We start from the raw sequence: 144,179 nt of genomic DNA on the forward strand, positions 1-144,179 counted from the left end.
GCCATTTCCCCCCAATTTCAAACATCCAGACTTTCAGAAATTTAATGGGAACGGATCACTAGAAGAACATATGATGCATTTCATAACAAAGATGAGAAATTTCTCTACAATTCCTCAATATTGTCTGCGATTATTCGGATCTTCTCTGACAGGAAGAGCTTTCAGATGGTATTCAAGTTTAATCCCAGAATCCATTTATACTTGGGAACAGATGCAGGATGTTTTTATATCAAACTTTTTCTCTTCTTACCGAGAAGTTAGTTTGACCGAATTGGCCTCTATTTGCCAAGAAGAAAATGAATCTATCGAAGAATTCATCAGTCGATAGAAGAACTTGGGGGCATCATGTCGACATCCTCTGCAGGAATCAGAACAAGTAAAACTATGTTTAGAAGGCATGAGACCAGACTGGCATGTAACCTGATTAGTAAAGATTGAAAAACCTTTCGTGATCTTACTACGAAGGCCTATGCTCTTGAAAAGATAATTGGAAGAATGTCTGCTTTTCAGTCATCATCAGCCAATATCATTCGGAAAAAAAGAAAATAAACAAGATTATCAGGATGTTGAAAGAGACAGTGATGAAGATGATAGAAATGGTCATGTGGTTATAATGACATATAAAAGGTCCATGCGAAATAAAGACCATATGAAGTATTTGTTTTCAAGAAAAGACATACTTCCTATGTTGAAACAATTGTTGGCTATGAAAAGTATTGAATTACCTCGGCTAAGACACCTCGAAGAAATTAAAAATATAAGAGGAATGAATTATTGTCTTATCACCGTACATTTGGACATCATACAGAAAATTGTAATGCCCTCAGGAAAAAGTTACAAAAGATGATTGATAGAGGAGAAATTGTGATGGAAGAATATGACAACAAAGCAAAGGTGAAGGGGTTGATTGCGTAGGTCAGCATAAACGCCCCTCGCAATTGTGCCCACCTGCATAGAAAATGATTGATAATGGCAAAATTTTCATAAGGAAAGCATAAAATATAAAAGAAGAAATGAGGGTACACACGCCTGATTAGTTCAAGACTGGGGGCAATACTAATCTTGGATGATCGGTATGAGGTAACGTGGCATCAACATACTTGTTAAAGATCGCAACATCGTGGTTTTGATTACGAAAATTACCAGAGCAATGCTTCCTAATCAAAAGGGGGCATGACAAATAGAAGAATGAAAATGCTGCAAAAGACAAAGTCATGTACTCCTCTTCATGTGAATGAATAGAAGGCGTAAGTTTTCAAGAAAAACTTCTCAAACGTATTAAGCGTTGAGAGGACCGCTGTCAAGCATTGATGATTACCTCTGATATCAATGATTGTCGTCGAACGCCGATAACTTTTGTCGAGTATCACTACGACGTTGATGATTATCGTCAAATTCGCCAAGCGTTGATGATTATCGCCAAAATTAGCAACTATCGCGGTCATCATCAATTGCTTATACAAACTTATTTTATCGAAATTGCTATCATCGTCAAGCTGATACACTATTTTAAATACGATATGAATGTTCTCAGAACATTATTAGCAGCGGCAAAATATCAATTATTGATTCACCATTTTTGACAGTGGAATAAAGCTATATGGCCAATCACATATAAAGTTGACGACAACGATGGTAGCTTATCATTTAAGGCAGCCTAACCAAGCCTTATGCGACCAACTATGCATAAGACCTATCATCATCGTTTATATATGACAGCAGCGAACGCTGAGCAGGTCTACATACAAAGCTTCAATGACTTAAAGAGCCCGAAATTGGCGATAAACTATAATTGCTCTTTGAGCCCAGCCCAAAATCGGCAATAAACTATGATTGCTCTTTGAGCCCAGCTCGAAATCGACAGTAAACTATAATTGCTCTTTGAGCCCAAATCTAGTCTAGTCAAGTTAGGATAAGTTCAGTTTTGTCCAGTTAAAGTATGGTCAATCAAAAGTACATTAGCTCCACTGCTCAAAAATCATAAACTGTGTGTAGTATCAAAATGCTGCAGATACATATTTCACTTTAGATATGCTCAAATATGCAATTGCCTGATGAAAATTTTAAATATTGAGTAAACAACATGCAAAAATGCGTTTATCTTGAATCAAGTTCAAATTACAGCAACAACAAATGCCTTCAAAATATTGACAATTATTTACTCAAAAGTTCAAATCTTCAAGATCAATTAATATATTGACAAGAGCTGTGATGACTTTTTGTCTCTTGCCTTCTTGATGATAGAGAAATATTATCGCACAAGTTGCTCAAAGGCAACAGAGAAATGTCAGGCCCGTATCCTAGACCGTACCATTCCTTAGGCTTCCGCGGTCCTCCCGGTCGAATTTCGGTGACCCGCGATCTGTAATCGGTATTTGCGCACGATCTTGAGTTGCATCCCGTTGATCTGAATTGGATCGACCCAAGAGTTGTACTAGTGCGACCGCGTCGTCGTCGCGGTTCCGACTCCGCGTCTCTCACGCCGAGGCGATACTTAAGTCAGGAGATGTGGGCTCGCGTTCAGTTCAAGGAAAAAGCCGCGCGTTGCGAATTCTGAGAGAATCTCTACCACATGTCCCATCAATCACATCTCATGTCAAGTACACATCACCCCATCCCCAAGTACAACCACCCCTCCCCCAAAGTCAACTCTTTCTTACAACCAAGTACACCCATCCATCACTCACCATCCCTCTCTCCCATCACTTCTTTCTCTCTCATTCTCTAAGCAAGAAACCGTCAATGGCTTCCATGGGAGAGAAGCTTCCACTCCCTACCACTCAATCCAACCCTTCAAAGCGAATCTCAACCGTTAAAATCCACCCCTTGGAGCTCTAGATTGCATCGGTGGAAGGAGGAGTCCGAGAAGATTAAAGGTGAGTGATTTTATGATTTGAGGGCCCACACATGGTGGGACCCATCTTGATGTATGCATTGTATGGAGGGGCCCATAGTGGCGGGGTCCCTTCGCTATTCCGTTCTCTCTCATTCTCTCTCTCTCTCTCTTGATGTGTGGCCCACCTTGATGGACCCCACCACGAAGTATGTATTTTATATCCATGCCTACCATCCGTGGGGCCCACTTTATTGATGTCCAGAAGGTGGCTGGACGGTCCAGCGCTGTTGGCACCGTCCAGCAGCCTAGACGAGAAAGGAAAACACAATTAGCAGCTTGATCCAGAGCTTTGTGGGCCACCCACATATGATGCATGTGTTTTATCTAAACCATCCATCCATTGCTAGACGGTGGGACCCAGCTACACATGTGGGGTCTCCACTGTCCAGCTATGGCATGTGGACACATACCTTGATGTATGAATTACAATCCACACCGTCCAAAGATAGGACGGTGGGTCCCCCTGCTGTTTGACACCAGTAGCTATGAGCTGCCATGATGTATGTGTTTTATACACACCACCTACACGTGTGGGGCCCACAGGGATGTATGTATTTTATACCTACAGTGGAAGTGGACCACACTGTGATGTATGTTTTGTATTCTAGGCCGTCCGTGCTTGGATGGTTCTGTGGGACCCCACCATGTTTTATGCATTTTATCCACACCGACAATGTATAGATGGTGCTAATTTACCTGGACAATGTTTGGACAGTGCTGATCATCATTAGGGTGCCATGTGCCCCATAGAATGATGTGTACAATAATACACATGTTGCACCTGCAACTATTGAAATGATTTTAGATGTAACCAAGCTCTCATCTATGAGGCCCACTTTGTTGTATTGTGACCCATTTGTCAGGCCCACTTTGATGTATTTTGTGGCCCATTCGAGAGGCCCACCTTCATATACTTGTGGCCCATCAATGAGGCCCACCTTGATATATTTATAGCCCATCTATGAGGCCCATTAGTGCAGCCCATTGATGCGGCCTACTTGTTGTATATGAGGCCTATTGGTGTGGCTCAATGATGCGACCCACCGTGATGTGTATGTTATCAAGGTCGTTCTTTGGCTGGACCGCTGGTAGGCACCTGTGATGAGTAGGCCCACTTGTTGCATGTGCGAGGCCACATGTGATGTATATTTGAGGCCCACCTATTGGCTAATTGAGGCCCACTTGTTGAATTTTAAGGCCCACCTGTTGGCTAATTAAGGCCCACCTGTTGGATATTTGAGGCCCACCTGTTGGATATTTGAAGCCCACCTGTTATGTATTTACGACCCATATGTCGTGGCCCATTGTGATGTATTTGTGGCCTATGGAGCAAGGCCCATTGTGATGTATATTAGGCCCATGTGAGAGGCCCATTGTGATGTAGCTCTTGAGTGAGGCCCAGGTGTTATATATATTAGGCTCTTGTGTGAGACCATGGGTTCATTATATGTTAGGCTCTATGTGAGTCATTCCTTGGGGGTAATGTTGGTTAAATGTCCACATTGTCAAGGTCGATTGTCGATGCCGGTTATTGATACCAATTATGAGTATGTGATAGCATGGCATCATGATATATGATCATACGCATCATTTGCATTTTTGTTATGAGATATGATTGACCATTGCATATGTCATAGTATCGGTGGTTTATGGGACTTCCTGATAGGCAGAGTTATCCCACATGAGCACACGGTATGCGCAGGAATTATGCAGATTGGACTGCATGACTCATACATCTTGCATTGTGTGATGATGATTACTGTACGCCCTTGCGACATCAAGGCCGTAGCCTCCATAGGTATATCGTGGATGACCAGATGGGACACCGAAAATATGTTATTATCGTCGGGCTGCCATAGATGGCACTGAGTGAAAATCTCTAAACCCTCTTGGTACCAGAGGACGCCCCAATGTCGAGACCAAATGGATATACATGAGCTCTTAAGTGCCGAATACCAGGAGGTTACGTCTCCCACTATGTCGTGGTCGGTTGGGAGGGGGTGTGGCCTTACCCGCCCGAGGGAGTAAGCATAACTAGGCTGAGTTTGACCGGCTCGAGGAATGAGTCCGCTATCGACGAGCCGGGTAGGTATTGGCAGACTACTGGCCAGGCGGATAGTGAGGTCTCTTCCACTTACCTAGTTGTGCGCTTGATGGAGCGGTAGGTGGCGTTGAGTATACTAGACCCCAGTGATGATCCCAAAGAGGAACCGTACTGATATATGGAGTTATTGAGCATGAGTTGCATACTTATTCATTCATTCACTATCCACTCGGGCTGGTGGTGCGCAACTATTTATTACGTGTACCTTCGCAATGGCCAGGATTTCAGTTGGGGCGCGCGACTAACCTAAGATCAGGAGTCTACTACATTGAGTCTGACTATCCAAATTTAGGTATAGGACTGGTTTGGATAAAAGTCCCTTGTGATGGACCCCATAGTCTGCGATACTACGTACTATCATCCCGACTTCACTTCAGCTTGGTCATTTCATTCGTACCGCATAATTGCATTACTTCCGCGGCATTTAGCATTTTGGGTTGCCATGTTTCTGCATTTATATGGCCTAGATACGGTTGACGGTATTCGTGGACTCATCAGGATTTGCATATTGCATTGCATCATCGACATCTGATATTTGGCTTACTGTCTCCGCATTGCATAGCTGATCTACATTGCTTCATTAGTATATGATATTATTTTTATATTTTTGCATCGCATAGCCTGGATAAGGCTGATGGTATTTATGGGCCTATCAGTATATTTTCGCTTACTCTGATATCATATGATTCATGACATTGTCAGTATTTTCGCTTACTCTAATTACTTTGATATTGCTCACTTGACACTTACCTTGTGCACACACTTTCACCACTCTCTAAGCTTTTTATAAGCTTATACACGATAGATGCGTGCAGGTGGCATTAGGTTGCAGCAATACCGAGCATGGAGCGGGCAGCGGTCTCCTTGAGCTTTGATTTTGGCATATGTATTTCCCTTTCAGCAATGTATTCAAAAGTTTATATTAGTGGATATGTGATGATGATGTTGCCTTTGTGATTTGGGTATACTTGTGGTTATGCTTCTTATGAGACAAATGTACGTTGAAAAATCCTCCTTGTAGGATCTCAGTATCGGAACTTGGTGTATGGGCTCTGGGAGCCGAGAATGGGGTACTACGGAGGCTGTTGGCACCGAATTTGGCAATCGAAAATTTTGTGAGCCCAATTTTTAGGTTTGGGGCGTAACATAATAAACTAGCGAAGAATCATCATTCTCTCCCGGACAATTTAAAGATTTAGATATATTCTTTCGATTCGTTAAATGAGCAGTAAAGATTATCCATCCTTCAAGGGTATCAACAAGCTTCACTTCGGAAGTATTATCTTCTGAAAAAATATTTATGCGAAGTTGACTTGGAAAGGGGGCATGATCTATGTCTTCAAAGTAATCTATGCCTTGGTCTTTTAATAATCTTTTATGCGTGACGGGAGAATTCATATGCCGAGAATTATGAAGCAAGATCCAGCGTGAACATTCAAAAGTTGCTTTTATATTAAGGCCCAATTATATGATCCGATGCTGTAACTTCTTAAGACTCCGAGTACCAAATCTGATGGAGAGACAAAGAACAAACGGAATTATCATTAGTAACTTCTATGGCCTTCAGAAAGTTATTAAATAAAAATTGAAAAAAGTCTTATCTATTTTTCAGAATCAACGAAAATCCAAGGAAAAGTCTATGCCAAGGAGCACAAACTAGAAAAGCGCGGTTGGACCTTTGGAGCTAGAGATGACATCTCCAAAAGCGCGATATAATGAGCAAAGAATGCAATGCGAAGCACGATGACAAGCGCAAAGATGAAATGATTAAATTATTATCATATTGCGAATATCACAATCGGCCTAAAAAGAGAAGAAGCTTTCAATATATTTAAAAAATTATCAATATTTCATAAAGCTAAAATTGAAAATTTATAGTCTTGAGATACTAATTTTGATTAATTTGGCAGGAAAGACTATCATTCGAAAGCTTGGGTTATGCAGATCATGAATAAAGGAGACAATCGAAAAAGTTGTTGCAGTTGGAGCAGCATTAAAGAACAATTCCCTAGATACAGAGCTGAAGGAAAGAGTCGCCGGAGTTGATCAAAGAGACCGTTGCAATAACAACGGTGTTGAAAGATAGTTCTCTGGTCAAGTTACTCAAAGATGAAGTCGCCATAATTGTTACAGTGGCAAGTTTCGATGAAAAGAGAATTTTATCCTCTCTAGTGAAGCATCCGCTCGATGCTGCTGGCAGGGGGCATTCAAGTCTTCCGTTCGAGCGCAATCATTCAAATCTTCCGTTCGAGCGGGATCATTCAAGTCTTCCGTTTGAGCGCGATCATTCAAGTCTTCCGTTTGAACGCGAGTATTCCAGTCTTCCGATCGAACGCGATCATTCGATCTTCTGGTCAAGTATGATCATTTAATCTTCCATGCAAGCATGATCATCTAATCATCTTTCAGTTGCAGTTCATTCAGTTCTTCGGTCGGAGGAAGATCGATCCTCCATTTGATTTCAGGAATCAATCAAAGAAGGATCGAGGGGGCATCTGTTGAGGCATAAAAAAATATTCCATTGTATGTCCATTGCATTGGTCAGAGAATTCCATGGTGCAGATCCTTTCCAGGGTTGTATACTCCTTATTTTCGTAAAAAGCAGTGACTGGGGGTATTTTGGTAAAAATCAGTGATTGGGAGTATTTTCGGTAAAAATCAGTGAATGGGGGTATTTTGGTAAAAAGCAGTGACCGAGGGTATTTTAGTAAAAAGAAATGAGTGAGGGTATTTTAGTAAAAAGAAGTGAAGAGAGTATTTTGGTAAAAAAGGATGCATGAGTGTCATTTTAATGAAGAAGTGGTTGTACACTACTATTTAAGGAAAAATGGTTGAACACGAGGGTGGAAGTTACATGAAGAAAGAAGTGGTGATCACTATTATATAAGAGAGAGATGCCTATAAATGCCCCACCCCATGCCACATTTGAGGGGTTGTTGTTAGTGGTTGGAAGACAAGGAGGTTGTAGGAAAAGAAGGAAGGAAGATAAGAGACAAGAGAGATAGAAGGAGTTTGTGTGTAACCACGCAATGGAAGTTGTTTGCGTGCAACCGCACAATGAAGGTTGGAGAGAAACTCCTTTGCGCCACTCTCCATGGGAGTTTGTCCAAATGTAAAGCATTTGCGCCACTTCTTAAGGAGAGCCTTTGCACGTTCCACTTTGCAGAAAACCTTTGCGAGAGCCTACGCAACCATTTCTGCAAAGAAACCCTTTGCGCGAACCCGCGCAACCATTCCTGCAAAAGCCTCCATGCACCACCTCTTTCTCTCCTTGTCTTGAAGACGGGCTTTTGTTGTCTTAATGGATACTCCATGCGCCACCTCTTTCTCTCCTTGTCTTGAAGACAGGCTTTGGTTGTCTTAATGGATACTCCATGCGCCACATCTTTCTCTCCTTGTCTTAATGCGAGGCTTTGTTGTCCTGAAGCCTACCACATGCGCCACTCCTTGTGGGAACTTGTCCTAATGCCTGGTTCTTATCCTAAAGTAAACCTTGTGCACTCCACATTCCCTATCTAAACCTTGTGCACTCCACATTTCAAAGGTGTGCGGTTTGCGCTCCACATTTCAAGGGGTGTGCACTCCACATTTCAAGGTTGTGCGGTTTGTGCTCCACATTTTAAGGGTTGTGCGCTCCACATTTCAAGGGGAGTGCACAACCTTTCTGATGGAGTACCATGTGTTCACAAGTGTTTTCTCAAATGTGCACTCACACAACTCAGAATCAAGGGCTTTGAGTTCGCATAATCAAGCCCGCACAACCTATCCACCTTGGCGATGGACATCAAAAGCGTTGAAATACTGCTGAAATTACCATTAGACTGTCTTTTCTTTCATGAATTATGTTAATTCATTGTATTCTGTCTTTAGAATTAAGGGAAAGCGAGGATGTAAATGAACTCAGAATAAGATATCTTGTGATCATTGTTCTCTCATCGAATTATTTGTTTATCATCGAATAATTCCCCTAAATCAAACGCATTTATTTTTTTGTCGAAACAGTCCTATTTCTTTAGATTCCTCCATGAAATCCTATATGGTTAAGAGAGAATATCTCTCCACTATAGAAGTTTTGGGTGGCTCCTCTGGATCCATATGGACTAATATGGTTTTTCGTCCATCCTTGATGAAAATATATACATTATCTTACCTTTTATGAGTGGCGTCACGATCGGATAGCCAAGGTCGATCGAGTAGCATGTGACAGGCCTCCATATTAACTACATCACATATTACTTCGTCTTTATAATGTTTTTCAATTGAAAAGGATATAGTGCACTGTTCAGTTACCTTCATTTCGCTAACCTTCTTGATCCAATTGATAATATATGGGGAGGGATGACGCTCTGTCTTTAATTGTAACTTTTCCACCATGACCTTAGAGACGATGTTATCGTCACTCCCACTATTAATGATCACTTCATAAACTTTTTGATTCACGTACACCTAGATCGGAAGATGTTATGCCGTGTGGGTGTATTTTTTTCCTTGGTGCATACAATAGCTGCCTCACGACGAGCGACTCGTCGTAATCTTGTTGAACCCAACCTATCTCATCTTCCTCATCCTCTATGGTGTGCTCTTGTTCCTCAACATCTGGGTCTTCATCAGCATTTTCAGCACTACCGTCATTAATGGTGAGGTTCACCACTTGTCATTGGGGACAGGTATTTAATAGGTGACCCAGTTGGCCACAATGATAGCGATTGTTGGGTCTTGGTCGAGCAAAGGGGTTCGGGATCATGCTTAGACTAGCAGCAGTCGATACCCCCATTAGGGTCTACCTTGCCCACTTCCCTGATCTCGGTTCATGGGTGTAAGAGGTTGAGTGTGCACTCATACAGGCTCTTTCCCTCTGGGCTGTGGAGTTCCCTGTGACGGACATGCCGCAGCGACTTTGGTGGTAGGATAGGTCCGTGTGTTAGGGCGTTCAAGCTGTACTTCTGCTCGGGTAGCCAATTTGATTGCATCATTCATCGTCTATACGGCCTGTATCTGGACCCGATCTTGAATCGCCATATGCAATCCTTTGTTAAATCAGACTACTTGCTACGATTCAGTCTCGACCAAATCGTTATGCGCCGCCAAACGGTAGAAAACTTATGCATAATCTCTCACCTACCGACTACCCTGCCGACAATTTTGGTATTGTTGGAATAGTACCTGATCATAGTCGCTAGGGAGAAATCGTGCGTATAGTAGCTACTTCATCCGCTACCATGTGTGAATTGGTGTTTTTGTCTGTCTTGTCCGTGCGAGTTGTAATTGCTCCCACGAAGCCGAAGCTCCTCCCTTCAACTTGTAGGCCACAAGTTTGACATTCTTCATTTAAGGGATTTCCATATTGTCGAAGAATTGCTCAACTTCAGAATGCCAATCAAGAAAATCCTCAATGTGAAGTTGGCCATTGAAACCAGGGATTCGACCTTCATCCTGAACTCTCGATTTGACCGATCTACTCTATCACCTCCTTGTCTGGGATGTTGGAGGATCATGTTATCGACCTCCTCGTCATTGGATTCCCCTTCCTTAGGAATGGCCTGTTGATTTACTGCAGATATCATCCTGCGATCAGGCTGATCATGAGTTCCAACATATGCTGGTGGCGAATCGCCGCTAGGAACACGGAGCTGCCATAGGGCCTCCGTTATGCAATCCTTCATGCGATCGATGGAAGCCTGCAACCCTTGCACAACCTTCAAATTCTCTCGTTGTACCACTTCGAAAGCCGTCGTGATTAAAAGATGATTTCATAGAGCACTGTCCATGGGATTGTTGCTTGACCCGTCGTTAGAAGACATAGAAAAAGCCTCGCTCGTATACCCAATTGACGCAGGGAAGGATGTGTAGAGGTCGAGCACCGTCTTCTTATAGGATACTAATCCGAATCCATGGAGTTTCTCTGGACTCCTCATAGAGAATTCTCGAATCCACGAGAAAAGAAATAATAAAATAGAAGTAAATTCTAGAAAATTCGTAATTTGATTGATGATTGAAATAAATGAGTCTACGACCCTTTAAATAGGGATATTAAGCCATGGGAGAAGTTTCAGAATCAAACTACAACTACAACTCCTAGAATTCATGACTTACTATGTATAGATGGTCGTGATCTCTACCGGTGCGCATGGTTTTCAGCCAAAAATAGTAAGTGTCCTATTTGGTCGAATCATGACATTTCCCTAATTATTCTTAAGCACTTTTCATGTTGGATGCAACTCTTAAAACCCAACGGATGAAGAGTTATAACCAAACTAAAACTTACTATAACTAGTAAAAATGAAATTAAAACAGGAATTTGACCGTCGATTTGATGGTATTTCACAAATTTGGCATGCGCAACCAGGGGTTGGGTGGCTGCTCGTCCTACCCCAAAATCATATATGGTATGTCCAATAGTTCATTCCGGTTTGCGAGATATGTCTGTTTTAAGTGCGGTCTGGATCACTTCTGCCGTGTGGGCTTTTTCTGATCCATTTTGGCCATGAAACTGTGCGCGATCCGCTCTACATTAGATTCTCCTTGTAACAAACAATTGAGTTTGGGATCGCATCTTACGAAAGATAAATCTCTTTGGATCACCCTGATGTCATCGCAGTAGGGCATGATACAAGTAAGAATTGGATGGTGGGCCTCTTAGTCCACCGGATCGGCATGACTTGAGGATTTGTTTTTGACGGTCATGATGATATGTACTTACATCAGGGTGGACACTACAATCTGGCTTCCCGTCCAAGGTCAGTTTTTCCTTTCGACCACTGGTCGATGCTCGTGAGCTGATGAATGTGATCTACGTGCATGACGTACTGCCTTGAAGGAGTTGACTGGTTTGACTGGTCATGGTAGGCTGCATCTGATTGAAATTACTTCATTCATCCAAACACACGCATCAGCGATGGTGACGGTACGCTGCATTTTGTCGGTGAAATGTAGATGTGTACATAGTCGAACCAAGTCGAGCTCAGCCAGTGGCTGACCCAGTGACCGAACCAAGTTGAGCTGAACAGTCAGGCTTGAGGACTCCTCAAGCCAAGCCGAGTTCGAGCTTGTGCAACATTTTCTCAAACACATACATACATGGAGTGCACCTACAATTTCTTACAATATGCAAAACAGCAGCAGCAATTTATAGGTATTTTATCAAACACTCGATGGGTAGCATCAAAATTAAAATACAAAGGTAGTTTTATCATGTAAAGTTTTTTTTTTTTGGTAGTGATTTGTTTCGTATCTTACCTTCCTCACCACCAGCCGATCCTGCAGAGAATATATGCACCAGAAACAATACTTCGTTGAGTCATTTCATCAAACACTTAGTGAGCAACGTCAATATCAAAATAACCAAGTCACCAAACTGATTTGATCCGAGTTCAATTCAAGTTGAGGTTTGATCCGAGTCGATTTGAGCTCAGACAAGCACAAACTCAGCTAGAAATTTTTTCGAGCTCCAAAAATCAGCTCAACTTGGCTTGAACTCAGTTTTGAACTGAGTCAAAACGAGCTTTTACAAGTCGAGTCCAGCGAGTTAACCGAGCTAACTCGGTTTGTGTACAACTCTAGTGAAATGTAATTGGTAATCAATGCTCAATTGCAATGCACTACTGCAGTAAACATAGAAACGGTAATCATTGCTCAATTGCAATGTACTACTGTGGTAAACGTAAAAACAAACAGGTAAATGAAAACTTATGACTGATACATTATTATTATTATTTTTTTTTGTAATTTTTTAAATCCAAAATATACAAATATATGTATTTTAGCATTTCTTGGAATTTCATTGAGAAATTTCACTGTTTTCCCATGTTTTCTCAACGTTTCCCTGCATTTCCATTTAGAAGTGATCTCAATATAGTATTGGTATCCTCAGCCAGCAAAACTTGTAGCGTCATTGGGGTCCATATGAAGGTGGGTTCATTGTAAATTACGCTAAGCTTCAGTTTTTGTTTGAGACCCACGGTTAGTTAATCCAAACCATTAACCTTGATAGGCCTTGACTTGGATGGTGGACGGACGGCCTTAAAATTTGTCACAATATGGAAAATACGAGTCTTCCAATATCTGACTGCGGAATGTAATTAGTAAAGAAGTCATTTTATTATCCCACAAAAATATTCTTGCTTTAGCTTGAAATGAAAAAGAAAACTGTATTTCATGCAAAACAAATCTGAGACAAACACAAATTTTGTTTTTATTTCCATGCTATTTCATGAAAATGAAAATGTCCTTTTCAAATTTGTTGAGTTTCCGTCTTTTATTTTCACTGTGTTCCAAAACAGGCCCCAATTAACTGAGGGCCTGTTTAGGAGCTTAGACTTGGAATGCATTGAGGGCCCATTTGGGAGCCTGGATTTGGAATGCATTGTAATCCAAATCACGATTACATTGGAATCAAGGTGATTCTGTATCCTACCCGAATTTTCTATTTGGGAGCTTGTATTTGGAGGGCATTGGAAATCTTTGGTATATTCAAAGGACGTAGATTTGATTAACTAAATTAGTTTTTATATCCCAAATTAGTATACATACATGATATTTTATAAAATGATTGTAATAAGCCCATTAAAATATATATTTTAGCCAAAAAAGAGAATTTTGAGCCTTGGGTGGGCCACAAATGCAAGAATCACAAACATGTGACTCATCAATGTTTTTTAACCGTCCATTTATATATCTAATGTTTGGATGGTTCGGATCATTCTATTGATGTGATTTTAGTGTTGCAGACAATAATTAAATTGTTTTGGAGTATGATCAGCGTGCCATGCGTATAATTGATTAATAACCTAGAGACACCTTTGTTACATGTGTGACTTTTATATCCTTAAAAAGAATGCAAAATAGGCATTTCCTTTGGATTACACTAGAATCCCAGCAAAATGCTGTGATTTCAAAACACACTAAAAAGGTAAATTTGAAATGCCTCCGATTCCAAGACTCGTGAGTTGGCTTGCCAACTTGATCCACTCAACACAACTTGACAAAACTCGAACCAAGTTACTTGTGGACTAAATGGCATTTCACTAGAAAAATAATTTTAAAAAAGAAAAAAAAGAAGGGCGGAGAAGACGAGATTTGAATGCTGGACCTCATAACCCAGGTGTGTGTGTGTGTCATCACCACCTTGCCATGTGCCGTTTTGTTATAACTTCAAACCATTTTTTATTCTCAGACTATTCCAAGCATACGTTAATAATCTAGAAACTTCTTAATTTAACTATTAAAGCTCAAGTTGATTGGAGTCGAATCTTCTGGTCAGCCTAACCTGGGCCAAACATCAAGTCAAGAGTTTCTGGGTTTTGGAACTGTGATATTGGGCGCAGCTATCTCAGTACATTTAATTATAAAAGACCCCATTGAAGACGGGAGTGAGGTACAACAAGGTCATTTCCGTCCACCGCCCTTCTCACGGAGCCGTACGTGGACGTTACCGCTCATACAGCTCCCAGCCAGCAAGCAGTTAGCCTTCCTCTACAAAAAGGGGGGGGAAAATGGATTTAAATGACTATACAGGAAACAAAAGAATTACATATTGACACTAATTCTCAAACATGCCTTTATCTGACATTCTGGGAGATTCAGTTCCATTAACTAGAGGCTTGTTTGATGGATTATAATTACCTAGGATGCTATAATCAAAGTCATCATCATCATCGTCATCTTCTCTGTCTCTGTCACTTTCTTCATCCTCATTAGCTTCTTTCTTCATCCCTTTCGAACGGGTTTCTCTGCGCATGCGCTGCTTAATGGCCTCTTCGTAGGACATTTCGTACCAAACATTTCCCTTGCCAACAATGGATTTATTGTGAGCATCGGTCATTCTCTCCTGTTTGCTCTTCTCTGAGTTCTTGGGTTCACCCCAGTAGTCGTAACGGTACAAGGCACTGGTCGGGTCGTAGCGATCCTTACTGAAGAAACTGTCCTCAACATACCTTCCTGGCTCCTCCACAGGGAGACCAAGAGCTTGGCGGCTGCAAAGAAAGCATAGGTCAGCTTCACTGATTAAATATTATTGATATGAAACTTTTACTGGTTAATTGAGAAATCTAATTATTAGAGGGAATGAAGAAGTGCATTGTGATACACATTTCTTCATAAGACAGTTACAGAAAAATCTATGCAGCATGCCATTTCCAGTGAACCCAACTGGGAGCTAGTCCTGAAATACAAATTATTCTTCGTTGAATGTTTATCTCATTGTTTGATAACTTGGTGAGTCAACTAGGGACTCAGCTGAGTTGACTCTGATCAACCAAAAGCTTGGCTGATTCACATTATGGATCGTATACAAAACTCGACCAAACCAGAGGTCTGTGGTGCTATTGTTTCTTTCTATAAGGATTTACTCTCGAGTCCATAGGTGGTCAGACCTAGATTATAAAATCTGGAGTTTGTGTTGATGGCCAGAGATGAGGCTGCTTTCCTTAAAAGGGCAATTCGGAGGAGCAGGTTAAGATAGCTATTAAGGATCTTGGGTGGGATAAAGCTCCATGCCCTGATGGTCATCCTATAGCCTTCAAATTTTTGGGGACATGGTGAAGAAGGATCTGCTGGACTTTTATTAGTGAGTTTTATGAGATCGGCAAGTCATCTTTGGAATTGGATGCCACTTTTATTGCTCTCGTCTCTAGAAAGTAAGGTATAGATTGCATTAAAGACTTCCAGCCAATTTGCCTTATCACTGCCCCTTACAAGATCCTTGCAAAAATCTTAGCAACCACGTTCAGGACCATTTTGCGTATGTTGATTTCTAAACAGAAAAGTGCTTCCATGGAAGGGAGGCAAATTTTGGAAAGTTCTTTGACAGCCAATGCAACTATTGACTCTCGGCATAGGGAAGGAAAAAGTGGTGTGGTTTGCAAGTTAGACTTGAAGAAGGCTTATGATCACTTGTATTGGGCTTTTTTTGGATTATTTGTTGGGTAGAATGGGGTGTGGGCCTAAATGGAGAAGCTAAATTCAGGAATGAGTGGGTTTGGCCAAATTTTCAGTCTTAATCAATGGGTCTCCTCAAGTCAACTAGGGGACTAAGGCAAGGAGACCTGCTATCTCCATTCTTATTTGTTGATGTGGCTAAGGCTTTGAGTAGAATGTCACCAAAGGAGTTAGATCTGTTTTAGAATATTCTTTTTGTTTCTTTCCCAACATAAACCCCACAACATGCCACAAGGTACCATTCCCAAAAAATGCATCTTTGATAAAAAGAACCCCAGCAACTGATTAGCGTGAGGAAAGAGCAACTGAGGACCCAAGCAACACCAAATTGTAGGAAGACAAATCCCCCAGCCATATAACAGAGCAGAAACAAGTGATCCACACTTTTTCATTTTTTTTCTAGCACATGGCGCACATGTTAGGCAAAGGGAATCTTATGTTTTTCATATTGTCCAGCATGAGAATCTTATTTAGCTGTAGCAACCCATGCTAATACTTGCACTCTTGGCATGATAGGAGCAAGCCAAACTATGCCGGATTCTCTTCTAAACATTGATCTCATAGATGAGGCACCATTAGAAGACCTCTTCCAAATATTCTGGTCCCCTGCTACCAAATCAATAGTGACTTTAGACACCATACTCGTGACATTTTTGTAGAGGCTAAGTTCATTCTCCTAAAGATCTCTCCAGAGCCTGATATCCCACACTATGACTCGCTGTAGAATCCATAGCAGTTGCTGAAAATTTCCACTATTGATTTTTTTACTCCTAGAGCTATGACGGAATACAATAAAAAGCAGGTCAGGCAAACTTCTAAGTTTCAAAAATTCAAGCACTATTATCAAATTTGCAATGAACATCTAACAATTACAACAATATACTTTCACAGATGGCATAACAATGAGACGATTCTTTGGCTCCATGCATCCTATGATATAGAGATGGTTTAGCTTAATTGTAATGATCAGGGAACATGTATTGCCAATTGAAATTTGTGTTTGACTGCTTTTTACATTTACAAGAATAAGCAGATGGAAATCCAACTTATCAAAATGAATAATTACTAGTTGATGGAAACAAATAAAGACAGAACATACATGCCACTATTAGAATCGAAGCAGATAAATTCGATTATTAGACTTGAAAAAAAAAATGAAAAAACAAAAAACTAAGAACTAAGGATAAGAATACCAGCTAATATCTCTTATAAGTGCTTCTCTTTCCTCAAATGATCGGCGCCAATGAATTAGGTCATACTCATCCATCTCAATATTTCGTCTCAACTTCGTTACTTTATATTCTTCTCCTCTATCTTGTGCTTCTTTCTTTAGTTTGTTATTGAGCTGCATCAAAAGCAAACAGTGTTGAAATTTCATGAATCATGCCACATGATTTCATTAATAGTTGGTACATAAGCGGGTCTTTGGGTGTCTCTGCCATTTGAGATGGGTCAGATTTGCTCCACGCTCGTAAGTTACATCCAAATGGTACCTAAACCTTTATTAACCATAATTTGGAAAAGAACGCAGAATAATCATAACATGTGCTATATTAACAATCATTAATGAAAATACTTCTATAAGCAGTGTGAAGGATGAATACAGTGATAATTCAAGAATAGTTTAACCGTACATGGGTGTAGAGAAAGGAGTAATTATGCTTAAAAATTGACAAAAATTAGTGCGTATCCAGCACATTAGACAGTAGAAGCAGACTGACCTGTCGCTCAGCACGGGCAGCATCAATGTCAAGTTCCTTCACATTTGTTTTCTGCCATGAAAGTCTTCAGCAGTCAAAACCAGGATCCTTAAGGTCCATTCGCAAGCTGGTAAGGCCCAGTTTGGGCAATCCACCAAATATGGATAGTAGCAATCCACAAAATATGGATAGTAGCCTTTGTCACCGCTTAGAATGAGAATAGAATGATGAGAAGACGGTTACTGCATTCTTATTTCAGACTGCATTTTGCAAACAGAAGAGTTTCTTTCATCCTGCCATCTGCTTTTATTGGGATGCAGTCACGTCCGCAAAATGCGCATGGACTGGTGCCCTCGGTTCCCTTCCTCATTCTACACTATATTCAAGCAGGTGATACTTATATTATCTAAAGTTTTAAAAAATGGTACTCAATGTAAGGTTAACAAGAAAGGTGCTACTCACCAGTATTATCTTTGGGAGAAGAGTTTTCTTAAAATATGCTTTAGTATATTGCACGCTGTTTTCTTCATCAAAATCTGTGTCCTGAGCTGACTCTGTTTTCTTCTTGTCTTTATACTTATCAGGATTTGCCTCTTCATCATCCAAAATCATTTGCTCTGCGACATGCAGCTGCCATAACTGCATAGCAAGCAAACAATTGTCACATCAATAATCAGGCTCAACATAAAGTAGACTGCTGGTCCGGAAGGATGAACCTATTAGGCAACATGCACATGGTATAGCACCTAACAAAATGATAAAAAAAAAAAAAAGAGCAAAAGGCGGTCCTAGAACTTTTCAGTATCCGTTGTAACTAGAGTACAAATGCATAGGCAGGGGCTATTTCCAGCCCAGCCCGTGACTAGGCCCAGGCTAAGGCCAGCCCTCTAGCTAACCATATAGGCCAAGAAATGGCCGAGCGAACAGCCGAGTGCCCAACCAAACAGTTCTCAATAAGTCAACCCAGGCCAGACTGCTTTCTTGGGCCATTAAGCATATTCAAGCCGAAGCCTTGTTGAATTAGCAATTGGGCCTCAAAAACCTCATGTCTAGGCCCAGTTCATGGACCTCAAACTCTTCACCACAAATCCATCCCAACCCACTTCCAATCTTATTGTTGTCACAGAAAAACATTTGGACAGGAAAAGAAATAATATACTCATGGGTGAGTCTGGACTTGAAATACCTTATCAACATATGGATGATTAGACAACAAAGGCTGGTCTTCCACTTTATCTGCTGGTCTTTTTCTAGGAACAGGTGGTCTTCCAGAATCCCGCTGCAAAAAGAAGCATGCCACAATTAGAATTATAAAGCTAACAAAGCATATCACTGAAAGGAAACGCGCCAATAAAGGGATATACAAATTAAGGTTCATGTTAATTCAGGTACATAGTGAAATTCAACAGATCAATTAACCAGTTAGCGAACATGACCTGATAGTCTCTTCAACTGAACTGATTGTCTCTTCAACTCATTCTTTCAAATTAATGGGTTCGAACTTCAAAGGTACTTCTGAAAACAGTTTTAGTTTTGCAAGGAAAGATATTTGATATAATTTATTTATTTATTTTGAAAGGAAACTGAATTTTTATTAAAAGAAGCACCAAGATGGCACAAAAGCTAGAACTGAAACAAAAAGGAACAATTACACCCCTCGGGGGATTTTATACAAGAGACCCATTCAACAACAAAAGCCCCTAGCCTTGTTAAAGACCTCCATCGCTGACTTAGATTTGTTTTGGAAGCATCTCCTATTTCTTTCTCCCCAAATCACTTTCTTGCCAAGCCCCACTCTGTGCCAGATCATGAAGAGCTCTCCAATTGAACCTAGCAAAACCCATGCCATATCAAAAGGCCTGAAAAACCCGCACCACATCTTCCACACAACTGTGCAATGGATAAAAAGGTGGTCAATTGTCTTCACATCTGCCATGCATATATTCAGAAGAACCATTGCCCTCCATTAAAGATTATCAATGGTCAGCACTTTCTTCCTCGCGCTAGCCAAAACAATGGCCACAACTTTCGAGGGAGCCCCATAATGCCAAATATGCATAAGGAACACCCCCTGGTGATGAGCGAAGCACCACATAAAAAGATCAAACTGAAAAGTGGCCTGATTTGTCCTTTAACCGGACCATCCTGTCTTGATCTTCTCTCATCAGGAAGTAGTGTTGGAGACAATCCAACAACGCCACGAACTCCTCCACTTCCCCATCGGAAAAGTTCCTTTAGCATGAAGGGGGCCAAATAACAACATTGCCCCTAAACGAGAACCATTAGGCAACCAAAATGTTATCCTCTAGAGAGAGGCGAGCTAAATTTGAGAACATCTACCAAGGGGGGTTTACCCAACTGACACATCTTTTCAAAAGCAAATCCCCTCCCCATTACCAAGGGAGGACCTAACCCCCTCCTTAGACCTTGCCTTCAACATTGAGAACCCTTTCCAGATTCCTAACACCCGATAGAGAGACGAGTCTTTTGTCCACTAACCTCTTTACTTGACTACCGTACTTATCTGCAATGACCTCCCTCCACAAGGTTCCCTCTTCCAATCCTAATCTCCACAACCATTTTCCAGAAGAGCCTTGTTCACCTTATCCAGGTCCCTGATCCGAACCTCCCCTTCTTCGTAACGGTTGCACACTTCTTCCCAAGCCAGAATGTGGAACTTCTTCATATCTTCTAAACCTTACCGCAAGAAACTCAAACTTTCTACTTTAACTAGAACAGATTTTGGACAGCTAAAGAGAGACATGAAATACAATGGCATGTTCGATAATGCTGCCTTGATGAGAATAAGCTAACCACCAAAGGACAAGTACTGACTCTTCCATCTTGATAATTTCCTTTCGAACCACTCCACAACAACGTCCCACAAATGCTTTGCCGGTTTTCCAATGTAGAGTGGCAGCCCATAGTTAGTTGAAGGAAAAGTTCCCATACTACGACCAAAGATCCAGCCATCCGCTCTACATCTTCCATAGACATCCGCACACCCAGTATCTCACTCTTGGCAACGTTGACTTAGAGGCTCGAAACTGCTTCAGAATGTAGTATGATTGTGCTAAGCTTGTCCACCATGGTTGCGTCTACCTCACAAAACATAATTGTATCATCCACAAATTGAAGGTGGGAGGGTCTCATCATGTCAATCCTAAACCCGTGGATAAGGCATGCCTCTTGCTCTTTAGCCAACATTCTACCCAATGCTTCGACCACTAACACGAACAAATAGGAGGAGAGTGTATCGCCTACCTGAATACCTCTCGAGGGCTTGAAGAATCCCTTGGGGGACTTGTTGACCAACACCGAAAATCTAGCCGATTAGACACCCTCACCCAGCTCCTCCACTTACATTTGCACCCCAGCTGACCCAGCATATAGTCTAGGAATCTCCAGTTGACATGATCATAGGCTTTCTCTATATCCAGCTTACATACTATGCCATTCACACCTTCCCTGTAACAGGAATCTATGCATTCATGAGCGATGAGAGTACTATCTAATATTTGTCTATTGCAATAAATGCACCTTGAATTTTGGAGTTGGCATTGCCCAACACTGCATGGACTGATAGCCAACGTTCTTACAATGATCATATATGAACACCACCATGGACTGATAGCCAACGTTCTTACAATGATCATATGTGAACAATGCCATGGACTGATAGCCAACGTTCTTACAATGATCATATATGATCAAACACTAGTTTTGGTATAACCAACGTGGAAACCAACGGGAACTTCTCCACCTACCCTATCAAGACCAAAAACCTATCTAAATTGGACATCATTGCTTTATATTTTCCATTAGTCCATGTAAATTTACCATCCGCCATCTAAAGGTTGACCAACTCATGCAAGTACACCCACCCTAAAAAGTCCTTTATTCTGTGTGAAATTCTCTCACCACTGGATTTTTCATAAATTCCCCCAAATGCTCCACGACACTTCAAACCTCCAACGAACCATGTTGAGCTTTGCTTAGAAATGCCGTCTTTTTTGCTACTTTTGTACCATATATAGTTGTGAAACACCACAAGAATCTTGTCGCTCCACCCTTAAGGATTATCAAAACCAAGAAGGATCCCCTCCACCAGTCCTCCAAAGTCTAGACTGATGTGTCCCATGCCACCACAATCCCCTCAGCTGATCCCACAGCATTGATGGACACCCACTCCTTCAAGCTCACACCCTATGAAGAGTCCATTCCCCTATCTAGCTCGGAACTTAGTCTCTTGGAACAAAATGATCTTAGCCTTCCACCGTTGGCAAACATCCCCGATCTTCTCCCTTTTCAGTTGGCATCCCAACCCCCTTACATTCTAACATGATATCTTCATTTTGCAAATTGTTTGGTCCCTTCATGACCCTACTAACTAAACCCTCGCCCTCATAATTATTTCAGAAGCAAGGCCTGCCAATTCCTTATGACCTTTAGGGGATCTCTGGACTTTCCTTTGTAACAACGGAGGAGACTTCATACTACCATGATCCTTCACAAATTGGAAGAATGCGTAACACATGCCAATTTACCTACCAGATTCATTGCAACCCGCAGGCAGCACTTCCCTTTTGCCACCATCACTTGATCTGCTTCCTTTCCTCCAGCCACTATCTTATGTTCACTAGCTATGCTGAGACTCAGATCCAATTGTCCTCTTTCACCACAACTTGGAGTAGTGTTATTTCTAGCACCTCCCTCAAGATCTTTTCCCCATTCTGACCCCCTTTGAATGCCACCCCGACAAGCCCATTCCCTAATTCTAGCTCGCTAGCCTAAGGGATCGGTACCTGCACCTGCAACAACAAACCATTATCAGTTCCTTCACTCAATGAATGGATAATTGTGGCTTCCTCACTTCCTTGTTTGATGGCCATTTCCACCTTCAAAGACCATGACGAAACTCCCTCGATGGCGTGGGACAACCATGAATAAAGGCCCAGGTTGAGGTTAGAAAGCTGGAACACATCTCGAGCTTAAAAGGGGATATTCACACGTGATGGGACTTAAGTCCCATTCCTAACATGTCGCATTGGGTGGGGATGCACGTGCCAATGACAACACTTGCAAGAGATCTCCAACCTCCACATCACCTAGGATACAAGGGCCAACAAGTGGTGCTTCGACACCAATCAACTTGATGTTGTCTTCTATAGGACGCGTCTTCCGCAAACAGTGCCTCAACAACCAACCTAATGCCGAGTGAGGCACCTGGCATCCAGACCACCGAAGTTGTCCAAGCCTCCTCTCCAGACCTGACATCATCCCCAAACCTGTTAGTTTGCATGCTATGTCAAATGGAGCCCGTTCCTTACATTAATCAAGACCTATCCTCTATCACAGCTGCAAAGAGGTTAACATCTAGACTACATGTCTCCTGGCTAGAGGTGCCAATGTCGTTTACCCCTCCTCTTTCTACTCCTACTCCTTCCTACCAACTTCCCTTCTCCTTTTTCCTCCCCCCTACACCCTTAGCCACCACATCCTTACAAGAAACTCAGTTCCAACCACATACTCACCTTCTCCATCTATCTCCTTGATCTTCCTCTTAGCAATCCACTTCCTTTTAGCCTCTCTAATCTCCGCTCTCTTCGCAATGTACTTGTTAGCCATCTCTAGCTCCTACCTAGCCTGCCGAATAGACAACGTCTCTTAAAGCTTTTCTGATGCAGAGCAACCACCACCTTGGCAGCCTCCACCTTCTCAAGGCGCACTAAGGTGAAGCCGTGAACCTTCTCGGATCCTCTTTCCTGCTGAATCACCACCTCTCATATTGAACCCTCGTTCCCGAAATCCCTTTTGAAGTTAAGCTCCATCCACCCCTCCAGGAATTTTTCAACGAAGAGGGTTAAGAGCTAAAGAAAGGGCATGGGAGAAGCCTCACAGGCCTTTGCCCTCCACTTTAATCCATTCCCCAACATCACCTCCCTTTACTGCCCTGGCAGCCCTGCTACCTGAGGTCCCTCTCCCCCTCCTACTCTATACCCCTTCCTTGGCAACTTCTTCCTCAAGAGCTTCCCCTTCCCTTTCACCTTGTCGACATCTCCCCCATGATGGGAACATCATGCACACGCGCACGCACACCACCCCCCCTACACACGTACGTACGCAAAAGGAGGGCCCCACCATCGATCTGGCTCGATGACGACATCCAGGGAGGGCATCCTAGCTAGAAGATGAAGTTTTGGTTCAAAAGGGTGGGCTCGATAGTCAAGAAAAGCCCATCATGGGATCTTATGATCGTGGCCCACTCGTCGGATTGATTTCATATTTTAGGTTTTGCTTACTGTTATTATTTAAAACATCATGAACGCTTTAGATTTCTTTGTTTGGTTTTTATTTTAGTTTACTTCATCGCCAAGTAATAGGTTGCGCACATGGCCCAAGTTTAGGGGTATAGGGTTTTCCCTATAAATAGGCATCCCTTGTAGTTCTTTGGATTAATTGAAGCTTAATAAAAATTCTTGCTTTATTTTTCTACTCACTTAGTGAGTTGTGAAAGAATTCAAAAGTGGGTGCGAAGCCCTCCATTTTCGAAGGGCTAACTACGTGGTGTGTAGCCACATCTATCCTTATCCGTCCCTACCCTTTCCATCCATATATCTCATTTCTATCATCGTTATTACTTTGAATTTCTCAGCTTTTGCAGCTATTCATCCCCCTACAGCCAGTTTCCAGAATTTAGACCTGTAAGAGGGCTGAAACTTCGGTGGAGCACTACACCTCGATTATGTCGGATCGTCGTCAAACTTGAAGGGATTGGAGGTCTCCCCTGGCCGACCAAGGCTTAAGTGTCACTTTAGGGAGGCAGGCTTCCATCACACGTGCGGCCAGCCCACCCACGCATGTGCGTTAGCCTCGGGTCACCATCTGCATATAGGAGCTTTCACCGAGTTAGGTTTTCCTCTAGTTTTCCTCTTTTCATTCCTATTTCCTAAACCCTATCCTTAGTTTGCATTAGCCCTAATTTATTTGCCCCTTTTTTTTCACCCTAGGGTTCCTTGAATTGAGATTGGAGAATCCCTTGGATTAGGGATTGTTTGCTATGCATGTGTGGTTGATTTCTATTTCCCTTTGAGCATCATTTGGTTTATAATTTTTATTGGTCCAGTCCTAGCCTACGTAGGCCTGGAGCCGCATAGATTCCCCTTTACTTGAATGTTTGGACTTTTTATGTGAGATATGGAATTTGTGTAATTGTTTCTGAACTAAGGTGATTTTAAGCTTGAAATCTCACACATCATGTTTAATTTCATGTCCTGGATCAAATTTTGATGGGGACATCATGCGCACACGCGCACGCACACCACCCCCTACGCACGTACATATGCGGAAGGAGGGCCCCACCATCGATCTGGCTTGATGACGACGTCCAGGGAGGGCATCCTAGCTAGAAGATGAAGTTTTGAATCAAAAGGGTGAGCCTGATAGTTAAGAAAAGTCCATCATGGGATCTCATGATCATGGCCCACTCGTCGTATTGATTTCATATTTTAGGTGTTGCTTATTGTTATTATTTAAAACATCATGAATGCTTTAGATTTCTTTGTTTGGTTTTTATTTTAATTTACTTTATTGCCAAGTAATAGGTTGCGCATATGGCGCGAGTTTAGGGGTATAGGGTTTTTCCTATAAATAGGCACCCCTTGTAATTCTTTGGATTCATTGAAGCTTAATAAAAATTCCTGCTTTATTTTTCTGCTCCCTTAGTGAGTTGTGGAAGAATTCAAAAGTGGGTACGAAGCCCTCCCATTTCGAAGGGCTAACTACGTGGTGTGAAGTCACATCTATCCCCATCTGTCCCTACCCTCTCCCATCCATATATCTCATCTTCTATCATCATTATTGCTTTGAATTTCTCAGCTTTTACAGCTATTCATCCCCCTACAGTCAGTTTTCAGAATTTGGACCTGTAAGAGGGTTGAAACTTTGGTGGAGCACTACACTTCGACCTTATGTTGGATCGTCGTCAAACTTGAAGGGATTGGAGGTCTCCCCTGGCCGACCAAGGCTTAAGTGTCACTTTGAGGAGGCAGGCTTCCATCAAACGTGCGGCCAGCCCACCCGCGCATGTGCGTTAGCCTCGGGTCACCATCTGCATATAGGAGCTTTCACCGAGTTAGGTTTTCCTCTAGTTTTCCTCTTTTCATTCCTATTTCCTAAACTCTATCCTTAGTTTGCATTAGCCTTAATTTATTTGCCTCTTTTTTTTCACCCTAGGGTTCCTTGAATTGAGATTGGAGAATCCCTTAGATTAGGGACTGTTTGCTATGCATGTGTGGTTGATTTCTATTTCCCTTTGAGCATCATTTGGTTTATAATTTTTATTGGTCCAGTCCTAGCCTGCGTAGGCCTGGACCCGCATAGATTCCCCTTTACTTGAATGTTTGGACTTTTTATGTGGGATATGGAATTTGTGTAATTGTTTCTGAACTAAGGTGATTTTAAGCCTGAAATTTTGATGTCCTGCATCAAATTTTGATGGGGACATCATGCGCACACGCGCACGCACACCACCCCCCTACGCACATACATACGCAGGAGGGCCCCACCATCGATCTAGCTCGATGACGACGTTCAGGGAGGGCATCCTAGCTAGAAGATGAAGTTTTGGTTCAAAAGGGTGGGCCCGATAGTTAAGAAAAGTCCATCATGGGATCTCATGATCGTGGCCCACTCATCGAATTGATTTCATATTTTAGGTTTTGCTTATTGTTATTATTTAAAACATCATGAATGCTTTAGATTTCTTTGTTTGGTTTTTATTTTAGTTTACTTCATTACCAAGTAATAGGTTGCGCATATGGCGCGAGTTTAGGGGTATAGGGTTTTTCCTATAAATAGGCACCCCTTGTAGTTCTTTGGATTCATTGAAGCTTAATAAAAATTCCTGCTTTATTTTTCTGCTCCCTTAGTGAGCTGTGGAAGAATTCAAAAGTGGGTACGAACCCCTCCCATTTGGAAGGGCTAACTACGTGGTGTGAAGCCACATATATCTCCATCCGTCCTTACCCTCTCTCATCCATATATCTTATCTTCTATCATCGTTATTGCTTTGAATTTCTCAGCTTTTACAGCTATTCATCCCCCTACAGCCAGTTTCCAGAATCTGGACTTGTAAGAGGGCTGAAACTTCGGCGGAGCACTACGCCTCAACCTTATGTCGGATCGTAGTCAAACTTGGAGGGATTGGAGGTCTCCCCTGACCGACCAAGGCCTAGGTGTCACTTTGGGGAGGCAGGTTTCCATCACACGTGCGGCCAGCTCACCCGCGCACGTGCATCAGCCTCGGGTCACCATCTACATGCAGGAACTTTCTCCGGGTCAGGTTTTTTTCTAGTTTTCCCCTTTTCATTCCTATTTCATAAACCTTAGCCTTAGTTTGCATTAGCCATAATTTATTTGCCCTTTGTTTTTTTACCCTAGGGTTCCTTGAATTGAGATTGGAGAATCCCTTAGATTAGGGACTGTTTGCTATGCATGTGTGGTTGATTTCTATTTCCCTTTGAGCATCACTTGGTTTATAATTTTTATTGCTCCAGTCCTAGCCTGTGTAAGCCTGGACCCGCATAGATTCTCCTTTACTTGAATGTTTGGACTTTTTATGTGGGATATGGAATCTGTGTAATTGTTTCTGAACTAAGGTGATTTTAAGCCTAAAATCTCATACATCATGTTTAATTTCATGTCCCGCATCAAATTGGTATCATAGCAGGAGGTCTCGTGTTCGAGACTCCTCACTGGGGGTGATTAATGTAGGGGAATTTTCACACCGGGCTCGAGTGGGGTCGCTTGTGGGATGTAGGGGCACACTCGGGGTGGGTGCGGCCCACGGAGGTCTCATGGTCGAGACTCCTCACCGTGGGTGATTAATGCGCATTTCACACTAGGCTCGAGTGGGGTAGCCCGTGGGATGCAGGGACACACTCGGGGTGGGCGGCCTATGTGATTTGGGGCTCACGAAGGGGGTTCGACCGAGATCCTAACACATGAGATGTAGGGCCTAGGCTATGAGATAAAGGGATTAATTCTCCATACTTTAACAGTTCGAGCTTTTAGAGCAAGTGGTTAATTGTCCTGCATCACCCTGGCCCTAGATGCTTCTTCCTTTCTTATGCATACCCAAACCTCTCTTCCCTCAACTTCCCAACTTCGTCCTTTCACATCTCTACTTGGTGCAACTTAGTTATCAAGTCAATGAGATCTCAACCCAAATCGTAAAGAAATGGACGCAAGTACACCCATAAGAATATTTGAGTAGAGATGGAGAGAACTTCATTTATATCAAACTTCTTCTCTCACAATACTTGGGAAAAACTCACACTTAGAAAACATTGGAATGACACCTCTTAGTGTTTTAAATAGCCACGCTATGTAGCATGTAGCTTAGCCTAAATGCTATGTAGCTCATGAAAATAGATTAAGTTGCATGTAACATATGCTACACGCTACACACTACGTATCTCACATTACAAGTTACTTTTCACTACAACATTAAAATCAATTAATGTTTCCAATGATTTATACATTTTTCTATTTCAGTGAAAATTAGTTAATCTTTTCAATGCTTTTAGTAAAATAATATAAGAAACAATATTAAATCAGTTTCGTTGCTCTTTCTTCCCTTTCATATGAACTTGAGAAATGGATCTATACTCTCAACCTTCAAAATTGATTGAGAAACTCTAGCTTCGAGCAAACAATTGAACAAAAATGACATCACCGGCCATTTCTCGGCGCACGAATTTCTCGAGAGATTTTTAAAAATCTGGGTTTTCTTGGGATATGTGATGTAGGACGGCCTAATCTAACCTTAAATGAGCATAGTATTTGAAAGGGGCAGATTCATGCAATCTTTAAAAAACAAATAAAATACCAATCTGCCTTATACATCATAAACACAAGAAAGAAATAAGGTTAATATAGCATTGATTATGGCCATCCGTCACAAACATGAAGTATTGAATCTTAAAATCTGAATTTAATTGGATCCGGCGAAAGATAGAACTTTCATCTTGCAATAGGTCCATCTAATGATCCAAGTGGATTTTCTAATCCAAAAAAATAGGAATTTCCTGGATTGGGAAATTTGGAAAATTCAGAAAAAAAAAAATTGGTGGTTCTTCAAATTTAGATTTGGGTGATAGGTTTTATGTGGGAATGAAAATCTTTTGAGATCTAATGATTTAGATAAAAAGAAACAAGATCGGCTTCTAGATCTAAAGATTTTAAGAGAAAAAGAAGAGAATAGGGTTAAAGAAAAAGAGTACCTTAAGAAAAGAAAGAAGGAAAAGGAAGTAAAGGATGAGAAATCACTTCCGTAGGCCTCAAGCCCTCTTCCAATTATTGGAAGTCGAATACGAAATCGTCAGAAGCAAAAAGCTTTCTTTTTTTCTTTTATAAACATAACATAACATGCTTTAGACTAAGGGCAACCTTTATAAATTCGTAATTACATGAAATTACCAAAATACCCCTACTAAAAAAAAAGAAATTCGCATAAAATTGTGCGCAAACTATCTCGAAACTTAAATAAATTAAATGTTCATAACCTAAATTCAAATTTAAGATGCCCGATGGGCCCCAATGATAGTACCATGAAGGTGGCGTAATGAAGGTGGGCCGTGACAATCCAACAGCCCGATCACACCATCCTCGCGATCCAACGGTCCAAATGTCTCCTTTAAGCAACTTACACATGTTACGAACACATGTGCAAGGTCTTCAACCTCTAAAGACCCAACTCGTATCCGTCATCTAATCACATTGACACGGGTAATGCACGCCTCCTGCGTCGATATACTTTGAATGGCCTGATGTCCACATCAACTCCCCTCGGCTGAGAAGATCTCAACTTCGGCGAGATAAAACTATTGTGCCTTTCTAACAAATCTGGATCTAGTTGCTCCAACTCTGCTTTCGTTAACCATGTACAGTTTCGGATGATGGTCTGTTCTTCCACTTCACCAAGTACCTCTGAAATCCACCGTCTCAAGTGGAAACAATTTGCTCGTCCACAATTCCTTCAATTTCTTCTCTTTTCTCAGGTATAATCTCGGGGACTGGCAGGACTAAGTCCTAAGTTTTAATGTGTTCACCCACCAAACATCGTAGTAGATTTCTGAGACTTCGATTCACAACCTCAGTTTGGCCATCAGTTTGAGGATGGTAGGCAAACGAGAACTGGAGTCTCGTACCCATCATATGCCATAATGTCTTCCAAAAATAACTAGTAAACCGGACATCCCTGTCAGATACTATGGTCTTAGGCAAACCATGTAATTGAACCACCCCCTCAAAGAAAATCTTAGCTATGTTGGATGCATCTAAGGTTTTAGAACAAGGGAGAAAGTGGGCCATTTTTTAGAAACGGTCCATGACCACAAAAATGGAATCGTGCTTTTTAATTGTCTTGGGAAGTCCAAGCACGAAATCTATATTGATGTCTTGCCACGGTGCGTGTGGCACTGGCAATGGCGTGTACAATCCAGTATTCTGCTTCTTCTGTTTTGCCAGTTGACATGTTTGACATTGCCCTAAAATTTTGGCTACGTTGCGCTTGAGACTTGGGCAATAAAATCGATCCTCTACTAAGGCGATGGTCTTATCTTGACCAAAATGGCTAGCAATACCTCCAGCATGAAGCTCCCAAACAAGGAAATCCCGGAGGGAAGTGCGGGGAATACAAAGTTGGTCTCCTTTGAAAAGGAAATCATCTTTAAGCACGAACTCACCCGAACTATGCTGGGCACCTACGAGTGACACGTATGTTCCCCCAAAATCTGGACACATGAGATACTCGTCTTTCAATTGCTCAAACCCGACAACTTCTATACTCAAGGAGTTAAGCAATGTCACTCTACTACTAAGGGCATCGGCTAGTTTGTTCTCGATCCCGACTTTATGTTTTAGGACAAATGAATATTCCTAAAGAAACGCTGCCCACTTGGCATGCCTTGGGTTAAGCTTCTTTTGGGAATTCAAATAACTCAAAGCCTCGTGATCAGAAAACAAGACAAATTCTTGCGGTAGAAGATAATGACGCCAATGACGTAGCGATTGCACTACCACATAAAATTCTTTGTCATAGGTGAAAAAGTTTTTTTTGTTTTGCCTCATTCAGTTTCTCACTGAAATAGGCAACTGGATGACCCTCTTGGCTTAGTACTCCTATACCTATGCCTGAAGCATCATACGCTACTTTAAAGACTTTAGAAAAATATAGAAGACGCATGACGAGAGCCTCTATCATCTTACCAGTAATATCTTTGAATGCCTTAGCTGTGGCCTTGGACCATATGAACTCTCCCTTTTTAATGCAATCAGTAATGGGAGCTATAATAGTGCTAAACCCTCGAATGAACCAACAATAAAATGTGGCTAAGCCATGAAAGCTTCTCAGTTCATGTATCTTCCGCGGTTCAGGCCAGTCAACTATGGGCTTGACTTTTTCTGGATCTGCTCGCATCCCTACAGACGACACTATGAACCCTAAGAAGACAACCCTATCAGACAGGAACGAACATTTCTAAAGGTTCGCACATAACCTCTCCGCCCTCAAGACACTACAGACCTGCCTCAAGTGGTCGAGATACAGCTCTTTAGTGGTACTATATATGAGTATGTCATCAAAATAAACAACTAAGAACTTCCTCATAAAGGGTCTCAAAACTTGGGTCATCACACGCATAAAAATACAAGGAGGATTAGTCAAGCCAAAGGGCATGACCAACCACTTGTATAACCCATCCTTCGTCTTGAAGGCTGTCTTCTACTCATCTCCTGGGTGTATGCGTATCTGGTGATACCCGCTCTTGAGGTCTATCTTCAAAAAAATGGTGGATCTAGCCATCATGTCTAACATATCATCAAGCTTCGGTATCGGAAACCGATACTTGATCGTGATCTTATTAATGACCCTACTATCCACAAACATCCACCACGTACTATCTTTCGTAGGCGTTAATAGCACCAGTACAGCACACAGACTCATGCTCTCGTGGATGAAACCCTTTCGCATGAGCTCACCGCCTATGAAATGCTGCATACTCTACAGGGTTCATCCTGTAATGAGGAAGGTTCGGTAAAGAAGACCCTGGGACGAAATAAATGGCATGCTGGATGTCTCGCATAGGTGGAAGCTCACCTGGTAAATCCTCCGGGAATACATCACGGTACTCCTCAAGAACAGAAGTCACCTCAGGGGGTAACTCTACATGAACCTCGGGGGCATAACTTCCCTAGCCATTAGGGCGTACACCGTCAAATCATCTTCTGTCTCTTTCTCAAATTCTTTTGCATTTATGATATGTAGAGACTTTGGAATAGATTTCCTCACATCCTTCCTTGACTCACTCATTTTCACATCCCTAGCTTTGTCTGTGTGGCTCTTGGGTGGCAACGGATTAATCTAGATTTTCTTGCCCTCATACGTGAATGAACACACGTTCGAGCGACCAAAAATTGTGACATCTCTATTGTATAATCATGGCCTCCCTAGAATGATGTGACCTACATTCATAGGTAAAACATCACACCACAACATGTCTTTATATTTGGATGATGACTAAACACTGCTGGGACACAGGCATAGAAGACGTGTCAACCCAAGAAACCTTATAGGATTGAGGGTGAGGGATGGGCTTCAAACCCAACAAGTGACTGTGCTAGCTGAGACCACGTTGGTGCAACTACTACTATCCACGATGACTTTGCAATTTTTGTCACCGCTCTTGATAAATGTGTAGAAAATTGTGCTTCTGCGCCAATCATCACTCTCTTTGGCCTGCGCTAAAGCACATCTAACTACAGCTAGTGGTGCAGTCTCTGGTTCTTCTTCTTCATAATCACTAGCACCTATTTCTGGGTGATATTCCTCAACTTCATAATCACCCATGTCATCCGCATTTTCATTTGACTCGTCTATGACTAAGGCTTTCCCGCAAGTCTTTGCCGTGCACTAGTATGCGAAATGACCTGTACCTCCACACTCATAACATCTCAAGTGACTACCACTGCCAGGATTGGCACTAAGGACACCTTTGCCCTTATCATCCTTAGGCTTAGTCAGTGCACTAGCTTGCGCCCTAGGCTGACTTCCAATGTTAGGTTTGGTTTCTTGAAAATCAGATCTAACAGTAGAGTCTCGGGACTCAAAGCGCCTCGTGACAGGAGACTTTAGGTAAAGCTCTAACTCCTATACAACTTGGTAAGCCTGATCCAAGTCACCCACTGCATGGGTCATAAGCTCACGCTGCAGATCCATGCGAAGACCCACCTTGAAACGCGCCAACGTCACTAAGGGATCCTCCTGAATATCACACCGCATCATATGCTCCTCAAATTTTGCGATGTAATCTGCGACCGACATAGATCCTTGGCGTAATGCTTGCCATTGATCTAGGAGCTTTTGACGGTAAGAGAAAGGAAGATATTTTTCCTTTAATAACTCCATCTCTACCTAATGCGCAACTGGGACACTTCCTGATCTCTCGATCCTACGCTCCGTATTTGTCCAAAATAATTTAGCTTGACCCACAAGTTTCATCTTTGTAAACCGCACTTGTCGGTTCTCAGACATTTCATACCATTCGAAATAATGGTCCATGTCCGCTAACCAATCAAGGAATGCTTTTGGGTCAAGACGCCCATCAAAACTACGAGCATCTACTTTAACACTCTTTAAGACCCTCTCATCGGCATCATAACGGTCTTGATACTCGACAGCGGGCTGTGGATATTGCGCTCTTCCACATCCTACCCCTCGACCACCTGCTCCACAACCTCTACCACGATTTCCTACCCGTTCCTCAACTACTCCCCCCTACGCGAGACTGTTCATCCCCTCCAATGTCGGAGATTTCTCTTAGGGATGCTTCTATCTGATCCATACGGGTATTCATGTTCCTAGATTGCGCCTCAATGGTAGCCAAACGTTGGTTGATTGTATTCATCATCTCAGTCAACTGTTCCATATTGAAAATCGGGTGCAGACCAAATCCTCTACCAGTCCGAGTGGGCATACACAATAAGATTCAACTTAGGTTTCCTAAAACACGACTCTAAGGGCCTGTTTGATTTTTTGGCTCAACTGTAATTCGTTATATGGGTAATAATTATTTACCTAGGTAATTACCACATCTTTTCCAATGCAGATGTGACAACTTACTTTTTAACACTTATATCGAGAAACTTACAAAATCAATGTGGGGACCACCATGATGTATGTGACATATCCACACCACTCATTTGTTATGCCAGCTGAATTTAGGGCATGAGCAAAAAAATGGGACAGATCTAAAGCTCAAGCGGACCACACCAGATGAAACAGTGGGAATCGAACGTCTACCGTTAAAAAATTCTTGGGGCCTTAAAAGTTTTGGATCAAGCTGATATTTGTGTTTTCCACTTATCCATATTTGTGTGACCCTATGAGCGGGTTAGATGATGAAAAAACCTCAATGTGGGCCCAGTGAAGGAAATAACTTTCAACGGTAGACGAATTAACACCATTGTTTCCTTTCGTGTGGGCCATTTAAGTGTTGGATTTGCCTCATTTTTCTGCTCATGCCCCGAAATGTTCTAATAAAATAGATGAACGGTGTGGATATATCATATACATTATGGTGGGGTCCATGGATTTAAGTCAACACTTTTGTATCAATTTTCGAGGTGAAATTACTCTCGACTTTTGAAAAAGTAATAATATCTTATTTACCAGGATTTACATGTATCATGGAAAATCAAACAGGCCCTAAGAGATTGTTTTGACACAAGACTATGGACACTAACGATCCTAACTTTTAGAATGATGCAAATGTGGAAAAATTCATATCTAAATTTTTTTAATTTTTTAATTTTTGCAAATCTAAAAATTTCAGATCTAGACTCTATATGCGATGCATGAAACACCCTAGAAATAAAATAAAATAAAAATCTAGACTCTTTATAACTCGATCTAAGACGACCCAATGCAAGAATCTAAGATTTGATACCAAAAATTGATATAGGACGACATAATCCAACCTTAAATGAGCATGGTATTTTAAAGGGGCAGATTCATGCAATCTTAAAAAAACAAATAAAATATCAGCCTGCCTTATACATCATAAACACAAGAAAGAAATAAGGTTAATATATCATTGATTATGGCCATCCATCACAAACACAGAGTATTGAATCTTAAAATCTGAATTTAGTTGGATCCGGCGAAAGATAGAACTTTCGTCTTGCGATAGGTCCGTCTAACGATTCAAGTGGATTTTCTAATCCAGAAAAATATAAATTTCCTAGATTGGGAAATCTAGAAAATTCAGAAAAGAATTGGTGGCTCTTCAAATTTAAATTTGGGTAATGGGTTTTATGTGGGGATGAAAATCTTTTGAGATCAAATGATTTAGATAAAAAGAAACAAGATCGGTTTCTAGATCTAAAAATTTTAGGAGAAAATGAAGAGAATAGGGTGAAAGAAAAAGAGTACCTTGAGAAAAGAAAGAAGGAGAAGGAAGTAGAGGATGAGAAATCACTTCCCTGGGCCTCACGCCCTCTTCCAATCATTGGAAGTAGAAGACGAAATCGTCAGAAGCAAAAAGCTTTCTTTTTTCTTTCATAAACATAACATAACATAAAATAACATGCTTTCGGCTTAGGGCAACCTTTATAAATTCGTAATTACATAAAATTACCAAAATACCCCTACTAAAAAAAAGTTTTTAAAAAAAGAAATTCGCACAAAAATTGTGCGGTCTCAAAACTTAAATAAACCAAATGTTCATAAACTAAATTCAAATTTAAGATGTCCGATGGGCCCCGATGATAGCGCTGTGAAGGTGGGTCATAACGATCCAACGGTCCGATCACACCATCCTCGCGATCCAACGGTCCAAATGTCTCCTTTAAGCAACTTACACATGTCACGAACACATGTGTAAGGTCTTCAACCTTTACAAACACGACTCGTATCCGTCATCTAACCACATTGACATACGTAACGCACGCCTCCTGCGTTGATATACTTTGAATGGCCTGATGTCCGCATCAATATGTTTGGGAAAGGCAACCAGGAAATAAATAAATACATAAATATATGTATGTGCGTGTATATATATAGGAAAATAAATACATAAATATATGTATGTGTGTGTATAGGAAAAGGTGATATAGAATTAAAAACGACTCTCAAATTATGAGGAAAAGAAGCTTTGTAAACAATGTAACAATATCACAAAATTTACAATTCCCATAGTAATTAAATATACCATGATGTTTTAATGATATCTTGTTACAGAAAGCCATGAGAATATCATAATATTTCAATAGATAACTCCTCTTTTTTTTTTTAATGATGACAGGGTGTCCTCGTCCCTTTTGAAGGCGAGACCATTCCCTACGGATGCGCACAATCGCTTGCAAATCATGTGCATCGGGTAAAGCATGGTGAGGGGAATCAAAACCGTGTCTGTGGGGAGCAAACCCATGACGCTAGCCATTCGCCCGAACCCTGAGCGGAAACAGATCACTGACATTTGTCATTATGTATGCAACAACGTAAGGCCACATGCAAAATTCAAATCCAACATCCTAGAAAAGGACTGGGAGATGTACAAATCTAAAGATGAAATGTATATTCATGCAATACCCAGTACCCTTTATTGATTATATATATAATTCATAAATTGGTATTGCATTCTGAAACTAACCAGGGGCTTAAACGCTAACAAGATGAGAATCAAGAAGAAGAAAATGCAAAATTGACTTTTTCTTTTTAACTAAAAGAACAACCTACCCATAGTTCCTCAGGGTTAGTGTCTTCTTCACGATGAAATATCGGTGGAAAGTCAAACCTGTTGAAGCTGCATGTGTAGTAGCAAATGCAGAAAATCAAGAGGTGAAAGAAAGTAATGATAATTTGAAACATTTCGACTTGTCTACTGAGTATTGAAGAAATGAAAAGAAGCCATTATGTTTATTAGGCATAGAACGTAGTCATAGACGGATATCTGACAAAATACTAGGGAGGACACAGAGCACATACATAAGGTGATCTATATTAGGACTGACAAAACGCATTTCAATGGGGAAGCGAAAGCGGTATGGGTCTCGCTTTGCCTGCAAAATAGCAGAAAATAATTGAAACCATGTTCATATCGAATAATACATAGTAAATATTTGATAAATTCAAAGGGGCCTCTACAGACACCAGGTGTTGTATAACAATTGAGAACCTAAATGCAGTAAAGATTGTTAATCTAAGAACATTAAATAGAACTATAGAAGCCAGCAATAAAGAATGTTTCCTCGTTCACCAAGAAAAAATAAAATGTGACAGCTTATCAGTCTTTAGTAGCATGGCAGCATTTAAGTACCTTAACCTACAATTCGAGCACAGTTCTATCCACTATATTATATTCCTTGCATGAGTTGAACCTGTATCTTACCATCTCATTATTGGTTACACTGTACAGAAGTTTTGTACTGCTTAGGGTTGTTCTCCATCTACTAAAGAACATAGAGGAGCACACGAAAGAATTTTATCATTGGGATTATTTTCCCAGTCACGTCACCAAGGGATTCACCAAAATTTTGGTAAGTTAATTGCAAAGTTGGTAATTTATATCAATAAAAAAATGGTAATCCAAGTAACCCCCATGACATTGACCTCCCTATAGGCACATTTTTGTAAATATCATCCGAAACCACCTCAACTCAGCTTCAGTGGACAACAAAACAAGCCACCAGGTGATTCACAGTCCAAAACAAGACTGAGATTGAATAAGGCAGGGAAGTCATCCCAGTTTTGGTCTTTTGGTGAGACACACTCCAGAACTGGTATTTAAAACTATGTAATGGGTGTGGAGAAATGTTACCTAAAACACAGAACTCCTGCATTTTACTTTCCGTATCGAGCATTCCAGATTATGGGGTCATTTGTGATCAGGATCACTATTTTAGCAACCCAAATTAGTGACCTTTTTTCTTTCTTATTAATTAAGTTAACGCAATTTTATATTTACAACGTAAAGATTATACCCTTGTTTATTTAGTTATAATATACCACTAACCATGTGTGATCTATAACAATAGCATTCATAATTTCACATACGAATTGCACTATGAGGTCATATATAACTCTAAGGCTATATTGCATACACTGTGTATGTATTGCAGTGATGCACATGATCCTACCCCTAGCGTACCATGTATTGGAGGAAGTAGCATACTGCGCACCTGTTCCTGTACCACGTACCAAAGCAACCCACGATCCAGGTAACCTTGGTGTGGGCAATCTTAAACACCTCAAACTAACCAGCAAATCGAAAAAATCCACAACATAACATTAGATCCATAACCACAGAAAAGTGGTTATCACTAACCGAAAGTTTATGACAGATCTCCTTCTAGCACAATGGAGAGCTTTGCATATCCATAAGCCAACAAGACAAGAACATCTGAAGCAGTAATCATGAAAGGGTGAACTTTCAGGTTATCGTGGTGTGAAGTTTTGTGTGTTACTATTGTGGAATTTAAGTATACTTGGTCAACTTCTTGTAGTTCCTGTATAATAGTCTAGTCAAGCTCCAAATCATTTTAAGTTATCTAAATTAAAACCCACTTGTTTTTCATTTACTAACAAATGATGCTCAATGTTAATGGTTGAGGAAGTGGGCGGTAAAACTGTACAGCCCACCTAACGGATGTGGATGTGGGCCGTAACACTATATGGCCCACCTAGATTTCTTTTTACTATCTCTTTTATATTTAGTAGTTTATATTGGTTTGGGACATTGGGAATATTAACATTCTTAGTGAGGATAGTTGTCTTTTTTGGTTTCTATTAATTAATATAAAAGGGGAAGAGTGGGGGTGTCAAACCCTAACTCTCTTTTCTCTCTTTTCTTCTCCTCTTCCCTTTAATCTAGAAATCTACATGGTATCAAAGCATCATTCCTGATTTAATCCATCTTTTCCCCCTTGTATCTTATAATTCTTTCTCCTTTTATTTCGGTCTTTATCATCCCTCTTGTATTGAAAAACTTTTAAGAAACTTAAAGAGTCTTTTCTTCTTCTTCTTCTTCTTCTTCTTTTTTTTGGATTTGTCAAGCCTTTGTAATTGTATGTATGTGTCACTGGAACGTGTAGACGTGTGAGCTGATTGCTTTCGTTGGATGCAGTGTTCATGATCATCGACGCTCGTGATTGGTTGAAGCATGTTGACATGTGGGTTAGTTATTCTCTTCAAGTGTGGTGTGCATGCCATGTGAAGCACGCAAGTCTGGTGTTCATCTATCGCAAAAGGTAAGCCCATGTTCGCATAAGCTTATGATATTTATTCTAATCCCTTTGTTCCGATGGAGACGAAGAGTAATTCAAGAACTAAATTCATAAATCTATATTTTTTTAAGGGTCTAAATAATCTTTATTAAATTAAATGGAACAAATTATCTTCAGTGGTCCAAAACTATCCAAGTTTTTTAACCACCAAAGACTTTGACCACTAAGCCTGATGAGAGGGCTAATATGTAGGATCAACAGATCCAAGAGAATGCTCAAATTATGACATGGTTGTGGAATAGCATGGAACCATTCATTAGTGTGAATGTAATGTTTCTAGATACTGCAAAGGAGGTATGGGATGTATTACAAGAGATGCATTCATCCGACAAAATATCAATTGTACATATCAGTTATTTGAAGAAATATTTTACTTCAACTAGGGGACAAATCACTAGGTGAATATTATTCAAAACTAAAAGGATTGTGAGAGGAGTCGGTGTTTGAAATATTGGTATCGCATTACGTATCGCATCCTTGGGATATAGATACATATCGGTTATCGCACAGGATATATCGTTTGCATTGGGTAATTTATTGCACTTTTTGGGAAACATAGGGAAACATTGGAAAAATGGTTGAATTTTTCAATGAAACTTCAAGGATTGTTAAAAAAGACCTTAACACACACTTTTAAACCATAACATCTCAAAAAAGAAGTGCACATGATAGGTTTCCTTTGTATAGGGTTCTAAGCTTGCATTGTCTGACTGAACTAATGCAACTATATTCAAATTGAATGCATAACATTTAGAGTGTGTATGATGATCATTTCATCAAACACTCCTAAATATGTCGAAATTAGTTTTAATTGACAGCCGGTTAAAGGGAATTTTAGGGGGGGAAAAATAATATTTTAATATATTTTTTTATTAATTTTTAATTTAAAAATGATTTTTATTTTCCAAAAATTGATAAAGACTTAACAAATCAATAGATCAACCCTCATACATGCTTGATTTCATGTTTGGTGTGCAACATTGCAAGCAATTTGGGAGAAATTGAGAAAATTTTGAAAATTTCCCAAAGCGGACCACTTACACTCGAATTTCGAAATTAGAGTGTATGCGATGATCATTTCATCAAATACTCCTAAATACTTCGAAATCAGTCTCAATTGACAGCTAGTTGGAAAATTTCGTGAGAAAAAAACATGAAGAACATGAAGAAACAATGGATATCGAAATCAAAGCTCCAACTTCATGATTTTTCATGCAAAACATGAAGAACCAATGGATTTGTAATCATTTGACATTGATTTAAGATAATTTCAACAAAAAATAAAATAAAATGGATCGGAAATTGAAAATGCTCACTGGATCAAACATATGGGATATATTGGCACTACTAGTGCATTTCGTATCGCACAAGTGGGATATAAGATATATCGTGGGATATATCGACCGATATCGTCAATATTTAAAACATTGGGAGGAGTTGAATGTGTATCAAACCCACACTACTGTTTTGGAGAAACAATCTCAGCAGCGACAAGAGTTTCATTTATCTGGTTTGGAGCGTAAATATGAACCAATATGTGCACAGATTTTAGATTGCAAGGATGTGACATCTCTGAATGAGATGTATGCTCGCCTCCAAGGTGTATCTCTTGGCTCTCTACAAGTCAAGCCAATGATAGCTTTGCTTTAGCATCTTTAATAGTTAAGGCCAAGGTGGTGAACCTAGGAAGTGCACCCATTATGGGCCTACAAATCATTCTATTGAAAATTGTTGGAATCTACATAGAAAGGCAGCATGGGCTAACTAAACATCTCACATTCGAGAGCAATAAGTCTCATCCAGCTAGTTCTACGTTTACAACTCAACAGCCACGCGTGTCTAGAGAGACGGTTATGCTCTCACTCAAGAATAGTAGTCTGGGTTATTGAAAAATCAGCAGAATCAGCCTATTCTTGCTACTTTTGCAGCTACTTCTACTCTTACGGCTATATTTGTGACCTCAAGTATGGCCTGTTTAGGATCCCAAGTTCTTTTAAGGGTCATCGACTCTGGAGCATCTGACCATATGACAGATGAGTCTAGTGTGTTTTCTTCCACTAATTCATTATTAATGGGTTCTTCTATCACTTTAACAAATAGTACCCAATCCAAAGTATGTGGAATGGGTACTATTCATCCAAGTACTTCCCTTTCATTATCATTTGTCCTTTGTGTTCCTAAATTTCCTATAAGTCTTCTATCAGTTACCAAGCTCACCAAATCCCTTAATTGCTTTGTGACTTTATATCCTTCATATTATGTTTTACAAGATCTAAAGATGAGGAAGAAAATCGGTGGAGATATGAACATGATAGGTTATACTATCTTGACCATGATGTTATTGGCATAGAAGCACAGAAGAACATTTATCCTCATTAGTAGCAATGCCATCTCGGTCATCGTCCTTGAAGATTTTCAAATGTGTTATTCCTTCCTTGACGGCTGTGTCAGTTCTAAAGTGTGAAGTGTGTGAGTTGAGTAAACATCATCATGTTACTTTTCCACCACATATGGAAAAGTGCAGTTCAATTCCTTTTTCTTTAGTCCATTTAGACATTAGAGGTTCGGTTAAATTTTCCAATAGGTCGGGGTATAATAATTTTTATGAATGACTTGAACTTATTTAATGAAAGACATCTAAAGTATTATCTATTTTTAAGACTTTTCACATAGAAGTATAACATCAATTTAACTTAAAAGTGTTTATGTTTCATTCAAATAATGCCATGGAATATGTAGCCCAATCCTTAGTCAATATTTTTCTAAAACAGGTACCCTACATCAAACATCATGTGCCCACACCCCACAACAAAATGGTGTTGCGAAACCACCAGCTTGAGTTGACTCATGCTCTAATAATTCACATGAGTGTTCTCAAAAGCTTTTGGAGTGTAATACTCATGCCATGTTTTCTAATAAATCGAATACCCTCGATTGTTTTAATGGGCCAGTCACGTCGCGAAGTGTTACTTTCAGATACTCCATTGTTTTCTTTGCCTCCCACAGTTGTATATGCTTTATTCATCAATTGGAGTCGGGCCATGATAAATTAGATCCTAAAGCATGCATCTTTCTTGGGTACTCTTGAACACAGAGGCTATCGTTGTTTCAGTCCTTCACTTTGAAGACAATGTGCATGCAGATGTTACATTTTTCAAGTCCACTGTTCTTCTCAAAAGATAATAAATCTCTTGAGTGGAAGTTGTGCCTGTACCTATTGTGGCTGAAGAAGACAATTAAATCTCCTCCCTCTGCTGACTCCTCCATTCCCATTGGCTGAAAGTTTATTCACAAACAAAATGGAAGGATAGTGTGGCCAATCACAAGGTGACCTAGTGATCTAGTGAATTCTCCAGATAGTTCTAATGTTCTGGTTGCCTTGAGGAGAGGTAAGCATGCATGTACCAATCATTATACCTCCAAATATTTCTCTTTTTAATGCTTATCACCCGTTTTCCATAGATTTTCTTTATCCTTGCTCTCTCATTCTATTCTCAAGTCAGACCATGAAGCATTGTTACATAAGGGGTAGAAACAAGCAATGGAAGACATGGTTGCTCTCTATCAAAATAACACTTGGAACTAACCAATCTACCTGCCAGTAAACGTGCTATTGGTTACCAATAGGCTTACACCATTAAGTTTCACCCTTTTGGTACAGTTAAACGTTTAAAGGCTCGTTTGGTTGTTATGGAATATATTCGGATCATTGGTGTTGATCATATTGTAACCTTCTCTCATGCAGTGTTCGAAATATCGGTATCGCTACAAGTTTCATTGGCCGAGGATACGGAAACAATATCAATATCATCGATAATATTATCGATAACCAGGAATGTGGAGAAACATTGAGAAACATGGGGAAAACAGTGGAATTTTTCGGTGAAACTTCAGGAGATGCTGAAGTATACATATTTGCATAGTTAGGAAACATAAAATTGCAAAAAGAATACATACATAATAAGTTTCCATTTAATGGGGGCCTAAAAGCATGTGCCGTCATAAGAAATCAATCCAACCATCACATCTATCTAACCATCCATCCAACCATCCAACCTATCATCCAAACATCCATCGATATTTTGGAATATCGACAACACAATATTTTGCAGAGAAATCGTTGACAGTTGGAAAGGAAACGAAAGATTGTAGTCTCGATATCGCCCATATTGCCATAACAATAATAGCGCAATATTATCATCGACAATTTGAATACTACATACAACCATGTGCCCATTAAAAAATTAAAATGGAAATTTTTTTAATAAACAAAATTTTGGCAATATCAATACATTGGCAATATTATCGAAATGTTGTCGATGCATTGGCGAAACAAGTGACACTTGGAATTTATACAATCCAAAATATTGGCGATACATTGGCAATATAAGCGACACTTAACGCATTTGAAAATATTGGCGATACAACACCGATACCTGGAATTTTTTATACTACCAGTGTTATCGGTATCACTACCCATGTTATCGATATCATTAAGCTAGAGATACAGATAATATTGGGGATATTTCGATAATATCAGAGATAATTCGAACAATGCTCTCATGTTGCCAAGTTGAAGTCTATTCGTGTTATACTTTCCGTGGTTGTTAATCATGGCGGGCCTCTCTTCCAACTTGATGTCAAAAATGCTCTTCTTCATGGTGATTTCAAAGAAAATATCCATATGGAGCAACCACCTGGGGGTTTATGCTTAGGAAGAGCCAGACAAAGTGCGTAAACTACGCAAGGAGATTTATAGGTTGAAGTAATCACCACATGCATGGTTTGACAAATTCAGTGATAAAAGGATGTAATTAAAAGACCCAAAGGTATAGAAATTTAGTTGGGAAACTTATCCATTTAACTATCACCTGGCCAGATATATCTTATGTTGTAATTGTGGTGGGCTAGTTTATGAGCTCTTTGAGGGTACCTCACATGGACGCAGTTGTTCGAATTCTGCCATATTTTAAAGGAGCACCAACTTAAGGAATTTTGTATAGACGGAACTACTAGGTGTTGTACGTCTGTGAGAGGAAATATAGTTGTGAGAGGAAATATAGTCACATGGAAGAATAAGAAGCAAGGAGTTGTAGCCCAATCAAGCGTTGAAGCAGAATATAGAGCAATGGTCATGGTGTGCCGTAAAGGCCGCTACGTAAAGGTAACAGTGGCAACCGTTACATGTTACGGGGTCGTAACGGCTGTAACAGCCATTATGGAAAAAAATGACCCGTAATTGCCGTTAACAACACATTACATCCCCTATAAAGGCTATAATAGCCCCGTAATGGTCTATTACGAGACATGTACAGGTTTTTCATACTTTTTAATCAACATTACGGGGCAGATATAGGTTTTTTAGGGGTTTTTTTCAATAAAGAATTTTAAAAATAAAGAGAGAGAGAGAGAGAGACTGTGATGGCCGTTACAGGGCTGTAACAGTCGTTATGCCCCATATTGTAAAGGTAACGACGGTGGCCATTACAGCCACCGTTACCATTACGGAAGACCTTGGCAATGGTTCATACATGTGAGTTAATGTGGATTAAGAAACTATTGCACGAAATAAGGTTTACAGTGAATCTACTTAAACTTACGTAGTTGTTTTGTGGTAATCAGGTTACATCCAACAAATAATCCAGTCTATCATGAAAGATAAACATATTGAAGTCGACTGTCACTTCATATGCGAGGTCTTTAGTGGTGAAATCTCCATAATATATGTCTGATCTCAAGATCAATTTGTTGATGTCTTCACCAAGGGCCTTCATTACAATCATCCTTCGCGCATATATTCCAAGCTTAGCATCGACAACATCTATGCTCCAGCCTAAGGGGGAGTGTTAACAGTTGGGGATGCGGGTTATGCCCTTGTATAGCCCACCTATCTTTGTTTTGTCTCTTTTTTTATATTTAGTGGTTTACATTAGTTTGGGACTTTCTAGGAATATTAACATTCTTAGTGAGGGTAGTTTGTCTTTCTTGGTTTTTGGTTTTTATTAATTTATATATATATATATATATATATATATATATAGAGAGAGAGAGAGAGAGAGAGAGAGAGAGAGAGAGAAGAGAAGGGGCGTCAAACCATAACTCTCTTTTCTCTTCTCATAATTCCCTCTATCTCTCTCTCTAATACTCTTCTCTTCTTTTCTCTTTAGTATATAAATCTACACTTAACATTATCTAGGATGAATTTAATTGATTTCTGCTCTTCTCTTTAGTATATAGTTCTTTTTTTAAAGATAATGGCACCAACTCCTCGAACCTTTGACTTAGAGGTTAAGAAACCATCCAATGGACCGGCCTCTTTATCATATACTACTACTCCTTGAGAAGAAATATTTTGGAAGTTTAAAAGGGATGTAATTGACTGGGCAACTTCTATTTGTCATTGTGATGTCTCCTTTGCTAAATCAACCTTGGGGTTGTAATGTTTGTTTTACCTCTGTTTCTTTCCATTTTTTTTTGTTGTTTTGGGTTATTGCCTAGCAATTTTGAATAAAATCATTATCCTTTAAATAAATTTTTTTTAAAAAAAAAAAAAAACAAAAACAAAAAACCGTACATGGCATGAACTCACAGAGTAACAAGCTCATGCTGGGTGAAGTGAACCAACAATAGATTTGTGTGTGAGAGTAGGGACATGCCTATGTCAAAATATTTTCTACTATAAATAGGTAAGAAGTGGGAGTAGGAGCACAATTCCAAAGCGAAATTTGTGGATCAAACCTCATTAAATTACTTAATCATGAAACAAACCCTAGAAGGGCAAAAGAAACATCATATTGTTTCTTCAACAATTTCTGATCTCTAATGACCTCTCAGTAGGATTCGAATCCAAGTGAAGTTTTGACCATCTAGCAGAGAAAAAAGAACAAACTTGATCTTGAAGGATTCCCAACAAATTCTTCAATTTCATCCAAAAAAGCAAATTCACTTGATTCTCCCATATAGTGAATACCCAAGACATTGAGGAAGCCATTTCAGGAATCAATCTAATTCTATCTCCGTTAAGGTATTTCGTAACGGTAACAATGGCCATAACGGCCGCCACTGATACCTTCACGATATGAGTCATGACGGCTGTTACGAGCCCAGTAACAATCGTTATGGTCTCTCTCTTTTTTATTAAAAACAAAACAAAAAACTTATATCTACCCTGTAACAATGAAAAAAAATATCCGAAAAACCTATATCTGCCCCATAACAGACCATAATGGGGTTGTTACGGCCATTATAGAGGGCGTAACGGGTCGTTACCAACAGTTATAGATTATTTTTTCCATAACGGCTGTTACGGCCTTTACAACCCCGTAATGTGTAACGGTTGCCACTATTACCTTTACGTAATGGCCTTTACGGCCCCATAACAACCTTTATAGCACACCATGATCTCCATTCATCCGTGTGAAGACAGGAAGGATCCCAAAGAACTGAACTTTCTTTTATTGTTCAATCTTTGTTTTGATTGATCAACTTGCGATATTCTGAATCCGCATTAGTCAGTACTAATGGAATCAAAACAACCAAATTTATTATTTTCATGCATAAAAATAATAGATTACTTAGTAGAAAAGATTTCAAAATCATCGCAAACCTACACATGTTGGGCTTAATTTATATTCATTTTAAAGATGGGTCAGGTATTGTTGTTATCAGGATGTTGTTGTTCTGATTGGTTAATCATTTTATAAGGCGTGAATATAAGTTCCGCCACAATTACAATCCAATGCTTTTGTGTAGCATCTTATCTCGCTTGACAATAGCGATTTTCTGTTTAGTTTTTGCTTTGAGATATAAAATAAATAAATAAATAAATACTAGACTTCTTGCTCTAACCATCCTTCAATAAAAAATAAAAATTAAAAAAAAAAAAAAAAAAAAACTTCCTAGCAGGAGTTTCAAGATATTCTTTGGCTATCTTAGAAAGATTGGCTAAAAATGGGTTGGGTTTTAGGAAGCAGCCCTCAGGCCTTTGAGTTGGACCAAGAAGCAAGCACTGTCAATTTCATTTTGTTCCTGCTTATGGAATGCCAAGCAGATACGATAGGTATCACGACCCAACACGCTTTACTAGAAGAAATAAAAGGACTTCGTAACACATGCAAAACAGAAAGGTTCCACGTGAATATTCTATGATAGTCGGTATTGAAGGATAAGTACATGAAATTTTTGGGTTCCTTTTCCTATTTGCTACTGTTAATGAGTTTTCAGGAGAGTGTAGTGAGTGTTTCCTTTCTGAAGCACGAGTAAAACGCCTTGTGCCGAGTCAACCTGGATATTTTGTGTACGTGATTCTAAAATGTCATTAAAAGTGACTTTAAGTGGAGTTACACGAAGTGCTTCCATTGTGAAGCACTAGTGTAATCTTTTGAACCCAAAACAAAGGAGACTAAACAAGAACAAGAGGCGTCCACCGAAGAAGACCCTTCCTTTGTTCGGAAGGAAAGGATGATCCAGACAAACTAGATGGGCAACAAGGTATCAAGAAAATTGGAAAGCTGCAAATACTTAAAGAAGGTAAAGACCTCCTGGTTTGAAAGTTGGAGCAGCACCCTAGTTAGGAGAATTGTGCAGCAAAGGCCAAGAACATCAAGGCCTGAAACCAAATGATAGCCATCTAATAGAACAGGGATATGGGGACAGCAAACTTCAAATGCTATCTGAAAAGAATCAAGACAACACTTAACAAATTAAGAAAGCATCTACTCGCTTCTCAAAGTGAAGGGAAATGCATGGAACGACCCTTATGAACACATGACTGTATACTGACGGTACTGATATATAAAGCTGAGTGTGATATGATACATGGCGCCGATTTGGATGTACTCTCCTGACAAAATAAAGCTTTAAAGGCCCATTTGAGTCGGAACTTCTTTATTTTTTTGAAGATTTTATTAAAGGCCCGTTTGCAAATGCAAAGTGAGAAAAGAATATAAAAAAACAGGCGAAGGAATTATATCCTGAAAACTATTTTTACAAAATCAGTATCAACATTTAATTGGGCTGACCACTCCAAGACTAAGGCCTTAATGGACAGCAAAATGGCATCAAAAGTTCCTGACAAATCTCAAAATTGCCGCCTATTCCGCTCACCCCAAATGTTCCACCAGGTAGCCGGAAGAACCAAGTTCCAGATTGGCCTAATCTTCTTGCTTACCCTGCTCCCATTCTAGGCCCAAAGAAAGTTTGGGACTGACCACGGCATGGTCCAGGACATCTCGAAAGTGAACAGAAAGAAGTCCCAAACCTTGGGGCTGAATGGGCAAGAAATAAAAAGCTGATCAACAGTTTCTTCCTCTCACTCTCATAGACAGCACATGTTAGGAATAGGCAAACCCCGCTTTTGGAGGTTTTCACTGGTGAAAACCTTTTTCCTCCCAACCAGCCACGGTCACCACCTTGGGCGGAGCTCCATAGAACCAAAAGTGGTAAGCATGATCCCCAGCGTAGGAGGGAGTATCCGCCCAAAGATACTTGTAAAAGGATGATATGGTGAATTTTATGGAACTGTGGAGGGACCATATCAATGAATCATCACCACCCTGGGCCAGACAACCTGAAGCCAAATCAAGAGGGCTTGAAATCCCTTGAACTCGCTATCCATGAGGGACCTTCTACAGGGAGGCATCCAACAAACCGAAGAACCTAAAATGGAGAAGCAATCCACAACTTTTAAGGTCTTCCAACCTCGCGATACTTGCCGAACTAGGTTACGCTATATGTATATGCAAGGGGTCGCCATGCCAAATATCCTTCCAAAACTCAACTCTCCTACTATCACCTAGCGAAAAGGAAACTCCTTCCCAAAATTTCCTTTTTAGCACCATTATAGATTTCCAAATATGAGAAGACCTGTAAAGAGAGTTGAGTTGTCGACCATAGCTGGATCAGCGTTGCAAATGATAATAGTTTTGTCCGGAAACTGAAGGTGTGAGATACAGATGGACAAAGGGGCCACCTTGAAACCACTAATAAGATTTGCCTCTTGACCCTTCACAAGTAACCGACTAAAGGCTTCTGCTACAACTAAGAAGAGATAAGGGGAAAGGGTCCTTGGCAAAGACCCCTCACAGCTTGAAAAATCCTTTCAAAGAACCATTTACAAGCACCGAAAATGACGGTCTAAACAGCTTTGCATCTGCCTTCTCCATTTTTCCCCACATCCCATTTGAGCATCATATAATCAAGAAATTCCCAATCTACATGATCATAGGCTCTCTCAACGTCCAGTTTTAGAATCTAGGCCCCCCTTTTTTTCTTTGAATATAGAGTTAATACACTCGTGTGCAATTTGAGTGCTATCCAAGATTTGCTTACTTGACATAAATGCCCCTTGAGTTTCGTAGACAACAAAACCCAAAACTTCACAGAAACACGTTGCAAAAATCTTGGCCCAAATTTTGCACGGACTCCCAAAAAGGCTAATTGGCTTTTAATCCTTCAACCCCTCAATCTTTGGAATTAAAGCTATGAAAGACACCCCAAGTTCTACCAGAATCTGAGTGTGCACTGATAGTGGTGTGTACTAACAAGCCAACCCAAATAATAATAATAATAATAATAAATAAATAAATAAATAATTTTTAAAAAAATGGTTCTACCAGAATCTGCTCTTCTTCAAAAAATTCTTTGATAAAGTCCACCATGTCCGCACTAAAAACCCTCCAAAACAAGTGGAAAAAGCACGGCCAGGGGCTTTTCTCCCCAAATTATTAACCGCATCTTTAATTTCCGATTCTAGGATTGGTCTTTCCAACGAGGCAGCTTGATCTTTCCTAAGACTATCAAAGGGGAGGTAGTCTAGTCTCAGCCTATACCACTACTCTCTGGATAAAAGATTCTCATCATGGTGTGCCGCAAAGGTTGTTATGAGGCCGTAAAGGATGTTATGCAACCGTTACACATTACAGGGTCATAAAGGTCGTAACGGCCGTTACAAAAAAAAAAAATGACTCGTAAAGATCGTTACAACCCTCGTAACAACCCATTATGCCCCCCATAGAAGCCGTAACGGCCCCGTAACAGTCCATTACGGCGTTGATATGGTTTTTTTCTATAAGAGAGAGAGAGAGAGAGAGAGAGAGAGAGAGAGAGAGAGAGAGAGATCATCATAGCCATTATGGCCCCCCTAACAGCTATTGCACCCCATAAAGTAAAGGTAATGGTGGTGGTCATTACGGCCACCATTACCATTATGGAATGCCTTGATTCTCATAGAATCCCACTATAGCCCCACACCTTCTCCTTTTTCACCACTCTGGATCCTTCGACCCCAACAGAAGAGATCCTATTACACCTAGCTCTAGCTGACGCCAGATTATGAAAGAAGTGTGTATTCTTGTCTCCTTCCTTCAACTAATAGAACCTGAACCTTTGCCTCCACTTAATTTCCTCCTTTAGGAATTTAGAATGTTCAGTAAGAAACTTCAAACGTTTAGATTTATCTTCTTCGAATAGAACTCTCCCTTCCTCTAACAAACAATATGATGTAGGACATGAAATTCAAGTATGATGTGCAAGATATTCAGGCTTAAGATCACTTTAGTTCAGAAACAATTACACAAATTTTCACATCCCACATAAAAGTGCAAACACTCAATCAAGGGGAATCTTATGCGGATCCAGGCCTACACATGCTAGGGCCGGATCAATCAAAATTATAGACCAAACAAGAATCAAAGGAGGGTAAATTCATCCACACATGCACAGAAATAATTCAACGATCCAAGGGGTTCACAAATTTCAATTCAGGGAACCTTAAGGTTGAAGAAATGGCATGAAATTGGGTTTTTGAGTAATTCGAGGTTAGATTTGGGGATTTTGAGTGAAAGCGGAGTAAAAGAGAGGAGAGAGAAGAACCAGAGAAGTACCACACACGTGAACAACAACAATATCCTAGACGTACGTGCGTGTGATCTCGGCCGCACGTGTGTGGGGCCCACTATTTAGAAAAAAGGTCACCTTGGCCTTAGTCGGCCAAGGATAGACTCCAAAACCCCCCAAATTGCAGCTCGATCCGATGCACGGTTTGTACGTGGTATTCCGCCGAAGTTTCAGCCCTCCTGCAGGGCCAGATTCTAAAAGTCTGTTGAAGAGATGGAATATAATGCAATAAGGGACAGATTTGTAGCGCAGATAATTATGGGAGATGAGAATGGTGGATGGTATAAGATAGGGGCGGATTATGATAGATGTGGCTTCGGTAGTTAACCCTTCGATGAAGGGAGGACTTCGCACCCAATTAGGCTTCACAACTCAGAGAGTAGGAAAACATATAATTTTTATTAATCTTTCATCCCTCAAAAAAGCTACAAGGGGTGCATATTTATAAGAAAACTCTATATTCCAAAAACTCGTGCCATGTGTGCAACCTATTACTTAGCAATGAAGTAAACCAAAATAAAAACCAAACAAAGAAATCTATAGCATTCATGATGTTCTAAATAATAACAATAAACAAAACCTAAAATATGAAATCAATTAGACTAGTGGGCCACGATCATGAGATCCCATGGTAGGCTTTTCTTGACTGTCGGGCCCACTCTTTTGAATCAAAACTTCGTCTCCTAACTAGGAGGCCCTTTCTGGACGTCGTCATCAATCCAGATCGACGATGGGGTCATCCTTCTTCTAGTGTACGTGCATAAGGGGCGACGTATGTGCGCGTGTGTACGTGATGTCCCCATCAATTCTCCCCTACTGCGAAGATTTCACCACTTGCGAAATAAAACTCCTGAACTGCTCCAGGATGTCAGGATCAAGTCTCTAAAGCTCCTCCTCAGTGAGCCACGCGCCGTCTGAAGCTGGGCGTGACTTCCATTTAACCAGATACTTCTGAAACCCGCCGTCCGACATTGAAACTATCTGATGGTCCAAGATATCCTCTATTTCCTCTCTGAGTATGTGAAGGTTAGGTATGAGAAGTAGAGGCTGGAAAGAAAGGTCAGAAAGAGTAGGTATGGGAGGTAGAGGCTGGAAAAATGGGTCAGGACGGGTAGGTATGGGACGTAGAGACTGGGAAAATGGGTCGGGAAGAGTAGGTATGGGACGTCGAGGCTGGAAAAATGGGTCGGGAGCAGTGTTCGAAATATCGATACTATCGGCCGATATTATCGTTATCGCACCCCTGCGAGACGATACACTCGCGATAACTCCCGAAAGATACCAAAAAACCCAAAATCCAGATATTGGCCGATATATCGTCGATATCGCACGATATTTCAACGATATCACGCGATTTCCTCGAAAAAATTGAAACTATCATTATCCGAAAAAATTAAAAAAAAAAAAAAAAAACAAGAAACTGGATTTCGGTACCTGTACAAGAGATCGTCATCATCGAAAGCTTCCATTTGGTGGGCCCTTCCAATCGAAGCTTCTTTCGTAGGTTAATGCAAGCAAAATCTTCGATTTGGGAGAGAAATCCGTTAAAATCCGAAGAAATCTGGGTATTTGGGCGACATCGGGGGAAATCCTCGTCGAAATTTGGAGAATCTTAGCCTGAATCCGAAGATTTGGGAGATATTTGGGGCCGGAACCCTCTCTAGTTAGAAAAAAAAGGGCGTCCGACCCTTTTTTTGGAATAGAGTGGTGTACCGCACACCACTGACTGGTGTGTTTACGTCGTCATCGAGTTCTGTGGGTCCCATCATGAGGTATGTGTTATATCCAAACCGTTCGTCCATTTGGCGAGCTCATCGTAAAGCTTGAGCCAAAAAATAAGACGGATCCAAAGATCAAGTGGACCACACTGAAAATAGCAGTGGAAGATTAAAGGTCTACCATTGAAACCCTTTTGGGGTCACAAAAGTTTTGGATCGATATGATATTTGCTTTTCCTCCTCATCCAGATTTGTGTGACCTAATGAATGGATTGGATGAAAAATAAACGTTATGGTGGGCATTATGGTGGGCCCTACAAATTTTTTAACGGTGAGAATCAATCCCCACTGCTATTTGTGGTGTGGCCCACTTGAGCTTTGGATAATACTCATTTGATCTAAAATGATCTCTCCAGATGCATGAACGGTATAGATATAATAAATACATTACTATGAGGCCCATTTAACTTTGAACCGTTCAGACAACTTGAGCGGGAGGAGCGTCTGCGACGGGCGCGGATTTCCTACGAAAGACTTTTGCATTAAGTTCCTGCGCTGGGAACAAAGGTGGAGCCCATTGTGATGTTTGTGAGAAATCCTATCCGTCCATCCATTTTGTGAGTTTATTTTAGGACATGATGCCAAAAATGAACCGTTTCCAAAGCTCAAGTGGGCCGAAAATGTGATAATTGAATGTCCACAGTTGAAATATTCATGGGCCATGAAAGTTTTTAATCATGTTAATATTTGTGATTTCAGTTCATCCCTGTAGGAATGAAGTTATTAATGGTATGGATGGCATGTAAACATCACTTCAAACCCAGGTAGGTTTCAACAGTAGGAACTTCCCTAACCACATTTTCCTTTAGCACGGCCCACTTGAGCTTTATATATGGTTCATTTTTGGCATATTGTCCTGAAATGAACTCACAAAACTAATGGAAGGGGAGGATTTCTCACAAACATCACAATGGGCCCCATCTGGGTTCCCAGCGCAGGAAATCCGCGTTCGTCTGGGGTGGGAACAACGTAGTGAGTAAACTCTGTGGGGCCACTATAATTCATGAATTTTATCCGCTCCGTCCATCCATTTTACCATATAATTTTATGATTTTAGCCCAAAAAGTGAAGCATATCCAAAGTTCAAGTGGCCCACTAACGGTCAATCACCATTGTTTCCTATGAAATGGTCTACCTAATTATTGGATCTGCTTAATTTTTTGCATAATGTCCTAAAATGATATAGAAAAACAGATAGATGGGGTGGATACTGGATATAGTTGTCTTAGTTCAATCGGACAACGCAGAGCTTAGGACCCTCTACAAAGGAAACCTATTATGTGCCATTCTTTTTTGAGATTTTATGATTTAAAAGTGTATATGGAGGTCTTTTTTAATAATCCCTGAAGTTTCATTGAAAAATTCAACTATTCTCTCAATGTTTCCCCATGTTTCCCAAAAGTGCAATAAATTATGCGATATAAACAATATATCCCATGCGATAACCGATACGTATCTGTATCCCAAGGGTGTGTTACATTACGTGATACCAATATTTCGAACATTAGTCGGGAGGGGGCCATGGATCAAGGGATAAATCTAGGGATCAGGATGGCTGAGCGAAAGGCCAGACAAAGTATTAGTGGTCCCCTGAAAAGTAAGTAGATCCTCCACATCGAATGTGGAACTGATTCCCATGAAAGGTGGAAGATCTACCTCATACACATTGAGACCGTTTCGTTTTATAATTTTGAAGGGTCCAGCGCTATGCGGGTGTAACTTACGAACGCCCCCCGGAGGGTACCGCTCGGACCTAATGCGGATCATCACAGAGTCCCCAATATTGTATTCTTTGAAACGTTTATGCTGGTTTGCAAAAAATTTGTAATGTTCGTTACTAGTAGTGATCTTCTGCCTAATTTCTTGATGGCATGAATGAATGTGAAGCGCAAAAGACTCTGCAAGCTCTGACGCCCTATGGGACAGTGACATAGGGACAAGATCAATAGGTTTCCCAGGTTTATAAACAGTAACGACTTCATAAGGACTGAGACCTGTGGACCTATCGATAGAACTATTAAACGCAAACTCGGTTGTAGGTATTACGGTGTCCCATGTTCTGGTGTGCTCTATATCCCACCTAGGGGGAGACTCATCCAGTAGATCATCAGGAAAGACATCACGTAACTCATCCATTGCTAGAATGGCCTCGGTGGGTAACTCTACACTAGCCTCTAGTGAGATCTCTCCAGCCACAAGCTCGCACATGTTGTACCCCTCAAAATAGTGGTCTTAATGTCTCTCATGGGGTGGGTGCACGGGCGCACGCCCATAATTGATTCCTTGACCAACTCCATTCATTGGTCTATCCTCCAGGCCACCTGTCGGAGATTGGACATCTACCCCAATGGTGGGGTTGTCCTGGCGATGGTCTTTAGTCGGGTAATGCGCACATCAAGCTGTTCAAAGCATTAATCCATTTCCAAGCGCTTATCCAAAGACTCGATCTGCTGGGACAGCTTGTTTAGTGACTCTAGTAGTTGTTCCATGTTTAGTGTAGGGTGCAAACCAAAATTCAGCAATATAGTTGTCAAAATATAATAAAGTTTTTTTAAAAAAAGAAACAACCTAGTTTCTAAAAACGAAAAAGGAAAGTTTTTGAAAACAAATTAGGAAAGTTTCTATATAAAAAAAAACAAATTAGAAAAGTTTCTTTAAAAAAAACAACTTAGTTTCTAAAAAAAGAAAAAGGAAAGTTTCTAAGAATAGAAAGTTAGTTTTTAAAAAGAAAAAGGAAAGTAAACTAGTTTCTAAAAAAGAAAAAGGAAAGGAAATTAGTTCTAAAAACAGATTAAGAAAGTTCCTAAACTTAGAAATATAAAGCTAATTTAATTTCTAAAATAATTCAAATAAGGGGATAACAGAAAATTTCAGCAGCTTATGTCAGGGTTTATGGACCTCTAAACAGCCATATATGATGAGAATTGATGCATAATGGACATAAACAACTAAACCTAAACATGTAATGCATTCCCCTATAAGAACCTTGAGCTCTGATACCAAATTTGATGTAGGACATGAAATTCAAGTATGATGTGCAAGATTTTCAGGCTTAAGATCTCATTAATTCAAAAACAATTACACAAATTTTCACATCCCCCATAAAAGTGCAAACACTCAATCAAGGGGAATCTTATGCGGATCCAAGCCTACACATGCTAGGCCTGGATCAATCAAAATTATAGACCAAACAATAATCAAAGGAGGGTAAATTTACCCACACATGCCCAAAAATAATTCCCCGATCTAAGGGGTTCACAAGTTTCAATTCAGGGAACCTTAACGTTGAAGAAAGGGCATTAAATTGGGTTTTTGAGTAATTTAGGGTTAGGTTTAGGGATTTTGGGTGAAAGCGGAGTGAAAGAAAGGAGAGAGACGAACCAGAGAAGTACCGCACACATGGACAACAACAATGGCCTAGACGCACGTGCGTGTGATCTCAGCCGCACGTGTGTGGGGCCCACTATTTAGAAAAAAGGCCGCCTTGGCCTTGGTTGGCCAGGGATAGATTCCAAAACCCCCAAATTGCAGCTCGATCCAATGCACGGTTTGTGCGTAGTGTTCCGCCAAAGTTTCAGCCATCCTACAAGGCCAGATTCTGAAAATTTGTTGAAGATAGGGAATTTGATGCAATAAGAAACAGATTTGTAGTGCAAATGATTATGGGAGATGAGAAGGGTGGATGGTATAAGATGGTGGCGGATTGGGATAGATGTGGCTTCGTACCACGGTAGTTAACCCTTCAATGAAGGGAGGGCTTCACACCCAATTAGGCTTCACAACTCAGAGAGTAGGAAAACGTAAAATTTTTATTAATCTTCCATCCCTTAAAAAAGCTACAAGGATTTATAAGAAAACTCTATACCCCAAAACTCGCACCATGTGTGCAACCTATTACTTGGCGATGAAATAAACCAAAATAAAAACCAAACAAAGAAATCTATAGCGTTCATGATATTCTAAATAATAACAATAAGCAAAACTTAAAATATAAAATCAATCCGACTAGTGGGCGGCCACGATCATGAGATCCCATGGTGGGCTTTTCTTAATTGTCGGGCACATTCTTTTGAATCAAAACTTCATCTCCTAACTAGGAGGGCCCTCCCTGGACGTCGTCATCGATCCAGATCGATGGTGGGGTCCTCCTGGCGTACGTGCGTAAGGGGCGGCATGCATGCGCGTGTGCGTGTGATGTCCCCATTACAATAGCATGGAATTCCTTCAAAAGGCTCACCCTTTTGGCCTTTTTGGCCCCTAGAACATCCATTTTCCAAACCTTTAGTTTTTCTTTTAGGAGCTTGAGTTTCTTTTGCAACCTATGCCCCACTATCCCGTGACATGAAAGGATCGCCACCATGCTTCAACCAACTCAAGAAATCCCTCCACCTCCAACCAAGAAAGCTATATTCTAAATGGTTTGGGCCCCCAACTGTCAACAACAATCTGGAGCAACATAGGTCTATGGTTGGAAACCAGCTTTGGAAGAGTTATCCACTACACCAACTAAAATCTAATAACCCATTCCGAGTTTGCGAGAAATTTGTTTAAATGCGAAAATCTAGGATTACTCCTCCCATTTGACCATGTGAATTTCACACTTGACATGGAATGTCTAACAAGTCAAATTGTTGAATGAAGTTTCCAGAGTCCTTCATACTTCTTGTTAACCGTGAACCATTCGATTTCTCGAATCCAAAGCAGAGATGACATTAAAGTCACCCCCAGGCCCCAATGCACCATTGGAGAGAACATCGAACCGCTACGTCCCTGAGTTGCTCCTAAAAAATTGATCTTATCCTCACCTCACAAGGACCATAAACAGAGTAGTGAATAGCCATTGGAACCCAAATGCTCTGTCTAAAAGAACTATTGATACTAAACGCTCGCCAATCCAACAAGCTTCCTACTTCCATATATCAGAATTTCATGTAACCACGACGCCTCCTACCAAACCGTCAACATCTAATGAGATGAAATCTTTGTGTTTCAGCCCCCAAATCTCATTTAGCAAAGCATTGTTGAACGACTAAACTTTAGTTTCCTGAATAGAAGTAATTTATATTTAGGCCTTAAGACTTCTTGCACATTTCCTTGATCTGAGACCTTTTGGCTTTGCATCCCAAACCCCTGATATTCCAACTTAGCACATTCATCGAGACACGGATCTCTCCCTTCTACCCCACTATGACCCTATAATTTTGTTACCATCTTCATAATTTACTGAACTTTCGAGTCTCAGGAGTTCTCGCTGCCCCCTTAGGTTATGTTTAGAAGACTGGTTGATAACCAAGTTGCCTCGCTGCTCGATAAAGTGTAATTAGGCTACTGCTTCTTCGTTTTGCACGTGGAAGGACAACCCAATTTTCCTGCCTACCTGTTGGATCACATCCTTTATCTAGTCCACTTCCTCTTCCAATATGTTGTTATTTAGCAAACCACCCTCCATTATGTTAGTCATGTCAGCCGATAGAGTCTCTTTGCACTCTCGAATCATGCCCACCCCGACTGATGCCTGCATGGGTGTGACATTAAGAGCCTCAGGATTTTTGTCCCACAAACAACTAGATTCCCTATCTAAATGAGGGTCGGCATATGCGACCACCAAAGCTCTGTTCTCATCGTCCGACTCTAGCCGCTCCACCCCCAACATTGCTGCCCTCCCATCATGATTCGCCTCATTAGAAGAACATACCTGGATGCAAAGGTTCTGAGAAGTGGAGACTTCAGATGATGGGCTAGCTATTTAGGATACTACTGTTAAACCAAGGCTAGGGGAAGAAAGAAGATTTCTATCGCAGATGAGAATAGCTCCCCCCCACTATCAATTGAACCTCTGTATATAAGAGATCGCTACCTGAGTTCTCACGAGACGGAATTAATGCACACACCGTGTTAATGATGCCTCCTGTAGAAGGCTAAGACGAGGAGTCGACTCTCTCTTGGAACCGGCTCATATACAGAGACATTTATCTCGTTGATGCTATCGCCTTGCACCGCGGCACCGCGTGTCCCCACTTTAAACGATTCTTTTGCATATGTTGCTCCAGGTTGATATTAAAACAGGAATGGGTCAAAACCTAATACCTAGATGATTCTAGATCACATCTACCCTTCTCTTCTCAAGCCACAAACCAAGACCTCTTCCCAATCCACCAAACAAGCTAAATCTTCGAAAACCAAGCCTACACCTGATCCATGATCGAGACCTCTGGATTAGGCATATCGTGCTAGCGTGTTGACTCGGCTTCAACATGGAAGCCATCATCTGATGCCACGTAATTCACCATAGAGGAACACCATTGGCCCAAAGTACTTGCATCGCACTAAATCCCTACGGAGTGAAATGGTGGTACTGCCTCTCCACCTACCACCTACGAACCTATAGCATTCGCACACTACAGAGAACCTAAGTCCACTGCTCGCCAGATTATAGGGAGCATGCTCCTCCTCAAGAAATCTCCATAGGCGAAGGCATGAAGAGATCATCTCTCTCACTCTATCTTTCACCCCACCGTTTTGGTCTCTCCCCCACACTGTCTCCTTCTCAACCTTGAAAGGAATATTGATTGTACCAACCCTAAGATTTATCGATTCTAGAACTGGAGTTGCTCGACACCTTCAAATACACATATGAGCTGCGCTAACATCTCCAACATTTCATTTATAGCCAACACCTCTTCGACGCATTCTGCTAAGGGTTTGAAAAATTCATTATTCCAAACCTCTACAGGAATACCCCATATAAGAAACCAAGATGCCTCAATACCACAATGAGAGGATTCTTCCCATCTCCAAACACATTTTATTGTGCCGTCTTCGAACCGCAAACCAACAGCCACCACCGTATCCACATTTGTGCCGATTTCATCAAAATCCATATTTCATCCTCATTTAAAGGTTTGATCCTATAGTCAGTCTCATCAAGATTGCAATGGCCCTTCAACCAAGCTCTAATCTGAGAGAGACGTGCACTTGTCTTTGTTTCCACCAGTACTGACCATTGCAATTATGGTCATGCATGATCAACCATTGCCGGATCCACAACCACTGCCACCCCATCGAAGACTCTAATTCCAGACCCATTTTCCTTAGCTAGGGTTTGAATTAGCGTTGGATTAGCGTGTTGCAACGCTCCAACCTTTTTAGAAGGATGCGGGGCCTCTTTAAAGGTTCGAAGCGTTGGCCTGTTTAGATGCTCCACACAATTGCAACCTTCCTTCTCTGCCTGCTTCCTAGAATTTCTGGACATAGCCTTTCCCACCTCCCGCATTTCACCCTTCCTACTGCCTTGATAACCATCATCCCCAGTAAACATCTCCCCGTTCAATTCTACTGGGCTGTTTGTTGCCTTCTAAATCAGCATCTTCCTCCCTCCAAAGCTATCACCATTTAGCTTCTCAAATGCCAAATCCAGATCCTCTTCCGATTTCATCCTAACGAATGCGAAGCCTCGAGGAGTCGTTGTCCCTTGAACCCATGAAATCACCACCTCCATAACTTCTCAAGCTCTCCCGAACACCCTGGAGAAATAAGTGGCAACCAGCCTTTCAGAAATCCCTTGACGTAGAGAGTTGGCAATTCCACCAAAATACCCCTCTCTTCTTCCTTCCTCTAGGTCCCAGATACCCTCTTTCTGCTCACTCGAACCCAACCTTTTCCCTCATCCTCCTCTCTGACTTGACCCATTCAAGCAGAGACCTCCACTAGCAACCTCCTTCCCCTTATCCTTGGCTGATGGATTAGGTTTGCACTCATCGTCTCCCTTACCTCTGGAGTAGTCATGTCTCGTCTAACCTTGGGTACCAGCTCCCGATGCTCTGGATAGCTTGTTGTAATTCTACTTATGGTTCTCAACCGACTTCTCCCCCTGTTGCCTGCACTCGAATCCCTACACTGCTCTCTAGAGTATCCACTCCTCTCTCTCTCTCTCTCTCTCTCTCTCTCTCTCTCTCTCTCTCTCTCTCTCTCTCTCTCTGTTACTGCTGCTAACTCTCACCATCGTGAACAGTTTTAGTCCCGATTGAGTCGGAACAGTTTTAGTCCAAGGCTAACAGCAAAATTATGAATATTGGTGCAGGACATGAAAAATAGTCAGCATCATCATCATCATCTTAGCTACGTACCAGCTAAAGATATACAGATAAACGTGATTAAATGTTTTCACTCACCAGAACTTCAACAATGACATTCATACCAACTTTTATGTGATGACGGATCCAATACCAGTCATTTCCTTTCATTGGAACCCATCTGAAAAAGTATCAAACAATATTAGTAGATACTAAGAGGGGTTGGCAAACGAAGTATCATGTTAAACCATTTTTAAAATAAAATAAAATAAAAAAGACAGACTCAACTCATCCAAGTGGACTCAGATTGAGTGGAATGTGTATCAAGGCAATAAACTTACAAGAGACCGAAGTGATAAATGTTGTTCTCAGGTATCTCAACATGGGAATTTTTCATGCAATATCGAATTTAGAAATTCCCTCAGATATGTTTAGGGAAATCCCACGGAAACAGAATGATTGAAAATTAAGAAATAGGGGATGTAGATAACTGACAAAATAAAAAAGAATTAAGGCATAAAAAGATCATTTTATGCGTACTGATTAAATCATCCAAAAGCATGGTTGCCAAAATCCTACGATCTATGATTTAAGTCGAATCTTAGGCAAAACACTTTGAATCCCTTTTTGGAAGAATCTGACAATTCCATGATTTGAGTACTACGATTTACTATTCGATTCCTGATTTATGATTCAAAATATACTATCTTCTATTATAAATTTTATTTGGTTTCCATTTCATGTTTTTAAATTAGCAGGGGCTTTAAGAATCTTTTGAAAAAGATTAATTGTTTTAGTTTATTGTTTGCAAGAAATTAAATGATGGATCTTCTCTTCGATCCTAAAATTTGGACCCTTTTTTAATGATTTCTTACCTCTTAATTGGCCGAGATAACAAATTGATCTATGAATCATGTTTTCATGGACGGTCGTCAATATGTTGTCTACATGTATTGTGATAATGGCAGTTAGCATTTGACTTCAACTTAAAGACCCATGCTTAATTTATTTCTTACTGTCTTTTTCTTTTCTTTTCTTTTTTTTGGTTGTCAAATATCTAGAATTCAAGTTGTGTTTTCAAGGTTCTCTTATGTGATTTTAAACTTATTTAATTCTTTATGTAATAAAGAAAAACTTATTAAAAGATTAGAAGGCCTCATTAGGAACTTGATTGTATGACTTTTGGCTTTGAGGAGAACATTAATTTAAAGTCTAGGGGTCTCTACTCATGGCTTAGTGGTAGACGTGTTTCTACCACTACTACGATTGATTTATGATACAATTTGCAATATGAATGATTCAACCCCTACTACGATTGATTTGCGATACGATAACTATTATGACAACATTGTGTCCAAGAGTCATTTGACTTCCACCATAGCAGGTTCCAGATACGGAAGTTGCAAAGGGTTCATGAAAACCGCAAGAATAATGCAATGACATTATGAATATGATACATTTCCAATTTTCATAAAGTTTTTGAAAATATCAAGCTATTTTCTAATTATTTTTGTTCTACGAAAGTAAAACAAATATGTATACCAATATTTTCAAAATACTACAGATATTTGTCATGATGGCGATTCAGGATAAGGACAAACAAAGAAAAGACAAATCAGATGTATTTTTTTATTTTTTATTTTAAATTGATAAACATATTTCTTCCCTTGGGAATCTTGGGTGCCATGCCCACTTTGAAAGGAAAGAAAGACCAGTGTTACATAAATGCCTTATTAAATGCATGAAAAAGGATAATCAATTGGGAAATAATATCCAGCTGCACTAAATACAGTACATGTGATTAAACATGATAAGACAGTAGCAGTAACACAAATCTACAGTGTGCTTAAGGCATTACCCATCATATACGCATCCGATGTCAACAAACGCTCCCTGATAAAGGTGTAGAGTTGTCACTTTACCTGCACAAATCTGTGTGGAAAGCCTCCCAAACCGTTAGGTCTGCTAGTAAGCTCATAAGGAAATAAGTATCCACCTACACTAAGTACAATAGCAATGTAAATAAAAAAGGTTTACATCTTCATATTTAATGCATGAGGAAAAAAAAATTCAATTATAATAGCATTGCCTGATGTAGGCTGTTCTGTGAATACCATCACATAAAATTTTCGTGAACCGGCCACGACCACTCAACTAGATGCAAAGATTTATATGAACATTACACTCAATTGAAACTTAGGCATGAAATTCATTTTTCTAATTTTGAAATAAGGTAATCATCAAAAAGTATAATATTCTCAGACATACTCAAACTTTTTTTTTACACACACTCACACCCACAACACATGGGCACTCGATCCCATGATCTCAGTGTTAAAACATAGTATATCTACCACTGAGCCATGGAGCTGGAGCCGGAGCCAGAGCTGGATCCGGACAGACAGACAGACATACTCAAAATGAATATGCTTCTTGGAGCTGAAATACTAACCTGTCCAGGATATATAAATGGAAGCTCAAGCTGCAAGAAGAATCAAGAATGGTTAAAAAAAAATTTACCCTCCTTCAAATAGACTTCAACCTATTGAATATTCATGTTTTGAGAAAGGGCATGTTTGGTTGCAAGCAAAGCTGTGTTCGGGACAGACAATCTGGGTCATGCTGTCTTGGATAAGCTACGTCATGATAAATCTTGGACTAGATATTCTGTTTGGTGTTTGTCGACCACCCTGTAACAGGTAATAAAGATGGACTGGCACACGTGACACAGCTGAGATGGATGGTTGCACATTTAGCACCTATGGTGCATGTGCACTTTGACACGTGTGCCACATGTGAGGCACTTGAATATGGATGGTCATACATGTGGAACATTTGGCATGTATAAGTTCTCATCTTTATTCCACTTTTTTTTTTTCAAGAGGCATGACAAACCACGAACAACTTGTGCTGAACAAAACTTAGCTTGCATCCAAATGACCTCTAAAGGTATTCATCGTACCATGTCATCTTTGTAGTCCTTGCCTCGTTTCCTCCTACCAGGATGGTAATCTTGGTCAAACTACACACAAATAAAAGGAAAAACAAAATTGCTTGAAATTACCAAATGAGATACTCACATATTGAAAGATGGAAAAAAAAAAACAGCTGCAGAAAATATGTTACGGTATCTAAACATGGATTACTTTTGAGACAATCTACAGGTTAACCATCATTTAGTAGCTCAAAACCTAAATATAACTGAAAGCCAGTGAAGTCAACCCTTAATATCACTCTAAGAGAGCAAGGGGAAGGCTCTAAAGGACATGGATGGAGGTAGGAAGAAAAGATTTGATGACTTATGGTCTAACTGAAAGGTCTGGCCCTTGATAGAGTGGAATGGCAGAACAGGATCCATATAGCCCACCCCAAGTAATTCAGATAAGGCTTAGATGATGATCATGATGATGGTGAGATGTAGGCCCCATTGTATAGCTTATCATAGATATATAACAAGATAGGAATTGAATTATATTATAATGAATTATCCCAGGAAAGGGTGTTTGTTGCATGAAGTACATGTTTCTCAAGGGTGTAAAATGTATTACAAATAATTCATTAGATGAAGAACAGGAAAAAGTTAATTTGAATTATAACTTAAGGCCTGTTTGTTAAATCTGACCTCTAAATCCTGAATCTGAAATCTGAACCTGAAGTCTGAATCTGAAGTTTGAAAAGCTGTTTGGTAAGTCTGAAAATAAAGTATTGAATATGAAATGACCTGTTTGTTAACAAACGTCTGAAATGTCTGAAACCTGTTAATTTGACACATTTGCCCGTCTCCACAGGAAATAATCATATGATTGAATCCCTACCATTAAAAACTTCATGGATTCCACCAGAATTTTATTTGCCATCCAACCTATTGATAAGGTCATAAAGACCTAGATGAAGAGACCACACAAATATCATCTTGATCCAAATCCGTTGTGGCCCATGGGAAATTTTTAATGGTCAATTACCACTATTTTCTGTACTATGATCCATCTGAGATTTGGATCTACTTCATTTTTTGGATGATTGGATTGTACCCTAAAATGAGCTTTCAATATGGATGGATGATATGGATGTAGTTGTATACATCACAGTGGGCCCCACAATCGGGGGTCTCACCTACCTCGGTGGATCGAGCGATGCGGATTGCCTGCTGAGGATGTCAGTAGCCCATAGCTACCAACATGAGTGGATGTGTGTGGGGTGTGAGTGCGTGTGTATTACCAAAAAAAAAAAAAACCATAGCTATTGGACAGTGCTGTGTCGTCCAAATCTCATGTGGACCACACACACCACAAGAAACAATGGTGATTGAATGACCACCATTAAAAGCTTCTCAAGGGCCTCAAAAGTTTTGGATGAAGCTGATATTTGTGTTTCCCCTTTATCCAAGTCTATGTGACCTAATCAATAGGTTGGATGGTAAATAAACATTACAGTGGGCCCTAGGAATTTTTTAATGGTAGGCATTCAATTACCATTGTTTTCTTGTGGTGTGGTCCACTTGAGACTTGGATGTCTCATTTTTGGGCTCATACCATAAAACGATCTGGAAAAATAGATGGACAGTGTGGATAAAACCCATACATCATGGTGGGGCCCATGGAGCACTGTCCAGTAGCCACCACGCTCCTAGCAGCGTTAGTAGGCAATCCAGTCTGGATCCGAGATCCACCAATCTCGCACCACAAATCCAGGAAGCAGATTGCGTGGTGTGCTCGGTGGTGTGTTGACATCATCAAGTTTTATGGACCCCACCATGATGTGTGTTATATCCACACTGTACATCCATTTGGGAACATCACTTTAGGTCATGAGCTAAAAAATGAGGTAAATCCAACAATCAAGTGGACCACAAAATAGAAAGTAGTGGGGACAATGATTTCTACCATTATAACCTTCCTATGGCCCACCATGATGTTTATTTGTCATCTAACGTGTTCATGAGGTCACGCAGACTTGGATGAAAGGAAAGAACAAATATCAAATGCCCCCAAGAAGTTTTCAATGGTAGACATTCAATTCCTTCCTCCTACCTTCTGTGTTGTGGTCCATTTGAACTTTGAATCTGCCACATTTTTTAGCATGCCCTAAAAATATCTCATAATATGGGTGGATGGTATGGATATAATACATATATCATGGTGGGCCTCACAAAACTTGGTGATGTCAACATACCTGGTAGGTTGGTGGTGAGCAGCACACCAAGCAATATTCCCAAATCCGGCAGGGATTGGGTACTACCCCACTAGGACCTAACTAAAGACGGACGGTCTTTTCAGGGGCCCTATATCAGGGATTGGCTTGTAATGGACCTACCATGATGTATATGTTTTATCCACACTGTCCATCCATTTTTTCATACCATTTTAGGGCATAAGACAAAATGTGAGGCAGATATAAGGCTCGAGTGGGCGACGCTACAGGAAACAGTGTGAATTGGGCGCCTACCATTGAAAATTTCTTGGGGCCACAAAAAGCTCTAATCAAGCTGATATGTGTTTTTCCTTCTTCTAGATTTGTGTGACCTTATGAAGAGGTTAGATGGCAAACAAACTTCATAGTGGACCCTAGGAAGGTTTCAACAGTAGTTGTTCAATTCTTGCTGCTTTCTGTGGCGTGGTCCACTCAAGCTTTGGATGTGCCTCATTTTTTGGGCTCATGCTCTAAAATGATGTAGAAAAGTTGATGGACGATGTAGATCTAACACATAAATTATGGTGGGCCCAGAGAAGTTCCATACGTTAAAAGTTGGGTTGTGTATTACGCAATCTATTTGGGAGAGAAAATCTATATGGCAATGTGCATGGGGGCAATTTTGGAAGCAAAGGAAAAAATTTAAAAGAAACCGATGAGTGCATTATGTATTCACCATTAAGCTAGACCTCCGTCGCAAAAATAAAAAAGATCGACAAAAATTATGAAGCGCTTTCCATGTTTGGCGTTAACAAACAACAGTTAACGCCAAGCGCTTTTTGGATTCTGCATTAAGTAAATTTTTCAATGTTAACAAATGGGGCCTTATAGTCGTTACATGGTTTGACCCTTTCTTTCCCGTTTCCACTTTTTTCTCCTCCCACCCTTTCTCAAATGCGGGGTCCACATAATGGTGCGGCACTATACTTGAATTATGCCCCGCCCGTCACTATCAAGCGAAGCTCTTGCTCGAAGCAGTTTACCTCCTTCCTATATTGGAGACGTCCCTATTACTCTTTAAAGACATAGGCAATCAGAAGTGGGGCCCCTGATGGACAGTCCAAACATAACTTTGTATGATCAGTGTTGACCAACCAATTTCTTTGCCATTAATCAAATATTTCAGATGGTGATGTTAAAGGGTTTCTTGAGGTACAGGCCAATCATGTAGACCCTTCCCAATATGGACCCTTCATTTTCCTAGTCGTTGATTGGATGGCTACAATCATCCAGTCAAACTGATTCCTAAGAGTCGTGGGTAATGAAATGTGAGTCACACTCACACATAATGGAGAGCCCAGCTCGATGATTAGACTTAAGTAATCATGACAATACAATTTCCCAACCACCAGTCAGATGGCTAGGATCATCCAATCAAAATCATACTTAGTGGGCCGAAAGGCTCCAGAAATCAAATATGGGACCCATGCAATGGATTCCCCGGATCAACAATTGGACCTTTTCCAATATAATTAATCTGGTCCTTCAACTTTTTTGGCCATTGATAATATGGTATAGTAATGACAGTGATTTTTACGATACATGGGCCATCAAAAGTAATGCCCACCACATGATGGACGGCCCGAATTGACAATCCAGCCTTTCAATATGAATAATTAGAACTGATTTTCCAGGCCATTGATCAAATGGATAGGAACCACCGATAGAAGTGACCCTTGAGTGTTAGAAAAAAGCGTAGGGTTCTACAAGATGGACAATCTAGATTGATGATAAGACCAACAATGTAATTAATTGACTAGATGGTTAGGATAACCTGATCAAAGTGACTCTTGAGACTCATGGGTAATCAAATGTAGGACCCACATGATAGATTGTCTGAATAAATGACCACACCTTTTCCAATATAATTAATATGAATTCCCATTTTCTTAGCCAATGATCGGATGGTTAGGATCTTTTTTTAGCAAATGGTTAGGATCAATTGCTTTTAAAAAATGGTTATGATTAATCGAGCAAAGATTTTTTTAAGGATGGGAAGTCGAAGATGCAACCATATGATTGGCAGCCTAGACCAGTGATCAGACCTTTGCAATATGATCAAGCAATATCATGATGGGGACATCACGCGCACACGCACGCCCCCCTACGCACGTACGCAAGGAGGAGGAGGGCCCCACCATCGATCTGGATCGATGACGACGTCTAGGGAGGGCTTCCTAGTTAGAGGACTGCGTTTTGGTTCATTGGAGTGGACCCGATCGTCATATGAATCCCACTATGGGTTCTCATGATCGTGGCCCACTATTCTAAATAATCTAGTACTTTGGGTTTTGTTTATTATTGTTATTAGTAATATCATGAACGGTTTAGATTACTTTGATTAGTTGTTATTTTTTATTACTTCGTCTCCAAGTAATAGAGTGCGCACATGGCATGAGCTTTGGGGTATAAGATTTTCTTATAAATAGGCAAAGACACACCCACCCCAAACCGCCCCCATCTCCTACCATCCATATTCACCTTTTTTTACAATCATCCAACCTGCAAATCCATCGTTATTTTGCAGTCAATCCTTCTCTACAACAAATTTCCAAAATCAGACCCTGTAGGAGGGCTGAAACTTTGGCGAAGCACCACGCGTGGACTGGACGTCGGATCGGGCTGAAACTTGGTGAGTGTGTGGCCCAGCCCTGGCCGACCAGACCCAAGAAGGCATTTTTTTAGATTCGTGGGCCCTACGCATGTGCGGTGATGCAAGACATGAAAATTAAATATGATATGCGAGATTTCAAGCTTAAGATCACGTTAGTTCAGAAACAATTACACAAATTCCATATCCCACATGAAAGTCCAAACATTTAATTAAGGGGAATCTATGCAGGTCCAGGCCTACACATGATAGGGATGTATTAATAAAAATTATGAACCAAACGATACTCAAAGATAAAAAATAATCATCCACACGTGCATAGTAATCAGTCCCTAATCCAAGGGATTCATAAATTCCAATTTAGGGAACCCTAGGGTAAGAAAAGGGGCATAAAATTGGAGAATTGAGTAATTGAGGGTTAAGTTTAGGGATTTTGGGTGAAAGCGGAGTGAATGAGATGAGAGAGACGAACCAGAGAAGTACCGCACGCGTGGACAATAACAATGGCCCAGACGCATGTGCGTGTGATCCCGGCCGCACGTGTGTGGGACCCACTATTCAAAAAAGGCCACCTTAGCCCTGATCGGCCAGGGATGAACTCCAAAACTCCCAAATCTCAGCTCGATCCGATGTACGATTAGTGCGTGGTGCTCCGCCGAAGTTTCAACCCTCCTATAGGGCCAGATTCTGAAATTCTGATGTGGGGAGGAGAATTGTTGTAATAGATAGCCTTGATCGGCCAGGGATGAACTCCAAAACCCCCAAATCTCAGCTCGATCCGATGTACGATTAGTGCGTGGTGCTCCGCCGAAGTTTCAACCCTCCTATAGGGCCAGATTCTGAAATTCTGATGTGGGGAAGAAAATTGTTGTAATAGATGATTGATTCGAAGTGTAGATGATGGGGTGAGATGAGAAGAATGGATGGTAGAAGATGGGTAGTAGAGATGACGATGGATGGGGGCGAATCGGGATAAATGTGGCTTCGCATCACGTAGTTAACCCTTCGATGAAGGGAGCGCTTCGCACCGAATTAGGCTTCACAACTCAGAGAGTAGGAAAACGCAGAATTTTTATTAATCTTCAATGAATGAAAAAAGCTACAAAGGGTGCCTATTTATAAGAAAACCCTATACCCCAAAACTCGCGCCATGTGAGCAACCTATTACTTGGCGATGAAGTAAACCAAAATAAAAACTAATCAAATAAATCTAAAGCGTCCATAATGTTCTAAATAACATTAATAAGCAAAACCTAAAATATAAAATCAATCTGACTAGTGGGCCACGATCATGAGATCCCATGATGGGCTTTTCTTGACTAACGGGCCTACTCTTTTGAATCAAAACTTCGTCTTCTAGCTAGCAGGCCCTCCCTGAACGTCGTCATCGATCCAGATCGACGATGGGGCCCTCCTTCTGGCATACGAGCATAGGGGGGTGGTGTGCGTGCATGTGTGGACGGCGTGCGCGGGATGCCCCCATCATGCAGCCAACCATCAGCGCACATGCGTCAAGCTCAGCCTGCTGTCCACACGCGCAGGTTGGTGACAGGTTCTCTCTCTCTCCTCTCTTTCACTCCTCTCTCACCTGATTTTCCTAACCCTAACCCTAGATTGTCCTAAGTCCCCAATTTCTGTCCCTTTTTTTAACCTTAGGGTTTCCCTGAATTGAAACCTGTGAATCCCTTAGATTGGGAAAATATTTTTGTGCATGTGTAGATGAATTTACTCTCTTTTGAGTATTGTTTGGTCTATAACTTTAATTGATCCAGCCCTAGCATGTGTAGGCCTGGACCTGCATAGATTCCCCTTGATTGAGTGCTTGACTTTATGTGGGATGTAGAATTTTGTGTGATTGTTTTGAACTAGTATGATCTAAAGCCTGGAACCTCACATATCATGTTTAAAATTTCATGTCCTACATCACATCATCAATTTTTATTTTTTATACTTAACCATTGATAGTGGTTAGAACCGTTCCATCAAGGTGATTGTTAGGAGTCATGATCTATCAAAGGAGGGATCCACATGATGGACAACCAAATTGATCATCAGTTGGACCAACCTAATCATTGTGTAAGGTTATCTAACAATGTGACCTGATGAACTTATAAATATAAAATTGCTTTAGATTAGTATGCAAACAAGTAATTTAAACTGCTTTAAATTCAAATCTGATGCACGAAGGCCAAACAACTCAATGAACTATTTAGACTTAAATTATAGGTATTAATGTAACAATGGTAGAATAGATTGAGAAAAAGTTTGATACTCTAGCAGAGCATGATGGATAACACGCAGACACTTCAAAAACTACTTAGTAATTGCAAACATGGCATACAAGTAATTCAGATTAAACTGTCCAATTTATAGTTCCCAATTTAGACATATCATGAACAAAAAAAAAAAAAATCATTTAGTTGGTTATCCATCTGATTGTTAGACATTTATTGGATGGTTAAAAATGAAAATTTCAAAATGGTCTTATCTCAACAAACAAGTGTCCACGAATCAGAGGTTAGTATGATCAACTAATGTGATTTCCAGAAAGTGACTTAGCGACGGTGGATTCCACAATTTAGTCAGTTTAATTTGTGTTAATATATGCCACGTGTTCAATTTCTGAGTGCATGCATATCAAGTTTCATACACTCCCTGTGTATCATAAGGCTCCCGTAATAGATACTCAGCGGAGTAACTTCAAATCTTAATTGTTGTCCAGATAATAATGTTATTGGGTCCTGGTGAGTCGAGTTGACTGAGTCTTTACCAAATTTTTCGCTGGGTTTTTAAACTATGATGTATACTGTTAAATTAGCTTATTTCATGGAAAAACAGCTTTTTATAACATCACGTAGCTGCTGCAAGACAAGAAAGCATAAAGCAAATGGTATTGCTGAGAGAAATGGGCCAATGACGCTTCTACGAAGATTTATGGAGGATTAAATACTTACGAGAAGCAAGTCTGATTTTTCCTTTTTTATTTTTTTAATGAGAGAAGGAATCAGCTACAGGAGAAGAACAAAGAAGAATGATTTGAGGAAAGATGTTGCTTGTACAGCTATATCTTTCTTTCTTCTTCTTTTTTTCTTCTTTTTTCTTTTTGTTTTTTGAAAGATGCTTGTACAGCTATATAATATTTTGGAAAGGCATGTACAGCTATAGCATTGTGGACCTTTTTCAGAACCAAGTTACTTTTATCAGGTACAAAAGAACAGAGACTACAATGAGTTAATTTAAAAGGATCTTTCATAACAACAAAAAGAATTGAACAAGATATACCCCAAAAACAAAGAAACTTGGTGAAAAAGAAAAACTGGCATCGAGCAAATGAAACAGGAGTCTAAGCAAACGAAATTGTGAATCTATGCAACTGGAATAAGCTTATCATTGTAGACAGAGACAACAGGTGCGATTATATACTTGGCAACAGTGGAAAACCCAATACAACAGCAACTCAAGCCCCCAGTAAGGATAAACTTTTAACTATGGAATACCAGGGCAATAGATTAGGAACAGCCAAGGCTCATACAAGAAAAATAATGCCCAGTCCTTTTTCTTTCTTCTCTTTTCACAGTGGGCATGTGGTGCGTAACTTTGACAATATGGACATACTATTCCATAAGACAGAAAACAGTCCAAATGTATTCATTTTTCTCAGGTTGTTACATAATATTACGGGTGACTAGAAGTACTGTCAAATGCAGTTGAAATTAATAATCTTATAAGGTGGATAAGATCAAACTGTGTTTTTCTTCTTGGAATTCGCATTAATAGTCCAGACTCAAAATGCAATTATGTTACCTTGAAGTTGGGCTTGAAATGAACAAAGGTGCAATTCAGGGCTGCTTACTTGTTACGAACTCTAGGAAACTTCATTAATTATTACTATCTACTAAGAAATCATGTGAACAAGCTTCAAAATCAATGAAAAAAGAATATAATAACAGCATAATGATGGAAAATAATAAAGACTTACAATAACAGCAAAATGATGGAAAATAATAAAGACTTAAAATGATAATGAGGATAGTCAGAGCCCCTCGGAGTCTTGTTCTCTCTTCTCCTCCTCAGCATCATGTTAGGGTCGAGGAGAGAAAAAGACAGATGGTAGCCAAGTGAATAGATGGGGAGATGGACTGAAGAGGGGGGCGCATGTCTCCATCTAATGTTACCCAGCTTGTTTCTGCTACACTATACTTAAACATGCTTGCATAGTCTAAATTTAAAAATAAAAAAGAAAAGGAAAAAGGACATGCCAAACAATTGTTCGGCATTGTATACAACTTGCAATCTAACCTAAAAAGCTACAAAAGGCATGCCAGCGCTTACCAAAACGTTTAGAATTCTCCATATCCGATGACCATCAGCATCTATTGCTTAGCACTAGAACATAAAAGAGTATCATAAAACTTTGCATTTTAACTTTTGCACTTTCCCTTTTGTTACTGAGACGATAGAATTCAATGGTGGCTTGAAATGGGTCCAAGTCTTCAATTTGATTGAGGGCAACAAATGCCCACTACATTAGCATCCCTAGTCAGGACGTAGAAAGGTTTCGGACAAGGAATCTATATGCAGAAGATGAACCCCCATAATCAAATTTTATCATTTGGTTGCTATATAAGAAACTGACTAGTTCAAAACATAATCATATATAGGTAGACATATCACATCCATAACCTGCAATTCCACAAAGTGGTGACCAAACTCTACCATGCACTGGTGTTCACGTCAAATATAAGCATGCAACCACAATAGCCAAACTCTCGGCAGTCAGTTCAATCCCCATAGTACATAATCCGAACATTCCCAGTGAAATCAAGAGAGAGATAGAGCCAAAACCAATGAACCATTTTAGTAAACTAGTCTGCAACTTGGGCTGGCTTAGAATAAATTTAGGAAACCAGAAAGCTAGCCACCACATTACTCTTCTTGTTTTTTCCTTTCTTTTTCTTGCTCTTCTTCTTCTTCTTCTTCTTTTAATAGATCAGCTACCTGGTATACGTTGAAACCAATCACGTCATTTGGAGGCAATGCCCCAAGTTCTGACTGCTCAACTTGCTATTTAGATATCATTTAAACCCTGGGTTCAGCAAATTTTTAATGAAGACTATTGGTGATCACATGTAAAAGCTCTGTAAATTACAGTACAGAAAACACTCCATACTCCACCTTCATCCTTGTAATGAGGTAAGAATACAATGCTCGGCCAAGGTAACTGGTGCTTTCGTTCAATCAGTATTCAACACAGGTAGGGCCCAATGTACTGTGATCCTAATCATGCATTCAACTGGCCCTCGTGGATCAACAATGGGCAAAAGTTTCCTTATTGAAAGATCCATCCATCCGATTGGTGGACTTTTTTTTATGGATACCAGTTGGTCGACTTTTTCCAATCATATGGACACTTGCCTATATTTTATTTCCAACCATCCATTTGCAGGCCAAGTACAGGATGGCAAGAATTGCCCATACATACAGGGGAGGTCTTCACAGCATCGCCAACCTACACTGTGGCCTGCCAGGTGAATGTTTGGGATCCCAAAAAGATCGGTCACAATGTGCAGATTACTGACCCATATAATAAAAACACCATGTGGTAGTCTGAGCATTGTATAATCCCTCCTAGAGATCACACGCACTATGTTCCTCCATCCTTAATAAAACTACTAATTCAAAAATGCCAAAGAAATGCAACTCTAGACACATGCAGAATAAAAATGGAGGGCTTCTCTCGGATACAGATACAAACCTTGTAAGATTCTTCCTCCAACCTGTCCTTATTTACCGCAACCCACTCCTTATACTGCTTCAAGAACACCTCCCACCTCTCCAAACACATCTGATCCGAGTCCGTCCTTGCAGTGGACTCCACCTCCTCCAAATCAACCCTCACTGCCTGCAGCTTATGTGCCTCCCTTATAAACCTCAGCTCTTCTTCATCCACCTCCCAATCCCTCGGTGGCCAATCCCTCGGCGGGATATGCCTGACCACGAGCGGGCCGTCCCACGTAGTCTCCAATGGTTGTGGGACCTCCCCACTCCTTGCAAATTGCTGCATGTACCACTCGTCTGGGGACAGCCCGCTCTCCTCCATCTTCTTCCTCCGGTACTTGGGACTGAGCAATTTGAACGCCTCGATTGCTTCGGGGGATTGAAGCGGGACCTCCTCGCCCTCGTTCAGGGACATACGGGCAAAGTAGGCCTCGGGAGAGAGGACCTCCTCCCACGGGGCCCACCCACGCTCGATCCAGTTGATGCGGCGGGCCGCATCTTCGGATTCCTTGGTGGGCTCGCGTGGGGTGAAGTCGGAGAGAGTATCATCAACGGGGAACTCGTCGGAGGATGTGGAGGACTTTATGGGGAGAGGGAGGGTTGGTTTGTGAACTAAGGATGAGAAATGGAGGAGAGGCCATGGGTGTTTGATGGGGCTCAGGAATATGGAAGGGATTTTGGACTTGTGGGGGAGAGACGAGGGAAAAAAGCGGAGGAGAGGGTGGTGGGAGTGGTTCTGTAGGAGGCCTTGCATTCTGCCGTTGTCATGGGTTTTGGGAGGTTTTGGGTTTTTAAGGCTTTTAACGGATAAGCAGCTTTACACGCGCGCAGATGACTCGGATTCCGCGGTGACACCAGTACCCCAGGGACGCGGATCAGCGACTTACGGGTTGAGTAGCTAATCCGCAGGACGCGGATTGCGTGTCCGGGCAGGGTCCGTGTAAGTAGAGGTGTGCATCGAGCCAGTTGAGTCGAGAGGGCCAAGCTAGGCTCCGCTTGGCTTGTCCTCGGGGTACTCGAGTTTGAGCTTGGCCTCGAGCTTAACATTGAAGTTTGGCTTGTTTGTCAAAGTTGTCGAGTTTTGTGTTGAGCTAGTGGTTCGAGTCGAGTCGAGTTTACCTTGAGTTGAGTTGGAGCTTCTTCATATCATCATATATTATATTATGTTGGCTAAAAAATACAAATTAAATGTCTCTAATGCTAATGTCATATTACTAACTACTAAGACATAAAAGAAAAACCTCTATATACTATCAATATCATACCACACAACCATATTTTGTCCTCAATAATTAACATCAACATCAATTCGAAAGAATTAAAATATATCAAAAATTATAAAACCGTTCATGAAAATTTTTAAAGTTTTCCTTCTTTCAAACATTCTGACCTACGTTTTCAATTTCATCGTCCTCTTCATACTCTTCAGCATCGAAACTGCTACCACCCCAAACTGGATGCAACCAATCTTGCGTACATATAGGTGCTTCAACTGTAGTCGAAGCGAGCGGGCTTCAATACTTGCTAATCATCCTGCTGCCAGTGCTAAAAGTTGATTCTGATGTCACGGTCGAAATTGGAATTGATAAAATGTCTCATGCCATCAATGTAAGTCTTGAGTATTCACGAGCTCGAGATTTCCACCATTGCAAAACATCGAAATCATTATCTTTTAGCCTTATGACCGGCTCCTTTAGATACTTCTCCACTTCGGATTTAGTTTTCTGCGCATCTGTTTCTTCTTCTTCTAAGAAAGACATAAAGTCACGAAGTCGCTCGCCCTCAGTATCAATAGAAGAACTACCCGCAGTTAGAGAAGTACATATTGCACTTAATGTTTCGGTCGAATTATCAACATATGAAGTAAACAACTCTTCAATCGCAGCATTAATAATGGCAGTCTCTGCTGAAACTCTTTCAAAACTAGAATAAAGTGATCTGAAAACATATCTAACCATTGCCATCTTGTATCGTGGATCCAAGACAACTGCAATAGTCATTAACAAGTGGCATTCAGCCCAATACTTATCAAATTTCAACTGCATTCCTATAGCCATCGCTTTTAAAAATTCTGGCCCATTACCAGCACACTTGTTTAGCGCTTTCATAATGAAAATAATTTCAAGAAGAAATTGATTTGTTGGGATACTTATTTCTTGAAAAAAAATTTCGTGCAATCGTAAAAAACTTTGGGAAACCGATGAATATCTTCAGCTTTCTTCCAATCTTCATCACTTGGCATGTATGTGTACATTTTATCCCGTGCTATAAGTTCAGGGAATACAATTTTAAATTGTAAAATTGTATCCAACATTTCATAAGTGGAATTCCAACGAGTGCAGACATCTAACTTCAACTGTCGTTTAGATTTCAAATCCAAACGTTGGATTATGTCATTCCACGTACTCAGCCTTGAAGGTGACCCCCTTATGTATTTAACGTTATCTTGTATGTTTGCAATCGTTGAATCAATTTCTTTCAGCCCTTCTTACACAATCAAGTTGAGTATGTGAGCACAACATCTAACTTGGAATATTTTACCTTCGAAGAATAAATTTCTGGCATCTTTGAACTGAGTACGTAAGAAAGAAACCAAAGTATCGTTAGACAAGGCATTATCTAAAGTAATTAAAGAAAATTTTTTTCAATGCCCCACTCAACAAGACAATTGTAAATGCAATCAGACATAACCACACCGGTATGAGGAGGAGGAATGTGACAGAAGTTTAAAATCCTCTTTTGTAATTTTCAATCCGCATTAACAAAGTGCGCGGTCAATGACATATATCACTTTCTCTGATTCGAGGTCGTCCACATATCTGAAGTCAAACTTAATCTGTATACGAATGCCAAGAGAGCTTTCAAGTTAGTTTTTTCAGCGGCATACATCTTAATGCACTCTCTTTTCACCGTACTACAAAAGACTTCTCACATCTAGGATTTAGAAATTTATAAAATCTGATGAAAACCTTACTTTCTACCATGCTGAATGGCTTCTCATTGACTATCATTAATCTCGCAAACCACTCATTCAGTTTATCTGGATACTTATATGTTGAAAGTGCAGCTTTAGAGTTGTTATCCTCAAAAACGGTAAATGAAAGCAGTTGCTGAACTCCACCCTTCAATGTTCTTGGTCTCTTCACACATTTATCAAGATGTATCTAATAGTGAGTTGTAAAAGAACCAGAATGCTTGCCGTAAAGAGTTTTACAATACTTATATCTAATCTTGACTGAACCATCTAGTTACGTGTGTTGCGATATGTCTTAAATCTAAGTCCTTTCGCAACCGGGATGCGAAAGGGTCCCTTCGCAACTGGGATGCGAAAGGGAAGTAGCCTAAACTATAAATAGGTATTCCTAGGGCTTTTCTAGGTGATGGAAAATAATTCTAAGGCTTTCTAAAGGGGTTCTAGGAAAATCAAAGGGTGTAGTAAGGGTGAGATTCGAGGTTGTTCGAATCGGGTAAGTCCTCTCTCTTTGTAATTTCTATTTTCATAGTGGAGATCTGTCGCTTTTGTGCCATGGTTTTTTTCTCGAAAGAGTTTTTCACGTTAAATCTGTGTTCTCTTGTGCGTGCTTGGTGTCATTGTATTGCTATCCTAGATCTATATCTGTGTGATTCCCCAGCACAAATCCCAACAAGTGGTATCCGAGAAAGGTTGGGGCACAGATCTGAATCTGCAGGATTAGTAATAATGGGAAGTACTAGGTATGAGATTGAGAAGTACTCAGGGAAAAATAATTTTAAGTTATGGAAAATCAAGATGATGAGTTCCTTAATCAAGCAAGGCGAAGATGGTGCTCTTGAGGAGCGAAAGTCTACTATGACTGATGATGATTGGAATACTCTTGATAACAAAGCTTTATCATCAATCCGTTTATGTCTCACGGATAAGGTTCTCTACAACGTCATGAGGGAGAAAACTATGGCTAAGTTATGGGCAAAGTTAGAGGATGTCTATGCGAAAAAATCCTCTGAAAATCGCCTACACTTGAAGCGGCAGTGGTATAACTTCAAGATGGCAGAGGGTGGAGATCTGGAGGCTCACATCAGCAACTTTAATAAATTAGTTTGCAAATTGCTGGATATAGAGGAAGTGATGAAAGATAAAGAACAAGCATGTATGTTGCTGAATTCTCTTCTGGCGTTGTATGAGTCATTCAAGGACACTATGTGCAGCACGAATAAAACCCTGAGTGTCGACACCATTATCTCGACCCTTCAAGGGAAAGCTATGAGAAAACGTAACGTCGACATGGGGATATCTTCTGAGGCACTGTTTATAAGGGGTAGGAATTCTGAACAAGGTACAGGTTCTTCAGGCTCTAGGTCTAAATCCAAGGGCAAGGGCAAAGGAAAGGTAAAGTGCTGGAACTATGGGAAGGAAGGACATGTGAAGAAGGATTGTGAAAATCCTAAATCGAAGAGAGAAGATTTTGAAGCTACATACAGGGAGGCCAATATTGTCACATCAGATGAATCGAGTAGATGTGATGGTGATATTTTGTCCGTGTCTACTATCAAGCAGCCATACGATGATCGTAAGGACGAGTGGATGCTAGACACAGGGGCATCTTTTCACATGACTCCTCATCGAAGTTAGTTCGCTAGCTACAGGGAGTGAGATGGTAGACAGGTATTTATGGGCAATGGCTTTGTCTGTAATGTTGTGGCCATTGGTACAATATGCATCAGGACGTTTGATGGGGTGGAGCGTACCTTGACCAATGTCAGGCATGTTCCTGATTTGAAACAGAATCTGATTTCTCTTGGTATACTTGAGACAAAATGATGTAAGTACACAGGTATTGATAGTGCTCTTAAGGTATCTAAGGGGGCACAGGTAATCATGAAAGCACAACGACTCGGTTACATGTATAGGTTGATCGGGAGCACTTCAAAAGGTGGAGCTGCAGTGGATGTAGCGAATTTCACCTCTGCATGTGTGTGGCATGTTGGGCATGGCCACATGAGCAGGTAGAGCGGGAAGCTGAGACGCGCGGACAGGGATATAGAGCAGGTGGAGCAGCCACCTGTGAGAAGAATCACACGGCATGAACGTAGGATATCGGCGTGGTACATGGACGACTCCAATATCGCAGGGGATGATCTTCTATTCAGATGGCTCTAGGTGAGCCTGGTACTGAGAAGTGGAAGGAGACTATGGGCGATGTGATGGATTTGTTGTACCAGACCAACATATGGGAGCAGGTGGAGCTTCCAGTGAGCCGAAAAGTAGTTGGATGTAGGTGGATCTTCAGGAGGATACAACATAGATACATGGTGAGGTTGGTAGCGAAGGGTTATGCTTGGAGAGAAGAGATCAGCTTTTTAGAGATATTCACACTGACGGTATAGCAGGTGTCTATTAGATCCGTGATTGGCGCTGGTTGGCCAATGTGATCTTAAGCTGGAAGGATGGATGTGAAGTCTACACTTCTATAAGGGAAAGTGAAGAGCATATTTACATGAAGCAACCAGAACAGTTCGAAGTTAAAGGGGCTGAGAAAAGACTTTGTAGGAGGTCATGGTTCGACCTGTCGCCTAGGCAACGGTTTGATTCCTTCATGGTGAGTCAGGAATTGATGACATGTAAATCGTCAATTATGACATGTCTGAAATCAATGTACTGAAGATTCGGTTAAGTGGGACATTCAAGATGAAGGATCGGGGGGCTGCAAAGATGGTTTTCGGCATTGAGACTGAAGGAGGAGTAGAATTTGATAATCACAGGAGGAATACCTTGTGTGTAGGTATTGATCAAGGATGTGATGGGTCAGGTAAAGCCGGAGAACGTTCCCTACGTGTCTCTCCTCAAGTTTTCTTCAAGACATGTCCAAAAACAGATAAGAAAAAGCAGGATATCTCATGAGCCTTATTCGAATGCAGTTGGTAGTGTATGCCATGGTTTGGATTAGACCGGTTATTTCACAGGCTGTCAGTGTTATGAGCAAGTACCCCGGTAAGCAATATTGGGTAGCGGTGAGATAGTAAGAAGACTACGTTTTTCCTTTTGAGAAGACAGGAGCAAATATGGTAAGGCATGTAGATTCTGATCCAATGGATATGCTCTCCTAGATTGTTCCTGTAGAGAAGTTCAAGGTCTATAAAACTTCTCTAGGCTTGGCGATGGTGTAAAAGGAAGATGGAGTGTGTAAGAGAAGCTATGATGTGATGTAGAAATAAAAGAAAATGTCAAGAAGCTATACAGTTGAAGATTGAAGACATGGTGGAGATTGTTGTGATATGTCTTAAATCTAAGTCCTTTTGCAACTGGGATGCGAAAGGGTCCCTTCACAACTGGGATGCGAAAGGGAAGTTGCCTAAACTATAAATAGGTGTTCCTAGGGCTTTTCTAGGTGATGGAAAATAATTCTAAGGCTTTCTAAAGGGGTTCTAGGGAAATCAAAGGGTGTAGCAGGGGTGAGATTCGAGGTTGTTCGAATCGGGTAAGTCCTCTCTCTTTGTAATTTCTATTTTCATAGTGGAGATCTGTCGCTTTGTGTCGTGGTTTTTTTCTCGAAAGAGTTTTTCACGTTAAATCTATGTTCACTTATGCGTGCTTGGTGTCATTTTATTGTTATCCTAGATCTAGATCTGTGTGATTCCGCAGCACAAATCCCAACAGCGTGATCTCATCAAAAGATTCTCATATCGCCGATCTTTTTTTCCCTTTCACAATACTTGAATTTGTTTCAACTTTGTTATCTAATTTTTCTTCATCCACCACGGCTAAAGGAGAATTAATTGACACACCAGGGCCAGGAGTATTTGAATTTTCTTCAGTAGTCATCTAAAAATCAAAAGATAACAAAGGTAGGGTAAGATCAAGGTTTTTATAGGTTGAAAGAATCGGTCAACGACATTTATACGTATATATAAATATATAATACAAATAATTTTGAGCCCCTCCATAAACTGCAAGACATAAGTGTCTCAAATAGTCTCCTAATAAATAAATTCACCGGGATACATACATATACGTAACTATAAATTGTTTATAATTATTTCAATTTTTGTTTCCTAATTGTTTCTAAATATCTTATTCCTACTTGTCTTTATCTAGAGGTGCTAATTATTTTTATCCCATTCGGTAACATACCATGTACTATCCCCATACAATTTACATGCGAGCCGAAATTTCGACAGCACCTCCTTATATTCTCCAAATATATGTAAAATTCAATACTAATTAGTTGTCACGCCCACATGTAATCCAGTACACATGTAGTGGAAACGAACTAGTAAAGAACCACATATCCGGAGAAAACATAGGGAAACCTATCAAAATTTTAACCACATGTAAATTTAATGATGACAACCTAAGTACATGGTATGATACTGAACTGTCCAAAATGGGATAATTTAGGAATCCATAAAGAACAAGTATTTTCAGTGGAATGATTGTACTTATTCAATATAAATTTCTAAATGGGGAGTATATTGCTAAACCACTAGGTGACTTAAATATTAATTAACAACATCAGATGATCATAAGCATCAACAACAATATGACAATATGTAAAATAATTTGGACAATTTGATTTGCACTAATTGTAACCCAGGAATAAAATTACTATGGGCATGCATATCATTAATGTAACTCTACAAGAGTATTAAAGCTTTTATCTTATTTGCTACGAAGTTCTATCCTTACCCTAAGATGACTCTTTTTCCTATGATGGTGCCCTTCAGCTGTTTTCATTACTACAGGTTTCCTATTCCTCAATAAATGCTAGAGCTTGGAGTCCAAAACCCTTGTGGTATAATGGTTCATTGACCTTTTTATCTGTGCTTTTGCACCAGATTGTCATTTACTGTGGTTATTCATGCACACTACATGTGTCACACATGCATGCCAACTCTCAATGTCAAAATGGTGGGCCCAAATTAAAACAGATGGATAAAATGAAGAGAAAAGCATTGATACTCTGGTATGATGTGATAGATGATACACACCTACTTTGATTTTTTTATTTTTATTTTTTAATCTACTTTATGCTTGATACAATGCTAGCAGCTTCTGGAAACTTTTGTCCTAGTAATTAATTTTTTAATGTGGGAAGATTTTGATTTTTTTTTTATAGGATGTTGATAGCCATTTTAGATTAACATAGATGGAATTAACACTATTTTTACACAATGATTGCATGTCTAGAATTTATATAGCATTTTCATAGTCTAATCCTATGTTTAGTAGTAAATTCTTTCTTTAGGAAAAAATTAGTATTATGTGATGAATTGCGATTAGCTGACTACATTTCACAGCTAATGTCAGTCACTTGCATGCATACGCGGCTTGAATGTCACATGTAAAAAACCTATATATATATATATATATATGGCATAAATAAAACACATGCATTAATGTCGGCCCACAGATATCTATTGTTGGGACCGGATGATAAGATACTTGGATTAATCTAAATCTTTTTGTTGTTTTCAAACACTTGATGGTATTTACATGGGATCAAATGTAATTTTATCCCACCTAATCCCACATTCCAAATGTGCCCTATCAAATTTCATATATAATAATTTTGAAATACAATTGAGTGCAATGACTGTTACCAGATGAGAAGACGTGAAAAAAAAAAAAAGAAGTCAGGATAAGTCCATAATTCAGATTCCAATGCTTTTAATTCTACCTCTAATACCATGTTAACTAGAAAATACATAATAAAAGCTTTAGTTATATATTTTTTTCACTAAGATGAAAGTTGTATTTTCAGACTATGGAGGAAATCTATAAATTATACAAATTCTAGGTATATCTATAAAATGTTTTAAGTTATCTACAAGATGTGCACATCAATAAGATATTCTTCCTTATCTATATGATACTGATATAGCTTATGCTAGTCTACTCTCTGGCAAATTATTATGAAAAAAAAATATTATGTTTATTTAATTATTTGATTATCACATTGGTAGAGATATATTGGTCCAATGCTCTTATTTCAACAAATAGGCATTCATCAATAGAGGTTGGAATTGTCCCATGTTTCTTTTGCACTTTTTTTTTTTCTATGAAAATGTTTAAGGTCAATGGTGTAATAGAAAAAGTCATGTCTCAATATCTTAACTGATAAAATCTGCATTGAAGAGGTTTCTTAAAAATGATTTTTGTAAAAGAAAAACTAAAAAAGGGAAATGAAATGATCCCTTTTTTCAAACAAACACATCAGAGGAATTCTTTCTTTTTTTTTTCCTACCATTTTCCATGAGTTTCTTATTAGAATGGGCCCATGATTTGAATGGTTCTCATTGGTGTGCATGTGGATCTTTCTTGGCAAAGCAGTTTTTAGACCTGGTAATCAGGACCGTTCATCAGCTTTCCTATCATCTTGTATACTAGAAAATTACATTCGGAGGACCCTGACCGTCTGATCAGAGTAGTTCCCCACGTTGAGAATGTGGACCGTCCTTACATTTGCTTTTACAATGGTAAGACTACCAATCAAACATTTAATATACCGTACCATTAAGTTTAATTTTTTTTTAACAATGCAGACCTTCCAAGGTAGGGACGTCTCGCCCATGCTGCCACGTGTACAATTCCATTCAAAGAAACAGGATATGGATTTCCTGCGAAAGCCTTTCGCAGGAAGTTCCCGTGCAAGGATTCTAGGTGGAGCCTGCTGCGATGTTTGTGAGAAATCAAAGCCGTCCATCCGTTTTTTGACCTCATTTTAAGACATTCTACCAAAAATGAGTAGGATCCAAAACTCAAGTGGGCTATAGGAGATGAAAAGTGGGGAAAGGAATGCGTACCATTGAAAGCTTCCTAGGATCTACCTTGCTATTTATATGCCATATAAAGAGTTAGATTTCACACAAAAAAACTAAGTAGGACCCACATAATCTTGTACAGGAGCTTCTTGCAAAAGTCTTTCGCAGGAAATCCGTGTCCAAACAAACAATTAAAAAAGGACACGGATTAGCTACTGACAGGTTCCCGTGGGTCCCACTATGATAGATGTGTTGTATCCACACCGTCCATCCATTTAGAGAGATCATTTTATGGTATTATTTAAACAACTAGTCAGATCTAAATCTATAGTGGACCCCACCGCACAAAACAGTGGAGAGAGTGACGACCACCGTTGAAACTTTCCTAAGGTCCACCATGATGTTTATTTGAGATCCAACCTGTTCATAAGTTAAAAAAGACATTATATAAGGGAAAACACACATTTCAGCTAGATCAGAAACTTTTGTGGCCCTTAGAAGTTTTTAACGGTGGGTGTCAGTCTCTCCACTGTTTTCTGTGGTGGGGTCCACTTGAGATTTGGATCTCACTCATTCTTTCGATCATGCCCTAAAATGGTCTCTCCAAATGGATGGATGGTGTGGATACAAAACATACATTATGTTGGGACCCACTAAACCTAGTGACTTCACTTCAGTAGCAATTCTCGCTTCTCAACCTATCAGTAGCTAATCCACGTCCATTAAAAAAATGCCATCTATACGGTAGGAAATGAATAGATGCACTGAACATGCTTTTCTCAGAATGAAGGGAGGATTTGAAGATCCATTAACATTTCTTTTCATATCCATCATGGAACCATAAAGATGAGATTTCATGTGGGCCCCACCATCAGGATGACCTCAAAGAAATAGGCCTGTTTACCCTATCTCGCCCATACCCTAAAATATGTCATTAAAATTTGCGAGATCGGGTGGATCTCCAATGGAATCAAGAAAGAGGAAAAGAAGAAGAAGAAGAAGAATAAGAAGAAGAAGAAGAAAAGAAGATGCACTCACCTCGTCGGGCGGGCGTGTGGCTGTCGGCAGTCAGTGGGCTAGGTGGGGTAAAGTTGGAGAAGAAAGGGAAAGGGAGAAAGGGAAAGCCGCGGCCAAGTGAGGTAGCCAGGTAGGGTTTTTAGAAAAGTAAAAATGTTTTACATTTTCTTATTATATATATATATTATTTTTATATATATTGTATAAATTATATATAATTTAACCTATTTCTAATCGAGCCGAGTTGAGCTCGAGTCGAGTTGAGTTAAAATGGCCTTGGTCGAACTCGGCTCGAACTCAACTCAAGCTTCCATATTTCAGCTTGACTCAGCCCGACTCAGCCATTCAAGCCGAGTTAATCCGAGGTGACTCGAGCATAGTCAAGCGAGTTAATCGAGCTAGCTCGACTCGTGAACAGCTCTACGTCTAAGTGTTTTATCCATGCTGTTTATAGTTTTTCCCGAATCATTTTAAGATATGAGATAAAACAATGAGGCAGGTACAGGGCTTAAGTGGACCACAAACTTGGGATTGAACGTCCACCATTAAAAACTTCTTGAGAGTTAGAGAAGTTTGGAATAAAGCTGACATTTGTTTTTTCACTTCATCCACGTCTACATGACCTTATGAATAGGTAGAATGGTAAAAAAATCACGCTGGCCCTAAGAAAGTTTTCAATGGTGGGTGTCATTATCACTGTATCTTCTTTTGGTGTGGTCCAATGAAGCTATGGACATGCTTCATTTTTATGATCATACCTTAAAATGATCTGAAAAAAGAGATGAACAGTGTCACGCCCTAAATTTGAAAATCGGACTCACAAGAATCCCGATCACCGAATTTGGTGCCGACAGCCTCCGTAGTATCTTATTCTCGGCTCTCAGCGCCTATATGTTAGGTTCCGATCCTGGGATCCTACAAGGAGGATTTTTCAACGTACATTTATCTCGTAAGAAGCATAACCATAAGTTTACCCAAATCACAATAACAATATCATCACCACATATCTACTAATATAATCATTTGTGTACAATGCTGAAAGGGAAAAATACATGCATATAATAAAAATCTTCATAAGGCTTGACTGCACGCTCCTGCTCTTGCTCAGCTACGACTACGTCCTAGCATCACCTGCACACATCTATCGTGTATAAGCTTATAGAAAGTTTAGAGGGTGGTATAAGTGTCTGAGCAGTATATGCATGCTTAGAATGTAATATCAGAGTAAACGGAAATACTGGTAAGTCCACGAACCATACAATATCAGAGTAAGCAGAGTTACTGGCAAGTCCTATAAAAATATCATCAACCTAATGCAGGATATGCAATGAAAAGACATAACAAGCCAATGTCATATACTGAGAAAGTAATGTAAATCGGTTATGTAGTGCAAAAACATAATGAACCAGATATCAGATATCGAGGATGCAATACAATATGTAATTTGGAAGAGCTATGAATACCATCAGCCTCATCTAAGTTATATAAATGCAGAAACATAGCAACTCAAAATGCCATACGCTGATGATGTAATGTAAAATATAATATATGGTGCGAATGAAATGACCAAGCTACAGTGTGAAGTCGGGATGATAGTACGTAGTATCGCAGGCTATGGGGCCTATCACAAAGGGCTTCTATCCAAACCAGTCCCATACCTAAATTTGGATAGATAGACCCAATGTGGTAAACTCCTGATCTCAGGTTAGTCGCGCGCCCCAACCGAAATCCTGGTCATTGCGAAGGTACATGTAACAAATAGTTATGCACCACAAGCTTGAGTAGATAGTAAATGAATGAATGAATGAATGGATATGCACTTACTGCTTTACAAATCATTACTGTACATCTCTGGGATCATCACCGGGGGTCTAATACACTATACATGCAATCGCCGCCCACTGGCGCGTGACCATGCAAGTGGAAGAGACCTCACTATCCGTCAAGCCAGTAATCAGCCAATATCTATCCGATACGTCAATAGCAGACCCATTCACGAGCTGGTCAAACTTAGCCTAGCTATGCCCCTTCTCTCGGGCGGGTAAGGCCACAACCCCTCCCAACCGACTACGACACAGTGGGAGACGCGACCTCCTGGTATTTGGCACTTGGGCGCTCATGCATCTACTCGGTCTAAACGTTGGGGCGTCTCTTGGCCTCAGAGGTTTTAGGACTTTCACCTACGTATATCCAAAGTGCCCAAATGCTCGAATCCAAATATTTTCGGTGTCCCATCTAGTCATCCATGTCATGCTTGTGGAGGTCACAGCTCGCTAGGGTGTACAGTAATTACAATCACACAATACAAGATGCATGAGTCATGTAGTCCAATCATGTATCAATCCTACGCATACCATGCGCTCATGTGGGATAACTCCACCTATCATGGAGTCCCCTAAACCAGCTGTACTATGACATATATAATGGTCAATCATATCTCATAATAAACATGCATATGTGCGTATGGGCATGTATCATGATGTTATGCTGTCTCATACTCATGATCGGTATCAATAACCGGCATCAATCAATCGACCTCGATAATGTGAACATTTAACCAACATTACCCCCAAGGAATGACCCACATAGAGCCTAACATATAGTGAACCTATGGCCTCACACAAGGGCCTAATATATAACACCATGGGCCTTACTCAAGAGCCTAATACACATTACAATGGGCCCCTCACATGGGCCTAATATACATCACAATGGGCTTCATCGCCTGGCATTCAATTACACCACGATGAGCCTCATCACATAGGCCTCATATACATCACATTGGGCCTTGAACACGGGCTGAATACACATCACAATGGGCCTCAAATATGGATGGCATATACATCACATTGGGCCTCGACAATCGGAATCGACCTCGATAATCGGCCTCGATAATCAGAATCGGCCTCGACAATCGGAATCGGTCTCAACAATCGGAATCACCCTCAACAATCGGGCTTGACCTCAACAATCGGAATCGGCCTCGACAATCGTAATCGGCCTCGATAATCAGAATCGGCCTCGAGCTCAACAATCGAAATCAGCCTCGACAATCGGCATTGACAATCAGAATCGGCCTAGATAATTGGCCTCGACCTCAATAATCAGAATCGGCCTCAACAATCGGAATCGGCCTCGATAATCAGATCAACATCGACAATCGGAATCGACCTCGACAATCGGCCCAGACCTCAATAATCGGAATCGGCCTCGACCTTAATAATCAGAATCGGTCTTGATAATCGAAATCGACCTCAATAATCAGAATCAACCTTGACAATCATAATCGGCCTCGACAATCGGAATCAACCTCGACAATCGGCCTTGACCTCAACAATGGGAATCAGCCTCGACAATGGGAATCGACCTCAATAATCAGAATCGGCGTTGACAATCGGAATCGACCTCGACAATTGGCCTCGACCTCAACAATCGGAATCAGCCTCGACAATCGGAATCGGCCTCGACAATTAGTCTCGACAATCGGAATCGGCCTCGACAATCAGCCTCGACAATCGGAATCGGCCTCAATAATTAGAATCAGCCTTGACAATCAGAATTGAAATTAGCATAACAAAGGGCCTAAGGGAAGGTCATAATGCGGACATTTAACCATCATTGCTCATCAATGGACATTTAACCAACATTGCTCCCAAGGAGTGGCCCACATAGGGCAAAACATATAATGGATGAAAAGGCCAAGCTAAATGTCCTTGAGGGGGGGGGGGGGTGAAAAGGACTATGCCAAATTAAAATAATAACAGAAAAATAAAACAATTAAAGGAAAAATAGCACTGTAAACAATTCACAATACGGAAATGAAAAGCAACCTCAAAATTCTAGTATTGAGAGGTTGATATAAATGTTGTTCTAAAGACAACCTTACACCATAAAAACCAAGGGTTTATGGCAGAACAACCTTACTAGAACGATTTGTGTATCAAAAACTCAAACTAAAGAGGAATAAAAAGGAAATGACAAGAAAGGAAATCTAAGCTATTACAACATTCCCCACAATGCTGAAATGTAGAGATTACAATATTCACATCTACAAATACATCTCACAATCTTGAATGATAAAAGATATAGAAAATAAACCACACATCCACAAAACACAAAGAATTATAGTGGTTCACCCGTGTGTACACCAACTGTTAAACAACAGCCAGACAACTACTCCACTCTTAATATCCTCACACAGTGGATATTAACGTTCACTATGAAAATAGGCTTTTCCAGGTTCACCTAAAACCCTTACAATTGTGTCTTTCAAATGGGCTTACACAATTCAAAAAACCCTACACTCTGAGTTTTCTGGATCTCCTCAAATAACCAAAAGAATGAGATTTTTTTGGCTCAATCTTAAAAGAAACCAAAACAATGGAAATTACAATAATGTAAAATACCTGGATATTCTCCTTTTGTTGCAGCCTGGAAGAACTAATTCAGAGTAGAAGTTCAAATATAGAAGTTCAAGGTCCTCACTCACTTATGAAATGGTTCTAGGTTCTAAATTGATTTTAAATTAAATCAAGTTGGGCTAGCTCTATTTGATTTTGATTCTAAGAAGTGGGAATACTTCAATCCCTCTTTCAAATAAGATTGGAATGCAGAATACAAAATTAAATATAAAAAGCTAATAAAAGAGAATATTTAATATGCACAAAATCGCTTTAGAAGTTTACAAACTTATCTCTCAAAGTGATGCCTTGATTATACTTGAATTAAATGAAATACTCTGAAAATTGTGCTCTATTTATAGGTGAAGAAATCACGTTCACGACTAGTCCTGTGTACACCACGACTGGTCGTAGGACCAATGAATTTTTAAAATTTTGAGTACGATAAGATAAAGTCATTCCACGACTAGTCGTAGGCCATCCACGACTGGTCGTGATATATCTACGACTGGTCATGTGGAACCAGAAACAGTTGCTAGACTTTGAGTCATAGCTGCAGGACTGGTCGTGAACGAGTCGTGCACTGTTCACACGACCGGTCGAGCAATCTCCAGGACCGGTCGTGGCTTAACAAAAAATTTTAAAAATATTCAACAAACTTAGGACTGGTCGTGGAATTTCTTGGACTGGTCGAGCCAGTGCTAGGACTAGTCAAACAAAGTCCAGGACTAGTCGAAGAATAGTCCATTTACTTATAAATGAATCAATTGAATTATGTATTGAAAATGACCTACCCTAAGGTCAATCTAAGGTCTTTCATACCTTAACCATGACATATGAACATTGAACCTTCTTTTCTTCAGATGATAGATGATCTTTGAAGTTTATGAAGCTTGAGATCTTGACACATGATGAAGCTTGTACTTAAGATCATTTGAAGCTTGAATTTGTAGTACATGAGTTGTACTTCACCTTAAGTCTTGATTATGAACAGTTGACTTGTCTTTCGATGTCGCTTTAAAACATTAAACTTTGAAGCTTAAAGGAGTGAACAATGTACTTAATCTTGCATTTGAAGTAGATCTTTGTTCTTGACTTGAAGCATTGTCTTTGTACATGTGATGCATTGCCTTGAATAGATATATCAATGTGCTACGCAAGACACAATTGTGGTTTTGGCACTACAAAATTTGATAATCAAAGGAGCAAGAAACTATAGCACTAACAATCTCCCCCTTTGTCAAATTTGTGACAAAACACACTCCATTAAAAATAAGAGAAACATTACATGCTCAATAAAGAATCATGCACAATATATACACAAGATAGTATAATCATTCTTACTTACTCTCCCCTAAGTAGCACACATAAAAAATAAATGTTACTACCCACAATTCATGTCCATATCCATAAGCAAGCATAACAAAATAATCTCCCCCCTTTTGTCACAATATGACAAAGGAAACAACTAAGATATGGAAGATGAAAATAAATAAAAGAGGAATAAGGGAGTGAAATAGGCAAGATATAAGCAAATAATGTTCACATATAAGCAACCAACATGAACCACGTTCATCCAAAGTCAGTCTCACAAACTGAAAGAAAGCAAAGTATCATAAGAGTTATTACAAGCCATATGAGAAAACACTTAATCAGATCTAGAAGATGGAGCAGGAATAGATGGATCAATTTGGTGTAAACCCTTATTAATGTGCCTCATATATTTACACATATAAGCAAATTGAGAATCCTAGGTTACATGAATTTGAGCCACCTGTTCCTCAAGAGTATACAACCTCTCAGCAAAATCAGAAGGCTGATAGTCAGGGTCAACTTCAGAATCCGATTCAATCTCATTAAAGATATCATCCATGTTTATATCATCTGAAGGTAAATCGCTTTCTTCTTCATTCACTGCTTCAGCTCCACCACCCACATCCACTTGGCCATCAGCCAACCTCAAATTCATCTTGTTAATATTGGAGTTGTTGAAAATAAGGTGATGAATAGGAGCCTCTCCAACAGGCATAACTACTAACATATAAGTGGCTAACATAGTCATAAGATATGCAAAGGGGATATCACTGTATCCAGGATCGATACAGAATTGTATGATGGAATGACAGAATAAAGAAGGAAGACAAACATTTATACCAGAGATGATGGACTGCAAAATCCGAACCATAAAAGAGGTGAGTTTAGTTTTATTACTAGAATGAGGATACAAATTTGAAATAAATATCCTGTGAAGAACCCTGTATCTGGGTAACAAGTACTTTGAAGTGAGCGCATTCCCATTTTGACTCCATTGCGCATTTATGTTACATAATGCTCTAGTAAGTACACATTTTTCTAATTCAGATAGTTTATCAACGAGAAAGCTAATTGGAATACCTTCATCATTGACAGGTATGTCCATTAACCTAGAAATCAAATGTTGGTCAACTTCAAATTGACCTTCTCTAGTAGCTATAATAAAAGTTAAATTCTCAGTTGAAAAATCAGAAATACATGCAAACATAGCCTGCACAATAGACCGGTATGCCTGCCCACCCCAATGTAGAATGTTACCCCATCCTACAGATTGGAGAAGAGGAAGGAGATCAAAAGGAGCAATATGTTCAACATACACAGGTTGCTCAACTATTACATTGTGCAACCTCAAATCTCGCACATAGGGAGGATCATCTTCGGGTGACCGAAGGTGGTACCTTGTGATAGGTGATGATCTGGATGTTGAAGGACCACGAGTGTTTTTCTTTCTACCTCTAGCATCCATTGGCAACCAGAAATACAATAAATCAAGAAGTTGCAAAAGAAATAGAGTGGGGTTTCTCTAGAACATGTTTTCGAGAAGAAGACCCTAAAAATTTTAAGGAAACAAGAAATAAACCTCTCCAAGTAAGAAAATGGAGTGATATGCACTTGAATCTACAAGAAAAATGGAAATAATGAACTAACCTTAAAGAATCAAGAAGTCGAGTCCGACCGGTCGAGCTTAGACTCGTTGGAGAGGAAGAGCAAATGAGGAAGAAAAGAGTTTTTTCCCCAAATTAAAAGTATCAGACGCGCTACACGACTAGTCGAGTAAGTCCTCGACCGGTCGTGCCATGCTGGTCGAGTATGTCCTCGACTGGTCGTGCACAGCTAAAAATATGCATTTTTCACTTAAATTTGAAATTTAAACAAATAAATTAATAAATATAAACACTATAATATAGAAATGCATGAATAATCAATTTAAATTGTACATACCAAGATCAAATTTCAATTTGTTAAACCTGCTTTTGTCGAGCGGTTTAATGAAAATGTCTGTAAGTTGATTCTCGGTCGGAATGTATTCTAAAGAAATTGTCTTTTCTTCCACTAATTCACAAATGTAATGATATCTAATGTCAATGTGCTTGCTTCGTGAATGCTAGATTGAATTTTTAGATATATTTATTGCACTGAAATTATCACAATATAAAACCATAGAATCCTATGCAATTCCGTAATTGCTTAACATTCTTTTCATCCATACAAGCTGGGTACATGCATTACCTGCTGCAATGTATTTGGCCTCAACAGTAGAGAGCGATACAGAACTTTCCTTCTTACTTTCCCAAGAAACTAAACAGTTCCCAACATAGAAACAACCACCACTGGTTGACTGGTTGATTTCCTATCATCAACGTTACCAGCCCAATCAGCATCAGTGTAACTAGCTAATTGAACATTAGTATCATATGGATACCAAAGACCCAGATTAGCTGAGCTTGCAACATATCACATAATCCGCTTAACAGCAGTTAAATGTGACTCTTTAGGGTCAAATTGATATCTAGCACAAATCTCTACGCTAAATGCAATATCAGGTCGACTTGTAATTAAATAAAGTAAACTGTCAATCATACTACGATATAATTTAGGATCCACACTTTTACGTGTAGAGTCCTTTGAGAGTCTTAATTTTGTACTCATAGGAGTATAAAAAATTTTTCCATTCTTAAATCTAAACTTTTTAACTAAGTTAAGAGCATATTTGGTTTGAGAAATAAAGATGCTATCAGGTTGCTGTTTAACTTGCAACCCTAAGAAATAATTTAATTCCCCGACCATGCTCATTTCAAACTTAGAATTCATAAGATCTACAAACTCAACAGTCAAGTTAGTACAGGTAGATCCATAAATAGTATCATCAACATAGATCTACACTATTAAGATATAATGATTATGTTTCTTAACAAAAAGTGTCTTATCAACACTTCCCATTAGAAAATTATGACTTAGTAGAAACTTAGTCAATTTTTCGTACCACGCCCTGGGAGCTTGTTTCAACCTGTAGAGAGCCTTTTTAGGCAATAGACATGATTAGTATTCTTAGGGTCTTCAAAACCCATTGGTTGTTTAACATACACTTCTTCATGCAGATCGCCATTTAAGAAAGCACTCTTTACATCCATTTGATATATTTTGATCTTTCTAAAATATGCAATAGATATAAATAGTCTGATTGATTCAAGACGAGCTACTAGGGTAAAGGTTTCATCATAATCGATTCCTTCAATTTGAGTGTACCCTTGTACAACTAGTCTAGCCTTGTTTCTAATTATATTACCAAGTTCATCAGACTTATTTTTGAAAATCCACTAAGTTCTGATAATATGTTTATCTTTAGGTCTAGGAACAAAATACCAAACATCATTTCTAATAAATTGATTAAGCTCTTCTTGCATCGCTACTATCCAGTTTTCATCAGTAAGAGCTTCTTTTACATTAACCGGTTCGATCTGAGAAGTAAAGCACACGTAATTACATATATCTTCTAGTTGTCTATGAGTGCGCACACCAGTGAGAGGGTTTCCAAGAATCTGAGTAGTTGAATGATCTTTAACAGTCCTCAGTTCAGAGTTCTTGTAACTTGATGAAGTATCTGGTTTGTCGATTAGAAGAACTTTATCATTATCTGAACTTGAGGCAGGTGTAATCAAGTGATCATCATTGACCACATTAATGGACTCTTGAATTACATCGGTCCTCTTATTCAGTACTCGATATACTCGACTATGCAAAGCATATCCTAAAAAGATCCCTTTATCACTTTTGGTGTCAAACTTACCTAGATTTTCACGGTCACGTAAAATATAGCACTTGCTGCCAAAAACTCAAAAGTATTTGAGAGTAGGCTTCTTATCAAACCACATTTCATAAGCCATTTTATTGTTTGACTTACTTATATACACCCAGTTGATTATATAGCAGGAAGTATTTACGGCTTCAGCCCAAAGTTTCCAAGGAGTTTCATACTATTCAACATTACATTTGCCATTTCTTGAAGCACTCTATTTTTTCTTTCAACAATTCCATTTTATTGTGGTGTTTTGTGCACAGAGTATTCATGTGATATTCCCTGATCGCAACAGAATTTATCAAAACTGCTATTCTCAAATTCTGATCGATGATCACTACGGATCTTACTGACTTGAGAACCTTTTTCTGTTTGGATCCATTTGAGAGCTCTTTTTACTTCATCAAGGGTTTCTGATTTATCCCTTAAGAAGGCTACCCAAGTGAATCTGGTAAAATCATCCACAATTACTAGTATGTATTTTTTGCCACCTCGACTCTCCGTTCTAGTTGGTCCTATAAGATCCATGTGGAGAAGTTGGAGTGGTTTGGATGTGGCATTAGAGTCCAACTTTTTGTGAGCACTCGTAGTTTGTTTGCCAATCTGGCATTCGCCACATATTTTGTCTACTTTTTGTAATTTAGGTAGACCTCTTATTAGTTCTCTTCTGCTCAATCTCTACAAATTGCAGTAGTGTACATGTCTAAGGCGTTTATGCTATAATTCGGTCTCATCGGTATGGACCATGTAACACGATAAATTAGATAAGCTAGAGTCAATTAAAATATAGTAGTTTTCAGAAGTTCTGCGACCAGTTAATATTACAGAACCATTTTTATTTAATACTTCACACCCTAGGTTAGAATATTTTACGCCATGATTTTTATCGCATATTTGAGAAATGCTTAATAAGTTATATTTTAAACCTTCTACATATAAGACATTCTCAAATAAAGGGAGGTTAGAAAGTTGAACCGTACCTTGGCCAATAATCCTGCAGTTGCTACCATCACCAAATGTGACTAAACCATCAGTCATGTCTTTAAAAGTGGTGAACAGACCTTTGTCACTAGTCATGTGCCTGGAGCATCCACTGTCTAGGTACCACTTTGAATGGCTTAATGCTTTGAAAGCCGTGTGGGCAACCAAACAAGTAACCTTAGGAACCCATTTCATTATAGTTTTGGGTTTAGGACTATAGTTGGTCTTCTTATGTTTGTAGTTGTTGTAAGAATGATCTACTGAGTTAGATTTTAGGAGCTCCTTAAGTAAATCAACTATTTTCTCAGCTAAAGGATTTCAATTCTGATTTTTATAGTTGATATGGTTGTATTTAGGTTTTAAAGATTGAAAAGTTTTAGCATTTTTAGAAAAATTTTGATTTGAACTATTTCCTTTTGAGTTTGAAGACTCTCCTTTCACAAACTTAGGAGGAGTATTCTTTTATTTAGGAGGAATATTTATGTCGTAGCCCAAACCGGATCGGTCACCACATTTTCTTGATTCAGACAAAAGCTTTTCTAACTTTAGATCACCTTGGTCATCCCTCCATGTATCCTTTAAACTCAAAAGTGAAGAGACTTCAAGTTTAAGTTTTTCATTTTCAGATTTAAGATTTTCAATAAGGGAAGTTTTGAAATCTAAATCGCATTTAGATTTTTTAAAACAATCTGAAATGTGGGATTTTTCTAAAATAAGAGCATCAAAATTTTCTTTAAGTTTTAAAAACTTTTCTTTCTGAAGTTTTAATTTAACAACAATTCTAGAACTTTCCTTGTAAAGGGCATTATAAGCATCTTGAAGATCATCTTAATTTTCATGATCACTATTCATATTTTCTTCACTAGTTGAATCATCATTATCTAAAAAAGTGAACTTGGCTAGAGTCATAAGAGCTTTAACTTCACTGCCCGACTCGGTTTCAGAACCTTCTGATTCAGAAGAGGCTTCAGAGTCAGAGGATTCATCCTAAGCAGCCAACATTCCTTTCTTTTTAGGTTTGTCCTTTTTAGGACACTTGTTTGTTAAATTCCCATATTCATGGCAGTTGTAACACTGACAGTCTTTTAATGATCTTCTAGTTTTAGATTTAGATCTTTTCTTATCATTAGATTTTTGAAAATCAACTCTCTTTTTACTTCTAAAAATTTTTTAAAAACTTTTTAGCTAAAAGGGCCATATCATCTTCAGAATTTTCTAAATCAGAATTATTACTATTTTCTTGAGAAATACTTTTAGAAGATTTAAGAGCGATAGATTTATTTTTAGGAGCTTTAAATGTTAACTCATAAATCTGTAAGGAACCAACTAATTCTTCTACGCTCATATTATCCGTATCACGAATTTTCTGGATCGCAGTTACTTTATAATTAAACCGTTCAGGAAGTGAGCGTAGTATCTTTGCACAGACTTTATTTTCTGGGATTTTATTACCAAGACCCTACATAAAGTTCACAATTTCATTTAATCTTATATAGAAGTCCATGAACATTTCATTTTCTTCCATATGTATTTCCTCAAATTTGGTTGTGAGGATTTGGACTTTAGATGTCTTGACAATTGTTGTTCCCTCGTGTGCCATTTCTAAAATATCCCAGGCTTGCTTTGCAGCATCACAGGATATAATTCTTTTGAATTCATCCAGTGATAGTGCGCGAGTTATGGCGTTTAAAGCCTTTGCATTGGCACTACTCTCTTTTTTCTAAAGAGTGGTCCAAGAGAAATAAGGTGTAACTCTCATAGATTTGGATCCATCGATACTAGTTACTTCAGTGGTAGGAGGGGTCCATTCAGTCATTGTGGCTTGCTACATGCTCTCATCCATGGATTTTAGAAAAATCCTCATTATGGCTTTCCAATAGGCATAATTGGTGCCATCAAATAGTGGAGGCCTAGTGACTGAAAGAGTATCAAAATTTGACATCTTAAATAGCTCAGATTGATTATCTCAGGAAATAAATCTAAATAGAATAATTAAAAATGAGTTATTAGGCTCTGATACCGCTTGAAAAGGTTGAGCTAAATGTCCTAGAGGGGGGGGGGATGAATAGGACAATGCCAAATTAAAATAATAATAGCGGAATAAAACAATTAAAGGAAAGATAACACTATAAACAATCCACAATACGGAAATGAAAAGCAACCTCAAAATTCTAGTATTGAGAGGTTGATACAAATGTTGTTCTAAGGACAACCTTACACCATAAAAACCAAGGGTTTATGGCAGGACAACCTTACTAGAACGATTTGTGTATCAAAAACTCAAACTGAAGAGGAATAAAAAGGAAAAGCAAGAAAAGAAATCTAAGCTATTACAACATTCCCCACAATGCTGAAATGTAAAGATTACAACATTCACATCCACAAATACATTCCATAATCTTGAATGATAAAAAATATAGAAAATAAACCACACATCCACAAAACACAAAGAATTATAATGGTTTGCCTGTGTGTACACTAACTGTTGGCCTGAGTATCGCCTCGGTGCGCGAGACGCGACATCGGAATTGCGGCGACGACGCGGTCGCACAGGTACAAGTCTCGGGTCGAGCTGACTCAGATCAACAGGATGTGACTCAAGGTCATGCGCAAACATTGATAATTTGACCGGGAGGACCGCGGAAGCATACGAAATGGCACGGGCTAAGATACGAGTCTCATAGCTCTCCCCTCCTAGTAAAAATTTCATCCTCAAAATTTACAGAATAGACAAGGGAAGAGGGAGCATCATCATATATATAGGATCAATTTACACAAGGATGAGAATAACTTTCTCTAATCTCAACCTCACGCTACCAAGACGCCTCATCAATACTATGGTGACCCCTATTGAACCTCAGACCCTATATCAGAAACGGTCGAAACTGGGATACCCCTGGTCTTGCGAATTGTCGGTGACTCCTCTTGGCGACTGAGGGTCCTGCTGAGCCGCATAGACCTACCTTAGGTCTGTTGGGGAGGTGTATGTCCTCCCCCAAAGAGGTTGTCGCTACTGAAAAAAAGGGGGCACTCATACTTGCGATGCCCCGTCTTACCACATCTGAAGCAAACGCCCGTGAACAGTCTCTATGGTGGTGTTGAAGGTGTTGCTGGATAGACGGTCCCTGTGCCTTTGTGGCCATCAACGCTGCTGCTGTGTCATACATGTCATCGTATCAAAAATCTTCTCCACATTGGAGCGCCATCTCTCGACTGCTATCGGATTTGGCTTGCTCAGGAAACGCGGGGAATCGAACTGTTGGAACTCTCTGAGAAGGGCGCTTGCGCGCTCCTTCTCAGCTTGGGTAGGTGAAACAGTGGGTGGCCTACCTTACCCCTGAAGGATGGCGGTCATGGTCTGTAACATCTGTTAAAGCTGATCAGCACTCACGGGCATTGTCGGGGCTGCGATAGACTCAAACGGAGGTTCAGGGTTCTCAGGTGGGGAAACAGGAATCTCAGGAGGGGGAGCAAAAGTCACTCGGGTCACTCGCTTGGGTGTCATGTCCTACAAGAAGGAACAAGGGCCTATTATCATCAAACACTCTCAAATATACACACACAATGGGGAGCTATATCAAAAAATCTTTAAATTATTCGTACTAGGGGACCTAATCCCTAATCATTCTAAGTTCTTAATAATCATTGAGTATAGGGTAGCTATCAGCAGATATGTGATGTTATCTTTAGGTATTCCTAAGGTACGCTCTATTACCAACTTTTGTCATGCCCCAAACATGAAAATCGGATTCACAGGAATCCCGATCGTCGAATCTGGTGCCGATAGCCTCCGTAGTATCCCATTCTCGGCTCCCAGTGCCTATATGCAGGTTCTGATCCTAAGATCATATAAGGAAGATTTTCTAACGTACATTTATCTTGTAAGAAGCATAACCACAAGTTTACCCAAATCACAAGAACAACATCATCACCACGTATCTACTAATATAATCATTTGTGTACAATGCTAAAAGGGAAAAATACAAGCATATAATAAAAATCTTCACAAGGCTCAGCTGCATGCTCTTGCTCCTGCTCAGCTATGACTACGTCCTAGCGTCACCTGCACGCATCTATTATGCATAAGCTTATAGAAAGCTTAGAGGGAGGTGTAAGTGTGTGAGTAATATATGCATGCTCAGAATGTAATATCAGAGTAAACGAAAATACTGGTAAGTCCACAAACCATACAATATCAGAGTAAGCAGAGTTACTGGCAAGTCCTATAAAAATATCATAAACCTAATGCAGGATATGCAATGAAAAGACATAACAAGCCAATGTCATATATTGAGAAAGTAATGTACATCGGCTATGTAATGCAAAAACATAATGAACCAGATATCAGATATCGAGGTTGCAATACAATATGCAATTCGGAAGAGCTACAAAACCATTAGTCTCATCTAGGTCATATAAATGCAGAAACATAGCAACCTAAAATGCCATACACTGATGATGTAATGCAAAATACAATATGTGGTGCGAATGAAATGAGCAAGCTGCAGTGTGAAGTTGGGATAATAGTACGTGGTATCGCAGGCTATGGGGCCTATCACAAAGAGCTTCTATCCAAACTAGTCCCATACTTAAATATGGATAGATAGACCTAATATGGTAAACTCTTGATCTCAGGTTAGTCGTGCGCCCTACCAAAATATTGGCCATTACGAAGGTACAAGTAACAAATAGTTGCGCACTACCAGCCCGAGTGGATAGTGAATGAATGAATAAATGAATATGCAACTCCTACTCCACAAATCACTACTATACCTCTCTGGGATCATCATCGGTGTCTAGTACACTATACACGCAATCGCCGCACACTGGTGCGTGACCATGCAAGTGGAAGAGACCTCACTATCTACTAAGCCGGTAGTCAGCCAATATCTACCCGGCATGTCGATTGCGGACCCATTCATGAGATGGTCAAACTTAGCCTAGCTATGCCCCTTTCTCTTGGGCGGGTAAGGCTACACCCCCTCCCAACAAACCATGACATAGTGAAAAATGTAGCTTTCTGGTATTCGACACTCGGGCGCTCATGCATCTACTCGATTTAGACGTTGGGGCGTGTCCTGGCCTCGGAGGTTTAGGGACTTTCAGCCACGGACATCCAAAGTGCCCAGATGCTCGAACCCAAATATTTTCGGTGTCCCATCTAGTCATCCACATCATGCCTGTGGAGGTCACAGCTCGCTAGGGCGTACAGTAATTACAATCACACAATGCAAGATGCATGAGTCATGTAGTCCAATCATGCATCAATCCTTCACATACCGTGGGCTCATGTGGGATAACTCCACCTATCAGGGAGTCCCATAAACTTGCTATACTATGACATATACGATGGTCAATCACATTTCATAATAAACATGTAGATGATGCGTATGGGCATGTATCATGATGCTATGCCGTCTCATACTCGTGATCAGTATCAATAACCGGCGTCAATCAATCGACCTCGATAATGTGAACATTTAACCAACATTACCCCTAGGGAATGACCCACATAGAGCCTAACATATAGTGAACTTATGGCCTCACACAAGGGCCTAATATACAACACTATGGGCTTTACTCAAGAGCTTAATACACATCACGATGGGCCCCTCACATGGGCCCAATATACATCACAATGGGCTCCATCGCCTGACCCTCAAATGCACCACGATAGGCCTCATCACATAGGCCTCATATACATCACATTGGGCCTTAAACATGGGCTGAATACAAATCACAATGGGCCTTAAATTCGGACGACATATACATCACATTGGGCCTCGATAATTGAAATTGACCTCGATAATCGGCCTATATAATCGGAATCAGCCTCGATAATCAGAATCGGCCTCGACAATCAGAATCGGTCCTAACAATCAGAATTGGCCTCGACAATCGGCCTCAACCTCAACAATCAAAATCGGCCTCGACAATCGGCATTGACAATCGGAATCGGCCTCGACCTCAACAATCGAATCGGCCTTGACAATCGGAGTTGGCCTCGACAATTGGCCTCGACCTCAACAATCAGAATCGACTTTGACAATCAGAATCGGTCTCAACCTTAATAATCAGAATCGGCCTCCACAATCGAAATCAGCCTCAATAATCAGAATCAACGTTAACAATCAGAATCGACCTCGACAATCGACCTTGACCTCAATAATCAGAATTGGCCTTGACAATTAGAATTAGCTTCGACAATCGGCCTCGACCTCAATAATCGAAATCGACCTCGACAATCGGAATCGGCCTTAAGAATCAGAATCGGCCTCCACAATTGACCTCGACCTCAACAATCAAAATTGGCCTCAACAATCGGCCTCGACAATCGGAATCAGCCTCGACCTCAACAATCGAAATCAGCCTCGACAATTGGCTTTGACAATCAGAATCGGCCTCGACAATCGGCCTCGACCTCAACAATCGAAATCGGCCTCGTCAATCGGATTCGGCCTCGGCATCGACAATCGAAATCGACCCTAACAATCGACCTCGACAATCGGAATCGGTCTCTGTAAGTGCTATAATTTATATCCCTGTCTGTTGTCAAATTTGTGGTGCCAAAATCACTGTTATATATAACTTGCATAAGTGAAGCTCTCTCAAGGATCAACATTCATAAACAAGCTAAGCTCACAACAAGCAAAGCTCACAAGTACAAGGATCAATCTTGAATGTAAGAACTGCTCACAAGACAAGACTCAAGCTGCAAGACTTCAAGAAGAGTACAAGGCAGTTTGTAAAGAACTCAAGACACTTTCAAGATTGAGCTACATCAAGATTTCAAGATTGAACTACATCAAGACTTCAAGGCTCATACTTCAAGGTCACTAGTTCCTAATGTTTCAATGTCCTTACTTCATGGTTGAGGTTTGACTGACCTTAGGTTGACCTTAGAAGTAGGTCACTTTGGATACATAAATCGAATGTTTATTTTACAAAGTTTGCTCTGTTCTTCGACTAGTCCTAGGCCTTCTTCGACTAGTCCTAGAGTTGCTTCGACCGGTCTAAGAAATTCCTCGATCAGTCGTGAGTTTGTTACAAATTTCAGATAAAATCTGCTAGGCTTCGACTAGTCCAGGAATCTGTTCGACCAGTCAAAGGAACACCTTCAACCGAATCTTCGACTAGTCAAAAATCTTCGACTCAAAATCCAAAGAATGTTTTTCAGTTCTTCGACTCGAAGGAGACCTTCGACTACCGAAGGTGACCTACGACTACCAAAGGAGACCTTCGACCATTGTAGAACTGGCCAAAGCTTATCGCGCCGATTTTTTAAATATCTATTATTGCTTCGACTAATCGAAGAGCTCCCTAGTAGTCGAAGACGCGATTTGCTCACCTATAAATAGTGCACGAATCTCAAGAAATCATCGAATTAATTAATCCATTCAAGCTAATCTTCGTCGAACTTCGAGAGATAATTCTGTGCTCATCTACACTAAGTGTGCTTATTTAATATTCTCTTTCCTTAGCTTTATTTAATTGATTTTGTTTCTGCTATTCCAATTTAATTTGATAAGAGGAATTGTTATTCCCTTTCTTTGGAATCAAAATCAATTAAGGCAAGCCCTATTTGGTTTAATTTAAAATCTATTAGAATTAGAACCATTGTAATTGAGTACTGGACATTGAACTTGGACATTCAATCATCTACTCGACTTAGTTCTAGGCTGCTACAATGAAGGAGATAATCAGGTATTTTACATTTAATTGTAAATTCCTTTTTGTTTTGGTTTCTTTCAAGATTTGCCAGAAAAATCTTGTTGTATTGGTTATCTGAGGAGAGCCAGGAAAACTCAGAAGTGGGGTTTTTTAATTGTGTAAGCCCACAGACAAAGACACAATTGTAAAGGTTTTGGGTGAACCTGGGAAAACCTATTTTGTTAGTGAACGCTAATATCACCTGTGTGAGAATATTAGGAGTGGAGTAGCATTCTGTGTGGCTGTTGTTTAACAGTTGGTGAACACACAGGCAAACCACTATAATCCCTTGTGTTGTGGTTGAATGATTTATACTTCTGATCTTTAATTATTCTTTTGTGGGATGTATGTATGGTGGTGAATGTTGTAATCATTTAATTCAAGCATTGTGAGAATTTTCTAATAGTTTAGAATTTATTTTCTGCTATTCCTTTATCAGCTTGATATTCAATTTCCTTTAAAAGTTGTTCCAGCAAGGTTGCCCTGCCATTTTTATGGTGTATGGCTGTCCCTAGAATAATACATTTGTGATTACAATTTATTTCAATTCAGTTTGTATTTATTTCTGTATTCCTCTTTGGTTTGAGATTTGATACAAAGATCTTTCTAGAAATAAGGTTGTCCTACCATAAACTCTGGTTTTTGGTGTAAGGTTGTCCTTAGAAGAACATTTGTATCAACCTCTCAAGATCTGAATTTTGAGGTTATTTTACTTTCTTGCATTGTGATTTATTTTGGATATCATATTCTTTTTAATTCCGCTGTTACAAGTTTTATTTGGCATTGTCCTATTCACCCCCCCTCTAGGACTATAGTTAGGCCTTTTCAGTCTCGACAATTGGCCTCGATCTTAACAATTGAAATTGGCCTCGACAATCGGTCTCGACAATTGGAATCGGCCTCAATAATTAGAATCGGCCTCGACAATCAGAATCATAATCGGCTTAACAAAGGGCCTAAGAGAAGGTCACAATGCGGACATTCAATTATCATTGCCTATCAATGTAGACATTTAACCAACATTGTTCCCAAGGAGTGGCCCACATAGGGCATAACATAAAACGGGCCCATGACCTCTTACAAGGGCCTAATATTCATCACCATGGGCCTCACTCAAGGGCCTAATACACATCATATTGGGCCTCATACTTGGGCCTCAAATACATCACAATGGGCCAAATCCCATGGGCATCAAATACAACATATGGGCCTTAAACATGGGCCATAAATACATCTCATTAGGCCTTGACCATGGGCCTCGAATACATCACAATGGGCCTCTCCAAATAGGCCATGAATACACAATAACGGGCTTAATATATATATCACAATGGGCCACAACCATGGGCCTCTCATATATTACATCGGGCTGAAAATATATCACAATGGGCCTCATCACATGGGTTGGGTATACGTCACTTTGGGCCTCAAACATGGGTCTCATGTACATCACAGTGGGTCGCATCAATGGGCTGCATCTACATAACGGGTGGGCCCCATCTCATGCCAGTAGGTGGGCATCCTGGGTACATAACACATACAAAACTGTGGGCCGCTTGCTGCATGTTCGTTCAGTCCACCAATGTGGGGGCCACATGAATATATGGTGGATACAATGCATATCTCATGTGGGCTCCACCAGCTGGAGATGAACGGCATAGACAAAACACAATTATTAAGGTGGGCTGCATTGCATTAAATGGACGTGGATAACAAATACATGGCTAGCCCGACATGGATGGAAGGTGTATACAACACATATCATCAAGGTAGGCCACAGCATGGATGGACGACACAGATAAAACACTTACATCATGGTGCATTTAGCACCATCCGAACAGCTGGCGGTGTGGATGCACAACACGTATCAGCAGGCCCACCATTCCAGGACACTTGAATGGCAGGGATAAGACACATATCTAAGGTGGGTCCACATGTGTGGGACCCACCAGTTATATACACACACACATATATATATATATGCTTTATATATATTATTTTATTATATATATCTTCTTCTTTCTTTCTTTCTTTTTTTCTTTTTTTTATACATATACATGAACGTCTAGAGTCCAATATATTATTTTATTATACATATACATAGCTACTAGGATGTCCAGCATCCAACGTCCAAGAATACTGGATGGACGGCCTGGATGACACATCACAAGGTGGGTCCCACATGAGTGGCCCACCATAGTATTAGGATGAAACTAATATTTGTGTATTCTCTCCATCTAGGCCTGTCCAAATGGACAGGTAGGTGGATCTTGCCCGCTGGACAGACAGCGTGAATGAAACAATCACATCATGTGGGGCCCACATTCTGTACAGCGTGGATATACAACAGATACATCTAGGTGGGTCCCACGTTCATGTGGCTGGACGACATGGATATGTGGCACATATGTTAGGTGGGTCACACACTCCAAATAGATGGACGGTGTAGACAATACATATCATCAAGGTGGGCCATCAAAAGAAGGAGAGAGAGAGGGAGAGAGGGAGAGAGAGAAATCGGATGGTGATGGAGGGACCCCGCCACTATGGGCCCCTCTTTGATACAATGCATACATCAAGATGGGTCCCACCATAAGTGGGCCCTTAAATCATCAAATCAAATAATAAAATCACCCACATTTAGATCTTGAACTCCTTCCACCGATGCGATCTAGAGCTCTATGGAATGCATTTCAACGGTCGAGATGAAGCTTGGAGGGTGGGATTGGGTGGTAGGAAGGTGGAGCACACTAGCTCTTCTCATGGAGAGCTTGGACATTGGACTCATGAGATTTACTTAGAATAAAAATTAGAAATAAGAGAGAGAGGAGTGGTGTAAGGGATATGACATGGGAATGTATGGGTTTCCTTGACTTTTTGGTAAGAATGGGATGGGATAGGTATGAGTGTTGTTGACTTGTGGGTGAGAGAGGGATGGGTGTGATGGGATGTGTACTTGGCTTGTATATTGATTGATTGATGTGACATGTCGTAGAGATTATCTTAGAATTTGCAACACGTGGCATTTTTTCTCGAACTGAACGCGGGCCCACATCTCCTGGCCTGGGTATCGGCTCGGCGCATGAGATGCTGCGTCGGAACCGCGGCGATGGCATGGTTGCATAGGTACAAGTCTCGGGTCGAGTAGATTTAGATCAACAGGATGCGACTTAGGGTCAGGCGCAAACGTCGATAACAGATCGTGGGTCGTCAAAATTCGACTGGGAGGACCGCAGAAGCATATGGAACGGTACGGGCTAAGATACGAGTCTCACAAACTACGTGGATAAAACACTTACATCACAGTGGGCCTCACAGATCCCTGCTAAATGGATTATGGTCCAGGCGGGGTAGGACCCAATCCATGTCCTAATCCATAGGCCACCATGACGTATGTTCGAGAGCTGGGCATCGAGTTGAGTCTGATTGAGGTAGGGCTAATCCGACTCAATCCATTTTTGAAATAGGCTTGACCCGAACTCGAGTCGACTTGGTACCGAGTCCATCCAGGTCTAGCCTGGACTAATCTAGACTGAATCCAACCTGGTAAAAAGTACCGAGTCGATTCAAGTTGGCACCAATTCGGATCGATAGATGAGGGAGGGAGGGAGTGAAGAGGAGAGAGGAGGAGGAGGAGGAGGAGGAGGGAGTAGAGAGGAGGGAGAGAGAGAGAGAGAGAGAGAGAGAGAGAGAGAGAGAGAGAGAGAGAGAGAGAGAGAGGAGAGTGGTGATGGTGGTGGGTGGTTGCCGGCCGAGAGAGAGAGAGAGAGAGAGAGAGAGAGAGAGGAGGGTGGTGATGGTGGTGGGTGGTTGCCGGCCTTGGAAGAGGAGGAGGATGAGGAAGGAAGAGAGAGTTTGGGATCAAGTCGGGGTGAGGTCGAGTGCAACGTATAGGGTTAGAGTACTTAAAATTTAGGATTTATTATATATATATATACACCCAAATCCAAGTCGAGTCGAGTTTGACCATATCGAGTTTCGGGTCAAGTCGGGTTAAGTTATTGGGTAACTCGAACTTGACTCGGTTTGAGTTCAGATTGGGCGAAGCCTACTTGGTTCAGATCGAGTCGAACGAGTTGAGTTAGTTGAGTAGACTCATCCCATGCTCAGCTCTACATATGTGCTTTATTCAAGTTGTCCATCCATTTTTCCAGTTCATTTAAGACAGTAGCCTGAGTCTCAGTTAGACCACAACTTTAGAAATAGTGGTAATTGAGCGTCTACCCTTAAAAACTTTTTAAGGCCAGAAAATTTTTGGATCAAGGTGATATTTTTATTTTTAAGTTTTAGATATTTGTATTTTTAAGTTTTGGATATTTGTATTTTCCTTTGTCATTGTAACTTAATCACTAGGTTGAATGACAAATAAACATTATAGTGGGCCCTAGGCGGTTTTTAACTATAGGCTTTTAATCACCACTGTCTCGTGTGATGTGGTCCATTATAGATTTGCATCTGCCTCATTTCTAGACCATGGATTGCATCCTACCCTGCTAGAAGGATTCTGTGGGTCCCATTATGATGCATGTGTTTTATCCACCCCGTTTATTCATTTTAATAGGTCATTTTATGGAATAAGCCCTAAAAGGAGGTAGATCCAAGGTTCGAGTCTGCCAAATTATAAGAAATAGTAGGGATTGACACCTACCATAGAAAACTTGTTAGGGGCTACAGGAGCTTTTAATCAAGTTGATATTTGTGCTTCCCTTCATCTAAGTCTATGTGACCATACGAACAGGTTGGATGGAAAATAAACACCACGGTGGACCTAGGATGGTTTCAATGGTAATGTCATTATCACAATTGCTTCTAGTGTTGTGGCCCACTTGAGCCTTGAATCTACATCCTTTTTAGGCTTATGCTTTAAAATGATCTATTAAAATCAGTGGATGGCATGGATAAAACACATACATCATAGTGGTCTTTTTTATTTTTAGCTCATTCTCTAAAATGAGTTGCCAAAATGGCTAGAAGGCGTGGAAAAAAAGCACAAATTATGATGGGCCACATAGCTTTTCCAACACAGACATGGCTATTAGGGTTGCCACCTAATTGGAATCCACACATACATATTACTCATATGTACAAAGGGTACATGTGCCCACTTATCACCGGTGTGTGATATCTAAGCTACGTTGCTCGTTGTTTTTTACAGTTTGGTCATGTGGTGAATGTAGCATGCCAAAATTGAATTTGTGGCTCAATTGAAACAGAAGAACTATGACCGCAAGCACCGAGATAGGCAAATACGTATTATATGACCAATATCGAATGATATCGGCTGCCTATTCAGCCACTCGCTCAATGTGTAAATAGGATCAAACGATATTCAGAGGGTAGAGTTCATCCTCTGATGATGGGTTATACCTTTATCTTTCTCATGAAAAGACCTTTCAGTACAAATAAGAGAAATAAGAAAGGAATTCTTACGATCGGTAGTAGATAACGGCTGCGAAATACCTTCCTGGATGAGGAACTGAATCCAATATATGAGCATAGACCTAAATTACCGCTACTTGATTAACGCTACAGATTAAACTATGGAATGTAAGTAGTAGGTGAAAAGTAAAGGATTACATTAAGGAATGTAATTTACTTGGTAGAAAAATAGAGTGATTACACTAAGGAATGTAATTGACAAGTAATTGAAAGGATAATTGAAAGATAATGTTTGGGTTTAATTGGGTTGGTATGAGACAAAACTTTCTTACTAAATTCCTCTACTATTTATAGCCTTACCCTAGCCATCTAGATCCTTCCCACGTTCTGATTGTTGTTATTACTGTTCAACAATAACTCACCTTCTTTATTCATTTTCTTGTCATCTGTCCTATAACTGCTTCTACATGATTACTCTTTCATCGGCCGCTTCAGTGAATGTCATGGCACTGCTCAATGCATTCTAGTTGTTCTATTGTAGAATCCTCTTTGTATACCCCCACAGATATTCAAATATACCACGTGGATCCATCTAGATCGCACATAACTCACTCTATTTGGTTCCCATAGGAAATACGGATAATGGGGATGAACACTGCCCCCACGTCGCTTTGCCTTTGGAAAAAGGTAAAAGTGATGTGTGACCATGTGGACGCTAGAGGGCGAATTTTTCGAGGGGATGGGAGATCAACTCTCGCTTCTTTCACTAGTTGCCTTGCTCGAGGACTTTTATTAAAGGGGTAAAATGGTGTTATATTTGACCAGAGTTTCCAATAACTAGTTATTATGATTCTATAGTCAATTAGACCCCCTAGAAACACTTAAGATTGAGGACCCGAATATCCTTAACCCTAAGATGACTCGTGAGTTTACATTTAAGAGATTCCGAGTAAGGAGACTACGATTATAGAGAGGGAAGGTGTTAGGCACCCACTCTATCCGTACAGATGTACAGTCTTTAATTCACAAGATATGACTAATTTCTAAGGAATAAGGTTAGTTCTCGAATGCTGAAAATGTAATGTAATGCAATGATAATAGTGATTGATCGATCTGAATTTTTGATGGGCAGGATTCGATTATATTGGCAAGCCGTAGAGCATACATTCAAAACAATCCAGTGCAGGTTGTAAACTATATATATATATATATATATATATATAGAATGCTTGATGTTGTATTGATAATTATGATAAAATGACAACTAACCAGCTAAGGTTTCTGGTGGACCTACTCCGATTATATCAATAGGTCTCAGAGCATATGACCGCTTGTCAGATATGAGACAACAATGTAATACCATGTATATGCTAAAACAATGACTAACTGGCTAAGTTTCTAGTAGGCAAGATCCGATTATATCGGCAAGCCTCAGAGCATACGCCTGCCAGTTAGATGTGAGAAAATGATGAAATGCATTATGATGTTATGTATATGCGGAGCAAGGGGTTAAGAAGGGGATGAATGTCACACGATACTAATGCTTGGGTTTGATGAAACTGATAGAAGCTTGAATGGTTGGATGAATGCTAGTATCACAAGGCTAAATTGAGTGGCTCATATTTGAACTTAGGTGGCATGGGAGGCTTGGACTTTAGATAGGCTAGGCTACAATAGGACTGGGCTCTCTCCACCTCCCTCTCCTTGGTGGAAGGATGCTTCTTAATGGGTGTGGTCTTCGAAATGAAAAGGGATGCTTCTGAGTTTTCTATATGCTTGAAATGAGAAGGGAAAGGGGCTATTTATAGCCTTTAACTCGATTTTCTTGTAATTCTTGGTAATCCTAGGGGCAAAAAGTGGTTGAAGGCTTAGGATTGAAGATTTCCATATGGTATCATCTCATGGGTTAGATAAGGTGGCAAAAGGATAATTTTGGGTAAGGAGGTGGGCATCGGAGTAAATAAACTTCAACCGCACAGTTAGGGCTTAAAAAATGAGAGTTTGACATGCTTGAGGGACATTGCCCCAAAGAGGGGGAGTGCCACATGGCCAGCGACAACTTGGCTACCGTCGGTACCCACTTAGACTCCTTGCTTTAGTAGACAACATCCTTCAAGCATGTGGAGGCTTTACTGTGAAAGTTGCTGCTTTGAGGTTTCAACCATTTCTCCGATTCGACTTGCTTTTGGGCTTGGGTTCGGGCTTGATTTTGGGCTTAACTAGGTGAGTTGACTGGGTTTTTGGGTTAGGTAGGCTGATCGGGTGAGTTGACTCATCGATCCGACTCAAGGCTTCAAGGTTTTGGGTTCTTAAGGTTCAAGGTTAGGCTGACTAGGTTGACTGGGTTAAATGTGCTAAGTTTAAGGTTTAGGACTGGGTTTCCTAGGATTTAGGCTTATAGGGTTAGGGTTTAGGATTGGGGTTCAGTTGTCCACCCATCAGTTCAAACTCAATCAACTTATCATCCTGGGGTGAGGTGTCTATAGATGCCCCTCTTTAGTAGAGGTTGTGTACAACTGAATGCTAAAGCAAGTGGACACCTCACCTTTGCCAGTCAGTCATGAATTGTGATCTATATTTGTTGCCTGCATTTGTGTTTGTGTCAGCTGGTTGCCTAGAAATAGATAACTCATACATATCGCAAGGATTTGAGGAAAACATTATGTTGTCCTTGCACGGGCTGCCAATCACAACCATTTCACTCCTGACTAGTACTAGCATCAGAAAGGTATATTAGAGCCCCTGCACTTTCTGTGGTCTTACGAGGATACTGACCCGGTACTGTGTCAGACCCATAACCTAGTATCCATTCCATTCCATCAGGTCCCACGGTCCTTCCGGTCGAATTTCGACGACCCGAGACCTGTAGATAGCATTTGCGATCATCCCTAAGTTTCGCCCTATAAACCCGAACTGATTCGACTTGAAACCTATGCCAATGCGACCGCATTGTCGTCACGGTTCCAACGCTGCGTAGATCAAAAGTTGTGGCCCACGCAATATTTGGACCGTCGATCATGATTGTAAGACCCACCTATTGCATGTACATGTTTCCCTAGGTGATGACATCACACGTTTCCCATGATTACTTTGCTGCAACTCCCCATTTTTCTCTTTCTCCCTCATTCACTCTCTCCCTCATTTGGAAGAGAACTTGGGATGTCCCACCCTTCTCAAACTTTCCAGCCCCTTCTTCCCTTAATCCCCCTCAATCTAGCCCTCTAAAACCCATCTCCTCCATTAAAACAATTCCTTAGAGCTAAAAAAGCATAGTGATTGAAGAAAGGAGGATCTTAGAGGTTGGTGTGCTTCTAGGCTAGTTTTCCTGATTTTTCTTTCATTTATTCTTATATTTCATTCTTGGAAGCTTGTAGGACCCACCAATCAATGGTGGAGGTTCTCCTTGACCTCGTAGGTGTGGCCAATGGCCCACCTTGTGCATGCATGAGCCATAATGGGGCCATTCTCCATGGACCCCATCATGATGATTTTCCTTGATCCATAGTTTAATTGGGTCATCTAGACCCTAGATCCATGGTGGGGATGGTATCCCCACCTCAGATTTTTGATTTGTAGGGCCATGTATGTACAGATCCATGTGATATCTTGATGAAATATTATGATGTGTGGTTGTGATTGATGGAGAAGGACTTAATAGTGGCGGAGCCCTTCTCCTATGGCCGTGATCGTCTCTCTCCTTTTCTTTTATTATTTCCCTGATGTGTGTGGCCACCTGGTGTGCCTAGGATGTCTAGACCATCCAGTAAGGTGGGACGCCCTTGCTGTCCATTTTCTGGACGTTGGGTGTCCCACTTGTTGTCCATTTGTGACATGCAAGGAGACTTGATGTGGTGTCTTGGTCTGGAGGTTTGTGGGGCCCACTAAGGTAGGCCACATCATGATTTTTAAGGTATTTCTCCTTGTCCAGCAGCTTATGGATTGATATGTCCAGCAACATATTGCTGTCCAGATTTCCCGGACCCATGTTGCAGATTTTTGTATGGAGTTTAGCTTTGCATGCAGCTTGATTTCCTTCCTGATGTGAGGTGGTTCCCTGATGTGTGGACCCCACCTTGATGTATGTTGAACCTCCCACAGCTAGCCCTTGGTGGACTCCCTGGGATGGGCCTAAGGTGGGCTGGACGGTCCAAATTTCTGAACCGTCCAGCAGCGTCGTTGAAGGGAAAACATAAATGTTAGCCTGATTTTTGGGATGGTGGGCCACTCATGTGGACCCCACCTAATAGTACAATTAAGGGTGCATGTCATACACCCATTTTCCCCTGATTTAGCCAACCGTGAGCCCACTCTAGGGGAAGAATCCAGTAGGACCAACAACCTTCTTTGTTAGCACCTCGCTGTCTAGAATTTGTAATTGTTATTGCAGGTGTTTATGGACCCCCAACTCACCTCCATTATGGTCCACCTTGCTGGGACCCACCTCAGGTGCATTTGGACCATCCAGATCATCCATTTTTAGGGCTACCAGAGCTGGGCCAGCAGCCCACTTGCTGGACATTCCAGCTAGGCTGATGTCCAGTAGGGGCTGGCCGTCCCTAGCTCTGCAGGCCCACCTTGATGTTTATTTTATATCCACGCCATCCTTCCTCTGTGTGGCCCACTTGGACGTGGTCCACCCCTAGTGGGAAGTGCATAAGTGGGGCCCACCCTGAGTATTTCTAGGGCTAGCTGTCCACGTCCCTTGGGACACCTAGACTATTTGGGGTGCTGCTGGAATTGCAGTCTAGCAGCAAGCCCACTTTGATTTATGTGTTGTATTCTCACTTTCCATCTGGTGGGCCCCATTGTAACATGTATGGGCTACCATGAAGTGTTTATTTTATCCAAATAATTTATTTTTCCAGACTCCAGCAGACCCAGGAAGTTAGGTGGGCTGGATTTCCAGCATGGGCTTGAAATTGCTGCATATAGTTATATGTTTTGGAGTTGTGAGGCCCACCAGATTGAGGGTGTTATGTATACACACCATGCTTGTATTTTTCTGAGGTTTTGGGCCCCATTTGTGTCTTGTACGACTCACTACCCATTTGATTGAATTTAGACCTTGCTGCCTAGATTTTTGGACGTCCAGGTAGGCCCAAATGGGCTGGACGTCCAGCCTTAGTACTTTTTCAAATGCAGGTGTTGCCCATCCAGTGTGCTGGGCCTTGTGGGCTGGTTGTAAGCCCACTATGGTGCATGTGATTGTATCTTTATGGTCCATCCATTTTACCAACTTTTGGGCTGACCTATAAAGCCCATAAATTGAGTGTTGAAAGTACCTTAGCCATTTGTTTTGGGGCATATGGGCTGCCCATGAGGCCCATCATAATGTATGTATTCATTGGCCATGATTTTTAGGCCATGGTTTGCCCCATTGAGCCCACATTGATGGATGTAGGCTTTGGACCATTTCTTGAGGCCCATCATGTGGTATGAGATGTATGGATTGCTGCCCATTTTCTTTTCATGGTTGAATCCGGGCCTTGGGCCTTATTTTAGCTAGATTCCTTATTGGGTTGCCTTCTAGGGAACAATGGTGGTTAAATGTCCACATTGTGAACCTATTTAGGCCCCTTTGTTAGGCCCACTCCCATCTATTGGGCCCGTAGTATTGCTTACTTAGACTTTGTGGGCTACCCCAAACCATTGGCTCCCCTATTATTGGTTATACTCCTTTCATACTACGTAGAATCATCTAAGTACCTTGACTCGACCTTGTTAAGAGGGGAGTACAACATCACCATGTGTTATGCTTAGTTTATCTTCATGATTCATCCCCATATGCATCATATGTATGCTTGGTTGAGGGGTGATTGATCATGGTATGTGCCCTTAGGCAGGTTGTTTATGGGACTCCCTGAGTGATGGAGTTGCCCCACCTGAGCGCGTTGCATGCGCAGGACTGATGCATGGCTGATTGGTATGATTCATACATCTAGCATTTGAATGACACGGTTATTATTCGCCGTAGCATCATCAGGGCCATAGCCTCCACAGGCACATCGTGGATGGCCAGATTTTAGACATCGAAAATGCTTGGTTTTAACACTGTGGGCACGTAGGATGTCCTTGGGTGAAAGTCCCAAAATCTTTTTTGGTACTAGGAGATGCTCCAATGTCTAAACCAAGTGGAAACATGAGTCGGTGCCGAATACCATTAGGCCTCGTCTCCCACTGTGTCGTGGTCGGTTGGAAGGGGGTATGGCCTTACCCGCTCGAGTGAGAGGGCATAAGCTAGGCTAATTTTGACCAACTAGCAAATGGGTCCGCTACCGACGAGCCGAGTAGGTATTGACAGACCACAGGTTGGTCATGAGGTCTCTTCTGCTCGCTGGGTTGCCGGGCTAGGGAGGCGGCAATCAGTGTGGAGTGTATTTGACCCCGGCGATTCCTCAGAGAGGAACTGTACTGATATGTGGACTTGATATGAGGACTGACATGATCGCATTGCATATTGCATATATCATTTGGCTATATAGGCCCCGCATTGCATAGCCTTGGTATGGCTGATATCATTCATGCTTAGTGTAGTATAGCCTTGAGATGGCTGATGACATTCCTGCCTTGTATTGTATAGCCTTGTTACGGCTGGTAGTATTCATGGTCTTGCCGCATATTCCGCATACTCTGATATTGCATACTTGGCACCTGTCCTGCAACACTTACACTACCCTCTAAGCTTTTTATAAGTTTATGCATGATTGATGTGTGTAGGTGATGCTAGACAGTAGCTGAGCAGGAGCAGGAGTGTTCCGCAGAGCTTTCTTTTGGATTTTTTATAACTATTGTATCTTTCCCTTTTTGCGCCTTATAAAAGTTTTTATTCTTAGTGGATTTTGTGATGATGCTCCCGTGGTTATTATCTGTGGGTTATGATCTTAGTTATACTGATTACAAAATAGACTTATGTTATAGAAATCCTCCTTGTAGGATCCCAGGATCAGAACCTAGTATATTGGTGCTATGAGCCGAGAATGGGGTACTAGGCGGCTGTCGGTGTCGGATTTGGCGATCGAAAATTTTGTGAGCCCTGTTTTCGAGTTTGGAGTGTGACATATTGGATTTTCCATTACTTTCCAGATCACCCTAGGAGAACTTGTTTTGTTTGATCGTTAAAGTGGTTAATTACCTTGTGCTTTTTGTGGCCTTATGGGAACTCACTATGCTAACTTGGACTCGATCAAATTTCATAAGCATCCTCGCGCTAGGTATGTGTGGGTGACCTTTTTTCCATGCAATCTTTTGGTTTTGACTCTTATGTTACAATTTGTCTTTTTCACCATTTGGATGATTTCTTCTAACCAGTGTTGACCTATCGTCCTTTTAGAGAATTAACATTTAATACAATGGAGCTGACACTAGAGCTCAATCTGATCGTACTTTGATGTGCATACAGATCCGTTAATCTCCAGGGAAATTGTGAGATACCAGATCTAATTTGATTTTATGTTGACTCCCACACAAAGATATGGAAGATCTCTTAGTGCCTCGGAAGTTTGATGCTTTATTTTGAAAATATTTTGTGATTTTTAAGTCACTCGCTTTGAGATTGATACTCCGTGGAGGTTTTATTGCATGATGAAATATGCCCAGTTTATTGGTCGTCTCCACTCATTATAAGAAAGAGAGTTTTTAGCGACGAAAGTCTTAGCGACGAAACACATTTTTGTCGCTAAAAGTCACTTTTAGCGACGAAATAAATTTTCGTCGCCAAAAGTGTACTTTTAGCGACGAGACCTTGAGCGACGAAAATTTTCGCAGCTAAAAATCATGGATGAGACTTTTAGCGACGAAAATTTTCGTCGCTAAAGGCTGCAAACAAATTTTCCAAATTAGCTATGAAAATTTTCGTAGCTACAAATCGTGGATGAGACTTTTAGCGACGAAAATTTTCGTTGCGAAAGGGTGCAAACGATTTTTCAAAAAAATCGAATGGATAACTTTTAACTACGAAACTTTTCATAGCTAAATATCGTGGATGAGATTTTTAGCGATGAAAATTTTTGTCGCCGAAGGCTGCAAACAATTTCTCAAAAAAATTGAATGGATTGCTTTTAGCTACAAAAATTTTCGTAGCTAAAAATCATGGAACAAACTTTTAGCGACGAAAAGTTTCGTCGCCAAAAGCTGCAAACAATTTTTTAAAACATTCGAATGGATTACTTTTTGCTACGAAAATTTTCGTAGCTAAAAATTGTGGATGAGATTTTTAGCACGAAAAGTTTCATTGCCAAAGGCTGCAAATAATTGTTTGAAAAAAATGAATGGATTACTTTTAGCTACGCAACTTTTCGTAGCTAAAAATCATGGAATAGACTTTTAGCGACGAAAACTTTCGTCGCTAAAAGCTGGAACTAAGTGAAAACATGATGAGACTTTTAGCGATGAAAATTTTCATTGCTAAAGGCTTTAAACAGTTAAGATTACTTTTAGCTACGAAACTTTTCGTAGCTAAAAAACGTGGATAAGACTTTTAGCGATGAAAATATTCGTCGCTAAAAAAACGTTAATGAGACTTTTACCAATGAAATATTTCATAGGTAAAAGTCTCTTTTTTTTTTTAAATATTCCATCTCAAATTTCCTTATATACACCTGTTAGAATATAATTCATCATATTCTTCCTAATATACACCTGTTATATAATATATTTCATCATATTCACATTCACATCCATCTAAACCCAAACTACGTAAATTCATCCAGACATAAACTACATTCATCCAAACATAAACTGCATCCATCTAAACACAAACAATCTTATGAAAAAAAATAAATGAAAAGAGAGAGAACATATGAGAGGTGATCCAGACAAATGAAAAGAAATCAGGTTTAGGTTATAGGTTATAGGTTATAGCTTTAGAGAATTGAGAATAGGTTAAGGTTTAGGTTTAAGAAATCAGGTTCTGGTTCTGGTTCGGTATCGAGTTTAGGTTTGGGTTTTCTAGTTTAGGTTTAGGTTTAGATTAGGGAGTTGAGATTAGGATTAGGTGTAGGTTTAGGTTTAGGGATTTGAGATTACATTTAGGTTTTAGGTTTAGCTTATAGGTTTAGGTTTAGGTTATTAGTGTAGGTTATAGGTTTAGGTTTAAGTTAGGTTATAGGATAAGGTTTAGGGAATTGAGAATAGGTTAAGGTTTAGGTTTAAGTTAGGTTATAGGTTAAGGTTTAAGGAATTGAGAATAGGTTAAGGTTTAGGTTTAGGAAATCGGGTTTGGGTTCGGTTCGGGTTTAGGTTCAGGGTTTCAAGTTTAGGTTTAGGTTAAGGAGTTGAGATTAGGTATAGGTGTAGGTTTAGGGATTTGAGAATACATTTAGGTTTTAGGTTTAGGTTATAGGTTTAGGTTTAGGTTATAAGTGTCGGTTATAGGTTTAGGTTTAAGTTAGGTTATAGGTTATAGCTCTAAGGATTTAAGAATAGGTTAAGGTCTAGGTTTAGGAAATCGGGTTCGGGTTTAGGTTTGGGTTTTCAAGTTTAAGTTTAGGTTTAGGTTTAGGTTAGGGAGTTGAGATTAGGATTAGGTATAGGTTTAGGTTTGGGGATTTAAGAATACATTTAGGTTTTAGGTTTAGGTTTAGGTTTAGGTTTTAGGTTTTAGGTTAAGGTTAAGGTTATAGGTTTAGGTTAGGTTTAGGTTATAGGTTATAGGTTATAGGTTATAGCTTTAGGGAATTGAGAATAGGTTAAGGTTTAGGTTTAGGTTTAGGAAATCGGGTTCGGGTTCGGGTTCGGGATTGGGTTTAGGTTTGGGTTTTCAAGTTTAGGCTTATGTTTAGGTTAGGGAGTTGAGATTAGGATTAGGTGTAGGTTTAGGTTTAGGGATTTGAGAATACATTTAGGTTTTAGGTTTAGGTTTTGGTTTAGGTTATAGGTTTAGGTTTTGGTTTTAGGTTTAGGTTAAGGTTATAAGTTTAGGTTATTGGGTTATAGGTTATAGGTTAAGGTTTAGGTTATAGGTTAAGGTTTAGGTTATAGGTTATAGGTTGTAGGTTTAGGGAATTGAGAATAGGTAAAGGTTTAGGTTTAGGAAATTGGGTTCGGGTTCGGGTTTAGGTTTGGGTTTTGAAGTTTATATTTAGGCTAAAGAGTTGAGATTAGGATTAGGTGTAGGTTTAGGTTTAACGATTTGAGAATACATTTAGGTTTTAGGTTTAGGTTTAGGTTTTAGTTTATAGGTTTAGGTTTAGGTTTTAGGTTTAGGTTAAGGTTAAGGTTAAGGTTAGGTTATAGGTTATAAGTTTAGGTTATAGGTTTAGGTTTAGGTTATAGGTTTTGGTTATAGGTTATAGGTTATAGCTTTAGGGATTTGAGAATACATTTAGGTATTAGGTTGTAAGTGTAGGTTATAGGTTTAGGTTTAAGTTAGGTTATAGGTTAAGGTTTAGGGAATTGAGAATAGGTTAAGGTTTAGGTTTAGGGATTTGAGAATACATTTAGGTTTTAGGTTTAGGTTTAGGTTTTAGGCTTAGGTTTAGGTTTAGGTTATAGGTTATAGGTTATAGCTTTAGGGAATTGAGAATAGGTTAAGGTTTAGGTTTAGGTTAAGGTTATAGGTTTTGGTTTAGGTTTAAGTTTAGGTTATAGGTTATAGGTTTTGGTTTAGGTTAAGGTTATAGGTTTTGGTTTAGGTTTAAGTCTAGGTTTTAGGTTTAGGTTAAGGTTATAGGTTTAAGTTATAGGTTTTGGTTTAGGTTTAGGTTATAGGTTTTGGTTTAGGTTAAGGTTATAGGTTTTGGTTTTGGTTTAGGTTTAGGTTTAGGTTTAGGTTATAGGTTTAAGTTATAGGTTTAGGTTAGGTTTAGGTTTAGGTTATAGGTTATAGGTTGTAGCTTTAGGGAATTGAGAATAGGTTAAGGTTTAGGTTTAGGACATCGGGTTGGGGTTCGGGATCGGGTTTAGGTTTGGATTTTCAAGTTTAGGTTTAGGTTTAGGTTAGGGAGTTGAGATTAGGATTAGGTGTAGGTTTATGTTTAGGGATTTGAGAATACATTTAGGTTTTAGGTTTTGGTTTTGGTTTTAGTTTATAGGTTTATGTTTTGGTTTTAGGTTTAGGTTTAGGTTAGGTTATAGGTTATAAGTTTAAGTTACAGGTTATAGGTTGTAGGTTAAGGTTTATGCTTTTTGTTTATGTTAAGGTTATAGGTTTTGCTTTAGGTTTAGGTTTAAGTTTTAGGTTTAAGTTAAGGTTATAGGTTTAGGTTAGGTTTAGGTTTAGGTTTAGGTTATAGGTTATAGCTTTAGGGAATTGAGAATAGGTCAAGGTTTAGGTTTAGGAAATCGGGTTCGGGTTCAGGATTGGGTTTAGGTTTGGGTTTTCAAGTTTAGGTTTAGGTTAGGGAGTTGAGATTAGGATTAGGTGTAGGTTTAAGTTTAGGGATTTGAGAATACATTTAGGTTTTAGGTTTTAATTTATAGGTTTAGGTTTAGCTTTAGGTTTTTGGTGTTAGGTTAAGGTTAAGGTTTAAGTTTTAGGTTTAGGTTTAGGTTTATGTTTAGGTTTTAGGCTTTAGGTTTAGGTTTAGGTTTAGGTTTAGGTTTAGGTTATAGGTTATATGTTTAGGTTATAGGTTATATGTTAAGGTTTAGGTTATAGGTTAACATTTAGGTTATAGGTTAACGTTTAGGTTATAGGTTTTGGTTAAGGTTTATGTTTAGGTTTAGGTTATAGGTTATAGGTTATGGCTTTAGGGAATTGAGAATAGGTTAAGGTTTAGGTTTAGGAAATTGGATTCGGGTTTAGGATCGGGTTTAGGTTTGGGTTTTCAAGTTTAGGTTTAGGTTTAGGTTAGGGAGTTGAGATTAGGATTAGGTGTAGGTTTAGGTTTAGGGATTTGAGAATACATTTAGGTTTAGGTTTAGGTTTTAGTTTATAGGTTTAGGTTATAGGTTTAGGTTTAGGTTTTAGGTTTAGGTTATGGGTTATAGGTTATGCGTTATAGGTTTTGGTTTAGGTTAAGGTTATAGGTTTTAATTTAGGTTTAGGTTTAGGTTTTAGGTTTAGGTTAAGGTTATAGATTTAGGTTATAGGTTTTCGTTAAGTTTAGGTTTAGGTTATAGGTTATGGTTATAGGCTATATAACTTCAAGGAATTGAGAATAGGTTAAGGTTTAGGTTTAGGAAATTAGGTTCGGGTTCGGGATTGGGTTTAGGTTTGGGTGTTCAAGTTTAAGTGTAGGTTAAGTAGTTGAGATTAGGATTAGGTGTAGGTTTAGGTTTAGGGATTTGAGATTACATTTAGGTTTTAGGTTATAAGTGTAGGTTATAGGTTTAGGTTTAAGTTAGGTTATAGGTTAAGGTTTAGGGAATTGAGAATAGGTTAAGGTTTAGGTTTAGGAAATCGGGTTTGGGTTTGGGTTTTCATATTTATGTTTAGGCTAAGGAGTTGAGATTAGGATTAGGTGTAGATTTAGGTTTAGGGATTTGAGAATACATTTAGGTTTTAGGTTTAGGTTTTAGTTTATAGGTTTAGTTTATAGGTTTAGGTTTAGGTTAAGGTTAGGTTATAAGTTTAGGTTATAGGTTACAGGTTTTTAGGTTAGGTTTAGGTTATAGGTTTAGGTTAGGTTTAGGTTATAAGTTTAGGTTAGGTTTAGGTTATAGGTCATAGCTTTAGGGAATTGAGAATAGGTCAAGGTTTAGGTTTAGGAAATCGGGTTCAGGTTTAGGTTTGGGTTTTCAAGTTTAGGTTTAGGTTTAGGTTAGGGAGTTGAGATTAGGATTAGGTGTAGGTTTAAGTTTAGGGATTTCAGAATAGATTTAGGTTTTGGGTTTAGGTTTAGGTTTTAGGTTATAGGTTTAGGTTTAGGTTTTAGGTTTAGGTTAAGGTTAGGTTATAGGTTATAAGTTTCAGTTATAGGTTATAAGTTATAGGTTAAGGTTTAGGTTATAGGTTTTGGTTTATGTTTAGGTTTAGGTCTAGGTAATAGGTTATAGCTTTAGGGAATTGAGAATAGGTTTAGGTTTAGGTTTAGGAAATTGGGTTCGGGTTCGGGATCGGGTTTAGGTTTAGGTTTTCAAGTTTAGGTTTAGGTTTAGGTTAAGGAGTTAAGATTGGGATTAGGTGTAGGTTTAGGTTTAGGGATCTGAGAATACATTTAGGTTTTAGGTTTAGGTTTTAGTTTATAGGTTTAGGTCATAGGTTTAGGTTATGGTTTAGGTTTAGGTTATAGGTTTAGGTTTAGGTTAGGTTTAGGTTTAGGTTATAGGTTATAGGTTATAAGTTATAGGTTATAGGTTTAGGTTTTAGGTTTAGGTCATAGGTTTTGGTTTAGGTTATAGGTTATAAGTTATAGGTTATAGGTTTTGGTTTTAGGTTTAGGTTATAGGTTTTGGTTTAGGTTTAGGTTATAAGTCTTAGGTTTAGGTTAAGGATATAGGTTTAAGTTATAGGTTTAGGTTTAGGTTATAGTTTTAGGGAATTAAGAATAGGTTAAGGTTTAGGTTTAGGTTATAGGATATAGGTTATAGGTTTAGGGATTTGAGAATACATTTAGGTTATAGGTTTAGGTTTAAGTTATAGGTTTAGGTTAAGGTTAGGTTATAAGTTATAAGTTTAGGTTATAGGTTATAGGTTATAAGTTTAGGTTATAGATTATAGGTTATAGGTTAAGGCTTAGGTTGTAGGTTTTGGTTTAGGTTAAGGTTATAGGTTTTGGTTTAGGTTTAGGTTTAGGTTTATGTTAAGGTTATAGGTTTAAGTGATAGGTTTAGGTTAGGTTTAGGTTTAGGTTATAGGTTTTGGTTTAGGTTTAGGTTTAGGTTTTGTGTTAAGGTTATAGGTTTAAGTGATAGGTTTAGGTTAGGTTTAGGTTTAGGTTATAGCTTATAGGTTATAGCTTTAGGGAATTGAGAATAGGTTAAGGTTTAGGTTTAAGACATCGGGTTGGGGTTTGGGATCGGGTTTAGGTTTGGGTTTTCAAGTTTAGGTTTAGGTTTAGGTTACGGAGTTGAGATTAGGATTAGGTGTAGGTTTAGGTTACGGAGTTGAGATTAGGACTAGGTGTAGGTTTAGGTTTAGGGATTTGAGAATACATTTAGGTTTTAGGTTTAAGTTTAGGTTTTAGATTTAAGTTATGATGTAGGTTATAGGTTTAGTTTTAAGTTAGGTTATAGGTTAAGGTTTAGGGAATTGAGAATAGGTTAAGGTTTAGGTTTAGGAAATCAGGTTCGGTTTTGGGATTGGGTTTAGGTTTAGGTTTTCAAGTTTAGGTTTAGGTTTAGGTTAGGGAGTTGAGATTAGGATTAGGTGCAAGTTTAGGTTTGGGGATTTGAGAATACATTTAGTTTTTAGGTTTAGGTTTTAGGTTTAGGTTTAGGTTAAGGTTTTAGGTTATAGCTTTAGGGAATTGAGAATATGTTAAGGTTTAGGTTTATGAAATCGGGTTCGGGTTCGGGATCGGGTTTAGGTTTGGGTTATAGGTATAGGTTTTGAGATTTGAGAATAGGTTTAGGTTAAAGTTATAAGTATAGGTTATAGGTTAAGGTTTAGGTTTATGAAATCGGGTTCGGGTTCGAGATCGGGTTTTGGTTTGGGTTTTCAAGTTTAGGTTTAGGTTTAGGTTAGGGAGTTGAGATTAGGATTAGGTGTAGGTTTAGGTTTAGGGATTTGAGAATATATTTAGGTTTTAGGTTTTAGGTTTAGTTTTAGGTTTCGGCTATAAGTATAGGTTTTGGGATTTGAGAATAGGTTTAGGTTAGGGTTATAAGTTTAGGTTAAGGTTATAGGTTATAGGTTTAGGTTAAGGTTTAGGTTATAGGTTATACGTATTGGTTTACGTTTAGGTTAAGGTCTAAGTTTAGGTTATAGGTGTAGGTTTTGGGATTTGAGAATAGGTTTAGGTTAAGGTTATAAGTTTAGGTTATAGGTTTAGGTTAAGGTTTAGGTTTAGGTTTAGGTTATAGGTTATAGGTATAGGTTTATGTTTAGGTTAAGGTCTAGGTTTAGGTTATAGGTATTGGTTTAGGGATTTGAGAATAGGTTTAGGTTAAGGTTATAAGTTTAAGTTAAGGTTATGGGTTATAGGTTAAGGTTAGGGTTTAGGTTATAGATTTAGGTTTAGGTTATAAGTGTAGGTTATAGGTTTTGGGAATTGAGAATAGGTTATAGGTTATAGGTTTAGGGTGTGATTTAGGTTAAAGTTGTGGTCCCTGCAAATACAGATATAAACACAGCCTGCTCCAATTGGCCAGGCCCCTCCAATGCTGTCCATAGGAAATGGACAGCTTCATCATGGTCATAACAGCGGTTCCCATCTTCCATGGACCCCCACTCAACATCCGGAGAGCTCCGACGCACATCCGAGTCTACTCCATTAATTTCGAGCAAATACAGATATAAACACGGCCTGCTTCAATTAGCCAGGCCCCTCCAATGCTGTCCATATGAAATGGACAGCTTCATCATAGTCATAACAGCGGTTCCCATCTTCTAGGGACCCCCGCTCAACATCCGAATAACTCCGACGCACATCTGGGTCTACTCCATTAATTTCGAGCAAATACAGATATAAACACAGCCTGCTCCAATTGGCCAGGCCCCTCCAATGCTGTCCATATGAAATGGATAGCTTTATCATGGTCATAACAGTGGTTCCCATCTTCCAGGGACCCCCGCTCAACATCTGGATAGCTCCGACGCACATCTGGGTCTACTCTATTAATTTCAAGCAAATACAGATATAAACACGGCCTGCTCCAATTGGCCAGGCCCCTCCAATGCTGTCCATAGGAAATGGACAGCTTTATCATGGTCATAACAGCGGTTCCCACCTTCCAGGGACCCCCGCTCAACATCCGGATAGCTCCGACGCACATCCGGATCTGCTCCATCAATTTCAAGCTAATACATTTAAAAACAACATAAAAGGTAAGTAAAGCAAGAAACATCCATATGAAGATATTGAGGGGAATTACTAGTGTATCTATATTCCTTCTATGTACTAGGTTGATTTTGAGTTGATTATTACTAAGATGTTGATATAACATTATATGTGATGAGGGTTGCATTACTAGTGTATCTATATTCCTTCAAAGTGATCACTTGGACAGTTATGGATCACCAAATTGCAGGCCAACACATGTACAATTTGTTGGTCCTAGTAAAATTAGTTGACTGAACATTGTGTATTTCCTTTATTTAAAATGGTGTCCATTAAAAGCCAAGCCATTGACACCCTATAAGGAGACTGAGGACTGGGGTGTAGGCTAGACAGATAAAATTGGAAAACATCCATACAAAAGTGATAGTTCTCATTTCATAGGTAGAACTTCAAGCAATACCTTGGGCTTTTCTAATCCGTGTTGTAATTTCAAGAACTCATCCTTTGTCAAACGATTACCTGTAACAATGTCGAAATAGAGCTAAGTCATTGTGAAATAAGCATGTTAGAATATCTGAAACTTATTATGGGCAGGCCTAGTCTATCATCAGGAGTATGGAACTCGAACTTGTAGCTGCACACCGAAAAATGAGTAAAGGTCATTAGCCATCATGAAGTTGAAATAAATACCAAATGAAGAGAGACATTTTGAAAATTCTCAAGGACTGGGGTGTAGATTAAATCATACACATATTCACAGGAATCTTTAGAACAAAGATGGCAAGAGTGGCCCACACAAGAACTAACCCAAGTAATACTTATTACTCATTTCAACTTTTAATGTTAAATAGCAGTATAACATTGTTGGGTTTCATTATAACTAATTTTTTATTTCAAATTTCAGCTGGTCTAGTGTTGGGGTCCACTTGAGCTTTGGATTTAACTCGCTCTTTACAAATTGTCCTAAAATGATCTCTTCAAATGGAAGGAAGGTGTGGATAAATGGCTAATTGTCTTAAATGTAGCACATATACAGTGATTAGAATTTTTGGTCTAGTGGGCCATAGATAACCCTAATTGCCTGTTATGTATAATTTTTTTACTTAAGAAAGCTGCTGGTATTTTGTAACGCCCTGAAATTCGGGGGTCGAGCATAACTCAGCTCCCGAGTTCCAAAACATCACTTATGCAACATAATTAATGAATGATGTATGTTGATTGTATTAGCACATAAACATGGGATAGATTAAGCCAAAACGCAGATATGATTCAGGGGTAAGTGAATAAAGCAAGCGGAAGACTTATAGTAAAATATGTGTACAAGTGTAAGTCCCTGAATTACATATACAACCAGATCGTGTAAAAGTGTTATTTATCAAAATTATAAGTACAAGTTACATCATTTCAGTTCCCAAAATAATCATCCCATAGATCGATCGAGGCTCGCTAGAACCCGTCTCAAAACTGCATATAAGAGAAGACATCCTCATCGTCGACGAGTCTAGTGGGTGTGAAACACCGCCCGAACGTGGGAGTGAGTGATCAACTCGGTGGAACAATAAAAACATGTTATCGATTCAATCAAACAGTAATGATAAAGGAGGACAATTAAATAAATCCTAAGTACTCTTGTTAATGCGGTATGAATGCAATAGGATGCGTGCCCTCACGCGTACACCCTCCGCTTCTTCATCTTACGTTACGCATGACATCGCCTCAAAGTGCGCCACATCTACAAAGCACATGCAAATTCGGTGCATGGATATGATTACCAAGTTGTTATTATTCCAATTCATACTGCAGGATTGGGAAGCTCTTCCTCATATCACCATCCAACGGTGATCCATACTAGGGTCGTCAATCCTAGACATCTCATACGATCATATAGTTGAGGTCGTAGCAAAGGGCTCGTCACCAATCAATGCACGCCTTTCATGCCTTTACTACCACAGATCGGCTCGTCACCTCCTGGCGGTCTCCAGGTATGCTCGAGGTCACTACAAAGGGCTCGTCACCAATCAATGTAGGCCGACAAAAACGAATATAGTGTCCCATACCACCATAATCGGCTCACGAGTTTAGTTGCTCACCGGTCACTACGGGAGGCTCGTCACCCCAGCGTAGGCCGACGGCTCGACCACGGTGTCCCATACCACCATGTCCTAATGAGTCTTAGCGGATTAGGTACCATGGTTATTAGGATTTCTCTGGTAACCCAGTAGTGTCCATACATGGTTAACATACACTGGACAATCGGGTTATTTGACTACGAGCGCACGTTGAATTGGACGACATGGAGTGCGCAAACACTTCGCGTAACCACTGCCGCCAACTCTAATACGACTCGGGTTCGTCAATTGCGTCTCACGTGGCGAAAGCAATCTCAACCACGACCAAAGGGTCAATTACCGATTTCCTGGACTAAGGCATAGTCCCAAACATCCTACACTACGACAGATATTCATATGGAATGTAAAACAGTAATGGAACAACCACTCAAATCATGGTGCATACACATCTGAAGAATATCAATTTAACATAAATGTAAGCATAGGAATGCTTGAATTTAAATAACTTGGAATGTAAATGCATAAGGGAAATCATGCGCATCCATAGAAGTATTGAGAATCACTTCTCAACGCCTGCATTTAGTGTAATCAGTTACACGTAGATCATTCATGCATTTCTACAAACACTTAGCATCCATGGAACAACATACATGACGCATGTTGAAATACGTGCACTTAGACAATTCCTTCTTCCAAGGAGTTGTCATACATGCATCTAGCATACATACATGACCAAAAATCATGGCAAACATAGGTGCGTATTTTATACGTATACGGTACTTTATAAATACACTTAGAATACACAAATCTCAATATAGCACATGCATATCAGGAAAGCAATGTAAACATAACATTTGACATGTGAAATCTCATCCATAACAAGAACAAATCACTAACTGGGATTGAAAGCCTTGAAAACCATAACCTATACACTTAAAGTTCGCACCTTAAGCGAAGAAAGAATAGCCGAACTGATTTAGACGAGTTGTCTTCGTCAACGGCGCAAGAATACCCTAAAATAAGGATAGAAATGAGATACAACAACACCAAGTCTAATCTAAGCTCTAACACAGGTTAGGGTTAGGTTAACTTACCCCAAAAGAACTCAGAATCGTCAGAGGAACGATTTAAAGTAAAGGTTCAAAGGTGAAGAAGAACAAGGAAGAATCAAGATGATTCACCAACCAATCTCTCTCACTAACTCTCTCTTTTCCACTCTCTTTCCAAGCTAGGGTTAGAGAAAATTCGTATGGAAATGAGAGCTAGGGTTTAAGGACTATATAGGCCTTAAAATGATGGAAATAACCCGGTCAAGGTATACTTAGGTTATAACCAAAATCGGCCTCTCTTCTTGTGGGCCTATAACCACGAAAGGTCGGACTTAAGCTCATAGATATTGGATCTTGATCAATGGTCACCGAAACTCGATCGAGTCCACAAGCACTAGGATATGCAGGCCAACCATCTGATCGAGGGTGAAATTGGGTTCGAGAATGCTTAAAATCGTGGGGTTCTCACACTCTTCACTCGAACTCAACCAAATCGACCCGGAACATCAGATCGACCATAACTGGCTAAGATCATCGCCATCGGACTTTCGGCGCGGTCTAGGTCTGATACGAAAATTCCCCAGAACAGCTGGATTTAGCGATGGATCCCATATGAGTAACGTAGCGCTCACTAATCTACACGTTTAGAGCCATGCAGATACAATTTAAAGTGATTGATGCGAATTTCACAAGCAATCAAGTAGAGCGCTAATTACCCCAAAAACAACTACTTAAGGAAAGATTAGCACAAAAATTCCAAGGTCGTTACATATTTTCTCAAGGACGGACTTGACCTGATGATCTTTACAAAATCTCATTCTATGTGAACGGGGCTTTGGTGGATCCTTGACTATGGGGCGTGGTGGGCCCCACAGTCAGGGAGCCACCTAATCCGTGTCCATTCTCTGTGCATTTTTTCTTTGAGGAAGTTGCTGATGATTTTCTTGTAGTATGGCTTGCCAAAAGGACGCGTTCTTCGCTTGACTTGCCGACCTTTGCATGAAAGGATATTAAAAATAAAATTTAAAAAAATAATTGAAAAACTCCCTTCCTATTTAGGTACATAAACAGCCAAAATTTATGGTGCCAGTGGGACCAGTCTTCACCATATTCATATATTTTATTTATTTTAACTACGATACAAAAGTCACCCTAATGGGAAATTCAACATTGAAAAAGAATAGTATAGAAGCAAAAGCTTTTTTTTTTTTGGGGGGGGGAAGGAGATAAAGAAGGGTATATGATGATTGGAATGATAACCATACAATTCACAGCCAAACAAAAAAGAAAAATATAATTATTAAAATGCAGTTCTGGCTTTTCTATTTAAGCAGCACAAGGAATAACAATAATACCTCTGCATGGTATATGGACCCTCTGGTAGGCGTTTCCCTTCCTTCATGCACTTCTCAAACCGAAGATGGTTAACTATTTTTGTTCCCAAATCCTTAGGCAGACTATATTTCCTGAGAAAATAACTCATCAATTCACAGCCAAACAAAAAAGAAAAATATAATTATTAAAATGCAGTTCTGGCTTTTCTATTTAAGCAGCATAAGGAATAACAATAATACCTCTACATGGTATGTGGACCCTCTGGTAGGCGTTTCCCTTCCTTCATGCACTTCTCAAACCGAAGATGGTTAACTATTTTTGTTCCCAAATCCTTAGGCAGACTATATTTCCTGAGAAAATAACTCATCAATCTCATCACTTAAACCGGTACTATAATTAATTCCTTCATTTCAAAACTCACCAAATGTGTCGTCGATTTAGACATTGTCTCGACATAACTAGCACCGGTTTGATTGATGAGCTTGATGAGTTTAAACTTCTCTAATCCATGGTAGCCGCTGCTGTAGCAATAACAGATTCCATGCCCCGAAGAGGTTATCTTTTTATCACCAAAATAACAAGAAAATGTACAAGGGATAAGCTTCACCAGAAACTAACTATTGCTGCTTCTGCTTTGTAGAAACCTAAAGTTCAAAATATTAGGAGTCATGCAAATATAGTGGCCATTGTGGAACAACAAAGTGTAAAAGTTATGATAATGGATGATTCAAAATAGTAATAATAAGTTAAAAACCATGACTATACATGGAAAATCCCAAAAGGCCCAAATCTCACCTTCTTCTTTATGTCTACACAAACACACATGCATAAATAGTAGAGTGTCTGTATGTCGATCTGTATATTTGTATTTCTAGTTTAGAGTTTATCTGTCAACTTCCCATTCACTTTGTCTATTGTACATGTTTTTTGACAGTACCTGAATACTATACAATCATTGCTGAGTTGAAGTTTCCCTACTGAAGATATGACGGCAGTCAGAAGGACGGCTTTGTTCTTTCTTAATAGGTGATTTAAAATTAACAAAGCTGGAAGAGAAAGGAAAAAGAAAATATGAGAACTGATTCTCAAGCTGGACTTTGAAAAAAGTTCATCCTTTAGCTCAACAATTTTTGCTGATGCATTTAATGTTAACTGCATACGGCTTTGAAGAGCGCCTTGCAGCTCAAAGAAAATAGCGAGAGATAGCAACAGCTGAACTTGGATTCAAAAAACCACTCAGCAGGGAGGAAAGAATTGCAAAAAAGAAACAACGCCTAGCTGCAATTGGTAAGGCATTCCATGCTCCTCTTGTTCAACCATTTGCATTATGTCCTTTGTAGGTCAGATAATTATGCTTTTCTCTGCTATAGGTTTAGGTTAAGGTTATAGGTTTAGGTTTAGGTTATAGGCTACAACTTTAGGGAATTGAGAATAGGTCAAGGTTTAGGTTTAGGAAATCGGGTTCGGGTTCGGGTTTAGGTTTGGGTTTTCAAGTTTATGTGTAGGCTAAGGAGTTGAGATTAGGATTAGGTGTAGTTTAGGGTTAGGGATCTGAGAATACATTTAGGTTTTAGGTTATAAGTGTAGGTTATAGGCTTAGGTTTAAGTTAGGTTATAGGTTAAGGTTTAAGGAATTGAGAATAGGTTAAGGTTTAGGTTTAGGGATTTGAGAATACATTTAGGTTTTAGGTTGTAAGTGTAGATTACAGGTTTAGGTTTAAGTTAGGTTATAGGTTATGGTTTAGGGAATTGAGAATAGGTTAAGGTTTAGGTTTAGGGATTTGAGAATACATTTAGGTTATAAGTTGTAAGTGTAGGTTACAGGTTTAGGTTTAGGTTTAGGTTATAGGTTATAGCTTTAGGGAATTGAGAATAGGTTTAGGTTATAGGTTATAGGTTATAGGTTATAGCTTTAGGGAATTGAGAATAGGTTAAGGTTTAGGTTTAGGTTAAGGTTATAGGTTTTGGTTTTGGTTTAGGTTTAGGTTATAGGTTATAGGTTTTGGTTTAGGTTAAGGTTATAGGTTTTGGTTTTGGTTTAGGTCTAAGTTTTAGGTTTAGGTTAAGGTTATAGGTTTAAGTTATAGGTTTTGGTTTAAGGTTAGGTTATAGGTTTTGGTTTAGGTTAAGGTTATAGGTTTTGGTTTAGGTTTAGGCTTAGGTTTTAGGTTAAGGTTATAGGTTTAGGTTAGGTTTAGGTTTAGGTTATAGGTTATAGGTTATAGGTTGTAGCTTTAGGGAATTGAGAATTGGTTAAGGTTTAGGTTTAGGACATCGGGTTGGGGTTCGGGATCGGGTTTAGGTTTGGGTTTTCAAGTTTAGGTTTAGGTTTAGGTTAGGGAGTTGAGATTGGGATAAGGTGTAGGTTTAGGTTTAGGGATTTGAGAATACATTTAGGTTTTAGGTTTAGGTTTAGGTTTTAGCTTATTGGTTTAGGTTATAGGTTTAGGTTTTGGTTTTAAGTTTAGGTTAAGGTTATAAGTTTAGGTTATGCCAGATTTCTCTCTCCCAAATAAATTGTTTCCTCCCGTGTGGCTCATCTGAGTGTTAGATACATCTCAGTTTTGGTCGTACGTCCTAAAATGAACTCTAAAAATGTATGGACGGAGTGGATTTTTCTCAAGCACCGAGTTAGGCCCCACCCAACATGCTTGCGCATGAACTTCCTGGAAAGGCTTCTAGCAGGAAATTGATGTCGACTGAAATCTCACTACTCGTCAGGCAAATCAAATCACCGCACTAATTTCTCTTCCTCAATCAGGGTAAAAGTCACCTCACCGCCATTTCTCTCTCTTTCTCTTTAAAATGTACCCATTCTAGAGTGAGCGGCGGTGCAAGCTTTGCGTGTGAGTTTGATTTCGACCTTCGTAGCGTCACTCGCAAGCACAAATCTTTTTACTAGATTTACAATGAAAATGAAAGTCGATGGTAAAATTTTTCCAAAGGTCCGATCCGGTTTTATTGAAGAAGATGATGACGATCTTATTGAAGAAGATGGTAAAACCTAAACTTAATTCACTTAACTTAAACCTACACCTTAACCCAAACAAATAACCCGAATCGAACCTGAACACGAATTCCTAAACCTAAACCTAAACCTAAACCTAAACCTATAACCTAAACCTATTCTCAAATTCCAAAACCTATAACCTAAACCTATTCTCAAATCCCTAAACCCATAACCTTAACCTTTTCTCAAATCCCTAAACCTATAACCTAAACCTAAACATAAACCTAAACCTAAACCTGTAACCTTAACCTATAACTCGATGTTTGAGAAAAATCCACTCTGTCCATACGTTTTTGGAGCTCATTTTAGGACATACGACCAAAACTAAGATGTATCTAACACTCAGATGAGCCACACGAGAGGAAACCATTGAGAATAGGTTAAGGTTTATGTTTCAGAAATCAGGTTCGGGTTTGGGATCGGGTTTAGGTTTGGGTTTTCAAGTTTAGGTTATAGGTTATAGGTTATAGGTTATAGGTTTAGGTTATAGGTTAAGGTTTAGGTTTAGGTTTAGTTTATAGGTTTAGGTTAAGGTTATAGATTTTAGGTTAGGGTTTAGGTTTCAGGTTTAGGTTTAGGTTTAGATTATAGGTTTAGGGATTTGAGAAAAGGTTAAGGTTATAGGTTTAGGGATTTGAGAATAGGTTTAGGGATTTAAGAATAGGTTTAGGTATAGGTTTAGGTTTAGGTTTAGGAATTCGGGTTCAGGTTCGGGTTCGGGTCCGGGTTATATGTTTGGGTTAAGGTGTAGGTTTAAGTTAAGTGAACTAAGTTTAGGTTTCACCATCTTCTTCAATAAGATCGTCATCATCTTCTTCAATAAAACCCGGAGGGAGCTTTGGAAAAATTTCACCATCGACTTTCATTTTCACTGCAAATCTAGAAAAAGATTCATGCTTGTGAGTGATGCTACGAAGGTCAAAAAGCTTGCACCGCCACTCACTCTAGAATGAGTACATTTTAAAGAGAAAGAGAGAGAAATAATAGTGAGGTGACTTTTGCCCTGATCGAGGAAGAGAAATTAGTGCGGTGATTTGATTTGCCCGACGAGTAGTGAGATTTCAGTCGACGCCGGTTTCATGGAAACCTTGCATTTGGATATTCAACAAAATTAAATTGTAATAATCCAATTTAGTTCAATAAACTCAGATTTTTGAGAAGGATTTAATGGTTTTAAATCCATGGTTTTCTGGAAAAGGTCCATTTCCTGGACGTCAAATTTAACGAGGAAAGTAAGATGGTTAATATTACTTTTAACAGTGCAAAGTTTCAGTTATATCTCTTCTTTACCTTCCATTTTCTTCTTAACAAGAAAATTCATATTTACTAATATTCCCATTTTTTTATTTTTCAAAAGAATGAGTTCGGACTCCGAAAGCGTCGGCTCCAGCACTCGTACTTTCAGCCCAAACCCTAATTAAGGACTCCAAAATTACCAAGTACTCATAAACATTCATTGCAAGCATTTTCTGTCTATGTGCATGACGACCATACTGTTAAGATCAATCCTCTTATTTTCATTTACAGAAACTAGTGGATGACAAATTACGTGTAACATACGGAGATGGTTTAGCCACTAGTGCAATTAGAGCAGCTTCAAAAGGACATACATATTTGAAAGTTGGTCAAATCATAAACAGACGTATTATGGACAGAGACATTGTTTTCATTAATAGGCTACCTAGTACTCATAAGTAGCTTTGACAATCTCCTTATTCAGCAATCTTGAATTAACCTTCTCTAAGAACTTCAAGTACAGCTCATGAAAATTAGCTTTAATCCATACACTTTCTTTTCGTTTTTCTCTTTAATTTTGGTTCTTTCTTTTTGTTTTCTGGTTTTAGTGTTTTGGCTAATGTGAAACTAAAGTGGAAGTCTTTTGAAAATGTTATGGATTTATGTGTTCGTTCATGCAACATTTGATCAGGCTCCTGAACCAAATAAAGTTTGAGACTGATATAACTGCCTTCAATGAAGAGTTTCTTTTCTACATGATCTCATTACATACCATATGTTTTGATAGAATGCAGGCTGTATATATAAGAGCTATCATGCAAAGGCTCATCCCCATCGTTGGATGGCATGCATGCCAGACATCTAGACCATTCATTAGGTAGCCCGCACTATATATGAACATGACTTGGACCAATATAGAAAAGATCACTCTTCTATGAGAAAAAAGAAGCCCATTTCTCCAAACTCAATGTGCATGCCATACTTTTCACTACATGGTTTCCATTTTAATCATGTGCACATTACATAACATGTTCATCAAATTCAAGAACAAGGTTTATTATCATCAAGCTCAGTAACTTCAAGTGGCGATAAAAAAATATGAGTAGAGGATGAGCATTTGAAGCAAGAGTATGCTACTCAAATTTCAACTAGTGAGACTAAGAACAACAAAGCATGGAATTAGAATTGACAATCTTAAAACTATTTAAACATGAATACCAAAGATGTGTATGTCTTATGTAAACATGTATCATGTTAATGTGTGTGCCTACGTAGCTGAAGTACTATTCTTTTGACCAGTCCTTGAGATTCCTTGAAATCTGTGGCTCCTAAAAAAGGAAAAAAAGAAAATAATGAAATCCAAAAGGAGGTTGAGAAAGGGTTACCACGTAGGTAGCCCTATATCCAAAACTCTCCCACTTGAAGTTAGTGGTTCTTATAAGTCTCATTTTAACCATCCATGAATGAGCCTCATATTCCAAATATTAAGAATTTCCTGTCCATAATCGGAAACAACATGCTAATGATATCAAATACAAAAACCACAGACAGAACTTAACATAAGAACTTTCAAAAGAATGAAAACAAATCATCATATGAATAATCTAAGTTGACAAACTATAGGCCCCACATGTTTGGAATCCTTCTTAAGGCTTAGTGCCAAATATCTTTCACCCTCAAAGTTGAGGTCCATAATATCAACAATCAGAATTTCACATGGAAAAGGGCAGGGCATGTAATCAAAACAGAGTTTTAAGGGACAATTTAAATTCATCAACAGATGCCACCTAGTGCATCAAACGAAAACTTAGAAAACCACAATATTAGAATTTCACCTAATCTTTTGTATGTCACTTTTATTACTCCATCCTAACACTGATGTTAGCAACCCACAATATCAGAATTTCACCCGGATCACGCTAAGAAAAGAGACAAAATCAACAACAACAAAAATAAATATGGACAAAAATCCCTAGTGATTGATATTTAGATACATGCCTAGGTAGTTATGTCTCCCATACATATTCAGCACAGCAGCACACATGGACACATGGCTGGCTTCCAGACATATACTTGAACATGTGACATGTCTGGATTATTCGGAGCATGGTGATGGCATTGTGGACATTAGTGGATGAATGTGAAACATCGTTTTAGAATATATGTTACTATTTTCTTGGATGAAAACATTAATTCATGAGAGAGAGAGAGAGAGAGAGAGAGAGAGAGAGAGAGAGAGAGAGAGAGAGAGAGAGAGAGAGATTGAATATCTGAGAAGAACATACAAAATTTTGAATTTCTTGCACCTAATACCATCAAAAGGCATTCATATCAAAGCATTGAAACAATAGAAACTAATTCAATATGTCAACTCAAACTAAATCAATAAAATGGAACTAATTATTCCTAACTCACACATTCAACATTTCTAATTCGTAACTAACAGTAGAAACTAATTCAGCACATCAATTTAAACTTTGGGTGCCACTTCTCATTCAAATCCATGCTTGTTGGAAACACACACAAGAGGCTGAGAAGCTTGGCACTGACACTATTTAGCACCACAAAATCAAAGCCTGAGTACCCATATCATGGATGCATGGAATATATTTGTTGTCTAGTCACAATGAAGTAATCAAAGCTTAATATATGCAACAATCTCACTCTATTCTTAAAAGTTGTGTTCATTCATGGTATAGAAAATTATCTAATATTCTAGTCGAGGAGATCAATCACTTGACCAAGGACTGTTATAATTAGAGAATCTCTAATAGTAAGCCACTCGTCAGTCACACTGCACTGCCAATTTAATCCAGTAACAACGAAAACCTGAGCAATAACATGAACTATTGTCAATAGTTAGACAATGATGCGCATAGCTATTGGCCATCATTTCATGCAAGAGGGAACTCAAGATCTTCTAGAATTTTTTATTGGAAAACAAATACTGAACTTACATTAGTTCCTCTCATTGTTGGAACAAGCATTAATGGAAAAAAAAGTATTGATGGAATGATTACGCTAGTTCCCAACATCAAGAAGTAGTTTTGAAATGCCAATGAGATAACCTTCTATTTACTTCATAAGCAAAAAATGCAATCCACATTCATAAACAATACGAGGCAATGGTTTTTTTTAAATAAAATGAAACTAGTCAACAATAGCAAATTTGTTAAAGAATAATATAGGATATGAGTTTACCAGTATCTGCTTGGACCCATTATGAATGCTTTTAAGATAGATTTGAAAGAAACGTAACTGCAACTAGAGGGCTACTTCCCCTTTATGAATGCTAAGGGTCCCTTTGGACACACCCTCGAAAGGGGTTTTTGATGCCTTAATCATTTTGCACCAAATGGCAGTTCATGTTGTGCACTTCCATAAACCCCCTTCTGATCCCCCACTAATCAAAATAGGCGCGAAAAAAAAAACCGATTCCATTTACCTGCAACTGAACTTCAGCCTAACAGCTAGAATTTTGAAATTTTGCTATAAACAGATTTCAGCTTAAACAATTTACAACTTGTGATTCAAACAAAAGAAGAACAAAATAAATAGTTTGTCCTTTATAAATTCGTCAAAAACATCCAAACCACTTCTTCCCAAACACAGCCGATCAACCAGAAACTGTACTAATTAAAGCTACCAATTCAACATTGCAAATCTAACAAGCCAATCAATACTAAATTATTCAAATAGAGAAACCCAATCTTGAATTATAATTAATACCTCATAAGCCATTAAAAAAATCCAGATTGTTTATCTAACAAGCTGATTGTGCATAGATAATGGACTCACGCATGTAAAAAAAAAAAAAAACTCAATCATAAACTGGATAGGCTTTTCTAGTTGTATGTGGACAATTAGCAATATTTATTTTTTAGCCATCCACTTGCAAGCCATTACAAATGGGTGGATCCCACAGCTCTGCGTGTGTGTGTGTGGCATCAATTGAGTTTGAATGGGAAAGAAGAGAGGTTGGGTGAAGAGAGCAAGAGAAAGGGCTATCCTAGACCATCCATTCACTTAGATATTATGATCTAAGTGAATGGATCATATATGGTGGGTCATCCTGCTTGTGAATCAGAGGGGTGGTTTTAATAAATTTCCACTCTACTAGTTGATTAGATGGGCAAATAGAAGTAGACCGCGCATCTTGAATTTTTCTACAGAGGTCCACAGATCTTGACCATGTAGATCCATGGGATTCTGTTCGCATTGTTGAGCAGGCCTATTAATGGCATGCACATTTGAATAACAGTGAAAAATTGCTTAGATGTAAAGGATGCGTTGACAGCCACATGGCTATCCTAAATACTAAAGAGCTCTTAATTAAGTTAATATAACGAGAAGGAAAGGAAAAGCTTCAGAAAGATTTACCTTCTGCATTAGTAGAATATCCAGAATATGGTCATGTTATCTACTACAACAGTTTGTGAATCAGCTCAAAATCTAGCTATTTGACAAATGGTCCAATCATTTTTTTTAATACAGAGAACATCCATTAAGCTGAAAAGTATCAAACAGAAGAAGTATCAGAGCCTGGATAAAAGGAAGGTTGATCTCCAGACTATGAAACATTCACCAATTTACCATTTACAAGCCGATTGCATATTCCTGACAATGAATAACCAGATGTAACATGGGAATCTGTTGTGCCTGAATGATGAGCATGTGCCTATATACAAATTTCTACAGTTCAATCGAGCTGAAATGTGTAATGTGAATGGGATCATGCACTTTAGGAGATTTTTCTGTGCCATCCTTTGCATTTGTAAAATAAAGGAATAAATTTGCAGATAATCAAAATTCTTGAGTGTACAATATGATTAAAGAAAATGCCATTACTTAAAAAAAAACAATTAGCAACCCACTGAGACGCATGCCCAAAAGTCTGTTGATTTCATGGGCCCTGCCATGATGTATGTGTTTTATCCACATCAGCCATCTACTAGAATGAGTTTGTATAATATAAATGCATCCAATCCAATCATCCATCCATGCATATGTACATGTCTAACCATCCAACCATCCATCCATGTAAATCAGAAATCCCTAATTCTTAAGAGCCACAATAGTTTTGAATCTAGCTGCCATTTATGTTTTCCCTTCATTGAGATCTATGTTACCTAATCAACATGTTGTATAGCATTCAAATATTACAATGAGCATTAGGAGCCATTATTTTCTTATGGTGTCATCTAACTGAGATTTGGATCCACCCCTTATTTTGAGCCTATGAAAGTAAGCTGGCAAAACATATGAATATACACTATGGTCAGGCAATCACCCACCGAGCTTATCCCTGCCTCTCCCAATGGCACCCGATGTGACGTATGTGTTTTTATCTATTTTGCCAGCTGGTTTTAGTCGAAAAAGCTGAAGCATGCGTTCCCTCATGATGGGTAAAGTTGAAAACTTATCGGTGCCACATAAATTTTGATGAGGCTGATATTTATGCCTTCTCCTCATCCAAGCTTGTGTTGGTTGGCTCTATGAATTATCCTTAATTAGGGATTAAAAAACCTTAATTAGGATTAAAAAACAGAAATCCCCAAATACATACACCATTGGAAAACCCTAATTAGGGTTTGGATATTCGACGTTGAAGAGAGAGGAGAGAAGAGGAGAGAAATACCTGCTGCAATGGCCCCTCGCTGTTGAAATGGCTTTCCATGTGCAGATCAGTTCGGCTCCCTCCCTTTTTTTGATCAGAGAGAGAGAGAGAGAGAGAGAGAGAGAGAGAGAGAGAGAGAGAGAGAGAGAGAGAGAGAGAGAGAGAGAGAGAGATGATTGGACCTGATGAGGGCACCCGAAAGAGAGAGGGGATGGAGAGGATTAGAGAGAGAGAGAGAGGATGGAGAGGAATAGGGCACGAGAGAGAGAGGGTCGGGAGAGCGTTTATGCACTGACACTCCTCGAGCTCCGAGTTGTATGAATGGTTTAAAGGATGTCAAAGTTAAATGGGCCCCACTATGATGCGTGTCGACCATCAACATCGTGCATTTGATGGGCCCCCTTTAAATTATGGGATATCCCAAAATCAGCCGTATACGGAACTTAGGTGGGCCATACCATCTAAAATCATGTGAAGAAATGGCTCAAACATATAAAAGCACTTAGTGGGGCCCACCTGAAATTTTGATGCATATGAAACTTGGTCTGACTCCTCATCCAAGTGGGACACACATAATGGATGGTCTGGATTTGTGAACCACATCTCGGTGGGCCCAGCAAATGATTATGAATATTTTAATGGTGGGTAACCACTCTCAACTTTTGTATGTGGTGTGGCCCAAAAAAGTCACGGATTGGAGTGATTTTTAAGCCTCATGCCCATCATGGAATGGTACATCTGACTAATGGGGTAGATGTTCGACACCAGTAGCTCTTTCACAAATTGTATTCAATCCAATCTCTACCATAGACGTGTGTGATCTTGATCACAACTAATTAGTTGATGGAGCCATCTGGTTAGGCTTCCTTGCCATAAATTTGGTGAGGGACACAATTTGAGGTACCACCATAGACATGTATGGTTCATCTCAGGTGCTGGGCCATGGCCCAACTCTCTTCAGCATGAGCTCAGGAATCTGTCAGACGTGGAAAGCTTAGATCATCGAGAGGCGCGGATCATTGCTCAATCCCTCCTTGATTTGCGTCATCTTCCCGTCGCTCAGGTCAGCCCAGTAGATCGTGCCAACGAGACTCATAAGTCTTAGACTCGCTCATCTTGATGGCGATCAACCTCCACAAATCCTCAAAGCTGCTCCCCTGCTTCCCGAAGTTGGCCCTTGATATGAGGGAGCAATTTTAGCCTAGATGGAGATTTTGTCAAGGATTACGTCTCCATTAGAAAGAAAGAAAGAAAGAAAGAAAGAAAAAATAGTCGGGAGTGCTGTATCAATCAGACTCGGTGCTTTAGAAGTTATATAAAAATATCGATGGTGAGAGGGGTGAGCCTTTTGATTGGGTTAGGGAAGCTGCCGGGACCTCAGACTTCGATAGTTTTTAAGAATTGGGAAAGTGAGTCAAAGTTGATCAGAGAAAGAATCGGAGGTGGAGCGCTTGACCAATTATTGTGAATCCATTTCGTGAACTACCTACTTTATGTTGACAATTTTCCAGAAGAATGGATGGAGATCCACTTCTAAAGAGTCTTTGACAAGTGTGGGCAGATTCGAGAAGTTATCATCCCTAGGGAGGGGGGCACTATGGTAATCGGAGGTTTTTCTTTTGTTCGGTTGAACTTGAACGAGGAGAGTGGAAAGAATGACAAGGAAAAAGGTTTTATGGGAAAGAAATTAGGCATTCATATTACCCTTTTTGGGTTGGAGACTAGAGTGGCGGAATCCGAACCACGCAACCTTCTCCGTGTCCATTTCTCCTTCCCGATCCAAACCCCTTTCTCCTTGATTTTGAAGGCAGGATCAGACCCTCCCTAGGGCTTACAATGATCCTTCAAGGAGGCCTTGTAGGGTCGGTGTCCTTCTGGAGATACTCTTGGGTCCCTAACCTTGTCGCCGGCTCCCCCTCCTCTCCCAAACTCTTCTATCCACACCTTTAGCCCTCCTCCCTTATTAGAGGCCCTATGCTCGCTGTTCACTTATGATGCCCCTAAGCCTCCATCTCCATCTTCTTTTGAGCCCTCGATATTCATCCTTCCCACTCGGGCTAGGGATCTTTTGCCCATAAAAGTGTCAGAGTCAATTCTTGCTAAAGCCAGAGATAAATCCACAGTGGTCCGTGGTAGTGCTCCTCATGCAGGGTTTCTCCCTTTACGAACTCTCTTTTTAGTTTCTACTCTACTGCTATCTTAACCCGGGTGACCTTATCCTTCGCCCCTTTATCTCCAGTAGTAGGTTGGGTTTCTCTTAGTCCCGCATCCAATGTCGATCGGATTGTCAGTGCAGGCAATCTGAATAGGGTCAGACCTGTGGAGGGGATTTTTAAATGGGTAGATTGGTCTAGGTTTGAGGTTGGTTTAGTTTCAATGTGGTCCCGTTAGAGTTATGGTTTGAAAATTTCTTTCTTTCTTTAGGTTCTTATGTGGGTGAGGTGTTGCAGGCCGACTAGGCTACTGAGTGTTGGGAGGATATCTGATCGGCTATTTTGCCGATTGCAATCAAGAGGATGGCAGAAGTTCCCAAATCAGTGAAGGTGGTACTGGGTCAAGATTCGCTGGTTATTAACATTAAACACTACAAGACCCACAGGTAGGAACTCAGGACCTGAGGATCATATAATTCTTTAAGATATACACACATAATTAGGACTGTCCACTTGAGATTATTGGTATTTCCATGTTGGTATTGCAGCCAGTGGATCTAAGGTTATGCTTCGATAATCCATCGCTGAAGGCAGAATAGGACCAGTTGCACCTATACTCAGCGGTTCAGCTAACAAGTTGGGTCAGGCCTGGGTTCCAAAATTTAGCTCATGGGCTGTGCTTGGCAGGCGCCAGCGTAGCCCTACTAATTGTACCGTGGACTGGTAAAATGGATGGACGATGTAGATATAGAACCGGGCCCCACACTAGGGCGGGGTCTGTTTAACATTATGATTTTGGTTGGCACGGGCCCGCCAATCCACAAAGGTAACACCAAAGGCCCACACGTGTGTAGAATGTAGCTTACGTGTGCCATGCTGGCATGTGTGGCCCTTACATGAGTTGCCTTGTACTGTTGTACATGCGCGGGCTTGGATAAGTTTTTTTTTCTTTCTTTGTTAGCTTGTTAGTACACCCATGAGGTCAAGCTGTGTGGGCCCCACCATGACGTGTGTCAAACATCAACTCCATGCATTTGAGGAGTCCCTTTAAATTATGGGATATCCCAAAAATCAGCCGTATACGGAACTCCGGCGGGCCATACCATCTAAAATCATGTGAAGACATGCCTAAAACATATAAAAGCACTTAGTGGGCCTCACCTGAAATTTGGATGCGTCTAAAACTTGGTATGACCCCTCATCCAAGTGGTACACACATAATGGATGGCCTGGATTTGTGGACCACATCTCGGTGGGCCCAAAAAATAATTATGAATGTTTTAATGGAGGGTAACCCCTCTCAACTTTTGTATGTGGTGTGGCCCACACAAGTCACAGATTCACTTGATTTTTAATCTCTGGGCCCACCATGGAATGGTGCATTTGACTGATGGGGTAGATGTTTGACATGCATTATGGTGGGGCCCACACAACTCTCCCGTCGCCTGCCCCAAATCTTGGGCCCACACAACTGATGGGGATATGACTCCTTTTTTGTATTAACCCTTAAAATGATCTGTTAAAATGAATGGACGAAGTGGATCAGTAACATACATCACGGTGGGCCCCACAAAACTCAGCGCGCACGCCCATCTTCCCAAACCCAAATCCCTTCTAATCCTCCTGCGCGCGTCCATCTTCCTAAAACCCAAACTAAAACTCTCTCTCTCTCTCTCTCTCTCTCTCTCTCTCTCTCTCGCGTGCACCCTCTCCTCTCTGTCTCTGCCTCTGCCTCTGCCTTTGCCTCTCTCGCACCCTCTCTCTCTCTCTCTCGCACCCTCTCCCTCCTCTCTCTCTGTCTCTCTCATCCTCTCTCTGATCTCTCCACCCTACCGTTGCCGAACGCCCTACCCACGCACGCCTTCTCTCTCTCTCTGAAGCTCTGTTGAAGGCTAGCTCCTTGACGACCGTGAGGTATCTTTCTCTCTCTCTCAATCTCTCTCAATCTCAATACCAATTTAGGGATTTGGGGATTTTAGGGATTTGGGTGCGGTCTAAGATGATGATTTGGGTATTTCATTTGGGGGTTTATGCCAGATTGGCAATGACCGCTTTCAGCTATGATTGAAGATCTCATCTTTCCAAATTAAAAAAGAAGAGAAAGAATCCTGAATTTTCTTTGTTCATGAGGTATATGCTTTTTGAATATTTCTTTTGCATCTGTTTAGATTCTATTCCAGATTAGTTTTCTGCTGTACAGAAGGAAATCTCATGTGGGTATATCTCCTTTTGAAGTTTCTATGATTTTTTTAGGTGAAAATAGTGATTTTGATGTTCTTGGGATTTGGATTTGTTGTAAAAATGGAGTGCTATTTGAATTTTTTTTATGTTATATTTTAGGGAATCTCATGTGGCGTGCTTTTGCATTTGTTAGTTCTTAAAGTCTGTGTGGTTATTTGTGGTAATTTAGATTTGAATCGGTTTGGATTCTATTGCAGATTATTTTTCTCTTATACTCTCATATGGGCATACCTCTTTTTTAAATTTATTTATTATTTGGTGAAAATCAATGAGGATTTAGTACGATTTGGCTGGATTTTTTTATATAATTTTTTTACACCCATGTGAATCTGTTTAGATTCTATTGCAATTAGTTTTCTGTTTACAGAAGGGAATCTCACATGGGTATATCTGTTTTTGAAGTTTCTTTGATTTTTGTTTGGTGAAAATCAATTTGATTTTAGTAGATGTGTAGTTGTTTTCTTTTCTTTTCCTTTTTTTTTCTTTTTGGAAAATCAGTGAACTTTGGGATGTTTCGAAGTAATGAATGCATATTTTTCGATTTCGATGTTCATCAAATTTGGATTAGTTTTAAAAAGGAGTATTATGTGGGTTTTTTCTATTATATGTAACAGAATCTCATTTGAGTGCTTTTGCATTTATCAGTTCTTCAAGTCTGTGTAATCATTTGATGTGAATCCATTTGGATTCTACTGTAATAATTTTTCTATTGTTAAGAAGGAAATCTCATATGGGTATCTCTCCTTTTGAACTTTCTTTGATTTAGTGAAAATCAATGTGACTTTAGGATGATGTGTGGGCTGTTTTCAATTGTTTTGGGATGAAAAACCAATGAAATTTGGGATGTTCTTAAGCAGTTTGATGCATATTGGTTGAAAAATGAAGTGTTATGCAAATTTATTATAATTTTTTGTGATTTAAACGAAGGAATCTCATGTGGGTGCTTTTGCATTTATCAATTCTTAAAATTTGTGGGATTACTTGATGTGAATCAATGGGAGTTTTTGAT

General features: G+C 39.8%; 1 protein-coding gene across 2 annotated transcripts; it reads right to left on the minus strand.

The window, feature by feature from the left end:
* Positions 1–14,506: 14,506 nt before the first annotated feature.
* LOC131239929 (protein PLASTID TRANSCRIPTIONALLY ACTIVE 10) lies at positions 14,507–75,100 on the minus strand. Of its 2 annotated transcripts, XM_058237869.1 has the most exons (12): positions 74,282–75,099; positions 63,688–63,747; positions 63,178–63,207; positions 62,584–62,657; positions 60,825–60,906; positions 36,684–36,757; positions 36,435–36,501; positions 18,822–18,914; positions 18,098–18,274; positions 17,657–17,707; positions 17,129–17,280; positions 14,507–14,971 (listed from the first exon to the last, which is right to left on the minus strand). In XM_058237869.1, exons 1-12 carry the CDS (start codon positions 75,056–75,058, stop codon positions 14,539–14,541), a joined length of 2,070 nt encoding a protein of 689 aa, XP_058093852.1. In that variant the 5' UTR covers positions 75,059–75,099; the 3' UTR covers positions 14,507–14,538. The 2 variants fall into 2 exon arrangements, with proteins under 2 accessions (XP_058093852.1, XP_058093853.1); XM_058237870.1 differs by lacking the exons at positions 36,435–36,501; positions 36,684–36,757 and having other exon boundaries at positions 74,282–75,100.
* Between the last annotated feature and the right edge of the window lie 69,079 nt (positions 75,101–144,179).

The sequence above is a fragment of the Magnolia sinica genome, chromosome 3 (assembly GCF_029962835.1).
Source record: "Magnolia sinica isolate HGM2019 chromosome 3, MsV1, whole genome shotgun sequence".
Classification (NCBI taxonomy): Eukaryota; Viridiplantae; Streptophyta; class Magnoliopsida; order Magnoliales; family Magnoliaceae; genus Magnolia; species Magnolia sinica.

What these genes read in the sequence shown, in the direction of transcription:
- LOC131239929 (XM_058237869.1), bottom strand. Translation starts at nt 75,058, where the DNA reads ATGCAAGGCCTCCTACAGAACCACTCCCACCACCCTCTCCTCCGCTTT. An exon ending in TGGAGGAAGAATCTTACAAG is followed by an intron (nt 63,748 to 74,281) that starts GTTTGTATCTGT and finishes ATTTGTGTGTAG; the next exon opens with TTTGACCAAGATTACCATCC. An exon ending in TTCTCCCAAAGATAATACTG is followed by an intron (nt 17,708 to 18,097) that starts GTGAGTAGCACC and finishes CTTTCATGGCAG; the next exon opens with AAAACAAATGTGAAGGAACT.